Source organism: Amblyomma mixtum, chromosome 9 (assembly GCF_055824585.1).
Source record: "Amblyomma mixtum isolate Tamu chromosome 9, ASM5582458v1, whole genome shotgun sequence".
NCBI classification, from domain to species: Eukaryota; Metazoa; Arthropoda; class Arachnida; order Ixodida; family Ixodidae; genus Amblyomma; species Amblyomma mixtum.
In genome coordinates this window covers 9,636,145-9,780,323 of record NC_143020.1, presented here as the reverse complement: position 1 = coordinate 9,780,323, position 144,179 = coordinate 9,636,145, and the positions used below count along the sequence as shown (strand labels likewise).

The 144,179-nt window shown below is 48.7% G+C and overlaps 2 protein-coding genes and 1 pseudogene across 3 annotated transcripts; 2 read left to right on the top strand and 1 right to left on the bottom strand.

The window, feature by feature from the left end:
* Nucleotides 1-58,674: 58,674 nt before the first annotated feature.
* Nucleotides 58,675-73,999, bottom strand: cni (protein cornichon). Of its 2 annotated transcripts, none has more exons than XM_089560101.1 (6): nucleotides 73,841-73,999; nucleotides 73,540-73,608; nucleotides 70,872-70,984; nucleotides 65,981-66,124; nucleotides 63,822-63,981; nucleotides 58,675-58,985 (listed from the first exon to the last, which is right to left on the bottom strand). In XM_089560101.1, exons 1-5 carry the CDS (start codon nucleotides 73,919-73,921, stop codon nucleotides 63,951-63,953), a joined length of 438 nt encoding a protein of 145 aa, XP_089416227.1. In that variant the 5' UTR covers nucleotides 73,922-73,999; the 3' UTR covers nucleotides 58,675-58,985; nucleotides 63,822-63,950. The 2 variants fall into 2 exon arrangements, with proteins under 2 accessions (XP_089416227.1, XP_089416226.1); XM_089560100.1 differs by having other exon boundaries at nucleotides 58,675-58,981.
* A 926-nt stretch (nucleotides 74,000-74,925) lies between these two features.
* LOC149328270 (sphingosine-1-phosphate phosphatase 2-like) lies at nucleotides 74,926-138,642 on the top strand. Its single transcript, XM_089560099.1, has 5 exons — nucleotides 74,926-75,603; nucleotides 124,280-124,369; nucleotides 127,051-127,323; nucleotides 129,779-129,895; nucleotides 130,875-138,642. The coding sequence occupies exons 1-5, from the start codon at nucleotides 75,106-75,108 to the stop codon at nucleotides 131,061-131,063; spliced, it is 1,167 nt and encodes a 388-aa protein (XP_089416225.1). The 5' UTR covers nucleotides 74,926-75,105; the 3' UTR covers nucleotides 131,064-138,642.
* On the top strand, nucleotides 79,170-80,331 carry LOC149328271 (uncharacterized; annotated as a pseudogene).
* Nucleotides 138,643-144,179: the final 5,537 nt, after the last annotated feature.

The window sequence follows — 144,179 nt, the reverse complement described above, 5'->3', positions numbered from 1 at the left end:
CGGTGTGACCCCCTAGTGCAAGCAGTCTTGTGGTTGATGTACACACGGAGAGGCCCAGAGCTATTTTAAACAGAGTGCAGATAAAGGTATTGATGCGGCTCTCGGCGGTGTGATCAATATTGTGGTCTGAGAAACCATACTGGATTCGACTCATGGTCAGGGCCGTGACAAGGCGGGTAGTGTCGTCCTCGTACATTCCCTTGAGATTTCCAGCGATACCTCGTACCATACTGGCGATATTGAGCATGGACATGCGTAGAGTCGCAATGCTGTCGGTTGGCTTGCCGTCATGCTGGGCCCAGAGGTCAAGCACTAGGATCAGTGATATTGCTTCTATTGAATTTGGAGCATGATTGGGCGTGTCAACGATAGCGGAGACCACGAATATGGACGATTTCCGATTTTCCCGGTGCACATTCCATACCGCTGGTCCGAACAAAATGCTCGACAGCAGTGATGGCCGTTTCTAGGGCTTTCCCTTTAGCGGCGAGAGATCCTCGGGTAGACTAGGTGGTGATGTCATCCGCATAGATGGCATTACCAAGGTAGGGGACTGCGAAGAGCGTGTGGGCTAGGGGGGTCATGGATATATTGAATAGCAGTGGTGACAGAACAGCAGCTTGCAGAGTGCCCTTGTCAGGTGTTTGGAAGGGAGATGATCTTGCAGATCCGGTGCCTATCGTGGCTGTTCGGGCGGGGAGGAAGGTGGAGATATATTGGAACATACGAGACCCGCAGTGCATCTGATTCAGACGTTCTAGGATTGCAGAGTGGGAAATGTTGTCAAAGACGCCGGTAATGTGAAGTGTTAGAAAAAGGTGCTCTTCGACGAAAGGTGTCCCCGTCAGGACTTCGTGTTTGAGGAAAAGAAAGGTGTCCTGCGTGGAAAGACCTGGTGGAAAACCGATCATAAAAGGAGAAAAGACATTATGATCTTCAGTATAGTTCTGCGGGCATGTTTGGATGATTCGCTCGTATAGCTTGCCTAAGCAGAAGCTGAGTGATATTCAATTCAATTTGTTCATTTTCAACTCGAGGTGGAAGGCCCGGAGGAGAAAAATCAGATTTATGAAAGCTTGAAAAGTGCCTGGGTGCCCATAGAAGACAGCAGTGGTCACAGAATGAATTGCAGTGCAAGTTCACTTCTTCAAACGAAATTTTACAGAAGTGTACGCTGGGCAGTCACAATTAGTGTGAAATATGGTCTCATCGCGGCAACAGATGTTGCATGCAGAGTTATCAGCCATGCCGATCTCAGTAGAGTAATGGTTTGTGAATGCGACACCAAGCCACAGGCGACACAGCAAAGTTGCCTCACGTCGTGGTGGGCCGGATAGAAGTCGTGGCTTCAGGTCAGGATCCAGGGATAATAGACGCGGGTTCGAAAACTGGTCAGACTTCCACAAGGCAAGCGTGATCTCTCGCACCAGTGTTCGAAGCCTACCCTCTGCGTCGGCTCCCGAGATAGGGATCGACACAAAATCGCCCTCGTGTTTAGCAGTTCGCGCGGCCTCGTCCGCGCGGTAGTTGCCTTCGATGCCACTGTGTCCTGGCAGCCATTGGCAGACAATATCGTCCCCTTTATTGATGGCGGTGTGCTGAAGCTCTCATATTTCCGCGACCTGTTGTTCATGGGACCCATGACGAAGAGCTGATTGAAAAGGCTTGGAGGGCTGCTTTTGAATCAGTGAAGACAGACGACTGCTGGGGTGTTTCTTCACTGATGTTCTCAATGGCGACGCGAATAGCGGTAAGTTCTGCACCAGTCGATGAAGTCTGGTGTGATGTTTTCACTTTCTTAACAATGGTCCTTACGGGGATGACCACGGAGCCCGAGCAACTGGACGGAGTCACTAAGCCATCGGTGTAAAGGTGCAGTCGGTGTTCCTGCTTCTCATGCAAATATTCAAGAGTAGTGGTCTGTCTTAATGCTGCCGGCGATCAATCAGCCTTATTTTTGATGCCCGGTATAGAAAGAAGCATTCGAGGTTGATGCAGGCTCCGTAATGGAGAGGACGGTCTAGAGGCTGGTGTGAATTGAGACGGTATAAAGTCGCGATGGGCATCAATAATTATCGGAAAGGATGTACGCGGCCGGTTAGCAGGAAGAGTGGCAAGGTGGTGAGCGGGAATCCGAGAGAGGTTTCGAATATGCGCTCTCAAGGCGTCGATTGTTATTAGGTTGTCAGTGGGTTTTTCTGGGCGATGAGTACTGTTGCGGCTGTAGATGCGTATTTGGGGAGTCCTAGACACGTCCTGAGAGCTTGAGCATGAACGCTTTGTAGACACCGTATGATCTTTTTTCTCAAGTTTCCAAGTGCGAGGAGACTGTACGGAAGGATGCCCATGAATAATGCGGTGTTCACCTGGAGCATCGACTGCAGTGACGCTCTCACGACTTCACTCCAGGAAAGGAGATAACGTGAACGATCGATGTCAGTAGCCTTTTCATGTGCGAGACATGTCGGATCTAGCTGTGATAGGTTACGATCGATAATTACTCAAAGAAGCGATTGCTTGTGCCGTAGGGTATTGATGAGCCATTTTTACTTACGGGGTAATGAGACATGCTCTTGCGTGTAAAGTCAACAAGGGAACACTTTTTAGTAGAAATCTCCAGGCCTTGGAGGCAGAGGATAGCCGTAAGAATGCTTGCCACCTCTTGAAGCCTTGCTTTAACTTGTGGTCACGTAACTGCTGATGCCCAGAGAAAAATATCGCTCTCGTAGACAGAGTTTCGCCGACTGTGGTAGTACGTCGCTAAGGCCGACAAGAGCAACATTGAAAAGCGTTGAGCTAAGTCCTCCACCTTGTGGGACCCCACGGGAAGTGAAACACGAAGTCGTTGGTCCATCCTCAATTTGCATAAAGAGTTATCTGTTGCATAAATAAATGCGTATCCAGCACAACATGCTACCACCAAGCTCGGCAGATTCCAGAGCGTCCAAAATAGCTTGAATGAGAGGCGTTGTCGTATGCCCCTTTAATATCCAGAAACAACGGCGCTGTCAAGCGCTTGAGACGCTTCTTATGTTGAACTGATGACACCAGGACAATCACGCTCTCAATAGACGAACGACCACGTCGAAACCCGGACATCACATCTGCGCACAGAACCGAGCGGCGAAGCAAGCGGCATGCGCTTCACGGGGCATATCGGGAATATCGGCATATGCCCATAACATGAGCATAGGATGATTCAGAACGTAAATAGTACAGCGAGGGCCCATCGATTACTGTTTCTCTGTCCGCTTTCCCAACAATCACTAAGCTCCCTTATTATGCTGAAGGCTTCCGAAAAAAAAAAAAACTCAGAAAATGAATTTCTTTCGCTAAAGTACAAAAAATTGATAAACAAACGCAAAAATTGATGATATTCTCGAGACATTGTGGCGGGAGAGGAGGCGCTGGCTAAAAGGATCGGAAAATTTAGGGCAGGAGAGGTAGCCAGCGTGTGCACGCAGCGAGTGGCAGGTCGGGGGCGGCGGTCGCCTCGGTAGTCGACGGCCGAGGTGCACTAATCGCTGCCGCCTCCATTAAGAGTAGAAACGCAGATACGCCTGACGAGATTGCATTAGCGCTCGCTTGTGCCGGAACCAAGGCTAGTTTGATTCTTAGCGACAGCAAAGCTGCGTTGTGGAACATCGGAAAGGGCACGGTCTCATCTGAAACGACTAGCAACCTGTCCGAAGCCAAAATCGATCCCTTGGTCCCCTTAATTTGGGTCCTAGCACACACATCCGTCTTCGGTAGAGAGGGGGCCAAGGTGTTAGCCCGAGTTCTCTACTTGGGGGTAGCCGTAGAGCAGCCCGACTGCCTGCCAGGGGATGGACGAACGTGTGCAAACACACGCGGATATCGTCGAGAACTATAGGTTAGGAAGACGTCTGATGCCAACACCGGATCCAAGCATAAACAATAAAGAGGCCGTCGCCTGGCGACGATGATAGACACAAAATTTTGCACACCCCGCCTGGTTGTTTCGCACCGAGGTAGACTCTAGGAAAGACGATAAATGTAAGACCTGCAGAGGAAGGGAAACCCTCGATCATATAATTTGGGAATGCCCCGGATCGCCGAACGCTGGGGCAATATTGAGAGTAGAGAATCCTGGGAGGCCCTGCTGCGGAGCCAGGTCCCCGCTCACCAGCAACAAGCTGTTCGCTTGGCAGCTGAAGCCGCGAAGAACCAGTGTATCTTCGCTAGTCTTTACTCCCAGTGGTCGCGGCCCCCGTCCCCTATGCCTGCGCACCAGAGGCGGGGAGTAGGGGGTCCACCTGCACCAGTGGAAATAAAGTTTTAATCATCATCATCACCATCACCTGATATCACCCCACCTACATGCCCCACCACAACTACCACGCTATCGAAGGGTCTCGAGCGTGAGAAAGAGTATTTAAGGACTTTTTTGCGCTGAATTAAAATATAATTTTAGCAATGGTCGCATGCGATACTTGGCCGTCGTGACCTTACATACGGAGGAGGCCTCTAAAAAGCCCGAAAATTTGGAACCTCAACCATTAAGGAGAACTAATTGTCTCCGAAGTTCTTCCTAGCTGTGTTCCTTGTGTCGCAACTTTCATTCTTGCATTGAGGTCAAAAGGCCCTTTATTCAACATCCCATCTCCGAATTCAAGGTCTGCCCGAGATTTGACCACTCATAGCCAGGAGAAGAAGCAAGAAGAAAAGGACGTCGCTGGCCAAAGCCACGTGCAGCCCGCTGCATTCCGAACGTGGCGCGCGGCGCAGCAGCAGCAGCAGCGGAGCTATTATCGAGGACGGACAGACCGAGCTAAAGCGGGAGTGCAGCTGAGATTTCCGAGGAACTTCTTCCTGCCTTTCACTGAGGTGCGCACAGAGGACGCAGGGACGCCATACTGAGGCCCACAGGAGACACGGTCCAGTCTGGAGACGTCGCCATGGTTGAGGATGACATGGCGAGCACATCGTACAGCAGCAGCAGCAGCAGCACAGCGAGCTCCTCCCCGGACTCTGCGCCACAGGGGCCACAGGGGCGCCTTGGCCTGCAGCGGCTGACTCTGCGCGAGACGGCGCAACTCGGCGAGATGCTTCAGAACGCGGCTCAACAAGATCCCCAAGCTTCTGCGGGTGCTTCATCCCGGGGCCAGGACTGGCCGCAGACGCCTCTAGCCGCAGATGTACGGATCACTTCACAGGTATGGCCGATGCACTCCTGTCCTGTGAAACACGCGAGTTCGATCCCGGCCGCGGCGGTGGAATTTCGATGGAGGCGAAATGCTTAGAGGCCCATGTACTGTGCGGTGTCAGTGCACGTTAAAGAACCCCAGGTGGTCGAAATTTCCGGAGCCCTTCACTACGGCGTCCCTCATAACCTGAGTTGCTTTGGGACGTTAGATACCCAGGTAGCACCGAACATTAGAATAGTGTTATAAAAATGTTATGTAAGTTGGAGTAATGTTACATGTTGCATAGTAACTTTACGTTAAAAATTAACATATAACGTTATAAGTTACATAGGAAACGTTACCTTCACATTCTAAACAAACGTTGTTTTAATACAATCTTCTAAATTTTATTATAATGTTAGAGTCGCAACTATAAAACAACAATGCAAATATACTTCGAGCACGGATTTCCAGACATTTTCTCACTGTTCTTAGAGTAAAGATGCTGTTCAACTACAGTACTTGTAACCACATCTCTTAGATAGTACTCGCCATAGATTACATGAAGAGCCCCATTATTTTGTCACAAAACTTTAGTTATTACCCACTCCCCACTGTCACTCATGGGACATCCCATAGTAGTGAGTATATAAGCTCGGCGGCATGATATCCGTTTGGAGGTGAGTGAACGAGTTGCTGTGCTGTAGTGTAGTGGAGAAGGTGTCGCTCTTGTTGTTGGTTCTTGCAAAGTGTTGTAAGTTGTGTGCCGTCACCACTGGCAGGCCTGCATGCTTGTGCGGGGCTGCTTCACCATTTTCGAGAATGTTGCATTTATGTTGTTTACATGTTTCATGAATGTTCGGGGAAGGTTATTCGAACATTTATATGTAACATTACAAAAAAATTAGAAAAAAAGGACCTTAAGGACATTGAAATAACATTTGAGCGTAACAAAAATGTAACATTATCGCAATGTTTCGGTGCTACCTGGGTACCGTAAACCAAACCAAACTCCTGTCTTGTATGGTCTGCCTGAGTTGCCCACCTTATCCGTGCCCTCACGGAGGAAGGACTTCTACTGAGGCATTAGGAATACGCTGGACATTCGCGTCCTTATATGTATATGACCGTGAGCTAGAAGAAGTGCTCGTGATGTATGGCCCCTAATTTGTTCTCGCGACATGCAGCATGGTTTTTGCGTAATTAACACAAACTACATCTCTGATGTACACAGTGCGGCGGGTTGCCGCCTATTTCTGCATCGGTTTCGCATCTTCGTACGTGACGAACCAGCGTATCGCATCTCGCAACCTTGCTTTGTAACGTTTCATCTCCAAATTAATCTCACGCCTGTCACTGGCAGCGCTTCGCTGCGAAGTCACAGCTGAAAGCCAGGAAAGAATATTTTTTACTGTATTTCAAAGATGGGGCTGACCAATGACAGGGCTTAACCAGTGATAGAGGCAACACTACAAAACGGCAAAAATATTACTACAAATTTCCGTCCCATAACTGCGCACTGTTATAGTTGCTCAGCTATTCGAAAGTTATATTTGCAAGAGAACCTTCGTCTGTGGCTATCACAGAACATCAAATGATGCGTGACATACATTTATCCCAAAGTGGTATTCCATTGAGACTGCTAAAATATTTAAAACTGAATTGCTTCTCTGGTGATCTTTCAATTTCATGAACTGAACGACGGCTGTGACATGTAAGGAGCATGTAGGTCAGATGACAAAAGAAAAACTTAATTCAATACACACCCTTATGAGAGATGCTATCTCAAGTGTTATAATATATTAAAACTACTTACTGCAGGTAATATTGCAGATTATTTTTCCTTCACGTGACCTGAGCACTCCATACACGTCGCAACTTTCGTTCGGTTGTTGAATCGTAAAGAACGTCGAAGAAATTTAGTTATAAATTATTTAGCCATTGTTCTCAAATAACAAGTCCAGACTCCTGTATTCTAACGGCTTAAACATTATTACATAGAAGAAAACATGTAGCTAAATTGAGATGTATTTAAGAGGGAGCCAAGAAAATTTTTCAAGAAATGCGCAGTAAGCATTCGATGCTGATGGCGGCATTATCGTGAATATCTCCCCGCAAAAGTCTTTCGAATGAATTTCGTAGAAATAGTTATCGGTAATCGAAATTTCCTCTAACGCCTGCCCTACTCTCGCAACACAGAGGTGGCCAAGTGTTTTTAGCGTCCCCCTTGCATGCGGGAGGTGAGGGAACGATCCCCAGTGCCGCTGGGCACCTACCAGTGATAGAATGGGTACGAACTTTCCCCTTGCTCGGCTCCTCTAAGATGAAATGCTTCTAAAGTCGGTTTTTGATCCTTCCTTGGGTAAAAGAAAAATAATCTGCCATGCGTTCTTTGGCCGAAGCTGCCCTTGCATCTTAGTAATTCGACATCTCTAAGACCATCTTTCGCGATTCCTATAGGAAGCTATGAGTTGAGGGCTTCTCCACTGCGCGGCCCTGTGAAACTATAATCGGTGTTGTAATCCTGCTGCTCTTTGTTTTTCAACTTTTTTTTATTTATCCGCTCTCATCCATGTGATGGCGCAGGTGTCTTACCGGGATTGTGGCACTGCACGGCAAGCTTCACCTCGACTTTATTTTATAAACTGTTCTTCTGCAGTTACTCCTCTGCCTTCAAGTGTCATCAGAAGGTGTCTGACGAATATCCGCTTCGAGGGATACACACGTAGACGTGTTATAGGACAACTGTGGGAATTTTATAAGCCTGATCGGGCGTTCTGTGAATTGTCCTAGGGTCTGATTTTACAGCTGTATCTAACGATGACATGTGAGTGAGGTTGCCAGCCACCCATGCCGCTCAACGGAAAAATAGATAGCGGTGTTATCGCCTCTTATTGGTTCATAAGAAGTTGGCGCTGCAGCCCCACTGATGTGACATCGGTTTCAGGAAAATGTGAAAATCAAACCCTGTGGCAGAACTTCTGCGCGTGGGCTCGATTCTTAGCAAAGCCGGCCACGTTTTGAAGCATGAATATAATACTACCGCACATCATGCCCGTTTATAGTGAAATGTTCATGCACGTAAAAACTCACTTGTTCGAAACAATATGCGCCTTATGCATGAGTGCAAACTTCACTGAAAAGCGGAAGTCGACACCGAAAAATTTTTTGTTTTTTGAATGTGCAGGATGGCCTTTGCGAGGTGAACTGCCTGCTGGCTCCATGGATCACCACTGTTGATGTCTTGCCGGACATCCTGTGTGTCTCGGTGGTCTGCTTAAGCTTAATGCTCTGGATTCGTGTGCGGCGCCGGGACTTAGTCTTCCTCCAACTGCCCCGCGTGGACCACGTGAGCCTGCCATTTTTCTCCGGCTGTGACAAAGGGACGTGCCACAAATTCACGGCAACCAGTGAGTCCTCCATCAACAGCTCTCGAGTCTCGTGCACCAATTCCTACCGATTTGCGCGCGTTGGCTGGAAGCAACACCACCGCCTACTTCCTGTCGTCAGCATTGTCGAAGTCGCGATGTACGACCGTGCTTTGAGTGCCATCGAGTCGGAGACCACGAACCTCACTGACGACGACCTCGCAGCGGCATCTGCATTGAGCATACATGAACGAGTGGCCCCCTCGGTTATGTCGTGCATAAAACCAGAAGGCGATCTTGGCAGCCCTAAGGGGTCTATGGCACGACACTACTTTCCATGCCCTGAGACTTCCTGCAAGGGCCCACCGCACATTTTGCTTGGCCTTTTCGGAAACTACAACGACCACCTGTGGTTCCAGATAAGCTTAGACATGTCGTGTCATCGCAGCAAGGCGGAGGAGCCTCATCTGAAGATCGGACCCAGCCCCAGTTTCGTAGTCCGTACTGCCCTGATGCGCACCTTTGGCAGCCGACCAAGGGGAACGACATCGTCGCTCCAGAGAGAAGTACGTCCCACATATGCTGTGGCGTTTTGGTGTTCCTGAATGGCGATCAGAGGAGCTACTGGATACGATTGAGGCAATGAACCGGCTGATTCTGGCTGTGCTTGGCCCAGCAGTGGAGAAACCAGGACAAAGGATTCTGCGGATGTCAATCCGAAACTTCACCGACACTGCGACTCGCGGCATCTCTGCCTGCCGCTGGTTACTACTACTCAACCAGTACCTCACCTGGGGAGGCAGATTATGCTCCACGACCATGGTACAAGTCGAGAACCCCGACCTGTTCCGGACTTTCGTCTACCTCTTGGGACTGAACACGGAGCTGCGGGAGGCTATTGACGCTTAACCTGGGGCCTCGCTTCGTAACACCGCTAGGATGGATGGCTGACCAAGAAATCGCCAATGGCACACTTGAGCTAATGGGGCTCCCTTCGTCAGCGCGCTCAGACCTCTGCCTAGTGCGATGGGAGAGCAGAGTAGGCTTTGCTTGTGTCAGCCTATTTTCTGGAAATCGTAGAGCCGAAGCCCTGGTTAAAGATGTGCGAGACGCCCTCACTGATGTCTCGATGCGCCACACCAGGACCTCATTCGATCTGAGGGCGAGGGACAACGCTGCCCAGCTGGACAAAAAAAAGCTTATTTGCCATCGCACTCCTTCAGGAAACCTTCGCGACCAGCTTCTTCTGCATCTGGAATTTGACGAAGTCGCGCAGGCAGCTGCAGCCGTGCAGCTTGACCAACGTCCTGGAGCCGGGATCTGCCATCAGCCAGCCATGGAGCCTTCACAGCGCACTCACGGCATCAGACGAACACTTCCTGTTCCCAGTGTTTCACTCCGGCTTGTCGCTTGCGGCCAGCTACTGTGAGACCGCAAGGCGTCACCTTCCAGTGTGACGCCCAAAACGAAACCAACTAGTTTGAGCAGGGGGTTCTGTTTTTGTTTTTCTTTTTTTTTTGAAGTGATAGCTTCACTCTGCTAGGTAAAGCCGGGTATCGCCGTGTGTGCAACATGACTCTGGCAGGTGGTGTCCAAAGAGCAACCTATAGCAGGCAGGCGGGCCACCTAGGTCACGTGACCTCGCGGCGTCATCAGAGCCTGCCCACCGAATAGTGAGCAAACTGCCCACCGTGGCAGGTGACAGCGAAATTAATGATTGCTCGCTCGGTATGATCAACCTGCGCCGCACAAGGCCCACCGCTGGGAGCAGCTTCCATAGCAGGCCAGTGGTGCGTCGCTTAAACGCTGCACCAGTGAGCCAGCAGTTGTTTGAGGACTCTGAGGGATCTGGGAATGTAAAATATGGAATGACATTCTGCATATATGGTAATTAACCCACTACGCTATCGCGCCATAGTCTTAAGGCGGAGCTTAAGAGTCTCCTGCAATTTTTGAGTCACGAACTTCATCTCATTGTTGTTACGCATTGGGCGTACACGTGTCAGATAATAACCCTGTGCTTTCCGATGCGTGTACTGTGTGTGTGTGGTTTTGTGTGGTGCGTCAGTTGCGATGTGTACGGTTTTTGTGTTGTGTACCAAGTGTCTCTCCTTTTTTGGGTAACCTTTTATTGCGTGACTATTTATATATTCCGAATTTGTACATAACCAACCAAGGCTCCCTGTGCACATATCGAGGACATCTCTCGAGCATCTTTGGATTACCTTTTTTCACCTATGGGGCACAATCGTTGAGGCTAACGAAGAGAGTTCAGCTTAAGTTAAGGACTTTGCAGCGAGCTCTGGAAAGAAAAATATGTGTTGACATTGAGACCGGAAGCGGGCATTGTGGATGAGAGAACGTGGTTTAATGCCATCCTTGTTGAAATCAAGAAGAAATGGGCTTGGGCAGGGCATGCAATGCGAAGGTAAGATAACTTGTTGTCCTCAAGAGAAACGGATTCCAAGAGAAGGCAAGCGTAGCAGGAGAAGGCAGAAAGTTAGTTGGGCGGATGAGATTAAGAAGTTTGTGGGGATACGGTGGCCGTAGTTTGTATAAGGCAGGGTTATATTGAGAGACATGGGAGAGGCCTTTGCCCTTCAGTGGGCGTAGTCAGGCTGAGGATGATGTTGACCGACATAGGTGCGACGTTGTGTCACGTAAGCATAAAATTACGCCTGCTGGAGATTTGCACTGTCCTTGCGGACACTTTCCATTTGGGATTTTTGGATGGTGTATCGATAAACGCGCCTTCGTGGTTTGTTCGGCACCGGATGTGGAGCAAACTAAATGCAAATATTCCGACGATAATTAGCTACTTCTTTACTAGTGCGTCGCTCAGAAGAACCTTAACTCATTGGTGTCCGGCTCTTGACCCTCCACGTTATTTTAATTAATGGGAATGATAATTCTATCTTTTGCTGTCTTGTTTTTAATGGCCTCCCATTTACATGGACTGGAAGAGAGGCTTTGCGAAGATTCCGTAAATAGGCTGTTGGCTCAACACAAATAGCGTGATGACCGTAGCGTCCGATATCCCGACCAGGCTCGGCAAACCATGGCGAAATTCCCTTCGAGCACAGGAGGCTGAATTTCTCTGCCGTGTATTCCAGGTTCATGACAAAAATACGGAGGCCGCCACCGGGACCGCCGGGCACAGCAGGGTGTTTGTAAAGAGCCTGAGGAGAATTCGTTCGCCAGCTTTGCCCAGTCCTTTCATAGGAACTGGGTATCGCCGGTGTTCGGCACGATAGTGCTCAGTAATATCTTTAAAAGAAAGGTGAGGGCTGTTCTCAAGCACTTTAATCCTCCTTCTGACGGCCGCTGCTCATTCTGTGGGGAGGTGGCCGACACCTTCCACATGGTTTGGGCATGCAGAAAAAATCCTTCTCTCCCCCCAATCACCCCTTCCCCTACCCGAGAGGACTGGGAGGCGGCCCTGCTCAGCTGCCAGGAACTATCGGCCCAACAGGCCCTGGTTCGGCGGACTTGTGTAGCGGTCTCGACCAACGGGGTCCCGGAATGATGGACTCCTCCTAATATTGTAAGGGGTGAGACCCACTAGGGGCCTCTCCCCGAGCACCTCTGTAAAATACTAAATAAATGCTTTTCACCACCACCACCGTGAAAATGATGTCAGTAGCCACGTTTCATTCAACGCACGCCATAAACATTCAGAGCGAAAGAGAGAAAGAGAATAAACATTTATTTGTAGAAAGGAAACCGGAGCGGATTGTGTGTGGGATCCGCAGTCCAAAACTCAAGTGGCTTCCGCCGACGCTTTGGCGATGGCGACTAGCGCTCCCTGGCCGCCGTCACCTCCCACTGAGCCAGGGCCGCGTTGTGCGGCTTTAAGTGGTTCGGTTTAGCTGTGCATGTCCATGTAATGTGCGTGAACGTGGGAATACCGCCACACCAAGGACATGTATCTGCATATAATGCTGGGTGAATTCGGTATAGGTGGTAGAGATTGGGAAAATAGAGTGTTTGGTTGCGTCTTGGGTGGTAGGAGTCCGCCGGGTAAAGTTTATGTGGCGGGGGGTAGACACGCCTGTTTAGTTGGAGGGTCTCTAGGCGGGTTGAAAAATTCGATGAGAGTGGGCAGAGAGTGGAGTCAGTGTGCCCGCTCGGTTGGTATAATCTCGAGCTAAGGCATCTGCCCGGATATTGACATCAAGACCTGCATGTCCTGGGACCGTGGTGATGACGTGATTACATTCGAGGTAGCCGCCCAAAACGCAGAGCCGTGCGCGGAACACGTCCACTCGTAGGGGCTCTGCAGGCGGCTTCGGAATCTGTAAAAATCTTGGCGCCGTGGTGCTGGGTGTCGCTCATCTTGATGCTGATGGCTATTGTAATGGCTTCTGCGGCCGCCAGGTCTGGTGCCGTGAAGGACGCTCCAAGATGATGGGTGTTGGCGTGATTGACAGCAGCGCAGGCATATCTGCGGGGCTGTGCATAGGAAGCCACATCCACATACATAGCCCAGGTGTCCTGGCCGTATTGCCTACGGAGGCTGTGAAGTTGGGCCTGACGGCGGCGGGCCTGTGACTCGCGGTTCATGTGGCGAGGTATAGCGCCCATGTAAAGGCGGGAGCGGATAGCGTTGGGAAGAATGTCGGTCACGGCTATAGCCCGGGTAGGTGGCGGGTCGCCTATTCTTGAAAGGATAGCCCTTCCCGCCGAGGTGGTGAGGAGACGAGTCTTTTGGGAGTTCAGAACAGCCTCCAGGATTTCCGCAAACGTGCTGTGGCCCCCTAGTGCAAGCAGTCCTGTGGTACTGTACACACAGAGAGGCCCAGAGCTATTTTAAACAGGGTGCTGATAAAGGTATTGATGCGGATCTATTTTAATCAGGGTGCGTGTACGGATATCGATCCTACTCTCGGCGGTGCGATCAGTATTGTAATATGGGAGGCCATACCGGGGACGTGACAAGGCGGGTAGTGTCGTCGTCGCGCATGCCTTTGCGATGTCCGCGATATGTCGTGACATACTGGCGATATTGAGCACGGACGTACGTAGAGTGGCAATGGTGTGGGTGGGCTAGGCCCAGAGGCCAAGCACTCGGATGAGTGATTTTGCTTCTATTGGGTGTTTGTGAATTTCGAACGTGGTTGGGCCTAGGGAACGATAGCGCAGAATTGCATACCGCTCGTGTGAACAAAATGCTTGACCGTAGCGATGGATGTTTGTAGGGCTTGCTTTTCAGCGGCGAGGGATCCTCGGGTGGACCAAATGATGACGTCATCCGCATAGATGGTATATCCAATGTCGAGGACTGTGAAGAGCGTGTGGGCTAGGGGGGCCATGGCTATACTGAATAGCAGTGGTGACAGAACAGCAGCTTGCAGAGTGCCCTTGTCAGGTATTTGGAAGGAAGATGATCTAGTAGATCCGGTGCCTATCGTGGCTGTTCGGGCGGGCAGGAAGGTGGAGATATATTGGAACATATGCGAGACGCGCATTGTATCTGATTGAGACGTTCTAGGATTGCAGAGTGGGAAATGCTGTCAAAGACGCCCGTAATGTGAAGTGTTAGAAGAAGGTGCTCTTCGACGAAAGGTGTCCCCGTGAGGACTTCGTGTATGAGGAAAAGAAAGGTGTTCTGCGCGGAAAGACCTGGTCGAAAACAGATCATAAAAGGAAGAAAGAGATTATGATCTTTAGTATAGTTTTGCAGGCATGTTTGGATGATTCGCTCGTATAGCTTGCCTAAGCAGAAGCTGAGCGATATTCAATTCAATTTGTTCATTTTCAACTCGAGGTGGAAGGCCCGGAGGAGAAAAATCAGATTTATGAAAGCTTGAAAAGTGCCTGGGTGCCCATATAAGACAGCAGTGGTCACAGAATAAATTACAGTGCAAGTTCACTTCAAACGAAATTTTACAGAAGTGTACGCTGGACAGTCGCAAAAAGTATGAAATGTCGTCTCATTGCGGCACCAGGTGTTGCATGCAGGGTTAGCAGCCAAGCCGACCCCAATCGAGTAATGGTTTGTGAATGCGACACCAAGCCACAGGCGACACAGCAAAGTTGCCTCATGTCGTGGTGGGCCGGATAGAAGCCCTGGCTTCAGGTTAGGATCCAGCGATAATAGACGCGGGTTTGAAAACTGGCCAGAATTCTACAAGGCAAGCGTGATCTCTAGCGGCAGTGTTCGAAGCCTACCTGCTGCATCGGCTCTCGAGATGGGGCTCGACACATAGCCCTCGTGTTGAGCAGTTCGCGCGGCCTCGTCCGCGCGGTGGTTGCCTGCGATGCCGCTGTGTCTTGGCAGCCATTGGTAAATAATATCTTGTACTTTATTGATGGCGGTGTGGTGTAGCTCTCGGATTTACGCGGCCAGTTCTTCATGGGACCACTTACGAAGGGCAGATTGCAAGGCTTGGAGTGCTGCTTTTGAATCAATGAAGACAGACCACTGCTGGGGTGTTTCTTCACTGATGTGCTCAGCTGCGACGTGAATAGCGGTAAGTTCTGCACCAGTTGATGAAGTCTAGTGTGATGTTTTCACTTTCTGAAGTATGGTCCTTACGGGGATGTCCACGGATCCCGACGAACTGAACGGGGTCACCGAGCCATCGGTGTATAGGTGCAGTCGGTGTCCGTGCTTCTCATGCAAATATTCAAGAGTGGTCTCTCTTAATGCTGTCGGCGATCAAGCAGCCTTCTTTTTGATGTCCGGTATAGAACGAAGCACTCGAGGTTGATGCGGGATCCATAATGGAGAGGACGGTCTAGAGGCTGGTGTAAATTGAGATGGTAGAACGTCGCGATGGGCATCAATAAATATCGGGAAGGATGTACGTGGCCGGTTAGCAGGAAGACTGCAAGATTATGAGCGGGAACCCGAGATAGGTGCCGAATATGCGCTCTCAAGGGTCGATTGTTATATAGGTAGTCAGTGGATTTTTCGGGGCGATGAGTGCTGTTGCGGCTGTAGATCCGTATTTGGGCAGTCGTAGGCACGACCAAAGAGCTTGAGCTTGAACGCTTTGTAGACTCCGTAAGTTCGTTTTCCTCATGTTTCCAAGTGCAAGGAGACTGTACGGAAGGAATCCCATGAATAATGCGGTGTAGACCTGGAGCATCCACTCCACTGATGCACCCCACGACTTCCCTCCAGGAAAGGACAGAACGTGAACGATTGATCTCAGTCGCCTTGTACGAGGCATGTGGGCTCCATGATAGATTACGGTCGATGATTACTGCAAGGAAGTGGTGGCTTATTTCGCAGGGTATTGTTGAGCCATTTGTACATACGGGATAATGAGACATGCTCATGCATGCAAAGGCAACAATAGAACGTTTTTCAGTAGAAATCTTCAGGTCTTGCAGGCAGAGGAAGGCAGTAAGATTGATTGCTACCTCTTGAAGCCTTGCATTAACTTGTGGTCGTGTAACTGCTGATGCCCAGAGACAAATATCGCTCGCATAGACTGAGAGTTTCGCCGATTGTGGTAGTACGTCGATGAGGCCGACAAGGGGAACATTGAAAAGCGTTGACCTAAATACTCCACCTTGTGGGACCCCACGGGAAGTGAAACACGAAGACGTTGGTCCATCCCCAGTTTGCATAAAGAGTTATCTGTTGGATAAATAAATGCGTATCAAACAGAACATGCTACCACCAAGCTCAGCAGATTCCAGAGCGTTCAAAATAGCATGAATGAGAGGCGTTCTCCTATGTCCCTTTAATATCCAGAAACAACGCCGCGGTCAAGCGCTTGAGACGCTTCTGATGTTGAACTGATGACACCAGAAGAATCACGCTTTCAATAGACGAACGTCCACGTCGAGACCTGGACATCCCATCTGCGCACAGAATCGAGAGGCGAAGCAAGCGGTATGACCTTCACGGCGCATATCGGCCAAGGCATGCTCTGCACCAGCCACTTTTCGCATTCGGGAGTACTTGGATACTAAAGAGGAACCACACCCATAACATGCGCACATTATGTTTCAGAGCGTAAATAGTACAGCGAGGGCCCATAAAGTACTGTTTCTCGGTCCGCTTTCCCAACAATCACTAAGCTCACTTATTATGCTCAATGCTTCCGAAAAAACACAGAAAATGAATTTATTTTGCTAAAGCTAAGGGAGACGACGGTGGCCGGGCTCACTTGTACAGCTTGGTGGTTCGAAGGCATCGCGGTAGGAGGTAGCGTTCGGCTGCGGAGTAACAGGGCGAGAGGATATTCCCCAGCACCTGCACCAAATGTAAGGAGGTATTTGTGCGGTGAAGCTTCTCAACGGGAGCCGGGCTAACAGCAGTCCGAGGTCAGGCAGTGAAGCCAGGAGCGCGCACCAGGCGATGGCCATGCGGCTCGCGCGTATGCCCGTCTGTCACAAAATTGGGCGCATTTTTGAAACAAACAAAGAAAAAAGCACCGCGCGCACGGCGTCTCGCCGGCGCGAGCCGAACGGGGGAGAAGGAAAACCCCTGATGAGCGCTGGCTCTCTCTCCCCTCCACCACCGCTCACCGACACGGCGTGCGCCGAGGGAATGTGTCATCCATGCCGAAGATTTCTCTCGAACCTCCGAGTTGCTTCTACTGATGACCGGGGGAAAAGGGCGTAGCCTAGTGTGCACTGAGACACGTCCCCCTCGCCCGTCGGCGACGGCGCCACGCCAAAACACGCTCGAAAGTTCGAGATGCGACCCCCGTACTCTGACCAATGGGGACGTGCGGCCGGTGAGAACAGGGAAGGGAGACAGCACTGCCGATGCTGAGTGTATGTTCGCGCCTACTCTGGCGCGTAGAACAAACAGACGTGGAAGCGAGCCTATAAAAGAAGGCATTGACCGCTATCAATTAGTCAGTCAGGACCGCCGTTTAAGCTTCATCGAAGTGCGCCCGTTCGACTCCCGGGAAAACACCACTCGGCCAGCATCGGACCAACGAGGCAACGGTCGCCAGTCTGCGGGACGGCATCGTCGGGGAACTCTGGTCGTCGGACTGCCGCAGTGCCCGGTGAACAAATTGTGTTTTGTTTGTTTACCTCTCTCTCTTATGTTAGAGCACTTTAGGTGCAATATTGCCTCTGTATTGTAGTCTCTCTCCCGGGTTTAACTTTGCACGAATTGAATTGTTTGTTAATCACTTGGTATGTGTTTGTACTAGTGATTGTGTAATCCTCTGTATCGTCTCTTTGCTGTATAAACTTTGTTTTCTTTTGTGAACCTTTGGCTCCGACCCATTCTCTGGCTTGCGACCAGCGAAAGCTGGGCACCGAACGCCCAAAAACCTCTTGTCACTTGGTAGCTGGTCTCTGCTGAGTTTTCCACGCTGAGTTGAGGGCATCTCCCTGAGTCCGAGACCGCTGCCCCCACATGCTCTAAGGGAGTCTGGGAGCTTCACGCTTAAAAGTGCGTCGAAGTGTGGGTGACAATGGATTCTGGCGTCCGCGACAGGACGTTTGGTGTTTGCAAGCACAGAGAACAGAGAAAGAGTGGGAAGGAGTTCACGAAGAGGTCGTAAACGAGTGGTAGCAGCAGAGCGATATTGTGAGGTGCCGCGCCGAAGCGGCTAGTGAGGTTCACCGTGGAGAGGTATTCGTTGCCTTGAGTACAGAGTTCGGTCTTCAAATATGAATTTAAAGGAGCTTGTAGAGGCCGGCACCCTGATGGGGTTGTCCGGAGCCGGACTGCGTAAATGGGTGGACCAGGAAAGAGGAAGGGCCGAGAAAGACAGAGAGAGGGCTCGGGAAGAAGCCGAAAAAGAGAGAGAATTGGAAAAGAAAAGGAGAAGGCTCGAGAAGAAGCCGAAAACGAGAGAGAGAGAATTGAAAAAGAAAGGCAGAAGGCTCGAGAAGAAGCCGAGAAAGAAAAATAGAGAGAATTTGAACGCGAAATGAAGGTGCTTGCCGCGAAGCTGGAACTGCAACGTGGTGCTAATCAGACAGCTGTAGTTCACAGCACTACAGAGGAAGGTAGCAGCCTGCGTATAGATGCCAGCAGGTTGCTTCCAAGATTTGATGAAAAAAAGATGATCTGGACGCATTCCTTAAGCGATTCGAAGGGATCGCGGTGAGCCAGAATTGGCCAGACAGTGAACGCGCTACCGTTCTTAGCACGTGTTTGAGCGGCGAAGCACTAGGCGTATTCGGGCGACGGTCTTCTGAAGATGCAGCCAGTTATAGCAAGGTAAAGGCCGCTCTGTTGAAACGATTCCGACTAACCACCGAGGGATTTCGGGAAAAAATTTCGGACAGGAAAGCCCATAGACGGCGAAACGGCAACACAATATGTGGCGCGATTAGGCCACTATTTCGATCGGTGGACAGAGCTGTCGGAAATCGACCAGGAGTACAGTGCACTCCGCGAGCTGCTTATCAAAGAACAATTCCTGAGCAGCTGTCACCCTAACTTGTCGCTGTACCTAAAGGAGAGAAGGGCCAAGACCCTCTCCGAAATGCTAGAACTTGCCGACCAATTTCTTGAAGCCCAAGAAGGAACCAATCTGACTACAGCCAAGAATGCAAATTCGGAAAGCGCAGAGAAATCCGAAAGCAGCGATACTCGATCCAGCCCAAAGCCTCCACCGAAGTGCTACCTGTGTAATAAGACAGGCCACTACGCATCTAACTGGCGCAACAACGCTACGAACAGTTGCTCGCCAGCTTGTTTCAAATGCGGCCAGAAGGGGCACAAAGCCGCGGCATGTTCCAACCCTGGCAAGTCCGTTCCGCACGTATCGTGCGTGCGGGCCTCCTCAGGTGATCACCTGGAGGAAGAAGACGAAAACGGCTTTGTCGAGCTGAAGAACGGCAAGAAGGTTCCCGTTCTGAACGCCGTAGTGAACGCGCGGCCCGAAGCCGGAATGCACAGGATGCCTGTTTCGGAAGGGAAAGTAGGGCAGCAAAAAATTTCAGTGCTGCGACACATAGGAAGTAGCGCTGTCATCATAAAGCGAGGCTTGGTGCGAGATAAGGATCTCACTGGAACGAAGAGCCTGGTGCGGCTAGTAGACGGCTCCTTTAAGCGCTTACCGGAAGCCAGAGTGCAGGTGCAGACTCCGTACTACAGCGGAAAACTGACTGGATTCTGCATGGAACGCCCCATATACGACCTGATATTCGGTAACGGGGGGCAAAATTTCCTAAGGACCCAGACGGTCGCCGCGAGGGCGAAAAATTCGAATCCTGCACGTCAGAGCGTCGCACTGATCGGCAGGAAAAAAAGTGGCGAAGGAAGCGCGAGCGAGCTAGCGCAAGAAAGGAGGAAATAAAAGAATCACCCAAGAAGGAAGAACGCAAAAATGTAGCGCAGGAACGTTCCGCGCAAGAGAAACCCTCTCCGCAAGAAACAGACGGGAAAGAAGTAAGCAGCTGTGAGAAGCTGGAGGATAAGCCAGTAAATGGCTGCAACGGAGCACGAATGCCGAAGAAAGGAAGGAAAAGCGAAAGAAGGACACGCGGAAACAACGTGTCTAGAATTTCTGATAAGTTCAGCGCAAGACACACTCTGGAAATGATTCTCGTGCTGATCGGCACATTGGTTCACCTGTTTTCCTGCCGCACTGTCGAATTCGGGACGGTGACCAAGAGTGTGTTCACACCGGTTATTATCGTGGGCCTCTGCGTTGTGATGCAGGTGCCTTGGAACCTGTCGATTGTCTTGTTCGCAGGTGCATGCCGCCCCGAAACCTTTTTCTATGCGTGTGGTATGAAGGAATTTCTCAGGACGGAAAGGGCAGAGGCAAGCATTAACAGAGCGAAGGAGTCGCGTAAGGAAGAGAACCACGAGTGCGGCCGAAAGCTTGAGCGAAACAGTTCTCTTCCGAGCCCACTGTGTAGGCCGAACGTGGAAGTATAAGCGAAAGTATGCCTCATACTTGTGTGCCTCCTGTATGCAATGTTGTGTTAATGTACTGCCCGAATGCAGCGTGTTTTTATGTGGATTGTGAAGATTGCATTGAGGTATGTATGTGAAAGCATCAAGGTATTGATGTGTGTAGTTTGGCATTCGCCATTGACTTTGTGAGCGCATGCATGTGCGCGCGAATTTTTTTATTTGTGAATATTGTTGCACAATATTCTTAAAGGAAGGGGCAGTGTCACAAAAATGGGCGCATTTTTGAAACAAACAAAGAAAAAAGCACCGCGCGCATGGCGTCTCGCCGGCGCGAGACGAACGGGAGAGAAGGAAAACCCCCGATGAGCGCTTGCTCTCTTTCCCCTCCACCACCGCTCACCGACACGGCGTGCGCCGAGGGAATGAGTCATCCATGCCGAAGATTTCTATCGAACCTCCGAGTTGCTTCTACTGATGACCAGGGGAAAAGGGCGCAGCCTAGCGTGCACTAAGACACGTCCCCCTCGCCCGTCGGCGACGGCGCCACGCCAGAACACGCTCAAAACTTCGAGATGCGACCCCCGTACTCTGACCAATGGGGACGCGCGGCCGGTGAGAAGAGGGAAGGGAGACAGCACTGCCGATGCTGAGTGTATGTGCGCGCCTACTCTGGCGCGTAGAACAAACAGACGTGGAAGCGAGCCTATAAAAGAAGGCATTGACCGCTATAAATTAGTCAGTCTGGACCGCCGTTTAAGCTTCATCGAAGCGCGCCCGTTCGACTCCCGGGAAAACACCACTCGGCCAGCATCGGACCAACGAGGCAACGGTCGCCAGTCTGCGGTACGGCATCGCCGTGGAACTCTGGTCGTCGGACTGCCGCAGTGCCCGGTGAACAAATTGTGTTTTGTTCGTTTACCTCTCTCTCTTGTGTTAGAGCACTTTAGGTGCAATATTGCCTCTGTATTGTAGTCTCTCTCCCGGGTTTAACTTTGCACGAATTGCATTGTTTGTTAATCACTTGGTATGTGTTTGTACTAGTGATTGTGTAATCCTCTGTATCGTCTCTTTGCTGTATAAACTTTGTTTTCTTTTGTGAACCTTTGGCTCCGACCCATTCTCTGGCTTGCGACCAGCGAAAGCTGGGCACCGAACGCCCAAAAACCTCTTGTCACTTGGTAGCTGGTCTCCGCTGAGTTTTCCACGCTGAGTCGAGGGCATCTCCCTGAGTCCGAGACCGCTGCCCCCACACGCTCTAAGGGTGTCTGGGAGCTTCACGCTTAAGAGTGCGTCGAAGTGTGGGTGACACCGTCGTCTACCTTACAATGGAAGACGACCGGGGCCATTTTGTCCGGGGGCCATTGTAAGGAAGACGAAGGGCATACGCGCGAGGCGCATGGCCATCGCCTGGTGCACGCTCCTGGCTCCACTGCCTGACCTCGGACTGCTGTTAGCCCGGCTCCCGTTGAGAAGCTTCACCGCACAAATCCCACCATACACTAAACTACAAAAAAAAAACTTTTTAGAGCGAGTGCCGTCTACAGCGTGCGTAAGAACACTTCTATGCAACGAACAGCACGCAGCAGTCCACGCGGGGCGGCTATGCCCTTGCGACGTCAGAATAAAAGGTTGCCAAACCAACAAGCTGTTCGCAAAAGACACGAAAAAAATTCATTTGAAAAATGTCTCACTGTAAAGCGCCGGAAAAACTCAAACTTAGGGGAATTTTGATTCGAAGTGTTAAGAACTGATTGCAATACGCAGTGTATGTACAGAAATTGACTGTCATGGCCGGCCCCGTTATGAAAGCGATGTCCTGGCGATGGCACGGGGTGCCATCAGGAGGGGGGGGGGGGTACCGTGTGATCCAGAGTGCTCGAGGGCAACTTCTCGCGACCAATCATTAATTTAACTGCATCCTGCCACGGTGGTAAAAGTCTCCTCACCAATCGGTGGGTAGGTTGTGGTGACGCCGCAAGGTCACGTCACCTGGGCTGCCTTTCTGGGGATTTTTCGCTAACAACTCCGACACAGACCACACCGGTTTTTTTCACGCGACGGAACTTTTAACGCTATCGCATTATAAATGTGAGGATTCGGACTTCAACCACTGTCCTTTGGGTCGGAGGAACTGAGGAACGTTTGTTGGCCTTGGTGGCCTTGCACGGGTACCTCACACTGCGCAGTATGCGATTAGCATTACAGGAACACTCAGTTATTTAGGGTCTCTAATTAGCGTCCCCGAATGATATGAATGATGACGTCCAGGGTCTAGATGATAGGGGTCTATGAGGGGTCTAGATGATATTCTTGCGAAATTGTGGCGGGAGAAGAGGCGCTGGCTAAAAGGATCGGGAAATTCAGGGCAGCAGAGGTAGCCTGCATGGACGCAGCTAGTGGCAGGTCTGGGGCGGCGGTCGCCTCGGTAGTCGACGCCCGAGGTGCACTAATCGCTGCCACCTCCATTAGGAGTAGAAACGTAGATACGGCTGAGGAGGCCGCAATAGCGCTCGTTTTCGCCGGAACCAGGTCTAGTTTGATCCTTAGCGACAGCAAAACTGCCATATGGAGCATCGGAAAGGGCAGGGTCTCGCCAGAAACGGCTCGCATCCTGTCCGCAGCCGCAATGAAACGCAGTATCAACTTCATTTAGGTCCCAGCGCAAACAGCCGTGCCCGGTAACAAGGCGGCCCTCGTGTTAGGCCGGGACTTCTACTTCCGGATAATCGTATAGCCGCCCGACTTCCAGGGGACGGACAAACGTTTGCAAACACACGCGCATATCGTCGAGAACTATAGGTTAAGAAGACATCTGTCTCCACCACCGGATCCAAGCTCAAACGATAAAGAGGCCGTCGCCTGGCGACGATTACACGCCTGGCGACGATTACACGCCGAAAACTTTGCACACCTCGTCTGGCTGTATCGCACGACGACAGGAAACACGAGAAATGTAAGACCTGAGGAGCCAGGCGGACCCACGATCATATGATTTGGGAATGCCCCGGATCACCGGGCGTTGAGGACAATTATTGAAAGTAGAGAATCCTGGCAGGCCGTGCTGCAAAGCGAGGTCCCCGCTGACCAGCAACAAGCTGTCCGCTTTGCGGCTGAAGGCGCGAAGAACAAATGTATTTTCGCCAGTATTTAGTCGCGAAGGTATTGGCCCCCGTACCCTAGGCCTGCGTGCTAGAGGCGAGGAATAGGGGGCCTTCTACATCGGTGGAAATAAAGTTCCAATGATCATCATCATCTGATATCAACCCACCTCAGCTACCACGCTAGCGATGGGTCTCGATCGAGAGAAAGAGCATTTAAGGACTCTTTGGAGATGAATTAAAATATATATTAAACAGCGGTCACATCCAATACTTGCCCGTACTGACCTTACATACAGAGAAAGCCTATAAAAAGCTTCAAAATTTCGCGCCCCAACCCCTTCTTAAGGTGAGCTAATTATCTCCAAAGTTCTTCCTGTGCTCCTTGTGTCGAACCTTTCATTCTTGCAGTGAGGTTGAAAGGTTCTTTATTCAAGATCCCACCTCCGAGTTCAAGGTCTGCCCGAAATTTCGCGACTAACAGCGGGGAAGGAAAAAGAAAACTTTATTTACACTAATGGTTTTTCCTGCGGTTTGGGGGCATCTTCAGAGACGTCTTGGTTCTACACCCAGGAGCCTTCTCTGTCGAAGTCGTCCGCCTCTAATCACTGGTCGGTTGCCCTCAGTCCAGGGCTCCGCTGGCCACTGCCGCCAGTTGAGCTCGCTGTACCAGACCTTGTTGGTCTTCACAGCGGTCGCTGGAGAGCAGAGTCTCCCACTGCTCCGCACTCGGGTTTTGTATTTTGGGGACCACGTCTATGTTTTGGCGGGCCCATGTGATGTGGCATAGAGTAGGTTTTTCATCGCACAAGGGACATTTGTCCGTGTATATCGTAGGGTGCATTTTGTTTAGTATATGTAGGTTTGGGAAAGAGCCTTTTTGTAATTGTCTCCAAGTGACAGCTTCCTCTCTGCTGAGAGATTTGTGCGGTGGGGGATATCGCATTCTTCTGCCTCTATAGTTTTGTAATATGGCCGAGTATTCCCTGGGTGCTGGCGCGAGTTCCGCGGTCTCGTCGGATGCTCGGAAAGTAATGTATCCTCGAGCTATCCTGTCGGCCTCTTGGTTCCCTGCCACCCCCGTGTACCCCGGTACCCACACAATATTGTGTGAGATCTTGCCGCTTAGTTCTTCCTTGTTTTTAATTCTGTCGCTCGCTGCGAGGAGCATACGGAGCGCGTGACGACCTGTCCTGCCATTCATGTAATTTCGGCAGACTGTTTGAGAGTCCGTGAGTATTGTTAGTGACCGCCCGGTTCTATAGCCCTCCTTCACCGCTAGAGCAACGGCTACTTCCTCGGACTCTGCAGCTGTGCAGCGGGGAAAAGAAACAAGAAGAAAAGGACCTCGCCGGCCAAAGCCACGTGCACCACGCTGCATTCCGAACATGGCGCGCGGTGCATCAGCAGCGGAGCTGTTATCGAAAGTGGACAGACTGACGGAAAGCAGGATTACAGCTGAGATTTCCGAGGAACTTCTTCCTGGCTGGCACTCAGGTGCGCACAGAGTACGCACGGACGCCATCCTGAGGCGCACAGGCGACGCGGTCCAGTTGGGAGACGTCGCCATGGCTGAGGACGGGCCGAGCTCATCGCACAGCAGCAGCAGCACAGCCAGCTCCTCCTCCCCGGACTCTGATCCAAGGGGACCACAGCGCCTGACTCTGCGCGAGAGGGTGCAACTCGGCGAGTCGCGTCAGGACTCGGCTCATCACGGAGACGCCCAAGCTTCTGCGGGTGCTTCATCCCGGGGCCAGGACTGGCCGCATACGCCTCTAGCCATCCATTTACGGATCTCTTCACAGGTATGGCCGATTCACTCCTGCCTTTTATGGGCTGCTTGAGTTGCTAACCTTATCCGTGCACTCATGGATGAAGGACAGCTGCTGAGGCGTCAGGAATGCTCTGGACATTCAAGTCTTTACATATAATCGTCAGCTGGAAGAAGCGCTCGTGATGTATTGCCCGTAATTTGTTCTCGCGATGCGCAGCATGGTTTTTGCGTAATTACCACAAACTACTACTTCGACCTACGCTGTGAGGCAGGTAGCCGCTTAATTCTACATCGTTTTCCCATCTTCATACGTGGCGGACCAGCGTCTCGCTTCTCGCACCCTTGCTTTGCAATGTTTAATTTTCAAGTTAATCTCACCCCCGTCATTGGCAGCGGCTGGCTGTGACGTCACAGCTAAAAGCCAGGAAAGAATATCGTTCACTATATCTCAAACATGGGCTCACCAATGACAGCGACAGAGGCAACAATACTAAACGGCAAAAGATTACTACAAATTTCCGTTTCATAACTGTGCATTGCATGTTTCTCTGCAATTCTAACGCTATAGTTGCAAGAAAGCCTTCGCCTGTGATTACCACAGGGCATTTGGTACAGAAAAGCTGAATGCTGGCTTTTTTGTCATCTGGCCGTCGCATTTCGCCAAAGTTTGTTTACTAGTGCTTTCGAATCCGCCATCGAGACGGCCGAGTACCGTTCGCGCCTAAAAAAGTAAAAACATAAAATTATGCCTTTCTTCTTTTCTTTCGAATGATGCGTGAGACATCACCATACATTGATCACAAAGTGGTATTCCACTGTGACTGCTAAGATATTTAAAACTCAATTGCTTCTCTGGTACTCCTTCGATTTCATGAACCTAGCGATGGCTGTGCTTAAGCGTCATAATATAATAAGACTCTTTATTGGAGGTCATATTGCAGATTACTTTAGAGCGCACCTCTTTGGCGCTCGTTTCTGCGTTTCGCGGCGTCGCCGTCGCCGTTGTCCTTTGTAACAAGCACTGGACACCTTAGTCCTTAGTCGCGCTTTAAGCTGCGAAACCAAGGGATCGGGAGCTTGGCAAGCAGAGGGTAAAATGGGTAAATTGATTTTTGAGGAAAGGAAATGCAGTATCTATCTCACACAACTCGGTGGACACCTGAACCAGAAGGAAGACGCATAAATGCCCTCTTGGAACAGTGAACACCTCAATAACGCTTTAAGCTACGTGACGATAGTGACTGATGTGCGCTGCATGCGTTGGCATTGACAATGTTGTGCCAGAAACGCGGTGCTGCGGCCATAGGCCGTCGCCGTTCATTGTGTTCATTGGCGATGGCGCTGGAAACGTCTTAAACTCCGATTTTAAGGAAAGGAAGTGCGCCTAACTGGCTCCCTGCGTCAGAGGACGCCCGAATCGCGCTTATAGGCACGTGGGTGATGAGAAAGAGATGTGGGCTGCATGCGTTAGCGCTGAGAGCGATGAGCGAACTCTAGCGATCAACCATTAACTGCTACCTGTCAGGGTGGCAAGGTGGATGTGACTTTAATGTCGATATAAAGACAAACAAGAATTTCTTACCACTTATGCGGGAGAACATCCCGTTCCTCTCGCCCGTAACGCCTCCCACGGCTGTGACAACCTGGCGAAACACTTGCACAGACCTCGTCTTTGAGGACGAGGCATTGGTGCAGCAAGTCGAGCATACGAGGGGGGACCCAAAAGAAACCGGATTTTTCGTATAAAAACTTTATTTATTAACTCTTGCACAAAATTCCTTCAGTCATCTTCAAAGTACTCTCCATGAAATGCGATGCACTTGTCAAGTCTTTTTTCCCACTGTTTGAAGCATCTCTGGAACTCTCCAACTTTGATATCGTCCGGTGCCCTCTGCGAAGCGGTTTGTACGGCCTCCACATCACCAAACCGCTTACCTTTTAGACTTTTCTTCATTCTCGGAAAGAGAAAAAGTCGCACGGGGCTAGGTCTGGTGAATATGGAGGGTGGGGAACGACAGTCCATCCCCGATAGGCCAAATAGTGGGTCACTCGTAAGGCCGTGTGTGCGGGGGCGTTGTCCTGATGAAGGAACCAGTCACCTGATCGCCAACGTTCCTTGCGTTTCCTTCGCGCATCCTCTCGCGGACGTCTTAAAACTTCCAAATAAAAGTGCTTGTTAACAGTCTGGCTAGGGGGAACAATTTCTGGGTGCAAAATTCTACGAACGTCACAAAAGACAATAATCATTGTCTTCCCATTCGACTTTAACTGCCGTGCTTTTTTTTGGTCTCAGAGAGTTGGGAGACTTCCACTGGCTTAACGCTTGCTTAGTTTCTGGGTCATACTCCTAACATCAACTCTCATCACCTGTAATGACATTGGTCAAGAAGTTTGGATCACGTTCAATCTCTTTTTTTAAATCCCTACTCAAATTTAATCCAATGTTCTTTTGATCCTGTGTGTGAATGCGAGGAAGAAATTTAGCGGGAACACGTGTCATTTGCAAGTGCTCCGTCAAAATTCGCTGACAGGAGCTCCAGCTCATCCCTGTCTCTTCCGAAATTTGGTCGATCGTGAAACGACCATCTTCATTCATTTTTTGACGGATTTTTTCAACGTTTTCATCGTTTCGAGACGTTGAAGAATGCCCAGAACGAGCATGGTCTTCGACACTAATCTCACAACGTTTGAAGCGCCCAAACCACTCGGAAACATATGTGCGGCTCATAGCATCCTCTTTAAAAGCCTGTTGCAACATTTGGTAAGCTTCCGTTGCCGATTTTTAAACCAGGAAAGAACACTTAAAAGACACTCTCTGTTCTTTTAAATTTGCCATAAAGATTTCGCAGGCGGGACAAAATAACTGCAAGCGAAACACAACACTACGCTCAAATGCTTGTCTACAAAGTTATGTCGTCTGCACAGCTGTTTTGTGAAGGTCTCTACTAACCCCATATAGCGGTAGAACTCTCTACTACGTCTATGAATGGTAGCGCGCTCTCAGTTCGGTTTCTTTTGGGTCCCCCCTCGTATACCCATTTCTCCTACCACAAAGTTTCCTTCATGACAATCAAGAACTTTTAGTGGAGTGTTTCTTGAAGAAGGATTGTGTGAAAAATAACAAGTTGTCTGTAATTGTACATACATGACTTGCTCGAATTATTTACCTCAGTCTATCGAAAAGCTGAAACAGCTTATGAGCTGCGCACAAATTTCGCGTTAGTAAGTAAGGTAATCGTCGGCAATTTTTTTCTTCACGTGACCTAAGGACTCTATACACGTCGTAACTTTCGTTCTGTTGTTGAATACAGAAAATCACCGAAGAAATGTAATTTAAATTATGTAGCGGTCGTCCTCAAATAACACGTCGTGATTCCTGTATTGTAATGCCTTAAAGATCATTACATAGAACTAAACAACATGTAGCTAAATTGAGATGTATTTAAGGGGGAGCCAAGAAAATTTTTCTTTTCAAGAAATCTGTGGTAAGCTTTTGATGTTGATGGCGACACCTTTGTGAATACCCCCTCGCAAAAGTCCTTCAAATAAATTTTGTAGCAGTGGAGTTATCAGTAATCAAAATTTACTCTTCACGCCTGTCCTACTCTTGCAACACAGCGGTGGCCAAGTGTTTTTAGTATCCCCCTTGCATGTGGGAGAGGTGGGGTTCGATCCCCAGTGGCGACACAAAAACGACGGAATTTACCATTCGCCAGCTTCATCGGCCCAGATTTCACCACCCACTGATCTGTGAAGGTGAGCGCCGCACGCTATCAGTTTCTGGCCCGACTACGCCATTTTTCGGGCACCCACGGCCCCCCTTCTTCCCTCTGTGACCGCTTCGCCTGAGCTAGGCGTCGCTCCGCTGGGAGTTAGGCCTACTCCGACGGACGCTTCCGCCACCAACGCCAGCATGGAGGTGCAGGTGCAGGGAGAAGTTCTCAACCCCCGAGATTATGACCTAAGGGAATGGAATCACATCCTTGTCGTGGCTGCCCGCGCCAAGGAAGTTCGTTCAGCAACCCAAAGCCAGGAGGCCGCAACCTCTGCTACCAGTACCCCCAAGCCTGCATGCCCAGACAAGTCGGCGCACATGAAAGCAACGCGCTCAGCTGCGCAGCGTTCGCGGCAGCAGCCCCCGCTTCCTGCTGCGGACTACAAGGTCGTTTTTAGATCAAGAGGCGGGCTGCAGCTGACCTGTTTCCACCCAGACTACTACGGGAAGCCATCCTCCAAGCGGCGTCCCAGCTTCACGAACCAGCGCGTACCCAAATCAGGGTACACCCGGTCAACAATACCTGCACCGTAAGCACGCCCCTAAAAGATGACGCGCTCGCTCTGGTTCGAGTAACCACCATCACAATCCAGGGCAAGGTATTCGCCATCGCACATTACATAGCACCGCCGGACGGAGCAATACGCGGAGTCATCTCATTTAATGCGTACTGGAATGAGACCCCGACAGAGATCCTACAAGACCTGATCACCGGCAACGCAGACGCCCTCATCGTGGACGCCCGCCGAATGGGCTCCACGCGTTCCATCCTAATAACTTTCCGGGCTGGACCTGTCCCACGCGCCGTTCTGTATGGAGGAGCCCTCCACAGATGTACACCGTACCGAGGGCATATAGACGCCTGCACCAACTGCCGCGTCCCAGGCCACCGGGCGGATGTGTGTGTCCAGCCAAGATCAAATAAGTGCCCCCGCTGCGGTCAGTCCCATCCAAAAGAAGTGCCTTCATGCACCCCCAGCTGCATTCTCTGCGGAGGCCCTCATATGACCGGCACCGGGAACTGCAAGGCACGGGGCCGCAAACCAGCGTCCACGAGGAATGCTCTCCCTCCTCCGGATACATCGCGGCTTTCCCGCTGCGATCAACCAAGAACAGCCAGCGGACGCAGCTCGACGGCTTCCCGGTCGCCTTCCCAGTCGCCTTCCACAACCCGGCAGCATAGCAGCAAGAACGCCTCGCGTCTCACCTGGGAAGACCGCGTTTCCGGCAAAACCACCCGTCAACCCCCACCACCCCAGTCCTCCCAGGCAGATCCGAGAGACCAGGAACTCAAGGCCTTGCGTGACGAGGTAAGCCGCCTTTCTTCCCTTCTAATCACCCCCTCCCCCTCCATGCCCCCTCAACCTGCACCCCCTGTCATTAACCCGACTTCATCATCCATAGACACTTCCAGCACCCCTCCCGCAAAGAAGCAGCGCACCTCAGACGCCACACCCCCTCCCGTACCCTCATAAATAGACGCTAAATTAGTAGCCCTAGAAGCCAAATTTGACAACAAACTCAAAGAGCTAGACGCCCACCTCGAGGCCAAATTCAATCACCTTGCCGCCACCCTCACCGAAAAACTTGAGCAGCGCATGGACGCTATGCTTACCAAGATGATGGAACTCTTGGAAAATAATCTTACCCATCGCTTCACCCAGCTTCAAATACCCTCCACTACCCCCATCCTACCTCCGCAAGCACAAGCCACCTTTCCTGAACAACACATACCAATTGACACACGTCTTACTACCATCCTCAATCCCCCTAACATCCAATATGGCGGGGGGGAACACTAATTATCTCCCCATTTTAACCTGGAACTGCCGCGGCTTCCGGGCAAAGCGCGCGCCTCTGCAGCTTCTTCTTCCCACCATCACACCCATGCCCCACATACTACTTCTACAGGAGACTGCACACCGGGCAACCCTCCCCAGCTACACATCTACACATTCAGATACCACTAACACACCCAGGGCGTCCATACTCGTCCACCGCAGCCTCACCTACAAAACTCATCACATCACGTCTGAGACGCCCTGCGTGATCACTGAACTTATACATCACACACATTCACTTCCTTCTATATTTATAGCAAACATATACCCCCCCCCCCCTCCCAGCCGATGGCCTCGCTAGAATCACTTCTGCGAGACCTACATCATCTAGCAGGGAAACATCCCCTGCTCATCGGCGGGGACTTCAACAGTCAGCATACTGACTGGGGATACACAACCACGACACATCGAGGTCGCAGGCTGTGGCTGCTCCTGCAGAACCTCCAACTCACTGTGCACAACACGTTTCAGACGCCTACGCGGATCGGCAACAGTGTCAGCATGGACACCAGTCCGGACCTGACGCTGAGCCGCTGCATCCACAGCGTTACCTGGAACAGAACACAACATACACTGGGCAGTGATCATTACATTATACAAATCACTGTCCCATACAAACCACCCCGTCACGCAAATACAACACAAACTCATTAACTGGGATGCCTTTCGCGCTGTACGCACCGCCCTCCCAGACACTCCCATCGCGGACATCGACGCATGGGTGCAATCACTCACGCATGACGTTCACCACAACACGCGACACATTGAAACTACAACCGAAACCCCTAAACTCGACACACGCCTAGCCCACCTCTGGGAGGCTTATCACAGCCTCCTGGAACGCTGGAAAGGCAACAAACTTAACAGGGCACTTAAAAAGCGGCTGGCCGCGCTGCAGACACAAATTCAACAACACTCTAAAGAGCTCTGCTGGTCCAACTGGGGACAGATATGTGACGGAATCGCAGGAAACCTGTCCGGCAAACGCGCATGGCAACTCCTCCGATACCTCATTGACCCCACACACACCAAATCAGCGACAAAACACCACGTGACACGCCTCACACACGAACACATTGACGATCCCGACACCCTTCTAGACACACTTCAAACCATGTACACCTCTCCAGGCGCCCCCACACCTTTACCCCTCTACACAGGACAAGCAAATCCCACACTCGACACCGACATCACGGAGACGGAAGTCAGAGCGGCCCTCCTGATTCTCCGCGCCAACTCCGCACCTGGTGCAGACCAAATCACAAACTCCATGCTCCGTAATCTGGACGACTGATCAATCACCCAGATTACGCAATACTTCAACCAGTGCTGGAGGGAGGGTAGCCTCCCGCAGTCGTGGCGCCACGCGAAGGTAATATTCATACCCAAACACAACAAACCACTTACCATCCAAAACCTTCGCCCTATTTCGCTAACCTCATGCCTCGGGAAGCTCCTCGAGCATTTTGTGTTAGCGAGACTCACAAGTCACATGGCGGACAACAATCTTTACCCGCATAGCATGGTGGGATTCCGCCCCCATCTATCCGCACAGGACGCAATGCTGCAACTCACACACGACCTATTTGACCCGCTTCTTCCAGGTCACACCAAGGCAGTCTTAGCTTTGGATCTTTCCAAAGCTTTTGATCGCATTGAACATCAGGCGATCATGACTGCCCTATCCCCATTGAATGTGGGTGTGCGCACGTATGCCTACATTCAAGCATTCCTCACTGACCGCACAGCTGAGATACACTTCGGCCCTTTGTCTTCCCCCTCCTACACGCTTCAGAGTATCGGCACCCCTCAAGGGTCCGTCCTTTCCCCCTTTCTCTTTAACATTACCCTAATCCCCCTCGCCCGAAAATTGGCAACTATTCCCCACCTGAAGCACACTCTTTATGCCGACGATATCACCCTGTGGACAACCCACGGCAGTGACGGCGGCATAGAGAACACCTTACAGGAAGCAGCCACACTCACCCAAAATTATGCACGGACCATCGGACTGTCCTGCTCCCCAGAGAAGTCCGAACTGCTCGTCATCCGTCCTAAGAACTACCGCTGTCCCCGCTCCCCCATTGTCATTGAACTGAATGGTGACCCGGTACCTGAGGTTGGCACCCTCCGCGTATTGGGCCTGCACATCCAGAACGATGGCAAAAACACCACCACCCTCAAGAAACTCAAGCAGGTTGTAGGCGCGATATCGCACCTCATCCGAAGGGTTTCGAGACATCACAGAGGCATGAAGAAGCGCGACCTATGTCGCCTCATTCATGCCTTCGTCCTTAGCCGTGTGCTGTACACTACCCCATACTTACAACTATCCAAACATAACATAAATGCTTTGGATGCTTTGATTCGCAAGGCATTCAAGGTAGCACTTCATCTTCCCCTCAACACACCCACAGACAGATTACTAGGCCTGGGCCTCCACAACACGATCGGGGAACTGGTGGAGGCCCACCGACAGGCCCAATACATCAGGCTCACACAAACCTCCACAGGTCGGTATATCCTGGACTCCCTCGGAATCAGAATACCGGCCAACGACCCAACCCTCCTCGCCATCCCACGACCCCTTCACCAGGAGCTCCTCATCAGGCCGCTCCCGAGGAATATGCACCCGTCCCGCCATGAGCAGCGCCGCAGAGCCCGTGCGAAGGCACTCCATCGAGCGTACGGCCCCGAGCCGGACGCCGTATGGGTGGACGTATGGGTGGAGCCAGCCATTGCACTTGCTATCACTCGCACGGAAGCCCGGTATATATTAAGTGACTCCAAAACTGCGATTTTAAATTTTGCTCGAGGCCGAGTTCATGTCCCTGCTTTTGACATACTGGACTCGCCCCATGCACCCCCGCCCCGCCAAGTGGAGCTGATATGTGTGCCCGTGCACTCCGGGAATCCCGGAAACGAGGCCGCCAACCTTTTAGCCCGAGGTTCTTTAAACCGGGCTCAGGTGCCCTCGGATCGGGGATTCACGAAGGAGCGCATGCACTCATTCAGCGAGCTGACGGAGGCCTACAGAGCCTCACGCCAGCTCTACCCCCCGCCCCACCCCTCCCTAGATAACAAACACGCAACGCTCTGGCACAGACCACAGACGCACTCTCTTCCCTCGCCCCTTACCCTAGCCCACTATCATCCCTCCTTCCCCACTCCAGCATGCGCCCTATGCCCAGAACCCTTCGCCTCTTCCCTCCACATCCTTTCCCTCTGCCCGGCGGACCCTCCCCCGCGGGACCTACAGAACCTCAAGACCTGGGAGGACTGGGAGACCCTGCTGCGCTCGGAGGATCCGGCCGTGCAGACCATCGCAACCGGCCGGGCTGCCAGTGTTATGGACCTTAGGAACATAAACACTTGAGTGCAGTGGGGTCGTGCGGAAACCCTGGGGCGTGCCCCGAATTCCTTGTACAATAAAGTTTTTTTCTCTCTCTTTCTCTCTCCCCAGTGGCGCTGGTGACACACCGGTGATACAACTGGTACGATCTTTCCACTTGCTCGGCTCCTTTATGATAAAATGTTTCTAAGGTCTGTCTTTGAACCCTCCTTGTGTAAAATTACCGAATACACTTTCGAAATTCTAAAGTGTGCTTGGCGAAGCCTTGTGGTCACCCACTGCCGCTTCCCCGAACCGCTTGGCGCGGAATCACTGGGCCGCTTCGGAGCCATGCGTCTCACTCACTCGACTGCAACGAGACGTCTGGCGAAGGAGCGGCGGTGTAGCTGCCACTGCCGACGCGCGTGCGCTCGTTCTAGGGATATTCTATTCAGTTAGGGATATTCTGCCGCGCGAGAAGTTGCGTATGGCAGTCTTGGAATCACTGAGAATGATGTCAGCGTCAGTATTTGCTATGGCCAAGGCTATCGCCGCTTCTTCTGCTTGATCCGCGTACTTGACCGTGACCGAAGCCGCATAGATGCACTCGCTTCTTCTTGCTATGAATTTGGATGCGCATATAGCGAAGGCCCCTTGGCTGAAATTATAATCGGCTGCATCGGTGTATACTGCTCCAGGATGATTGAGGTATGTACTTTCTATGCAGAGCCCGCGCTCTGGCTCGTCGTCTGCCATCGTGGAAGCCCGGTAGCATATTTTTGGGGAGCGGTTTGATGACTAGTTTCTCACGCACTCCTCGTAGTAGAGGGCCCGGTCGGTTAGACATGGGTTCAGCGTTTATGCCTATACGATCGAGAATCTCCCTTCCAGCTGTAGTGTTGGCCAGTCTTTGGATGTGCATCGCCTTGTGTGCAGTGATGAGTTCTTCTACAGGTTGTGTATACCCGAGGATAAAAATCTGTCCGTGGGTGTGTTTTTAGGAAGCCCTAGACCAGCTTTATATGCCTGTCTGAGTAACCTGTTTAATCTGTCGATGTCCACCTTAAATAGTTTGAGGTATGGTAGAGAGTAGGTGAATCTGCTAATGACGAATGCATGTATGAGGCGACATATGTCGGCCTCCTTCATACTTCTCTTTTTAGCAGTAATTCTTCGAATGAGCCTGACTATCTGGCTGACCATTGTTTACAGACGGGTGATTGTAATGTTGCTCGTACGATTATTTTGAGTGACCAGACCTAGTACTCGAATGGTTTCGATCTCCTTTATCGGGAGACCTTGAAGGTTCACCTGTATGGTGCTTTCTGTCTGTTTCTTATGTCTGATTAGAAGGAGTTCAGACTTGGGTTGAGAACATTTGAGTCCTATGCTACTCGCATGCTCCTGGACTACTTGTACTGCTTTCTGAAGAGTTTCTTCTATGTGAGCATCGGAGCCATTCGCCACCCATAGGGTAACGTCGTCCGCACAGAGTGTATGACGTAAGTCCTCTATGACGTTTAGCTTGCTAGGCAGCGATATGAGTGATAGGATGAAGAGAAAGGGTGACAGGACGGAGCCTTGCGGCGTGCCTTTATCTCCCAGTTCTATCCTATCCGACCTGGTTCTCCCGATTAAGAGTTCTGCCGTTCTTCCCGATAGGACAGAACTGACATACTTGTAGGTTCTGGCACCTCCATTTATGCTCGAGAGGCCTCTTAGAATTGCTCCATGCGACACGTAGTCGAAGGCCTTTTCAAAGTCAAGTCCAAGAACGGCTTTGGTGCCGGTTTTATCCGGGGGATCTATGATGTCGTTATACAATTGGAGCATGGCGTCTTGGGTCGATAGGTGGCTCCTGAAACCTACCACGGTACAGGGCAAAAAGTCATTATCCTCAGCATAGCCTTGCAATCGGCTCAAGATCACATGCTCCATGAGTTTGGCTAAGCACGGGGTAAGGGATATGGATCTGAGGTTGTCAATGCTGAGCTTCTTGTTGGGTTTAGCAATAAACGTTACTATCGCGTGTTTCCACGACTGAGGAAGTTCTCCTTTGCGCCAATATCCATTCATTAAATCGATAACTGCCGAGAGAGATTTACGATCTAGATTGCGCAGCATCTTATTCGTGACTCCGTCCGGTCCCGCGGCTGATGTTGTGCGAAGGTGACCGATTGCAGTCCATGTCTCCGCGTCCGTTATGTCTCTGTCCAGATCCTCGTTGGGAGCACCCGTGTAGCGGTTAAGGGCGTCGCTTTTAGACGTGTTCAGGTATCTCTTTCGAATTCGTCCAGGAGCTCCGCATTTGTTCCAGGGAATCCGTGTATGATTTCGCTCATGTGAGATCTAGTAGTAGATTTTGTTTGAGTAGGATCTAAGAGGTGCCTTAAGAGGAGCCAGGCCCTTTTGTTGCCTAACTGACCATTTAGGCTGTCGCATACCTGGCCCCATTGTTGCCCAGATAAGTCGGATGTATGGGCTTCGATCTGCCTCTGTAGTTTGGTTGCCTTTAGATTAAGTGCCCTGTTGTGTTTTTGCTTTTGCCATCTATTGAGGATGCTTTTGTGCGCTTCCCAGAGATGTAGAAGCTTGGAGTCAGCCGTCGGCTGATCTTCCATAGTAATTCGACATCACTATGACCTCCGTTCGCGATTCTTAGGGATCTACAAGTTGTGGGCTTCTCCACTGGCCCCGCCCACTGAAACATGATCGTTGATGTAATCCTGCTCATTCATGTCTTGGCGCAGGTGACTTACCGGAATTTTGACGTTGCGCGGCACGCTTCAACTCGACTTTATTTTAGAAACCGTTTTGCTGCCGTTACTGATTGGCCTTCAAGTGACATCACAAGGTGTCTGACCAATAGCCGCTTCGAGGCATACACACGTTCATGCGTTACAGGAAAAATGTGTGAGTTTATAAGCCTGATTGCGCATTCTCTGCTTCGTCTGAAAGCCTGATTTTGCAGCTGTATCTAACGATGACATGTGAGTGCGCTTGCCAGCCACCTATGCCGCACAACAGACAAATACATAGCGGTGTTCTCGCCTCTGATTGGTCCATAAGAGGTTGGCGCTACAGCCCCAAATAATGTGGCATCGATTTCGCGGCAATGTACATATATATGAATCCCTCCGGCAGATTGTGGTTTTGGGGTTTTTTGAGGAAAGAAAATGGCGTAGCAATCATCTCACTTATCTCGGTGGACACCGAACCGCGCCGTAAGGGAAGAGAGGAAGGTGAGAGCGAAAGAGAGAAAGAGGTCGTCGGCAGAACTCCAGTGCGTGGTTTCGATTCTTAGCAAAGGCGGCCGCGTTTTGAAGCATGAATAATACTACCGCTCATCATGACCGTTTACAGTGAAATATTCATGCGCACTAAAAATCTCACACAGTCGAAACTGACCCTCGAGCCTTAGACAATATGCGCTTTGTAGCATATGCGTGTAGTCTTTACTGAAAAGTGGAATTCGACACCGAAATATTTCTTTTTTCTTTTTGAATGTGCAGGATGGCCTTCGCGAGGCGAATTGCCTACTGGATCCATCGATCACGACTGTTGATGTCTTGCCGGACGTCCTGTGTGCCTCGGTGGCCTGCTTAAGCTTAATGCACTGGATTCGTGGGCGGCGCCGGGACTTAGTCTTCCTCAAACTGCCCTGCGTGGATCACGTGAGCCCGCCATTTTCATCTGGCTGCGACAAAGAGATGGCACAGACAAACACGACAACCAGTGAGTCTTCCATCAACAGATCCCGAGACCAATGCACCAATTTCTACCGATTTGCGTGCGTTGGCTGGAAGCAATACCACCGCCTACTTCCTGTCGTCAGCGTTGTCGAAGTCGCTATGTACGACCGTGCTTTAAGTGCCATCGAGTCGCAGACCACGAACCTCACTGACCATAACCTCGTAGCGTCATCAGCATCGAGCCTACAGGAAAGAGTGGCCCCCTCGGTTATATCGCGCACAAAACCAGAAGGCGATCGTGGCAGTTTTAAGTGGTCTATGGCACAACACTACTTTCCATGCCCTGAGACTTCCCGCAACGACATGCCGGAAATTTTGCTTGGCCTCTTCGGAAACTACAACGACCACCTGTGGTTCCAGATAAGCTTAGACCTGCCGCGTTATCGCAGCAAAGCGGTGGAGCCCCATCTGAAGATCGTACCCAGCCAAAGTTTCCGAGTCGGTACTGCCTTAATGCGCACCTTTGGCAGCCAATCCAGGGGAATAACACCGTCACTCCAGTACGAGAAGTACGTCCGAAATATTCTGTCGGTTCTTGATGCTCCTGAATCGCGATCCGAGGAGCTATTAGCTACGATTGAGGCAATGAATAGGCTGACTCTGGCACTGCTTGCTCCCGAAGTGGTGAATCCAGGACAAAGGATTTTGCGGATGTCAGTCCGAAACTTCACAGAGACTGCGACTCTCGGCATCTCCGCCGGCTGCTGGTTAGTACTACTCAACCAGTACTTCACCTGGTGAGGCAGATTATGCTCCGAGACCATGGTACAAGTCGAGAATCCCGACCTGTTCCGGACTTTCGTCTACCTCCTGGGACTGAACACAGAGCTGCGGGAGGCTATGACGCTTAACCTGGGGCCTCGCTTGGTAACAGAGCCGGGGTGCATGGCTGACCGAGAAATCGCCAATGGCACACTTGAGCTAATGGGGCTCCCTTCGTCAGCGGACATTGACGGCTGCCAAGTTGAAGTGGAAAGCAGCATAGGCGTTGCTTGGCTCAGCCTATTTTCGGGAAATGGTAGAGCCGAATCCTTCAATGAAGATGTGTGAGACGCCCTCTCCGATGTCGCGACGCGCCACACCAGGAACTCACTCGACCTGAGGGCGAAGGACAACGCTGCCCAGCTGGACGAGAAAAGCTTATTTGCCATCGCACTCCCTGAGGAAACCTTCAGGAACAGCTTCTTCTGCAACTCGATGAAATTGACGAATTCGCGCAGGCAGCTGCAGCCGTCCAGCTTGACCAACGTTCAAGAGCTAGGGTCTGCCATCAGCCAGCCGTGGAGCCTTCACGGCGCACTCATGGCATCAGACGAACACTACCTGTTCCCAGTCTTTCACTCCGTCTAGTCGCTTGCGGCCAGCTACTGTGGCACCGCAAGGCGTCACCTTCGAGTGTGACGCCCAAAACGAAATCAACTGGTTTCATCAGGGGGTACTGTTTTCTGTTTTTCTTTTTTTTTTGAAGCGATAGCTTCACTCTGCTAGGTAAAGCCGGGTATCGCCGTGTGTGCTACATGACTCTGGCAGCTGGTCCCCAGAGAGCAACCTAGGAGGCAGGCGGGCCACCTAGGGCACGTGACCTTGCAGTGTCATCACAACCTGCCCACCGGATAGTGAGCAAACTGCGCACTGTGGCAGGTGGCACTGAAATTAATCATTGGTCGCTAGGGACGATCAACTTGCGCCGCACAAGGCCCACCCTCTGGGAGCACATTTCATCGCAGGGCAGTGACGCGTCGCTTAACCGCTGTGCCAGCAGTGGTATGAGGGCTTCGAGGGGTCTGTGACTGTAAAGTATAGAATGACATTCTGCATATATGAGAATTAACCCACTACGCTATCGCGTCATAGTCTTAAGGCGGAGCTTAAGAGGCTTCTCCAGTTTTTGAGTTACGCGTCGGACGTACACGCCTCAGAAAATAACCCCGTGCTTTCCGATGCGTGTATTGTGTGTGTGTAGTTTTCTGTTGTGCGTCAGTTGTGATGTGTACGGTTTTTGTGTTGCGAATAAAGTCATTCTACTTTTTTTAGGTAACCTTTTACTCCGTGTTTATAAATATATTTCAATTTCGTACGTAACCACCCAATGCTTTCTGTGCACATATGCAGGATATCTTTCGAGCATCTTTGGATTACCTTTTATCAGCTATGGGGCGCAAACGTTGAGGCTAACGAAGAGGGTCAGCTAAGTTGAGGACAACGCAGCGAGCTCTGGGAAGAAAAATGTGCAACGTTGAGACCGAAAGCGGGCAGAGTGGGTGAGGGAACAAACGTGGTTTAATGACATCCTCGTCGAAATCAAGAGGAAGAAATGGGCTTGGGCAGGGCATGCAATGGGAAGGCAAGATACCTTGTCCTTAAGGGTAAGGGAGTGGATTCCAAGAGAAGGCAAGTGTAGCAGGGGGCGGCAGAAAGTTAGATGGGCGGATGAGATCAAGAAATTTGCGGGAATACGGTGGCCGCAACTGGCGAAGGACAGGGTTAATTGGAGAGACATGGGAGAGGCCTTTGTCCTGCAGTGGGCGTAGTCAGGGTGATGATGATGCTGACCGACATAGGTCTGACGTTGTGTGACGCAAGCGTAAAATTACATACGCTGAAGATTTTCACTCTCCTTGTGGACGCTTTCCATTTGGAATATGGCGTATCGATAAACGCGCCTTCGTAGTTTGTTCGGCACCGGATGTGGAGCAAACTATCCAAATGGCAATATTCCGACCATAATTAGCTATTTCCCTACTAGTGCATCGCTCAGAACAACCGTAACTCGTTGGTGTCTGGCTCTTGACCCTCCACATAATTTTAACTAACAGGAATGACAATTCTCTGTTTTTCTTTCTTGTTTTTAATGGCCTCCCGTTTACATGGACTGGAAGAGAGGCTTTGTGAAGATTCTGTAAATAGGCCGTTGGTTCAACACAAGTAGGGCGATGTCGGCAGCGCCCAATATACCAACCAGAGTCAGAAAACCATGGTGAAATTCTCTTCGAACAAACGAAGGTCTGAGCCGTGCCTTCCAGGTACATGGCACAAAAATCAGTAGCCTCGTTTCATTCAGCGCGCGCCATAGATATTCAGAGCGAGAGAGAGAGAATAAGCATCTATTTGTAAAAAGTGAGACCGGAGCGGATTTTGTGTGCGGGTGGGGGGGGGGTCGCAGTATAAGACTCCAGTGGCTTCCGCCGACGCTTTGGCAGTGGCGACTACCGCTTCCTGGTCTTCCAAGGTGACAGCCACCGTCACCTTCCACTGCTCCAGCGCCGCTCTCTGCGGCTTTCAGCGGTTCGGTTTAGCTGTGCATGCCCATGTAATTTGTGTGAAAGTAGGAATACAACGACACCAGGGACATGTATCTGCGTATACTGTTGGGTGAAGGTGGTGTAGGTGGCGGAGGTTGGGGAAATACAGTGTTTCTTATGTGACGGAGGTTAGAGACGCCTGTTTAGGTGGAGGGTCTCTAGGCGGGTTGGAAAACTGGTTGGGAGTGGGTAGAGAGTAGAGTCAGTGTGCCCCGCTCGGTTGGTATAATCTCGAGGTAGGCATCTGCCCTGACATTGCCATCGAGACCTGCATGTCCTAGGACCCATGTGATGACATGCTCATATTGCAGATAGCCGCCCAAAATGCAGAGAGCAATGCGCGGGACAGTATCACTCGTATAGGCTCCGCAGGCGGCTTCGGAATCTGTAAAAATCTTGGCGCCGTGGTGCTGGGTGTCGCTCATCTTGATGGCGATGGCTATTGCAATGGCTTGTGTGGCCGCCGGATCCGGCACCGTGAAGGACACTCAAGATAAGGGGTGTTGGCGTGATTAACAGCAGCGCAGGCATATCAGTAAGGTGTAAATATCTGTAAATAGCCCAGGTGTCCTGGCCGTTATTGCCTACGGAGGCTGCGAAGACGGGCCTGACGGTAGGGGGTACATGTGGCGAGGGATAGGGTTCATGTAAAGGTGGGGACGGATAGCGTTGGGGAAAAATCCGGTCAGAACCATAGTCTAGGTGGCTCGCGGGTCGCCTGTTCTTGAAAGGATGGCCCTTCCCGCCGAGGTGGTGAGGCGACGAGTGTGTTGGGAGTTCAGAACAGCCTCCTGGATTTCCGCAAACGTGGTGTGAACCCCTAGCGCGTATAGTAGTGGATGTACACATGGGGAGGCCCAGAGCTGTTTTAAACAGGGTACGGATAAGGATATCAACCCTACTCTCGTCGGTGCGATCAATATTGTGGTATGGGAGACCATAGTGGATTCGACTCATTGCCATGGCCTTGACAGGCGGATAGTGTCGTCCTCGCGCATGCCCTTGCGATGTTCAGCGATACGTCGTACCATACGGGCGATATTGAGCAGGGACGTGCGTAGAGTAGCAGTGGTGTGGATGGGCTGGGCCCAGAGGCCAAGCACTCGGATGAGTGATTTGGCTTCTATTGGGTGTTTGTGAATTTCAAGCGTGATTGGGATTTGGGAACGATAGCGGATACCACAAATATGGACGATTTCCGATTTTCCCGGTGCACATTGCATACCGCAGGTCCGAACAAAATGCTCGACAGCAGTGATGGCCGTTTCTAGGGCTTTCCCTTTAGCGGCGAGGGATCCTCGTGTAGACCAGATGGTGATGTCATCCGCATAGATGGCATAACTAATGTCCGGGAATGTGAAGAGAGTGTGGGCTAGGGGGCCCATGGCTATATTGAATAGCATTGGTGACAGAACAGCAGCTTGAAGAGTGCCCTTGTCAGGTGTTTGGAAGGGAGACGATCTAGTAGATCCGATGCCTATCGTGGCTTTGCGGGTGAGTGGGAAGGTGGAGATATATTGGAACATGAGAGGACCGCTGTGTATCTGATTCAGACGTTCCAGGATTGCAGAGTGGAAAATATTGTCAAAGGCGTCATAATGTCAAGTATTAGAAGAAGGTGCTCGTCGCCGAGAAGTATCTCCGTGAGGATTTTGTGTTTGAGAAAAAGAAAGGTGTCCTGCGTGGAAAGACCTGGTCGAAAACCGATCGTAAAAGGAGGAAAGAGATTATGACCTACAGTATAGTTTTGCAGGCATGTTTGGATGATTCACTCGTATAGCTTGCCTAAGCAGAAGCTGAGTGATATTCAATTCAATTCGTTTAGTTTCAACTCGACGTGGAAGGCCGCCAGGAGAAAAAGCAATTTTATGAAAGCTTGAAATGTGCCTGAGGGCCGATACAAGGTAGCAGTGGTCACAGAAATAATTACAGTGTAAGTTTACTTCAAAAAAAATATTGAAGAAGTGTACGCTGGGCAGTCACAATTAGTGTGAAATATGGTCTCATCGCGGCAACAGATGTTGCATGCAGAGTTATCAGCCATGCCGATCTCAGTAAAGTAATGGTTTGTGAATGCGACACCAAGCGACATGCGGCACAGCAAAGTTGCCTCACGTCGTGGTGGGCCGGATAGAAGTCGTGGCTTCAGGTCAGGATCCAGTGATAATAGACGCGGGTTCGAGAACTGGCCAGAATTCCACAAGGCAAGCGTGATCATTCGCACCAGTGTTCGAAGCCTACCCGTTGCGTCGGCTCTCGAGACGGGGATCGACACATAGTCCTCGTGGTGAGCAGTTCGCGAGGCCTCGTCCGCGCGGTGGTTGCCTGCGATGCCACTGTGTCTTGGCAGCCATTTGTAGATAATATCTTGTCCTTTATTGATGGCGGTGTGGTGTAGCTCTCGGATTTGCGCGGCCAGTTCTTCATGGGACTCATTACGAAGGGCAGATTGCAAGGCTTGGAGGGCTGCTTTTGAATCAGTGAAGACAGACCATTGCCGGGGTGTTTCTTCACTGATGTGCTCAGCTGCGACGTGAATAGCGGTAAGTTCTGCACCAGTTGATGAAGTCTGGTGTGATGTTTTCACTTTCCGAAGTATGGTCCTTACGGGGATGTCCACGGATCCCGACGAACTGAACGGGGTCACCGAGCCATCGGTGTATAGGTGCAGTCGGTGTCCGTGCTTCTCATGCAAATATTCAAGACTGGTCTCTCTTAATGCTGTCGGCGATCAAGCAGCCTTCTTTTTGATGCCCGGTATAGAAAGAAGCACTCGAGGTTGATGCGGGATCCACAATGGAGAGGACGGTCTAGAGGCTGGTGTAAATTGAGCAGATTCACAACAGCGCTACGAAACAAGGACAGAAGGAACACGAAAAACACAGGACGGGCGCTGACTACCAACTCTTTATTGCGTGAAAAACCAGCACAGAGTTATACTATTTCCTGGACCACGTGATGCACTGTCAGCCACGGGACACAGCGAAGGAACGCTTCACACGTTTGGGGAGTCATCACACAGCTCGACAGAACTCATAAAACGTGCATGCACTATCAAAAAATATAGCATTACCAAGCTAATGATAAAGGGACTAACAGATACAAAGATGTGCATGGACCAGCTACAGCCAATGACAACTGCAGCTCAGATAGGCAAGAAAATGAGTACTTCAAAGCAAAGCGGAATCTTTGGGCTACGTAAAAAACATTCAAGAGAGCGAGAAGGCGTAAAAGCATGAGAAAAGCATGAGCAAAATGGCGATGAAAAAAGTAAAAGTTGCTAGGCAATAGGCACAGTCAGCAGGCTAAAAGCGAAAACAAGAAACCGACACCAACAAATAACACGGTAAAAGTAACAATCGTTAAAAAGGGAAACTAAAAGAAAGAACAAAAACATGAACCACCACCGGCCAAGCAATGAAGACGGTAAAACAACTAAAAGTCTTTAAAAGACAGAGGACCAAAGTTCCGCATAAGGTCAACAAACAAAACAACGCAAAATAAAACACTATAAGGTGAGATGCAGGAAAAACCGTTTGTCAGGATGTCTAGCAGTTAAAACGCAAGAATCGCGTCCGTTCAAGAAAGGACCTTTCTTTCTCCTGTAAACAGACAGATGAGCTGCTGATGCACTCGTCCCCAGCCTTTTCAATCAAAAAACCTTCAATAATCTCCCTTTCTATTCTACTCCTTGCGGTCGCCAGAAACTTGGTGTCTGAAAACATAGGTCGACAATCGTGACGGGGTTGGTTACAATGTAGTGCCATGTGGCTCCCAGACTTGTTTTTTACGTTCAGGAAGTGTTCGCTTGCTCTGTCATTGAAGCAGCGTCCGGTCTGGCCGATGTATACTTTTCCACAAGTGAGGGGAATCTGGTAGACAACTGCGGATCGACATTCGGTGTACTGACGGGAATGTTTTACTGAGCAGGTCGCCCGCTTCTTCCGGTTTACCATCGGACACACTCTTGCCAACTTACATGGGGCAGAAAACACAACGTTCACATCGTACCTGGCTGCAATAAAGAGTTGGTAGTCAGCGCCCGTCCTGTGTTTTTCGTGTTCCTTCTGTCCTTGTTTCGTAGCGCTGTTGTGAATCTGTTTATTAAGCATGAACCAACTAGCCCACACCAGAATCCTCTTGTAAATTGAGATGGTTGAAAGTCGCGATGGGCATCAATAAATATCGGGAAGGATGTACAGACTTTGTCAAAAGTTTAGAGCCCAGGGGGTCTGCTTCTGAACACTATTGTGGCGCTCCTGTAGGACTCATGGAAGTCCTGCGCATCGGAAGGAGCAGGACCAGAAATCTTCTTACCTTCAGGATATTTGGGACGCTGAGGACGCATCAGGAGCAAAGCAGTGTGGCCCAGAAGCAAACCCCCTGGGCTCTAAACTTTTGACAAAGGCTGTACGTGGCCGGTTAGCAGGAAGACTGCAAGATTATGAGCGGGAACCCGAGATAGGTGCCGAATATGCGCTCTCAAGGGTCGATTGTTATATAGGTAGTCAGTGGATTTTTCGGGGCGATGAGTGCTGTTGCGGCTGTAGATCCGTATTTGGGCAGTCGTAGGCACGACCAAAGAGCTTGAGCTTGAACGCTTTGTAGACTCCGTATGTTCGTTTTCCTCAAGTTTCCAAGTGCAAGGAGACTGTGCGGAAGGAATCCCATGAATAATACGGTGTAAGCTGGAGCATCCACTCCACTGATGCACCCCACGACTTCCCTCCATTAAAGGACAGAACGTGAACGATCGATGTCAGTCGCCTTTACATGTACGAGGCATGTGGGCTCCATCATAGATTACGATCGATGATTACTCCAAGGAAGTGGTGGCTTATTTCGCAGGGTATTGTTGAGCCATTTATACATACGGGGTCATGAGACATGCTCATGCATGCAAAGGCAACACTAGAACATTTTTAAGTAGAAATCTCCAGGTCTTGCAGGCAGAGGAAGGCCGTAAGAATGCTTGCCACCTCTTGAAGCCATGCTTTAACTTGTGGTCGCGTAACTGCTGACGCCCAGAAAAAAATATCGCTCGCGTAGACTGCGAGTTTCGCCGACTGTGGTAGTACGTCGGTAAGGCCGACAAGAGCAACATTGAAAAGCGTTGAGCTAAGTCCTCCACCTTGTGGGACCCCACGGGAAGTGAAACACGAAGACGTTGGTCCATCCTCAATTTGCATAAAGAGTTATCTGTTGGATAAATAAATGCGTACCCAGCACAACATGCGACCACCAAGCTCGGCAGATTCCAGAGCGTCCAAAATAGCTTGAATGAGAGACGTTGTCGTATGCCCCTTTAATATCCAGAAACAACGGCGCGGTCAAGCGCTTGAGACGCTTCTGATGTTGAACTGATGACACCAGGACAATCACGCTCTCAATAGACGAACGTCCACGTCGAAACCCGGACATCACATCTGCGCACAGAACCGAGCGGCGAAGCAAGCGGCATGCGCTTCACGGGGCATATCGGGCATATCGGCATATGGCCATAACATGAGCATAGGATGATTCAGAACGTAAATAGTACAGCGAGGGCCCATCGATTACTGTTTCTCTGTCCGCTTTCCCAACAATCACTAAGCTCCCTTATTATGCTGAAGGCTTCCGAAAAAAAAAAAAACTCAGAAAATGAATTTCTTTCGCTAAAGTACAAAAAATTGATAAACAAACGCAAAAATTGATGATATTCTCGAGACATTGTGGCGGGAGAGGAGGCGCTGGCTAAAAGGATCGGAAAATTTAGGGCAGGAGAGGTAGCCAGCGTGTGCACGCAGCGAGTGGCAGGTCGGGGGCGGCGGTCGCCTCGGTAGTCGACGGCCGAGGTGCACTAATCGCTGCCGCCTCCATTAAGAGTAGAAACGCAGATACGCCTGACGAGATCGCATTAGCGCTCGCTTGTGCCGGAACCAAGGCTAGTTTGATTCTTAGCGACATCAAAGCTGCGTTGTGGAACATCGGAAAGGGCACGGTCTCATCTGAAACGACTAGCAACCTGTCCGAAGCCAAAATCGATCCCTTGGTCCCCTTAATTTGGGTCCTAGCACACACATCCGTCTTCGGTAGAGAGGCGGCCAAGGTGTTAGCCCGAGTTCTCTACCTGGAGGTAGCCGTAGAGCAGTCCGACTGCCAGGGGATGGACGAAGGTTTGCAAACACACGCGGATATCGTCGAGAACTATAGGTTAGGAAGACGTCTGATGCCAACACAGGATCCAAGCATAAACAATAAAGAGGCCGTCGCCAGGCGACGATTATAGACACAAAATTTTGCACACCCCGCCGGGTTGTTTCGCACCGGGGTAGACTCTAGGAAAGACGATAAATGTAAGACCTGCAGAGGAAGGGAAACCCTCGATCATATAATTTCGTAATGCCCCGGATCGCCGAACGCTGGGGCAATATTGAGAGTAGAGAATCCTGGGAGGCCCTGCTGCGGAGCGCGGTCCCCGCTCACCAGCAACAAGCTGTCCGCTTGGTGGATGAAGCCGCGAAGAACCAGTGTATCTTCGCTAGTCTTTACTCCCGGTGGTCGCGGCCCCCGTCCCCTATGCCTGCGCACCAGAGGCGGGGAGTAGGGGGTCCCCCTGCACCAGTGGAAATAAAGTTTTAATCATATCATCATCATCATCACCTGATATCACCCCACCTCCATGCCCCACCACAACTACCACGCTATCGAAGGGTTTCGAGCGTGAGAAAGAGTATTTAAGGACTTTTTTGAGCTGAATTGAAATATAATTTTAGCAATGGTCGCATGCGATACTTAGCCGTCGTGACCTTACATACGGAGGAGGCCTCTAAAAAGCCAGAAAATTTGGAACCTCAACCATTAAGGAGAACTAATTGTCTCCAAAGTTCTTCCTTTGCTCCTTGTGTCGCAACTTTCATTCTTGCATTGAGGTCAAAAGGCCCTTTATTCAACATCCCATCTCCGAATTCAAGGTCTGCCCGAGATTTCACCACTCATAGTAAGGAGAAGAAACAAGAAGAAACGGACGTCGCTGGCCAAAGCCACGTGCAGCGCGCTGCATTCCGAACGTGGCGCGCGGTGCAGCAGCAGCAGCAGCGGAGCTATTATCGAAAGCGGACAGACCGAGCTAAAGCGGGAGTGCAGCTGAGATTTCCGAGGAACTTATTCTTCCTGGCTGTCACCCAATTGCGCACAGAGGACGCAGGGACGCCATACTGAGGCCCACAGGAGACACGGTCCAGTCTAGAGACGTCGCCATGGTTGAGGATGACGTGGCGAGCACATCGTACAGCAGCAGCAGCAGCAGCACAGCGAGCTCCTCCCCGGACTCTGCGCCACGGGGGCCACAGGGGCGCCTTGGCCTGCAGCGGCTGACTCTGCGCGAGACGCTGCAACTCTGCGCGATGCGTCAGGACACGGCTCACCGAGGAGACGCCCAAGCTTCTGCGGGTGCTTCATCCAGGGGCCAGTACTGGCCGCAGACGCCTCTAGCCGCAGATGTACGGATCACTTCACAGGTATGGCCGATGCACTCCTGTCCTGTGAAACACGCGGGTTCGATCCCGGCCGCGGCGGTGGAATTTCGATGGAGGCGAAATGCTTAGAGGCCCATGTACTGTGCGGTGTCAGTGCACGATAAAGAACCCCAGGTGGTCGAAATTTCCGCAGCCCTCCACTGCGGAGTCCTTCATAGCCTGAGTCGCTTTGGGACGTTAGATACCGTGAACCAAACCAAACTCCTGTCTTGTATGGTCTGCCTGAGTTGCCCACCTTATCCGTGCCCTCACGAGGAAGGACTTCTACTGAGGCATTAGGAATACGCTGGACATTCGCGTCCTTATATGTTTATAACCGTGAGCTAGAACAAGCGCTCGTGATGTATGGCCCCTAATTGGTTCTCGCAATGTGCAGCATATGGTTTTTGCGTAATTAACACAAACTACATCTCTGATTTACACAGTGCGGCGGGTTGCCGCCTATTTCTGCATCGGTTTCGCATCTTCGTACGTGACGGACCAGCGTATCGCATCTCGCAACCTTGCTTTGTAACGTTTCATCTCCAAATTAATCTCACGCCCGTCACTGGCAGCGCTTCGTTGCGAAGTCACAGCTCAAAGCCAGGAAAGAATATTGTTTCCTGTATTTCAAAGATGGGGCTTACCAATGACAGGGCTTAACCAGTGATAGAGGCAACACTACAAAACGGCAAAAATATTACTACAAATTTCCGTCCCATAACTGCGCACTGTAAGTTGCTCAGCTATTCGAAAGTTATAGTTGCAAGAGAACCTTCGTCTGTGACTATCACAGAACATCAAATGATGCGTGACATACATTTATCCCAAAGTGGTATTCCAATGGGACTGCTAAAATATTTAAAACTGAATTGCTTCTCTGGTGATCTTTCAATTTCATGAACCGAACGACGGCGGTGACATGTAAGGAGCATGTAGGTGAGATGACAAAAGAAAAACTTAATTCAATACACACCCTTTTGAGAGATGCTATCTCAAGTGTTATAATATATTAAAACTACTTACTGCAGGTAATATTGCAGATTATTTTTTCCTTCCCGTGACCTGAGCACTCCATACACGTCGCAACTTTCGTTCGGTTGTTGAGTCGTAAAGAACATCGAAGAAATTTAATTATAAATTATTTAGCCATTGTTCTCAAATAACAAGTCCTGACTCTTGTATTCTAACGTCTTAAACATTATTACATAGATGAAAACATGTAGCTAAATTGAGATGTATTTAAGAGGGAGCCAAGAAAATTTTTCAAGAAATGCGCAGTAAGCATTCGATGCTGATGGCGGCATCTCCCCGCAAAAGTCTTTCGAATGAATTTCGTAGAAATAGTTATCGGTAATCGAAATTTCCTCTAACGCCTGCCCTACTCTCGCAACACAGAGGTGGCCAAGTGTTTTTAGCGTCCCCCTTGCATGCGGGAGGTGGGGGGTTCGATCCCCAGTGGCGCTGGGCACCTACCAGTGATAGAATGGGTACGAACTTTCCCCTTGCTCGGCTCCTCTAAGATGAAATGCTTCTAAAGTCGGTTTTTGATCCTTCCTTGGGTAAAAGAAAAATAATCTGCCATGCGTTCTTTGGCCGAAGCTGCCCTTGCATCTTAGTAATTCGACATCTCTAAGACCATCTTTCGCGATTCCTATAGGAAGCTATGAGTTGAGGGCTTCTCCACTGCGCGGCCCTCTGAAACTATAATCGGTGTTGTAATCCTGCTGCTCTTCGTTTTTCAACTTTTTTTATTTATCCGCTCTCATCTATGTCATGGCGCAGGTGTCTACCGGGATTGTGACACTGCACGGCACGCTTCACCTCGACTTTATTTTATAAACTGTTCTTCTGCAGTTACTCCTCTGCCTTCAAGTGTCATCAGAAGGTGTCTGACGAATATCCGCTTCGAGGGATACACACGTAGACGTGTTATAGGAAAACTGTGGGAATTTTATAAGCCTGATTGGGCGTTCTGTGAATTGTCCTAGGGTCTGATTTTACAGCTGTATCTAACGATGACATGTGAGTGAGGTTGCCAGCCACCCATGCCGCACAACGGAAAAATAGATAGCGGTGTTATCGCCTCTTATTGGTTCATAAGAAGTTGGCGCTAGCCCCACTGATGTGAAATCGGTTTCAGGAAAATGTGAAAATGAAACCCTGTGGCAGAACTCCTGCGCGTGGGCTCGATTCTTAGCAAAGCCGGCCACGTTTTGAAGCATGAATATAATACTGCCGCTCATCATGCCCGTTTATAGTGAAATGTTCATGCACGTAAAAACTCACTTGGTCGAAACAATATGCGCCTTATGCATGAGTGCAAACTTCACTGAAAAGCGGAAGTCGACACCGAAATTTTTTTTTTTTCTTTTTGAATGTGCAGGATGGCCTTTGCGAGGTGAACTGCCTGCTGGCTCCATGGATCACCACTGTTGATGTCTTGCCGGACATCCTGTGTCTCTCGGTGGTCTGCTTAAGCTTAATGCTCTGGATTCGTGTGCAGCGCCGGGACTTAGTCTTCCTCCAACTGCCCCGTGTGGACCACGTGAGCCTGCCATTTTCCTCCGGCTGTGACAAAGGGACGTGCCACAAATACACGGCAACCAGTGAGTCCTCCATCAACAGATCTCGAGTCTCGTGCACCAATTCCTACCGATTTGCGTGCGTTGGCTGGAAGCAATACCACCGCCTACTTCCTGTCGTCAGCGTTGTCGAAGTCGCGATGTACGACCGTGCTTTGAGTGCCATCGAGTCGGAGACCACGAACCTCACTGACGATCTCGCAGCGGCATCAGCATCGATCTTAAAGGAAAGAGTGGCCCCCTCGGTTACGTCGTGCATAAAACCAGAAGGCGATCTTGGCAGCCCTAAGGGGTCTATGGCACGACACTACTTTCCATGCCCTGAGACTTCCTGCAAGGGCCCACCGCACATTTTGCTTCGCCTTTTCGGAAACTACAACGACCACCTGTGGTTCCAGATAAGCTTAGACATGTCGTGTCATCGCAGCAAGGCGGAGGAGCCTCATCTGAAGATCGGACCCAGCCCCAGTTTCGTAGCCTGGATTGCCTTAATGCGGACCTTTGGCAGCCAACCGAGGGGAATGACATCGTCGCTCCAGAGTCAGAAGTACGTCCCACATATGCTGTGGCGTTTTGGTGTTCCTGAATGGCGATCAGAGGAGCTACTGGATACGATTGAGGTAATGAACCGGCTGATTCTGGCTGTGCTTGGCCCAGCAGTGGAGAAACCAGGACAAAGGATTCTGCGGATAGCAATCCGAAACTTCACCGACACTGCGACTCGCGGCATCTCCGCCGGCTGTTGGTTACTACTACTCAACCAGTACTTCACCTGGGGAGGCAGATTATGCTCCGAGACCATGGTACAAGTCGAGAATCCCGCCCTGTTCCGGACTTTCGTCTACCTCTTGGGACTGAACACGGAGCTGCAGGAGGCTCTGACGCTTAACCTGGGGCCTGGCTTGGTAACAGCGCTAGGATGGATGGCTGACCGAGAAATCGCCAATGGCACACTTGAGCTAACGGTGCTCCCTTCGTCAGCGCGCTCAGACCTCTGCGCCTTGTGCGACTGGAGAGCAGGGTAGGCTTTGCTTGGCTCAGCCTGTTTTCTGGAAATCGTAGAGCCGAAGCCCTCGTTAAAGATGTGCGAGATGCCCTCTCTGATGTCGCGATGCGCCACACCAGGACCTCACTCGGCCTGAGGGCGAGGGACAACGCTACCCAGCTGGACAAGAGAAGCACATTTGCCATTGCACTCCCTGAGGAAACCTTCGGGAACAGCTTCTTCTGCAGCTGGACGCCTTTGACGAACTCGCGCAGGCAGCTGCAGCCGTCGAGCTTGAGCAACGTTCAACAGCTAGGATCTGCCATCACCCAGCCATGGAGCCTTCACGGTGCACTCACGGCATCTGACGAGTACTTCCTGTTGTCAGTGTTTCACTCCGTCTAGTCGCTTGCGGCCAGCTACTATGACACCGCAAGGCGTCACCTTCGAGTGTGACGCCAAAAACGAAATCAACTGGTTTCAGCAGGGGGTTCTGTTTTTGTTTTTCTTTTTTTTTCTGAAGCGATAGCTTCACTCTGCTAGGTAAAGCCGGGCATCGCCCTGTGTGCAACATGACTCTGGCAGGTTGTGTCCAAAGAGCAACCTAGCAGGCAGCGGGCCACCTATAAGTCACGTGACCTTGCGGCGTCGTCACAAACTGCCCACCGGGTAGTGAGTAAACTGCACACCGTGGCAGGTGGCAGTGAAATTAATGATTCGTCGCTCGGGATGATCAACTTGCGCCGCACAAGGCCCATTGCTGGGAGCACCTTCCATGGCAGGGCTGTGACGCATCGCTTAACAGCTACACCACAGTGCCAGGTATGAGGACTCCGAGAGATTCTTGAATGTATAGTATAGAATGACATTCTGCATATCTGGGAATTAACCCACTACGCTACCGCGTCATAGTCTTAAGGCGGAGCTTAAGAGTCCCCTCCAATTTTCGAGTCGCGAACTTCATCTCATGGTTGTTATGCGTCGGATGTACACGCGTCAGACAGCTGTGTTTTCCGATGTGTGTACTGTGTGCGTGTTCTTTTTGTGCGGTGCGTCAGTTGCAATGTGTGCAGTTTTTGTATTGTGTATAAAGTCTGCTCTTCAATGTAACCTTGTATTGGGTGAATATATCTCATTTGTGCGTGCGTGCGTACCGATTTTGTACATAACCATTCAAGGCTTCTTGTGCACATATCGAGGACATCTCTCGAGTATCTTTGGATTACCTTTTTTCACCTATAGGGCAGAAACTTGAAGGCTAACGAAGAAAGTTGAGCTTAAGGACAACGCAGCGAGCTATGGAATGAAAAATGATAGGTTGAACGGTTGAGACAGAAAGTGGGCAGAGTGGGTGAGGGAAGAAACGCGGTTTAGTGACATCCTAGTCGAAATCAAGAGGAAGAAATGGACTTGGGCAGGGCATGTAATGCGAAGGCAAGATAACCCCTTCCTTGTTTGCTTAATTGCTTAGCGAGGGCCTCGATTCTGGCAGCCTTGATGCCATAGGAAGCATAAGAGGGTTCTCACACAGCTTCCACCCTCTCCGTTCGATGACGTTCTACGTCACACCTGCGGTAACTCAGGACGTTCTACGTCCGCCGCTTATGAACGTGGGTAGCGCTGATGAACACTGTTACGTCTCGCCTTCGTCCTGGGGAATACAACGACATGGCAGCAGCGAAACGCCGACAAACCCCGAGACGCGGGTTGGGTGAGCGCCTGGATTGCCATGGAAGCCGCGTCCGTCTGCCCGGTTGAGCGAGCATTTCCCCTACACCGAGTGTGAACGCGCGTTCGTAATGCGCGGGAACGCCGCTCATGGACATTCCGGCGTCTACGCTACGGTGATGGCATCGCCACCCCCCCCCCCCCCTCCCAGCGCGTGACGGCGGTGTGATCTCTCGGGAGTGAGTGAGTGCGTGTATGTCTGTGATTGGTGCCAGTGAGAACTTCCTTCCCCTGCAGGCCCAGCCCCCATCTAGGGACCCTAGGGAAGGGAACTCTTTAAAACCCCGGCAGCAGCACGGCCGAGGAGCTTTTTGTCATCGAACGATCTCCTGATGAGCTGTCGTGATGCAGCGTTCCTGCAGCTCACTTGTAAATATGTAAATTCCTGTATAAAGTCCTCTCTCATTGTCTTTTTTCAGCAGCCTCGTCTCAGACGTCCCTCAATTCTCTCTCCCGCACACGACCATGCTACCTCGTCTGTAACAAACTGGTGGCAGCGGTGGGATGCTGCTACCTCGTCCTTAACAACACTCTCAAGGTTAGGTTACTTGTAAACATAAATACCCCCGAAAGCAGAAGGTTTGACAGCCGTCGCCGTAGCTCAGAGGTAGAGCACCGGACGCGTAATTCTGAGGTCGTGGGTTCGGATCCCACCGGCGGCATGTGATTGTTTTTTCTTCTGCTTTTCTAATCAATTAGCTTTAAGCGATGACATATTCTAAATTGATCAACACCACAAAATAAATTAATTTAAAAAAAAATCCCCTGTGCCCCTTGGTTTCTGTGGCTGTTGCCTTCTGTCATATTACAACGAGCACCTCATTCCCCTTCCTTGTTTGCTTAATTGCTTAGCGAGGGCCTCGATTCTGGCAGCCTTGATGCCATAGGAAGCATAAGAGGGTTCTCACACAGCTTCCACCCTCTCCGTTCGATGCCGTTCTACGTCACACCTACGGTAACTCAGGACGTTCTACGTCCGCCGCTTATGAACGTGGGTGGCGCTGATGAGCACTCTCATGGTTAGGTTACTTGTAAACATAAATACCCCCGAAAGCAGAAGGTTTGACAGCCGTCGCTGTAGCTCAGAGGTAGAGCACCGGACGCGTAATTCTGAGGTCGTGGGTTCGGATCCCACCGGCGGCATGTGGTTGTTTCTTCTTCTGCTTTTCTAATCAATTATCTTTAAGCGATGACATATTCTAAATTGAGCAACACCACAAAATAAATAAATTAATTAAAAAAAAATCCCCTGTGCCCCTTGGTTTCTGTGGCTGTTGGCTTCTGTCATATTTACAACGAGCCCCTCATTCCCCTTCCTTGTTTGCTCGATGGTACTTAAGCGTAACGAAGTGGATTTCAAGGGAAGGCAAACGTAGCAGGGGGCGGCAGAGAGTTAGGTGGCCGGATAATGAGTTTGCGGGGATACGGTGGTCATAGTTAGCAAAGGGCAGGTTAAATTTAGAGACATGGGAGAGGCCTTTCCCTGCAGTGAGCATAGTCAAGCTTGTGATGATGATGATGCTGACCGACATAGGTGTGACGTGTCACGGAAGTGTAAAATTATGCCCGGTATAAAGATTTTCACTCTTCTTGTGGGCACTTTCCATTTAATATGGCCTTCTGATAAACGCGCTTTCTTTGTTATTCAGGACCGTATGTAGAGCCAACCATCCAAATGACATTACTACCATAATTAGCAATTTTTTTAATTACGCCCCGTCCAGAAGAACCTTAAAGGGTCAGTCTACTCACCGAGATGAGTGTATAAATAATGGCATATTCTGGTAGTTGGCACCCTATAACATCAATAACGAGGGAACTGCTCCCGGTTTAGGCAGGAATTTATATTTTATTTCGGCGTTAAAAGTCGCGTAAAAATGCATGGTAGCGACCCCAAACGTTCATTTTGTTCAAGAAGGTGGTAGTCTTTTTTTGTAGAAGCATAAGTGAATATACTACGTACCATTTGTATGCCCCAATGTCAGAGAAACGCACGTTTTGTTCTAGTAAACTGTAGAAGGCGTACCGCTCGCTTTTTCTGTAAATCACATGAATATTTATAGTTACACGTACGCAAAACACAGGCACATTCCCACTTTTAGTTCAGCGTATGCTAGCAGAGACGCAAAAATAAACTCAGCCTATAGTGGCGCCATCTGGTTGTCAGGACGGGAACCATTGCTGTAAACAAACCGACTCTCCACTTAAGCCTAGGAGCGGCAGAATCGTAACTCTAATTATTAAAATGAAGCGAATTTATCTCTTATATGTTTTCTTATAGGCGAGATGACACGAAGCGAAGGACCGGCGCCCCATTTATGTTCAGTGAACGCACTGCAAAAGGCAGCAACGAGAATTCAGTCCGAAGCGAGAGGTCCGGCTTCGAAGGGCGCCGCCATGTTTGTCGCCGCACAGCGGAAATCCAGATGGTTGCCAGATGAGACTACCATCTCATACAGATGTGGTCCCACATCAATAAATTCTATTTTAAAATGTTCTACCGCACTTCTTGGCACCACAGCTGGCTAAACGGTAATTTGAGTAAAGAGCTATCGATTGCCGCAAAGAAAATATGGTCGATAAAATTCAGTAGACTGACCCTTTAACTCGTTGATGTCCGGCTCTCGACCTTTCGCATAATTATAATCTAATGGGAATGATAATTGCCTCTTATGCTTTGTAGCTTTAATGGGCATTTACATGGACTGGAAGAGAGGCTTTGTGAATATTACGCAAATAGGCCGTTGGTTCAACACAAATAGGGTGATGACAGTAGTGTCCGATATCCCTACCAGAATCGGAAAACCATGGCGAAATTCTCTTCGAGCACACGAAAGCTAAATGCCTGAGCCGTGTCTTGCATGTATATGGCACAAAAATGTTGTGGCCGCCACAATGACAACGCCGTCAGAAGCCCCGTTTCATTCAGTGCACGCCATAAACATTCATTGTGCGTTAACAAAGAAAGGGCATGCGGTGGTCCTGATTGTGCCAGTACCCGCCTAGGAGCAATTGACAAGACAAGAGCTTTAGGGGAGACCTGTCACTCTCGCGATGGGTCCCCAAAACTGCTTTAGCTGGAGTTTTGTAGATGAATAATCAGCCAGCTTTTCACTTTATGTGCCTCATCAGATGGATTCTAGCTTATACACAGCCTATTTATATTAGTAATTTTGAGTTCATACTATTTTCCGGCTCTTGCCGTAAATTTCTATCTTTTTGCCGCGGACAATGAATTGAAGTAGGCACAGTGAAAACACCTCAACTTATATAAATTTTCATTTTGCAGGTAAATTTCTGTACCCAATGACAGTGGAAAGTAAACAGCACAACAAGGTTGATCAAAGCCCATCTATGTTTAGAATGTTTTAGTCCTGAACCCGTTTGAACCTGTTCAAACCGGAATAGAATGTCACTCCTGAATAAATTGGTAAATTGGTTCTTGAGGAAAGGAAATGGCGCAGTATCTGTCTCACACATCAGCGGACACCTGAACCGCGCCCGCCGTAAGGGAAGGGAGGAAGGTATGAGTGAAAGAAGAAAGAGATGCCGTAGTGGAGGTCTCCGGTATAATTTCGACCACCTGGAGATCTTTAACGTGCACTGACATCGCACAGCACACGGGCGCCTTTTGCGTTTCGCCGCCATCGAAACATGGCCGCCGCAGTCGGGTTGAACCAAACCCGAAGCTGAACCAGAAAAAGGCATGAGCTTGAACTTAACCCGAGAAAAGTCCAGTACGGCACCCAGCTCGCTCATCATTCAAAAGTAAAAATACACCAAGAAAAGTGTTGTGCCACCCCTCCACAAGCGAGTGCTGAATGATTTGATTTGGACTTGTCAGGATTAGTTCAGCTAAGTAGACAACGTGGCTCCTGTAGAGCCATTATGAGTGAGGTGCAAGATCAGGAAGCTACAATAGCAGAGTTGTGTCTGTTACTTTGGCGCACACGTGTTGTTTTAACAACTAAAGTTCTCAAATAAAACAAGAGTTCTCCAAAGCGACTGTGTGCCTCAAACAGTGCAGAAAAGCGGTCTGCTATATCTAAGCTGTCAGATGAAGTCAATATTTTCAACGTCATATACCCACCTCACATTAACATCCTCTGCTACGCTTGCCTTCCATTGGAATCCATTCCAATACCCTATGGGAGTATTGGTCATCTAATCTTCAAGTTACTTACCCTGCTTGAACACTGCCTTTAATAAGGCGGAAGCCTTTAATGCCTCATACTGTCATGACCAAGGAATGTTAGCAAATGTGTCCGCGTTTCGGTGTCACTACTTAAAGAAGAAAGTGTGTCGAGGCTGGAAATCGAACCACGACCTTCGGCATTTGAAGTGGAGACGCTACCACTCCGCCACAAAGGCTCGTGGTTTGGGCATGAATAAAGGCGCATCTAGTGAATGCATGATTTTCATAAATGAAAAAAAAAAGAAAAAACAAAGAAACAAAACAAACATAAATACAAATAAAATAAAAAATAAAATATGAAAAATAAAAAATAAAAATAAAACAAACAGTGTGCCAGGAAACGCTTTCGCCTTGCAGCACTTTAAGAGAGCCAAAACCCCCTCAGTTTTTTCTAAGCCACCTTGTACACCGGCAGGAACTCTTGCAGTGACGTGCAAACTGCACTGACCGATCCCAGCAGTATTTTTCCAGAAAACAAAAGAAAGGATACAACACAGTGGCAGTTGAACTAGAAGCTTTTATTTAATACTAAGCAAAAGGAAGTCCTAGTGAGGTCCAGGAAGGGACCTCGTGTGACATTACTCTCCTGGACACACACACACACATGCACAACAGCACACACATCTGTACATCGGCACATGACACTTGGCGGACAGCTGCTCGAAACCGGCATGCTCTCCAGAGACCAGTAGAGAAGAGGGGAAGGAAGCAGCAAGACTTGGGGGTGGGAGGGAGACACGACCTCCGGTCTGTTGGAACAGTTCCGGCACAGTTCAGGGGCACAGCACTCATCACTTGCTGAGCCTGGCTTGGTCCAGCGAAGACGGTCATCCATGCAAAGCAAGACAAGGCAGCATTATAAAGTGGCACTTGTGACAGCTACTTTGGACATTCGTAGTGACACCTTTCACCAGAAGCAGCAAGTGCCGCTTCCTCTCAGCTGCATGAAAGAAACATACCCAAATGCGACTGCATGGAACAAGATGGGATAATGTGTCCTGTCCCCTTCTGCCCTCAGTCCTTGCCACAACAGTCGCGCCTTCCTTGCCCAAAATTTTAAACATAGCACATTTTGGTCAAATGTTTAGGGGAATCCCCTAAGGTGGAGTAGATTTGTAATTCATCCCGGATAGCTCAATTAATAGAGCGACTGCTCCGGTGAAGTGGTGGTCCCGGGTTCAAACCCCGGACCAGGACGAATTTTTCTTTAACTACGAAGTTTCTGAGAAAGCTGTATAGCTTTCCTTTGTAGCCGGATGGCTGCGCTCGGGTGGATGCCAATGAGTAATTACTCCCTTATAATACATTTTCTTCCCCACAACTTTACATTCTGTCTTTCAAGCCAGTCTTTTCAAGAAGTCAGTGGGCCACAGCTTAAGGAGTTTTAATTGCACTGTCAGCCGAGACGTCAGACAACTCATTCGTACGCCAACTAGCCAGGAGACCGGTTGGAAAACAAGAAAAAACCCTCTATACAAATCATGACTCTAACCAACTGCAGCTATCTTCCTGTAAGTCACATGGCTCGAGAGGTTGCACTGCAGGACATACCATGGTAGCATTCCACCTGCTATATTTTCCACAACTATCAGTTACCAATGAAACTGAAGTTGTATTTCAACACCAGAGATGATGAGGGCTGTGGACAAAAATCCTCTAAATGGACTTGGCCAGTCAGTCTCTTCTATGACTTGTTTATTTGTGGCTCTCAACTTGAGTGTTTTTACATGTGCCATTCCTGCTCTATACTATATACCACTCATTGTGCAATGAAAGCCCCGTTAGGCCAGTGTTCTTGTGATTATGCCTTTCATTCTAAGCATCACATTATCACACTGTTTCAAAATAAAAGAAGTGTTGAAGGAGTGCAACTATCTGTCTTAGACCTCTGTTTCATGTTCAGCAGAAAAAAAATGTTCTCGTACACTGGCACAAATATATTCACTTCTCACCGCGGGAGTTCTCGGCAATTTTGCTTTCCAGGAACACCGATTGAAAAATGTGTGCTTTGATTGATTGATTGAATGATTGATTGATTGAAATTGTTCATTAGCTGCTACAGAGAATGTCCACTGAAGCGCTTTCCAAATTGCCACTTCCACAAACTGGTCTCTCTGATGCTATGTGGCTTTGCTTCTAAGGGCTCCTTCAGATTGTCCTGAATTTTTTAGAGTTCAAATACACCAAATTTTGAAAATCAAGTAAATTCACTTATTGCAAGGACCTGTGCAAGCCCTGTCAACACTTTCAGATTCTATTTTCTTGTTGTTTTCATAAAAAAAACTTTTTTCCGCCATAACAGTCTATTCAGACCTCAACAATAGGAATTTGTTAGCTTTCCAGTGCAAAAGACCAGCAGGTAAGTCTTTATAAATATGTCCAAATTCGGCGCAAAGTGTCACAACATAGAGATGCCCGGAACTGTCAAGTAAGCACTGGGGGGGGGGATATCATAGAATCACTCTGTATATTGAAAATGCACATAACGCTGAAAACTGAGCAAAAACATCGATGTTATCACTACTCGAAAAATCTGTCTCTAAAAATGCCGGATGAATCACTGCTCAGCTCATTGCATTGTGAAATGCCATTTAGTGCACTCTCTATATAGCACAAAAAAATTGAACTCATTTGAGACAAGAAGGATGCTAAATTTGACAGAAACAATAAAACCACTGCTTGGTGAAGCACACTCTCATAAATCGCTACAAGTCTACTGTGTACAGTACATTGAGGACATTAATGTTTGTTCAGCTGCAAAAGACATTTCTTGCTGAGAAAGTCATATTTAGAAATTGAACAATATTTTTATCCAATCACTCTACTCAAACTTGCAATGTCAAGGCAACAAGAAACTTCTAGACCCAAAAGGACTCTGTGGTCACCGTTTGCAATTGAATAGCAGGGTAGACTGGTGTCAGAGATCCACGTTAACAGTCTCGAAGAATTTAGTCTTTTCACCGGTTCTAACTTATAAAGGCTCCGTTGTCAGAAAAGGTTGCCTTGTAGCCACTAGACAGCAACAATTTATCAACACAGGCCAACTTCAATTTGTTCTAGGTGTACCGCTAAGGTTCAGCAACCAGGACAACCTTTATGGATGTAAAAAAACGGGCAGGACATGACTCGCAGACATTATTTCATGATCCCTAGTTTCATGTTGCCCTGACCACGCAGATGACAGCTGAACTTGCCATCCCAGCCCTTGAAAGTTGGCTAACCTGAAAGTTGAGCCTCCAAATGAGCTACTTCCTATGATGGGACATTCTGCTGTCAATCAGGCACTGACTTAACAACCACCAGGAGTTGCCAGTCAACCAGCAACACAACTTAGGCCAAGCTCCCTTCGAATTCCCAGCGATAATACACTTCTAGGATGACACTAATCATCCAGTTCACACTCTGATCGCCTCCAGTGCCGGGGTACAGTAACCCTCCATTAACTGAAAGTCAGGCAGACACTAAAATTTTGTTCAAGATCAAAGCCTTTAACCCTTTCGCTGTCGGGTGTTTCTGCCCGTGACGCACCCCCAGACGCTTCCGGGATGATGGTCCCGCTGTTTTAACGTCAGAATCTGACGATGCGGAACTCGCCTCTTCCTCGGATGAGACGCTGTCCGAGTCCGAATCCGAGCTCGGCTCGTATTCAGAATCGGAAGAGCCACCGCTCCAATGTGCAGAGGAAGATCCCGCGCGGTCAGCCATATCCGAAAGTAACTGCGCACAGCAGGGGTGTGCTTTCAGTGGCCCGCAAAACGGAGAGAAATGGGACGCTGTGTAATAAAGATGAGAGAGGGAGATGAAAAAAGGCTAAAACAAAGTTAGAGGAGCTTTACGTTTGCTGCTGCCAGCCGCAAGCGAGGGTGCGACGAGAGAGCGAAAGCAGCGATCGAGTCATGTGTCGGTTTCTTTGACTCTCGGAGTGGCAACGGCGCGCGCCCTTGAACTTGAAGCCCCGTAGCTCACACGCCGACAGAAGAAAAATAAAAACCTGCAAAACAGCGGCAGATGGCAGAAATGGGCAGAACAACCCTCGGACCCATAACCACACGCGCGCGCGTCATGATCCAGCGAACGCGGAGTGACCGCGCCACCCAGCAAAGATAGAGGGGTGGGATGGCAGTCGCTCCGTACTCTTCAATACACGTACCAAAGCAGTAAGGGGCGAAAATACGAACTTGTAGAAAGATTCAACAGATGGCGCGGCTAGTCCAAGAGTGTCAGCTTTGCGCTCAAGTGCGAAATTTTGAACGCACGATAGAGAACATACCGGTACGTCAGTGACACTGTGGGGGGGAAGTGCGAAAACGTACCGGTACGTCTGTGACAGCGAAAGGGTTAAGGTATGCAAATAATAGAGATTCACTTTTTACTGGTTATGCACTACAAAAATTGAAGCATTTAGTAAAGTGCAAACATAACTTAAGTTAGTACTTCAATAATGTGTTTCAATTTTTGTGGTGCATGGCCAGTAAGAAGTGGTAAGTTAACTCAAGTTAGCGCTTGTCCTGTCGCCTGTCTGGTCCTTGTCTTTTGCGATCCTGCGCTGTGTTCTGTGTGTATCGGGCCCTCTGTATGGGGAGCACAGGAGCTGCTGTGGCTTGAACACTTCTGCATCTAGGCATGGTCCCATCCTATGCATTAGCTGGCAATGTGCCCATGGCAGTGCAGCCATTGAGTGCCGAGCTCAAGTAACGGGTCGCACTGTTATCTGTGTGCACAATGTGCACCAAGATTTAGAATAGTTTGGTTCAGTTTATGGGGTTTAACATGCCAGAGCGACACAGGCTATGAAGCACACCATAGTGAAGGGCTCTGAGTACACCTTTTCCCTAGGGCTGCCAGAGCCCCATAGCCCCACTGAACTTGCGGCCCATGGAAACTCCCACACAACCAGAGAGAGAACAGAGCATTGGCACAGCACAGGCACAGCGACCAGCATTTGCTGTACAAAGGTGCAGAGGTGACGGGACGTCCCTGTCACGTCATAGATTACTGGGACGTCCCTGAGATATGACACGGACATCCCTGACGGGACGTCCCAGTCATCTCTCTTTCAGTGAGCCATCCTTCAACCATGCTAATCGTGCAAAAAATAGAAAGCAATCCATGTAAATGGCTTTTTGTCTATACTTGCAGATGTGTATGAGTTCTGCACTTTTTTGCAGACAAGACACTTTTTTCTTCAACACATTTATGAAAGCAAGGTCAAAAGGCCAGCCACCAGAGATGCACAAGGCTTGCTGGGAGACACTAACTCACTGTGAAAGCTAACCCAAAGGGCACAAAAAGCCTAGAACTGGCATAGTCATACTGCTGCATTGGCAGGTGGCGGAAGAGTTTTCGGTTCATTTTCTGCAGCTGAGTGAGTATGTGCATGTAAATTTAGTGCTCCTAAACCCAAGGAAATGACAGTAATTAGCTAATTTTATTACCGCATTATCATATACCCTGCAGACATGCTATTTTTCTACACTTCTGCAATGTAGAGGCACCTAATCACAAAATGTACCATACACTCTTCGGTTTTACCGGATGTCTATGTAGCGCAGGCAATACAGGGCGAATGCAATGCATCAACTTGCCCCAGAATGCGTTTCACCAATGTGCCACCTCTCTGAGTAGGTGGGAAAACGTGTGGCACCTGTGTGCGCGCAAGCGGCGACAGCGGACCAGGTGCACGGTGACAAAATGGCGGCGGCTCTACTCGTTTTCCTTTGAGGCCGATGCTGCTGCTGCTGCCCTCCTCCCTGTGTGCACACACGTCCTGGACTCACTCCACCGATATCAGGGAGTAGATCATGCTGCAGGGAAGGGAGAGGAGGAGAGAGAGGCCAGGGGTCACAGGGCTGCCACAGCCAGCCAAAAACATCCGCACTCACTACTGAAGCACACCAAATACTACCCTGTCATACACCACAGGGAAGTTCCTCATCTAAGACTTCTTTCTTTTACAGGGTTTAAAGGTGCACTGAAGAGGAATCTGAACTTGTCTTTTTGCCACGGGAACTCGATCCACACTGTGTTCCCAGCATTCTTAGAAACTGCGACTTACTGCCCTGTGTGGCCGATTTCCCCAATTAAATCGAATTAACGTCCGGCTCCCGCCTTTTTTTTTTTAATTCTGCCTCGTACGGTGGGCGGAGTCAACCGACGCGTGGAGTGCCTTTCACCCAGTCCCGTGGCGGCTTGCTGCTCTGCCATCGGCGGAGTAATAGTACTACTCCGTAGCAGCAAATAGTCCGCGCGTATTTTTATTTCTTCGGGCTTATTTTGCGGCTATATTATCTGCGAATGAAACTATTTATTCATGGAAACCTAAAAAACAAAATAAAGCGAAAGCAAAGCCTCCACGGGACTGGGTGAAAGGCGCTCCACGCGTTGGTCGACTCCGCCCACCGTACGGGGGAGAATTAAAAAAAAAGGCGGGAGCCGGACGTTAATTCGATTTAATTGGGGAAATCAGCCCCACAGTGTAATAAGTCACTGTTTCCAAGAATGCTCAGAACGTGTGGATCGAGTTCCCGCGGCAAAAAGACAAGTTCAGAATCCTCTTCAGTGCACCTTTAACACCCCTAAGCGACTCAGGCCGTGAGGAGGAAAAAAAACATTGCGACAAAAACCACAGCGTAAAGGCGGCTACCTCAATCATTTCTCCTTGAAATATCCTCTGTAGAATTCTGAATGCAAAGCGCATACAGGAAAAAAAATTTCGCTCAATGAGACCGAGTTCTCTGAGAGAAACTGCACATTTTAGTTCCTAGGGGTCAAGACTTAATTAAGCCCATAGCGAACTTGAACAAGCCAGGCTTGTCAGTGCACGTTAAAGATTCCCAGGTGAAAGGCAAGTAGAGGTTGTCCAAAGCATTTTTTTTGTTTGGCAACAGATCGCAGCACAAATATTAAATGACCACTTTGGTACCATTTCCAAGAAAAAAAAAAAAAAGAAGTACCCATTACGGGGTAAAAACTGGAAAACATAAGTCTCCTGCGCTGCTGTGGTCACGAAGTGCTCATGTAGGACCAAAGATACAAGTGAACTGCCACGCTACTGCAACTTTCACAGCAGCCAGGCATCATTGCTGCCACACACACATCGCTGCTCCAAAACAGTGCCAACTTTGTTCACACTCGGCCTATACACGGCGCTATTCTGAAATACACGACCAGACGAAGTGCCTGCTCTACAAAAGGAACTTGTGCCCTCCGACCTGATACGTACATACACAGATTATACTGGGACTAAAACAAAAGAAATAAAAATGTGTCCCAGTCTGCACCACTATACTCCGTTCCATACACCAGGTTTGAAAGGAGTACGTACTTACACAAAATGCGGGACAAAAATGAGGAAACACAAACGACTTGTTTTCATCCCGTCTTGTGTGCAAATACGTACTCCTTTCAAGCTATGAACCAACTCGCCCAGATTAGAGTTTTAATCATACATCAGGTGCAATGCTGTCAAAGCTAGTGCTCTTTTTTTGCCTTGCCTACATCCGCAATCCAAAAGTAGCGCGTTCCTCGTGGTAAGGGAAACAGAGTAAGTGCTTTATCTGCAGGCTTATTACACGATACACTTCTCATGATCTCGATTAAATCCGCTCTTATTACTGTCACTTTCCCGTGCCTTCAGACCGCTCGGCCACACAGCAAGTGCGGAGTAACACGGTTCCCTTTATTTCTTCGTGCGGACTACTTCCGTACCTTTCACCACGTTGCACCTGATGTATGAAACGAAGTACGTACAGCATGCACAGGGGGCATCAGCATCGCGCAGGGGGGAAGCCATGCCACACTCACCCGTAGAGGTAGTAGAAGAAGGAGAGCAGGTAGAAGGCCAGCTTGACCCAACCCTCCCGCATGGCCCGGCTCAGCTGGTCCGCGTTCATTATGCTCGTGGGGTCGTACAGGCCCGGCACACTCATCACGGGACGCTGACGGTACCTGCATCATGGCGACAACACCACCTTAACCAAGGAGGCAACGCAAAGAAGCCTGACATCTGAAAATGCTAGCTATACACACAATGTGCTGGAATTTCCCCACAACCCCTCCCACCTGCCCTTCTTATAGTCAGATACAAGTCAAGTCTGCAGTGAAGCTCCGCCCACATTCAGCCTCCGCGCACAGAATTCCTCCACGAAGGAAAAGCAGTCCGTTGTTGAAACTTTTCTTGTTACGTAAACAAGAAGCTCAGCACAACACAAAAAATATAAGCTCTAGAGTTTTGATATGTCACTTGTTTAATACAGTCAAACATTAAAAAGCTGGTTTCATTTACTGTTACGGTTACCCAGCGGAGTAATACAGGATGCCGCAGACTGCGGCTCAGTGTTAGGAACTGCTCTTTTTTTTAAGTTTTATCCTACTACAGTGAAACCACATGAAGAAGCACCCAAATGTTGTATTCAGTCACACGTGAGCTTGTTCACTCATGCATTAATTTTTCAGTACCTTTGGAGATGAACTGAGATAAGCCTGTAGTTTGGCATTTTCATCGTCATGAAAAAAAAAAAAAACTGGAATGTCCAGACATGGAGGAAATGTGCCTTGCGAAAAGATCCTTTTAATGACATGTTCAAAAACAAGAGTTTACGGCCACTGGTTTTGAGAGGCAAAAATTCTGACGCAGAATGCAGTTTCCCCAATGCACTGCAACAAAGTAATCGTTCATGCCAGACCTTTACCTGCAGGCATTACATCACTTACTGGCATGAGATAACTCAAATGCCTAAACATAGGTGGGTATGAATTGCAGTTGGGGTGACAGTAGAGTACAGGACACTAAAGCACAAAAGCACACAAAGGCACCCTCTCTGCAATATGTAGGAGACTAAATTCACCTGAAATGAAGAAATATGTGCCAGGTAGGGCACACCCCGAGAAAAAGCTGTAAGTTCCCAAATGTAAGGGAACAAAAGTTTGAGCATTCAGTTAATGACTGTTCTATAATTATGCATGACAAGCAGACCTTTCCCACTAGTTTTCCTCTTGGTGTATAATATCAAGATGTAATTTTGAACTTTACATAGTAGAGAAGTAACAAAAAATTTGTCTTTTTGTGTAAGTCCATTCCTTTTGTTTCAGAGGTACTTGTACACAAATACATACAAAGCTTCTTGAAGTGTTAGGGAAGCACTGACTATTTTAAATTTCTCTGTAAATATGCTACAGCATGGTCGCAGGACCTGTCAGCATCCCTGCCGGAATAAAAGAAAAAAGAACGGTGGACAAAATGCCAAAAAGATGCAACTATGGAACTCATATTCCTTTGCCGAAATGTACCTGTAACTGGCTGCCTTGCATCTGTCAGGACAGTTCCAATTTCATTATTTGCCATGTCACTTGCACTGATTTATCCCTTTGAAGGTTTTTGCCGTATATGTACGGCGGCGGTTTTCTATCCCGCAAGGTCTTTGCCGTACGGGTACGGTTTTGATCTTCCGTTTGAAATTTTCCGCCAAAAGAGCAATGCGTGCTTACTGGGGGGTGCTGCCACCTCTTAGGACTTACAAGAAGTGTTTGAATTTTGTGCTGCCTTCTTACGGAGATAAGCAGAACTTATGTCTAGCTTTAGCGCGGCGGCACAGACTGCGGCAACACCCCTTTTGTAGTTTTGGTTTCGCCGCGTGATCGCAACGGAGTCGCGCGAAATTTGAGTTTTCTTTTTGTTAGCACTATCTTGCAGGGGCTGCCGAAGTTGATTTCTATCTTTATTGGCGCTGCTCTTAGCTTGCTTATCACCGTTGCTCGCGAGGTATTCTCGCCCTCTGTGGCAACGCGCCTACGCGGTTTCGATTCCGCCGCGGGATCGCAACGGAGTCGCGCGAAACGTGTTTTCTCTTTGTGGGCACTGTTTTGCAGAGGCGGCGAAAGTTGATTTCTATCTTTATTGGTGCTGCTCTTAGCTTGCTTATCACCGTTGCTATTCTATTCTATTGAACATTTTCCAGTTGTGAGTGATGCTGTCACCAAAGTACTGTTCCTAATTTTTTTTTACTCTTTATTCTCGATTATATACATTTTGTAGATTCAAGATCCGCAATAAAGTAATTTGACCACCTGGGAAAGTTTTCTTCAAAATAATTCGACCCTCAAAGGGTTAAGCAGACAGGTATGCTTTCAGCGTTCATCAATGATGATAGCTTCTCAAATATTGGGAAACTGTCGTCCCTATGGTGGGCTGAAGGATATTTCTACAAGGAATGTCATCTCAATAAAGCAAGAAACACCCCATCTATGACCTCCTTTCGCATAGTATTAGTCTTGTAACAATGATCAATATGACCAATAAATTTTTGATTCTGACACATGCCACAGAAAAAGACTGACAAGCCATTATGCGGTATTTAGGATGCTCTAGGGTGACAGCTGTTCGAACTCACAGAGAGACATGCTTCTCGCGCAGTGTAAATCACATATTCTTGGACTGATCACAGGTGCAGGTCACAGGAAGAGGTAACTCTGCTACATTAGAACCCCGCTATACTAAACTCGGTTACAGTAATAACTCGTATATAGTGAAGTTAAGTGGCGGTTCCAATCTGCCTTCCATAGACGATGTACTTTTTTTAGTTATAGTAAAGCTTTTAGTATAGTAGTTATAGTAAAGTAAAGAGCCCCAGGTGGTTGAAATTTCCGGAGCCCTCCACTACGGCGTCCCTCATAGCCTGATTGTCTTCGGAACGTTAAACCCTGATAAACCAATAAAGGTTTTTTTTTTTTAGAAAAAAACTGCTATAGTAAACAATGTCTGGCCGTGGCGCTGTACCTCCCACAGAATGATGGCATCGCAGCCCGCGCTAAGTCTATGATCGCGAGGCAAATAGATACTGAACACTATAAAACGGCGCTCTTTGAGGTGGCTTCACCACCTCGCTAGGGAACAGCGAGGAGAAGCTAACTTTTTGAAGACCTCGAGGCTGTGAGGCAAAGCGCGTCGCAGGCACGGAAAAAGTAAAGCTGCCTATGAATGTATAAAGAAGGCGGCTCGGGTCGCTGAGAAAGGAGAGCCAATAAAAGTGCAGTGAGGTGTAGAACAGGGAAGAAAAAAAGGGGAAGGGAAAAGGAAAAGGGAAGAGCGCAAGTTTGTAGGACAGCAGTGCGAGGCATGGGGAAGTAGCGGCAGGAAGTGGAGGGATGGCGGCACTGCATAGGTGATTTTTCCGCACTTGACAGTGTCGTGTGCAGTTTTAATTTTCGCATGGAATCAAACTTGCTTTATTTTTGTAGCCACGTTGTATCCGTGTAAATGCGGTACTTCTACAAGACATAAAAGAAGTCGAGAGCGTGGTAGCATGTGATTAATTACTGAAAATAACTAATTATCACATAAAGGGATGATAAGAGCAGGATGTAAGGTACTTCTGAGTGTTTCTTTTATGAAACAACACTTCATGCTTAGTAAGAAGCCAGAGAGAATAGTCATAGCCATGCCATCCTCAATAAATGATAGAGTAAAGACCCTGATATAGTAAAGATCTTTGCTGGCCCGAGCAACTTTACTCTAGAGGGGTTCTACTGGTTTTAGGTTTTAGTTTTATGGGGTTTAACGTCCCAAAGCGACTAAGGCTATGAGAGACGCCGTAGTGGAGGGCTCCGGAAATTTCGACCACCTGGGGTTCTTTAACGTGCACTGACATCGCACAGTACACGGGCCTCTAGAATTTCTCCTCCAAAGAAATTCTAGCCGCCGCGGCCGGGATCGAACCCGCGTCTTTTCGGTCAGCAGCCGAGCACCATAACCACTGAGCCACCGCGGCGGCGTAGAGGGGTTCTACTGTATTAATGAACATTTATAGGAGTGTATTTGGACGAAGGAGTGTATTTGGTCAGGACCTGTGAGGTAGGTAACATGGATCAGTTAAACATTGACTATAAGCTGATAGGGAGTTTCAGATGTCTCGCTCATACGGTTGCTTCCAACCGTGGCACGTGCCATGCATGCATTTATGCATGACATGCATAAACTGCATCAAATGCCAAGCACAACACTGCTTCTGCAATTCAAAATTGGAGAGGACACTTGAGCTTTGCCTTAACGGCATGACGCGATAGTGTTAATGAGTTAATACCCACATATATCAGGAATTGGGCATTCTCGGCTCTACAATCGTAGATCCCCGGGAGTCCTCATAACACTCCTGGGCGCAGTGGTGCAACGCTATCGTGTTAAAACAATAACTCAGCCACTGGCAGCAGTAGAAGCAGCCCCAGAGTCAGTTATTCTCCTTTCCCAGCAGGTGGCGACAGCAGCAAACCAAGTAAGCTGGGACAGGCCTATAGCGAGCACTCAACCACTTTTGGAAGACTGAGCAGCCGAGTACTGAGGTCACCACAGGTACAGAGATTCCTTCCCGTCTAACCTGCTCCAAATTTATCACCCACCATTGTAAATGGGAGACAAATCCTACTTGCGCTCAATCCACGGTTACCTTGATCCACTGACAAGGGAGAAGGAAGGAGACATTAATGAATACAGGAGAGGTCTGCCTGGTTGCTAGCGTACAAGCGACAAAAGATGAAAAGATGGTTTGGTTTATTGGGGTTTAACGTCCCAAAGCGACTAAGGCTATGAGAGACGCCGCAGTGGAGGGCTCCGGGATTTCGACCACCTGGGGTTCTTTAACGTGCACTGACATCGCACAGCACACGGGTCACAGTGAAAGAGTGAGTGAGGCCAGTAGAGTACCTGTTGATGTGGTAGATGAGGAGCGGCAGGTTCAGCACCAGGGTGAACAGCTCACCCGACAGCAGGAACAGCACGTTGAAGAAGATGTGCACCAGGTACTCGGGCAGCACCAGCTGAAAAGAACGCTCACACACATGGCCAGGCGTACGCACTGAGACAAGCGACGCAAGGGGCAAAGCACTGAAGAAAGCACTTACGACGGACAGGCTTAGAGGGAAACTGGCGAGATTTCGAAGTTGGCCTGTATCAACTAACTAGTGCATTGTAATGTCAAGGATGCTTTAATGAAGATGAAGGTTTTATAGGCTAGAAATGGTGAAAAAAAGAAAAAGAAAGATACAAGTTCTACCCTACCGGCCCTTCCCACAAGAAAACTGCGGTGTCACCCAAACTAATTTTGGCTCACAGATTTCCAAGTCTAGGCTATTTTTCCATTCACATCCAATAGACACACTGTGTCCACACTGTGTGTGGACACTGTGTGGACACTGGAATTCACATTACGCACTTTTATGTCTTCACATCACAAGTTTGTGAAAAAAAAAATGTCAGTTGTGGGGTTTAAAATCCCACAGTGACACATTCGCTATTGTGAGCGACACCAAGGGGGAGGACTCCGAATTAATTTGGACCCCCTCGGACTCTCTAGCGCACACTGACATTGCACAGCACATGGGCACACCTTTTACACTTTTCGCCTCCACTGAGACATAGCTGCCGCTGATCATGAGTTTGAGTTGAGCAGCAGCGAAATCAACATCTTGCATTTTGAGATCAGATTTTATCGTCGCCACTAAATGCATCTTCTGCTGCAATGACACAGCCAGAAAGAGTTACACAATCAATATTTACTGCAAACAATATTTTTAAGCAGTACCCGGTATCCACTCAAGAGTTCCTTTCCATGTTCGGTTCCCTACAATGCCCTTCTGCATGTTCCTTATCAACATCCTAACCTAAACCCTGACAAATGCCCATCGGCCTGCAAGTAACATGTGCAGCTGAGCAGCTGATGCGCAGTTAACTTGCATGGCACAGAACAAAACACGCAAACACAAAAAAGATAAAGAAGATAACCATTCCAACCCCACCCAACCGCCGACACCTGCTACATCCGGCTCTCGTCATATGTCAATAAACAAAGAAAAAATAAGGGTGCTGACAATCCTTTCGTTTTTCTCATTGTGTTCCCCAGCTGCTATTTGAAGTTTGCATTGCTTTTCAAAGGCATCGCTGTCACCGTGCCTTGTCTTTATTCACACTATTTTACCCTCCAAAAGCCCCATCTTGAAAAGCCACTGCTAGAAAAGCACAGATTCACAATATGAATTTCAGGCACAATTTAATGGGAAGGCACTGTGTGCATTGGTGCGTATTGTCAGAGATCATAATAGAGGTTTGTTGTTTTGAAACGTACTTGCGGTAGAGAGCAATTAAAGGGCGTACTTGAAATTACCAGTCTATCATTCGAGCATTAAAGGAAGAAAAGAGGATACTTGCAGAAGCGCGTTTTAACGTTAAATAAAAAAATCGCAATGCACAGGTATGCATTAAAACACAGCCTAAAACAGATGCACTTTTAGCCTGCTGTTTTTCACTGTGTTACGGATCTCTGCAAGGAAATTTTTTGCAGTCCACCAGGCCAGTTTAGCATCAGACTTCACAGAGCCAGTCCAACTCCCATTCATTCAAGGTGAAGAAAATACACAGCGGTGTGCTTCACCGAAATACACCAAAGGTTCTGGTGAAAGATGAGAGCGTGATGCAAGATGAGGACGTAATAAAGATGAACAGGATACAGTACTGTCCTGTTCATCTTTATTTTTGTTTGTTTAAGCCATCAGCTTGCATCATTTTAACGAACAGTAACAGACAAATTAGCCCAACTGTACACTCTACTGGTTTACTAGTTTCGCCCACCACACCACGAAACTAAATTTGCACCAATGCCTCCACATCTTGGGCAGAGAACGGGCGTCTAGCGACAGCACAAGGATCGCAAGTGAGTAGCACATCACGTTTTGAGTGGAATCTACGTACATGGTGGCACTTAAAAAATGTTCCATGAAACCCTTTCATAATAAGATACCAATGTCACGAAGGGGTGTTTTCCGAGGACCGTGAGGCGTATCCCTGTTTCCTCTAGCGGCGTTTGGATCTCAAAAATAACACCACGATAAAAGCGAGGCCGCGATCACCCATTACGGTTCGCAAATGCTTCTAAAAATGAGTTGAACAAAACGGCACGTGCATGAAGTTAAGAATAGCGTCGGACGTGCAATCAACAACACACATGCAAATAAAGGCTGGAGGAAAGCAGCAACCGAGATTGTTCAACTTTTCTTCTTTTTTTTTTTTTACGACGACCGATTAGTCCAACTACCCGCATACAAGCACAGCGTACAACCCGACTCTGTTTGGCACGCTTTTTTCGTTTAGAATAATCACCTGCACGCTGATTACACACACAGATTCGAACCCGATCCCAGCAAGCACACTTGTAAGCCCACCCTCCTTTTTTAGTGAGATCCCAATGCCCTCACATTGGATTTTTTTTTTTTTTTGTCTACGTACGGGTACAAGCAGCACACTACAGACCACATCACCGCTGAGATTGCCCACAAACAGCTGCGGCGGCAAACTTGACACAAAAAAGTTGCTCACTCACCGGGTTCAAGCTGTCGCACTGTTCGATCGGATTTTTGTAGTTGTTCTTCAGTTCGTCGAAGGCAATCACCTAGAAGAGAGGCCAGAACAACATGGAACACAACCAGGCAAACCAACGACAGCGACGCACAGGCTCAGCCGAGCTTATTTTCAGCGTGCGACAAAGCCAATGCGGTATCTTGCTCGAGAGCACAGGTGTGCTCGGGTTGGACCGAGCGCGCCCGTACATACATCCCAGCGAGGCGGAACGACTGAGATGACGGGCTGCGGCGGATTTGAATAGTACAGCTTGCGATACGTACGTGGAAGACTGCCATAAATATGAGGAACGCCGTGAGAATTAGCGCTACAATGTAGCAGAACGCGACGAAGCTGAACGCCATCTTCGTAGTGGGCGAGCGTTGGTGATACGAGCGCCGCCTCTTGGTTGTCTTCGTTGCGCAATGCGATCACAAGGCGCGCACGAATTTGAAAACTTGGAGGCGCAGGAGCTCGGAAAACAATAAGAGGAAAATGAGAGGAAAGCAGGGTCTTTAAGCGCTTATAAAAATTCTGGGCACGTTGAGCGCAATTACTGCGACATGTTTAAGCCGACCTTGACGGTTATCGGGGCTGCCAAAGCATTGTCAGCAAGCTTATCTAGCTCGCCAGGCAGTATATCGGTCAATTCATGTCGGTAACATTCCCGATAGCTTTGAGCGAAGGTACAGTCTTTGTCAAACGTAACCAGGCTGCATGGTTTGCTCGTACAGTGGAGCCTTTACAGCTTGCCTGAAGCTGAAATGGTCGGTAAAGGTAAGGACTGGGGGTCTTCTTGCCTTCCAACAACTTTTGATCTCTACGAAAGTCATAAGGGCTCCACTATACAAGCTAGAAGCAAACCATGCAGCCTGGTTACTTTTGACAAAAAAGGTTCCTCAGAAAAAATGTTGTGAGGTAGTGCAAGAAGACATTAGTGAAGGCTAAATAAGAGCTTATGAGGACCAGATTGTATGTTGCAAATGTACAGAAAGGATTCATATGCGCGGCCAAAGAAAAGGAACAAAAACGAAATGCATCTGCGTCACTTCAAAGAAAGGTTGTGACTCATCCAAGCCGAGATTTTAGGCATTCGAGAAGAGTGTTCAGTACGAGCTGGTTAGTTCTTATGCGTTTTGCTTCTGTTTAGGAGGTGAAAAGTTTAAAGCGACAGCCTTGCTCTTTACAGCACGTCCATACTTTCCTACACAACCCGAATGTCTCAGAACACCGGCTTGGTCGGTTTCGGTTTCGGAACGCTTAAATATTTTTCAGCCATTATGGTCGGAAACGAGCCATAGCCAACCGTAGCCAGAGTCAACTTGAGTCGGGTGTTATCCGCACTATAGTGCCTAGAATATACTGGCACTATATCCGCACGTACTCGTACTCTATCCGTACGCGCTCGCCGTCGACGGCCGCGACGACTCGCAGTGCTGCAGCTGGCGCAGCCGCCGTCGCGACAACCACCTGCCCGTATCGTGGCCGACCGACGCCGCCGCTGGAGCACGTCGCGGGTGGGTGCGATCGGCCGGCGGCACGCCTCGTCATGTGGGAGCTGCTGCATCAGGGCCGCGCACTGGCCGAGGCCCTCAACAGCCCGTTCCTGGTGGAGCGGGTGCAGAACTACTTCGGTCTCCACCGAGTGACCAAGAACGGGCACCCGCCCAACGGCGCGCTACGCAACGGCTACACCGCGCGGAAGGTCGACGCGTCGGTGGCCTGTCGCGTCGACCGGCGCCGCTGGTACTACCTGTTCCGCTTCGGATCGCTGCTGGGCTACGAGGCGTTCTACGCGACCTTCTTCCCCTTCATCGTGTGGAACTGGGACCCCGTGGTGAGCCGACGCGTGCTGCTCGTGTGGGCGGTGGTCATGTACTGCGGCGGGCTTGCCAAGGACGTGCTACGCTGGCCGCGGCCAGCCTCGCCGCCCGTGGTGCAGCTCGACCGGGCGTACGCGGCCGAGTTCGGCATGCCTTCGACACACGCCATGACCGGAGCGTCCGTGCCCTTCGGACTGCTCTTCTTCACGCAGGGGCGATACGAGGCGAGTCAGTTCTGCTTGTTTCCCGCGCGAAACACGGCAACTCCGCGAACGTCTCTGCCGAAATCGCGAGCGGCGGAGACCGGTTGGCCGTGTGGTAGTCAGCCGGCGCACTACCGTTGTCGTTCCATGTCCGAAAGCCGGCGTGATCGCTTCGTCATTCGCTAATGAAGGGGCTGACGATGAGCGTAGACTGTCTGTCAGGTGCAGGATTTCGACAATCCGCGACACCTGACCTCGAGCACGTTGTTTTTAGACCACATGGTGCGGCTGTGACGTGCTGCTACCTGTCGCACCTCGTAGTGACACTTGTTGAGGTGCACGTTCATGACAGTCTCAAACTATTGCGTTTTGCTGTTCATTCACTGCGACGATGCATTAAATTAGTGAGGGAGCGGACGAAAAATATTTAAACAAAAAAGCCACCTCTCTGTTATTTGTTTAGCTTAGTAGGAGTATGGTGTGCGTGTATGAGCTGCCTCCGAAATCCGTTCTTGGTATCCCATCAAGCTCGATTGCATTGCTAATTAATGACCTGTACCTTGTCCTGTACTGTAATTAATGCAGGTGTACACTGTCAATCTCCGCGTTCGCGATATTGTTTGAACCTGTGAAATTGGGAGGTTGGGAGTTCGAACTTGGCCACTGTGTTTCACTGCGCGCGTTATTAAAAATCTCCCGAGCAGCCAGATTTTGCGTGGTAAAAATACCGCACGAGGTATACAAAATAATCTGCAGTCCTTGACTGCGATCCTCCTCGTGACGTGTCCTTCAGATATTGCGCGTAGCTCATTCGTCGCTTATCTCTGTTATGCTTTTTCCTCAAACTGGAGGTCTCGGTAGATGTTACTACCGCAGATGCAACGTGCGGTCACTTATCTGCCTACTGGGCGAAAGAGAGATAACGAGTGGCTTTTCAGAAATTAATGTGATGGGTTCCGTTTAAACGGTGGTCTCTCGAGGAAAGGAAAACGTGTCCGTGTTGTTTCTTTTATTTGCAGTTATTTTTTATTCATTTGCAATCAAGCAAGGAGGTAGGAGGAAGCTTATTTGCGGAATGTTTATCTTGGACCTGCTTCAGCGATGAGGGGCTAGTGGGTATTACATGATTACAAAACACAAAACTGAGCAGGGGACAAGACACAGAAGAGGGGCAAAAAAAAAAACGAAAAAAAAAACGAGCTCGTCCTGTTTGCATCTGTCCTTTGTCTTGTCCCATGCTGAGTTTGTTTTGTTTTCCTGGAAATCCTTGGGGGCTTTTTTTCGTGGTTTTCGCAGAGAAAGTTTCTCACTAACAGTTTTGAGCGAGATTTTCCAGCGTGTCCGAATCGCTTCTCTCGTGATTCAAAATTGTTGGGAGTGCGTGACTCACTACTGATCGGCGATAACGAGAAGCGATTTCCCTTACCCGCCTGGAGCCACCGGCCTGTTATCCTCCCGCATAAGTGAAAACTTACCAGCCGGCTATCGCGCTGCGCGCGTATCATATCCCCAGCCTAATCTCCTCTGTGCCGGCGGCAGTGTCAGTCTGGCGCGTGGTCTGGCGTGACACGCTGACAGCGAGGCGCGACGCACTGCGACCGTCTCGTTTTCGAAGTAGACGAGAGAAATGCGAAACCTCTTGGGTACACAAGTTCGCTATGCGGCCGTGGTGTCGCACTAAATCGAGCCGTTTTGTTGTTTCCGACGTGCGGGTTTCGGATGGAGGAGCAACGACAATAATAAAGAAAATTCGCCAGACAGCCGGCTTGACGCGCTGTCATTTCAAAGGGGCCGACGGTGCGGCGAGCGCGAACTTTAAAGTGCGCCCATGGCAGGCATTGCGATTACTGCGTGGTATTCTGTGCAGTCTTTGCCCGTGTACTGTGTGATGTCAGTGTACGTTAAAGAACCCCAGGTGGTCGAAATTTTCGGAGCCCTCCACCACGGCGTCTCTCATAGCCTGAATCGCTTTGGGACGTTAAACCCCATAAACCAAACCGAATTCTTGTGATGTGAACGCGGTCATTTCGAAGAGCCGGCGGTCGAGTCAGGGTCAGCAGATTTTTAATCAATTAGAGGCGACGGGACGCTTTATGTAACTTCTGTAGCCATGCATTGCCCTGTTCATTGTAAACTTTCGTACCTCTTTATTGTAAATTTCTGTACATGTGCATTGTACAGTGAACTCGTGGTTCGAGTCGTTGAATTTCGTTTCGTCAGACTGCTTCGTCACAGCCTCCTCCTGATTGCTGGTAACGTGTGTGAGAAATACAGTCGACTGAATTTTCAAACACTTCTGAAATGATTCGAAATAACTGCGGTGTCAGCTTATCATTCGGCAAAAGGAAAAAAAGAAACGAAAAGAAATGTATTGCAAATCAGCACACTGTTTCTGTTTGCGAATAAGAGCGGAAAGTGTGGTGATAATTACTCCCGGTCGGTGGGTTCTCTTTACGAGCTGAATATGCCGTCTTGTGCGGACGTATTCTTCCTAACCCTCCCCTCGACTTTCCGTCCGTTAATTTCCTGCTTCTTCGCTTTCCATTAATGTCGCATTCCTCTTCTCTTCGGGAAAACTCCTCATAAGCCGGCGAAGCTTTTGATGGTTTTTGCGAGTTATATTCTCGGGGGTATAAAGTTCACTGCGTTCATGATGTGAGTGCGCGAAGAACAGGCGTGTTTTACTCCATCTCACAAGTCGTTTGCAGCGCTGTGGAGCGGCGATCCGAGCCAATGAGAACGGCGTGCGCTGCAAAACGTGTTCCTCCGAACCCCTCACACCCCGCGACTGGTGGCGCCATCACCGGGAAGTAAAGAGCACCAGTGTTCATGTGCTGCGCGCAGGAGACTCGGCGGTCGCCCTTTTTTACAATGCGCGGCGCACCATGCACTTCGCAGCAGGTGTACGCAGTTCGGTGTTCGTGCGGTTAATCTCCGCTAATTTAACTGGTCAATGAAACGCTCGCTGTACTTTCAAAACAACGTCGTGAACTGCCTTTTAAATTCATAACACTGCCCAAATATTTGAGAGACTATTGGCTGTCTTCCTTGGCCCTGATTGGACGAGAGCCCTACCTTTCACAATTCGGCAGGCGTTCTCCAATAATGTCCTCTTCAAGGAGCGATGCCATCGTCATCATCATCATCGTCGCCAGCAAGGACACAAGGAAGACCACTACGGGCAGCTTTTCTCGATATAGAGAAGGCGTACGATGGAGTGGACCATGCCAGGCTTTGGCAGATTCTCGTCGAGAGAGGCCTGCCCACGGAGGTAGTCGATAGGGTCAGAGGGTTATACACGGCGGCATCGGTGGTGGTGGAGTGGCAGGGCCTTAAATCAGAACCGATTGTCATAGAACGTGGTTTGAAGCAGGGATGCCCTCTGTCCCCGCTTCTATTCATGCTAATGCTGAGTGACCTGGACGTGCTGAGCAGGTTTCGACCTGTCATACATGGCTGAAGGCGTGGTCCAGTCTCAAAAGCTCCCTGCCCTGCTTTACGCCGACGATATAGTGCTGGTGGCGGACTCGGGAGAGGAGCTCCAAAGGCTCCTAGACGTGTGCAGCTTGCGAGCCAGACAGCTGGGACTCCGTTTCAGCGCGCGCAAGAGCGCAGTAATGACCTGGGGGGCTCCCGAGATGGGGGACGTTGGGCAAGTGCTTACACTGCAGGACAGGGTGACCCCATCGGTGTCGTCGTACCGCTACCTTGGCGTGCAGCTCACCACTGGCGGAGATTACCTCGTCGCCCATGAAAAACGGGTACATGAGAAGGCCCTGAGAGGCCAGTGTGTACTCAAGGCACGTGCGTTGTGGGCTTTCAGCCGCATGGAGGTGGTTAGGGACGGTAACGGTACCTGGACTCACTTTTGGCAATGCGGTGCGGTGTCTGTCGTCTGCTACCCGAGAGTTTTTAGAGCTACGGCAACGAGAAGTGGGCAGACAAGCACTGGGCGCCCACCGGTCGACGCCCAACGAAGCGGTACAGGGTGACGTTGGGTGGTCCGCGTTCGAGGCACGAGAGGCAGTGGCGAAGCTGGGCTTTGAAATCCGGTCGTGGGCCCTGGGGCATGAGCGCTGGGTGAATCGGGTCCGACGCTACCTCCTATACTCGAGCCTGTCCACAAGGTGGGTGAAAAGAGTCCGGGGATTAGCGACCAAGTTTGAGGTCCCCCTCCCAGCTCTGTGTGACCTGAAGGGAACAAGCCTGAGCAGAGGTCAGCTGAGAACGAGAGTGTCAGCAACGGAGGACGATCGCGGAGAATAAGTCAGCCCTCAGTACGTATTGCGCTCGGAAGACGGAGATCAAGCATGAGAGATTCTACGACAACTCCGTAGGAAGTTCACTGCTTTTCGAGGCGCGCGCTGGAGTGCTACGGACACGGCTTTGGTGGGCCAAATGCAGGAGACAAGACGCAACCGAAGCGGAGGTGACATGTGTGGTGTGCCAACAAGGGGAAGAGACGGCCGAACACGTAGTTCTGACATGTCCGGTGCTTCAGCCACAACATCCGGTGGGAACCCTGTTTGCGCAGGCCCTTGGTTTCCCGCCGCTCCGGCCACTGGATGGCAATGCGGCTGCCATTGCAACAGCAGATATCGAAGGGACAGATGCCGTGGCAGATGCGGTGGAAACAACCAAACGTCGTTTGACATTGTGGAGAGAAATCTCCATGAAGACGAGGAAGACTCCAAAATAGGCTAGGACACTTTCGGAGGTTTTTCTCCGTAAGTACCGCCCGATACAAAGGGAAAGCCACATATCCGAATCCGACTACACCCGCTGCAGGTCTAAGGCCTCTCAAATATCTCTCCACATAATCCTCTCCTATGCTAGCTGCGGCCACCCTATCCCCACACCCCTGTTGCGGTTGCCTTCTCTTGAAATCCGTCAGCGAGTCCCTTTCTTCTTTTTTATCCACTGCTCACAGACGTCGAGGATGAGGGGAAAACTAAACGGCTATAGCTTGCCACGTCTGCTTCGCGAAATTGAAGCGAGCAATCGTTTTATCTGTTAACTTTTTAAGCAAATAACTGTTTCCAAGAACCTCTTTGTGAATTATTCTTTCTTCTTATTATTGTGTACGTACTGGTCGGCAGTGAAGTGCAAATTAGTGGAATTCTCGGAAGCTCCAAGTAGATTGATTATTCTAGTAGCCATTATCTTCAAAGCAATGTGGTGCAGTCTTGGAGCACCTACTCGTCCATGAGACGCATGATGGCGTCCCATGGCGGGAGGGCGTATCTTCTGCTACGATTTTGCACATCCCATGAACCGCTATGTAGTATACATCGATACTCCGCCGGCTCTTAACGCAGCACGATGGGCGGAGAGCTTTTTCTTCAGATTCATTCATGCAATACGACTAATGGTAATGAGCGTCCACCGGCCAGCTTGGCAGCTCCCGGCCGACGCGGTGGCTCAGTGGTTACGGCGCTCGGCTGCTGACCCAAAAGAGGCGGGTTCGATCCCGGCCGCGGCGGCTAGAATTTCTTTGGAGGAGAAATTCTAGAGGCCCGTGTACTGTGCGATGTCAGTGCACGTTAAAGAACCCCAGGTGGTCGAAATTTCCGGAGCCCTCCACTACGGCGTCTCTCATAGCCTGCGAGTATGTTTTTGCAGGCTAGTTGGTGCCTAAGCATTGTGGGTTTTTTGCGCAAAAGACACGACACAAAGAAACGAGGTAGACAGGACAAGCGCTTACTAACAACTCAGGTGTTTATTGACATAACATTTGCTTAAATACAGCAGCTGCTCTTATCAAACACGAAAAGGGAAAGAAGAGACTTAGCATACATATATCAGATCAGCACAGATCCCACCATCGCACGAGTGAATGCATGTTTCGAGCTCTAATTCTGCGCAAGATAACTGATTTCTTGTTAACCTGAGTTGTTAGTAAGCGCTTGTCCTGTCTACCTCGTTCTTTGTGTCGTGTCTTTTGCGCAAAAAACCCACAATGCTCATAGCCTGAGTCGCTTTGGGACGTTAAACCCCATAAACCGAAAGCATAAACCACGCACACAAAAAAATAGGCCATCAATGAGACATCTGCGCACTCGCACTGTCTTTCGCTTCTTTCCTGCGCTCAAAGTAGACGAAACGGAATATCCTGCTGGGACATTAAAGGTTTTTGACCATCGCAGTCCATATAAACGGGACAGAAAATGCACGAGGCGAAGAGCCACGCTTATATAAATACGACAGAAGTGGATTTGAGTCCACTTTTCGAAGGAAATGGCAAAAACATTGAGGAAGGGACTAGAGAACGAGTCGCGTCTTGCCTTCTCAAAACCGCCTTTTTTCCCTCGAAAAATCGACTCAAGCCGCATTCTGTCGTATTCATGTAAACGCGGCTAATCTGACTCTGCATTTTCATCCTGTCCATTCTCCGGACACAGATTTTCCATGTTAGCGAGGCTTAAATGCGTAGAAAAAGAGTGATCCCCAGGAAAACTGTCCGTAATTCGAACCGTGCATATTAACGGCGGTTGTGTGCGCACGACTGTACGGTGTAACGACGACTGTACAGTATATATAACAGGCGCGCTTACACAGATGAGGAGTACGTTGTCAGCTCGGCCGGGGTCGGGTTGTGCGCGCGGAACAGCGTCGGGGCCGACGAACTCGCTCGTGTCGCCCGCACGTGACGCGCGCCGGTGTGAGCAGCTGGCCACGGGCATCGCCGGAAGCCTGGGCCCAGAAAGTCAATACAGGCGCATCCAGTGTGGAACGAAGGGACCCGATTTTTCGGTCGAAAGGCGTTATAGGCTCATGACTCGCCGGCGTGTGCGTCCGCAGAAGTTGTCCCACCCTAGCTGTTAACTGATGACGTCATCAGTCTGACGTAGTACGTCGTAACACGAAATTGTCACACCTTAGCTGTCATTTGATTAAAAACTGCTGGCGTCATTAACAGGGCGTTGTATGCCAGAACATGAAATTAAATAATTTAAAGGAATTAATTAAAATAATCAAAACAATTTACAAAAATGAATTAATAAAAACTGACGACGTCACCGACATTACAGCAAATACTGGCACTGTTCGCCGCACAGCGTGCGTGAAGGTCACGAGGCCCCGTCAGGCGCCATGTGGACGCCTTTTGCCTCGCGAACCTCAGCAGATATAAAAACAAAAAAAAATTCCCAAGTATATGTACCCCGATTCTGCTGAAATAAATTTGATTTCATCTCACGTAGTAGGTCGTAACATGAAATTGATTAATTAAAATGAATTTAGTATCTTGAAAATTAATAATAACAATGCCTCGCAGCGGTGGGCCAGTGGTTACGGCGCTCGGCTGCTGGCCCGAAAGACGCGGGTTCGATCCCGGCCGCGGCGGCTGAATTTCTTTGGAGGCGAAATTCCAGAGGCGCGTGTACTGTGCGATGTCAGTGCACTTAAAGAACCCCAGGCGGTCGAAATTTCCGGAGCCCTCCACTACGGCGTCCCTCATAGCCTGAGTCGCTTTGGGACGTTAAACCCCGATAAACCAAATAATAATAATGAACAAAAAACTGAAGGCCTCATTAAATGGCGTAGTATGACGTAACCGGAAATGCACTGCGCATGCACCTGACGTCATCTATGACGTCATCACCACAGTAACAGGGGCAGCAAGAGAGGCGGAAATGGCTTTCACCTCAGCGCACTTTAGTTAAGGCGAAGTGCCCTCTCCAGAATTTCATTAAACAGGCGTCGTCGTAATCGAAAAAAACCAGCACGGCGTGCCTTGTTCGGACTTCGTGCCAATTATTCGAAAAATGTTCGAGAACTTGACAGCATATTCGTTCGTTCCGAATAGTTTTGATCGTGCACTGTTTGATTCGTTCAGCGAATCGGAGGATGTTCGATTCACTGTTTGAAAACTTGGAATATTTGTGAGCCCCTACAGAGTGACGGTAAATATGGTCATTTGTGACGTCATCACCTCACTAACAGGGACAGCAAGAGAGGTGCAAATGGCTTCTGCCTCATCGCACTTTAGTAAAGTGCCCTCTCCTGAATTTTATTAAACAGTCGTCGTCGAAAAAGCCAGCACGGCGTGTAGTCGGCCCCAGTTTCCCTTAGCCGCCTCAGCCCTTCCTTCTGAAATGTTTGCTTCATTCAAACTCTCCGGATGGCCAGCGGCCCTTATTCAGAGGGCCTATAGAAGTCAAATAACGTTTTTCCGTCTTGTCGATAAATTCCTGGAGCGCGAGAAGAAATGATAGTTTGTGAACACCCCTCCTCAAGTTAGCTTGCGCCAAAAGTGCGTCCGCTAAGTCATCCACGTTTGGAAGCACTTCGTGGTTCCGGAGGCGCCCAGGTCGCAGCATCGAAGAGCGCCGGCCTACTCGCGGCAGCGTGGTGATGCGCTCAGCCCTCGCTGGCCCACGGGCTGGGTTTTCTTTTCTGCTAGCCAGACCGGCAAACACCCTTCCGGGCCGCTTCAGCGTCTTCATTTTTTAACCCTAAATATGTGACCGATCCGCCTAGAAAGGGCCCAGTTTGGAAAAAGACTGCCGTGAGTCGCTGTTCTTGTATGCTTGCGTAGATAAAGGTTCAGGTATACGAGTGCACATTTGTCCCGTCGCAAATATATTTTTTTTAAGTTTTACTGATATCCTTGGAGTAGAAACGTTACAGAAAGGTGGGTGTTAAATACAAATATATTGATATCCACAGCGTGGAATAAATGTATGCAAATACGATACAAATACGTTGGTATCCACAGCAGGAACTGAATTAATACTATTGCTATTAATACAAACTGTTGCTATTAATACAAATAGCAACATAAATAACTAGTGAAGTTTACTTATACAGAATAATGCCTGTCATTGTGGTATACATATATGTGTGCATAATATTTTTGCTGTACATTATTAATATAGCACAGCAGAAATGGGACAGGAGAACGACTAAGCTCTATAGTTGGATACAACTAAAGACGCCCTTAAAAGAGCTCCTCTAGCTAATGGTTCCGGCTAATTCTAAGAATGTTGTTGTGCCACACCCTGCACTGTCACACAAGCAGGCTCAGGAGAATCGGGCCGACAGCGTTCGCTGGAAGGAGGGTCCTTTTAATCTACCACACCGTGGGATTGTCGGCGCTGACGGGAGAATCTGCCGACGCCATTGACTTGGGGGCCTCCTTTCAGGGGCATTTGCCGCTTCGTTCGGCATGGAGTTGTTTCCGACTTACAGAAGAGGCAGTGTGCACTTTCCCGATCCCTCTCCCTCACATCTGTCTTGCATCTCGTAATGATCATCAGCTCGGCGTGCTCTGGCAGGCGAAGCACGCTTTTGGCACTTTATTAATACTCTGATGTAAAGTGTCGCACTACAGTACGTAGTACAGAGCCGAATGAAAAACCTTTACACAATGCGCAGTCGCTAAATGGACTTGTAACATTTGAGCGAACATGTTATGCGAGGTACAGGCTGCTTTGCAATACACGAAGGCCCCGTTTTTTTTTTTAGTGCACAGGGTTTTGTGCCATATGTAAAGTTATATGTTTATGTGAACAAATGCGTAAGCGCACCTTCTCTCACGCTGACAGATGAGGAGATAAAGCTAATGAAGAAGCGTACGGATGCGACACAGCTGCTGGTAATGAGTTTGCTTGAGTACATTGAACTGAACATGCGCATGGACTGGATTATTGTGTCCCCTTTTCTAAATACACCCAGTTGTCGTGTGGACGTTTGTCCTGCGCACCCATTTCGTATCGTCTAATTCCTAGTGTGCCGCGTTAATTCCATCAAAATTGTACAGCCAACTATATAGTATACAAGCCCAATAACGAGGAGGCTTTTCCCCGACAAAGGACCCTCCTTCCAGCGAACGCTGTCCGCCGATTCTCCTGAGCCTGCTTGTGTGACAGTGCAGGGTGTGGCAGACTATAGGGTGTAGTCCTCTCCTTCCAGGGTCGGGGATAGTCCATCCGTGCATTGTCACGCCGCTCGCTGAATTATTACGCTGGCATTATTAGCTATTGTTATTAGCTTCGTTCCTGAGTTGCATCCGACGAAAGCCCCCCAGCGCTGCCTTGCATCTGTGGCAGTGTTTGGTTCCACAAATACTTTCTTTTCTCGGCTGCTGACCCGAAAGACGCGGGTTCGATCCCGGCCGCGGCGGCTGAATTTCTTTGGAGGAGAAACTCTAGAGGCCGGTGTACTGTGCGATATCAGTGCACGTTGAAGAACCCCAGGTGGTCGAAATTTCCGGAGCCCTCCACTACGGCGTCTCTCATAGCCTCAGTCGCTTTGGGACGTTAAACCCCATAAACCAACCAACCAATACTTCCTTTTAGATGAAGAATAGATGAGCCACGTTAGAGCGTGTGATCTCAAAAAATTATTTGTTTTTATTAGCTAATAAGATAAAAATTATTCATTAGTAGCAATAGGGCTGCAAAGAAAAAATTTCAGCTTTCACGAAAACTTAGTAGTTAAAAAAATTCATCCTGGTCCAGGGTTCGAACTCGGGACCACTGCATGTCCGGGGCAATCACTCTACGAACTATAAGCCAACCGGGTCGGTTAGCAGATGGGAAGACGAGAGCGGGTCGATGAACAACTGAAAATCGGAAAGAAAAGGTGTTTGTGTAAAGTTTGGAGGAATCCGCCAAGGTGAGGTACAGTTGTAAGAAGGTAGCAGTTATTAGCATCCACCCAAGCGCAGCCGTACGGCTACGTGCACGTCCCGGGCGTCCTGCATAGCGGCTTCTTCTTTTTCGCTCGCCCTGTCGCTCCCTGCCGTTGCGCGCTACCCCCTGTGGCGAGGAAACAGCAGTAGAGAGAGGGAGATAGAGAAAACTCTTTATGCTCGATGCTGTGGTGCCGGGACAAGTTCCCTCGATAGCATAGTGAGCGGATGCGTGTGGTTGATGCGGCGTGTACGGGTGTCGCGGTCCGGAAGCGATTTGCGATGCCAGTGGCGGCGACGATCCGTGCAGACTGCGCCTTCGAAGTAAACCGTGACACATTTATCCGCTTAGAGGTGCACAGGCACGGACCGAGAGAGCTGCGAATATGTGAAAACCGTTTTTGAATTGACGCTGTATACTCGACTGGACCGCGGCGTCGCGGACCGAGTGTTCCCTTAAAAAATGTTTTTAGACAGTCTATGGACCCTCGGCGGCCGAATTTCGATGGAGGTGAAATTCTAGAGGCCCGTGTACTGTGCGACGTCAGTGCACGTTAAAGAACCCCAGGTGGTCGAAATTATTTCGGAGCCCTCCACAATGGCGTCCCTCATAGCCTGAGTCGCTTTGGGACGTTAAACCCCCATAAACCAACCAACCTGTCTATAGGCAATAGAAATGCTATAGGAAGCCTATATAGACAATGTATATATTTATCTAACCGGTCTTCACAACTGTCAATAAAGGCCGTTACAGGCCATAAACTTTTGGTACACTTTTGTCTTTAGAAAGTCTATAGACTATGAATAGACAAAAATAAATATCTATAGGAAGGCAATAGAGTCTATAAGAAGACTATAGACTGTCTATAGACCATTTTTATAAGGGTTCGCTGGTGGTGTGAGCTCAAGTTTCGTCGGTAGGTTAGGTTAGGAGGGTACGGAAGACGCAGTAACTCATACTTCTCGGTGGATGCCTCAACCGCGCGCCGTATTGGAATGTAGTAAGGAGGGAGTGAAAGAGAGAAAAAAAAAAGGCGCCCTAGTGTAGGGTTCCGGGGCAATTTCGACCACATGCGGTTCTTAAACGAGCACTGACGTCGCGCAGCACACGGGCGCCTTTTGCGTTCCGCCTGCATCGAAACGCGGCCTGGATTCGATCCCGAGTCCCCGTGATCTGCAGCCGAACGCCTGTCCTGTCGTTCTGTCTAGCGAGCTAAAAAAAAAAAAAAAAACCTTGTCGGACATGGGGATGCGAGACGCCGGAAAGCGAATGGCGCAAGGCTTTCGCAGCGCGGATTGGCTGCCAGCGAACGTAGCGAGACTAGTATGAGCTCCACGCATACACTTGAGCAGGACACGTAAATCGCTCGCATGACAAGGTAGCGCCCGTTAAACCGAAGTGACTGCGATATACCCGAAGCTGTCCCCCTGCGCATCACGCCGCCAGGTCATTCAGTTTTTTTTTTTTTTTTTTAACGTGTATCGGTTTAACCGTCTCGCACAGGTGTGTCCTCGTGTGCTGTTCGTGGCCGTGGCTTTACGCATAGTTTGTCATCTCTGCTGTCGCAGTCTCATTGCAAGCCCCTTTCCCAGATGCTCCCCTTAATAACCTCTCCCCCTTGAATGCCCTTCGTGGCGTTTGCCGTGCTTCGAGACGGCGATTTTCGTTACTTTTATATACAGGTCGACTACGCTCACCGTGGCCGCTTCGCTAATCCGCCTCACTGCTGCTTCACATTGCGTGAGAAGTGGCCAGTTGCTCTCCGGGAGTCCTTTCGTCTTCTCAAGGAAAGCGGTGCGCGCACTAACAAGACCGGAACGCACGGACGCGCTCCATTAAGCTGCGCGATGAGAACTATTCGGCGTTCGTAGCGGTCCCTCGCCTTCCGCCCTTGTCTGTACAAGCACGCCATTTGCTTTTAAGGCGAAAGCCTTTAATGCCTCATACTGTCGTGACCAAGACGTGTTAGTTAGCAAATGTGTCCGCGTTTCGGATGCATGCCTTATATGGGCATATGCCAATCAACAGCCAGTCGATACTTAATCGGGTGCAATAGAAAGACATCGGAACATGATTTAAAGGGATTTCATGATTATATTTTCATGATTGTATTTAGTATAGTAGTAGTTAGGAAGTGGCATGTGGGACTGTGCACTGCGCCTGTACCTTAACACTAATTAATCAGTGTAATAGTTAAGGTCACGTTAACTATCACTAACCATACATTAACTAGTATCACGAGATGTGCAAGTCATGCTTAACTATCATTAACCATCATTAATAGTTCGACGTATCTAGACGTTTCATAGACATTGTGTCGAACATTTTTGAGTTCCATCACTTAACAGGTGAGTGAAAGGACATGATGGATGGCATTAGAACAATCGTGAAAATCTATTAGCCCAATCAACATTTCTAATCAGACCAGATAAATAAATAAAACCGAGTACGAAATTGGTCGAGTTGGGGAATCGAACCCCGGTCTCCGGAGTGCGAGACGAGCACGCTACCACTCCGCCATGCCAGCTTTTTTTTTTCTTTATTGCCTGTCTTTGGCTCATGACATTGCACAACAAAAATACACACAACGCTATATACATACGACACTGTTGTGGTCAGCCAGCACGAGACTGGCTTCGTCAGCTTAAAATTCCCGCAACATACACAACGGCTCTAGTCTTGAGAGCCACTCGGGAGGCTCCGCAGCTGCTTTTTGGATTGCGAGAAACCAGTCCATGCTTTCCCGAAAATAAATTCGGGCCGGTCGTGCGTCTTTGTCACAATGGCAGCCTGCCATTCTGGAGCGCCATATACAGTGGAGGCCCAAGAGCATTATGAGATCAAAAGGTGCCCCATCCTCATTATCAGTGCTTAAATAGCGAATTCCGTGCGCGTCAAGTGGTAGCTCTTTCTTTATGGTCCTTTGTAACACGTCCCAAAAATAAACCCCTTCCCAGCAATGCAAAAAAACATGGTCTATTGTTTCAGGCTGTTTACAAATTAAGCAGTTCGATCCCCACGGTAAAAAGAAATCCTTTCCCTCTAGAAACTTTTTAACTGGTAACGTCCCGGTGTGTAACTTAAAAAAGAAAGTCTTTACTCCTGGTGGCACCTGCATTTTCTTCACCCTTTTTAAAACATCCCCTCCCGGGCCTCCACTGTACAAGGCCCTGTACATGGGCTCTGGGAAAACAATATCACAAAGATCATTGTACAACTTTTTCCTTTTGCTTTTCCACAAATAATCGGTGGAAAAACGTGCCAAAAGAAACCGAACGCTTGCTACAATCTCTTTGTAGTAACCAAAAGTTCCACCAGAGAGCTCTTCTGTGGATACCACAAACTCCGGCAGCAATCGCCGCAGCTTCACTTGGCACACGGTGCGCAAGAACGGGTCTGTGACGTCGCGAAAAAACAAAAAACGGTTCACCAGCTGCCTTAAAAAGAGGTGCCCTAGCCCTAGCCCTCCATCTTTTACCCTCCGGAACAGGTTCGTTCTGCTACAACGTTCCCATTCGGACGCCCATATGAAAACTGCAAAAATCCTGTGTAGCTTCTGAACGTTCACACGCGAGCAATGCAAAACCTGCATCACATACCAGAGTTTGCTAATAAAAAAAAAAGATTGCAGACTGTAGCTCTGGCGAAAATTGAAAGGTTGGTGCCTTTCCATTTCCCAGCTCGGTCACGTGCGTCTTTAGTTTGCTCTTTCCAATAGTCCTCGCTATCGCGATAAGCATCGAGCGGAACGCCCAAATACTTGCCCGGGGTCGTCGCCCACGGTACGTTGGCGAAATGGTCCGGGTGGGATGGCCACCATCCATGCCAGAGCCCAAGGCACTTGGACCAGTTAACCCCGCTACCTGTGACTTCGCTGAACGCGCGTACACACCCGACAGCTTCACTTATGCTCCCCTGATCAACCGTAAATACTGCAACGTCATCCGCCATGCCAGCTCGATGGTTTGGAATGAACAGAGGCGGTCTATCTAATACGGCGTCTTCGTTTGCTCCCATCTTCCTCTCTTCTCTTACGGCGAGGTTCAGGTGTCCACCGAGGTATGCGAGACAGATACATTTCCTTTCCTCAAAAATCAATTTAGCGTCGAGCAAGGCGTAGAGCCGAATGGGCGATGACGTTTTGTGGGCTCCCTGGCAGCGCTCCAAGGCGCTGTCGCGTTCCACTCTTAGAGGCGAAGCTTAACGTCTTAACCACACATCAGTGATACAAGCAGCAACACTGCGCTTTAAGGCTTTCGCCTCACTGCAGTTTAGGTCAACAAAGCGCCCCGCTGAATTTTTAGGGCTTTGTGTTTGCAGCGAATAAATCAGTTGCAAGTCCAGCGTCGTCCTGTGTCGCTCTCTGTGACGGCGTCCTTCTGCTGTTTTTTTTTTTTTTTGTCGTTAGAACTACGTACCAACTGGCCCAGCTCTCTACCTTACCGGGTCCACTCATGGTAGCTCCAGTATATCCACAGTGGATAACTTGAGCGATGTTCCCCCGCATACAGTCTTTTCAAAAGGCGCATCCTCTGTGCCCTCTCGTGGCCACTCTCTCAACTATACTTCCGGGAACCGCCTGTCTCCGCGGGAACGGCTGCGGTCGCGTGCAGGATGTCCGCTCGTAAGCGTCTCCATGCATGTATCCGGTGTCTCCGGGGGCTCACACGATGCGCAGACTATACGCATGCTCCTGCTTGGATGGCGCCCACAGCTGCTGAAGAACACATGTGAGCCGAGCCAGTGTGACAGCAGTTTTCTGCCATTCCCTAACGACATGTCTGCGCGCTATCTCCGCTTTCCATGTAATTGCTATAAATAGGCTTTCGCAAACGTCCTTGGGGACTATAAGCAAGCCGATCGCAGTGGAGTCCCGCTCGCGGCTTGTATCAGGCTGTCTGTTGACGAGCAGTTGGTACTCTTCACCTGGGAACGTGCTTGGTGCGATCAGCTATAGTAGGGTGCAGTTATCGTAGTTGTACCTCGTAAGAATAATAAAAGCTTATGAACAAAGGACAAGGCGCACTAACTGCCTCACGTCGACTACCCGGGGCTCTTTGATACGCTGTACCCGACGCGGTGGCTTAGTCTCTATGCCGCTCGCCTGCTTAGCCCCAGGACGCGGGTTCGAATCCAGGCCACGGCGGCCGATTTGATGGGGGCGAAATACAGGACTGTCGTGTGTATTGTGCAAACGTGGTGCAAATTAAAGAATCTCCGGGGGGTTGAACTTAATCCGGAACCCTTCGCTACAACATTTCTCATAGCCGGTATGCAGCTGTGGGTCGTTAAACTTTATATTGTTATGACCACAGCTGACGGCGCGCCGTCTGACCAGTCGAAGATCTAGAAGAACGGTGCCGCGCGCTGAGAAGCACCCTGCGGGATCTTCACACGTTTCGCTGGGCGATCATGACCTTAACGGAGTAGGGCGCCTGGGGACAGCGACGGACGGACGGACGGCAAAAAGGGTGGCCGTTCGGGGGGAACAACGGGATGGGGCATCAAACCGTTACCCGCATCCGTTAGAAGCCGACTAATATCGTTGTTACACGGGCAGCCTAACTGCAGTTAAGTTTTCCTCAGTTAATACCAACCACAGTTGCGTGCAGTTAGACGGGGACCTTAACTGCAGTTATGCCGATAACCATGGTTAATGCAAACTGAAGTTGGCCACCTCAGTCAGCCAAGCTAACTGACAAAATGGCTGCCACCATGTCAACACAGCCTGCGGCGACATCGAGCGAAGCATCCTTCCAGAAGCGTATTAACTGGTCTACTGCCACAACAGAAGCGGCACAGGCCGCACAGGCCTACACAGGCCTGCACAGGCCGGCACAGGCCTGCTGTGAGCCATCGCGGTATGCACGACTTGCCGCTGACGCACAGCACATTCAAATACACTAGATATAGTAAAAAAACACTTGACACAAGAGAAAAATGGATAAAAATAAGAGTTGGAAATACACTTAAAATACTTAAATACACTTAAGACACGAGAAAAAAGATTAACTGGAAGAGAACAACACAGCACGGAGCGACGAAGCTAACGAAGCGAAGCAGAAGGGGTGGATTGACTTTGTTTTTGCGTCGGCTGCGGAGTTGACTGCACACAATGTTGTAAGACTATTTTCATGTTCTGTTTGAATTTCAGCAACCTCCGGCAACAAATTATGTTCCACAGACGACACCAAAGTTTATTAGTAAAAGAACTTCCCAGCCTTGTGTTTCCTTACAATTTTTTTATATTGCTGTCACAAAATGAGTCTTGTAAATGTTTCTTGAGCAGCAGCCACGTGGCCAGCGCCACTGCACAAACTGAGGACAGGTTTTCCCGTGTAACACCGCCGAACTGAGGTTCGCGACAACCATGGTTAACTCCGCCTAACCATAGTTACGCGTAACAGTGGTTAAGCCGGCCGTGTAACTAGGATATAAGGAGTGGACATATCGCCGTTGGTTTGAGTAGATGCCCGCTGCGTCGCATGGCTCACATATGTTGTCAAGGGGAGAAAACCACCAGCACCACCGTCGCTATGCACTGTACAGGAGTTAGAAGCGAAATTCCTATACCTCCTAGCCAGTTCCTACGGTCTGACTGACAGGGCACTCAACCGAAAGACGCGGGTTCGATTATGGCCGTGGCAGCTGAATTTCAATGGCGGCGAAATTCTAGAGGCCCGTGTGCTGTGCGAAGTCAGTGCACGTTAAAGAACCCCTGGTGATCGAAATTTCCGGAGCCCTTCACTACGGCGTCCTTCACACCCTGAGTCGCTTTGGGTCGTTAAACCCCAATAAACCGTAAACCATAAACTGATGGGGCAGGAATTGGAAATCAGTAAAATGACACTGGAGAGTGTATCGGACGATAATTAGGCGACCGACTGAAAAGGTAACTAGTACGTCGATACAGTTTAGTTCGGATTAATTGTTTTGTCCTAAAGTAAGAGAAACGCTTTCAAAACTGCCCTGCCATTGGTCACTAAATGAAAAACATTAAACAGCTAACGTAACTGAGTCAATCAAGGTGGCGCTTGCTGCCGCCCGGCTTCAAAGGGATAGTCTCCACTCATCGATCCATCCTTGTATAGGGAGGGACCTCAGCTTCGGCAGGGCCGCACTGCGGCCGCTGGCCCCGCAACTTTCAGACGTGGCTCGCTTCAGTCGGCGTCCATCCACTGTTGGCCTATCACCGGTATCGTCGAACGAAAGCCCCGGAAGTGAGTGTTCGCGTCGTATCTGAGTGGCGACATTCCCACCACGAGTGGCTGCTTGAAGCGTTGCGGAAGCGTGTCGGTCTCTCCCCCTCGGGGGCCGCTCGATCGGGGAATCAGCGCTGCTCTGGTTTCTTTTTTTTTTTTTGTCTGCGCGGGAAGAGAATGCACTAGAGCACTGCATGGGCTCGGGCCGGGCCTGGCCGGAAAATGCATTGTTTCGCCGGGCCTGGGCCGGGCCCAGGCTTGAAGTTGCGTGTCCGAGCCGGGCCTGTACTTAGAAGGGCTGTGTATACATACGGCTTTCGATTCACTGTCGCAAGATGAAGTACACTTGGTGTGGTTTGGCAGCTACACGGATGAAACAGGGCCAAGGTGTTGGGGGAGAAAAAAAATTATTTAGTGCTTATTTACTTCTTTTTAATATCTGCTATAGTTGCGCTTTCCCCACACGAGGAAGTGTACAAACAAGGCTGTCTTTTTTTTTTTTTTAACTGGTACCGGAACGTCTCGGAAACGGAATGAATTTCGGCGCTAAAATCTTTTCAGTTGTTTAACTACTTTTTTGTTGACGCGGAATAAGAGGAAGCTTATTTGCATGCACCGAATTTGCGTCGCTCGCTGCGCTATGTCCAGAACTTCGTATGCGCACGCTTAGTCACGTTGAAGGATACAAGAGAAGTTAAAAAGAAAAACTGCAAAGTCCACCAGCTCGCCGCTCTACAGAGGCTTTTTTTAGTGGAGCGTTGTAACGCCTGACATGCGGCCCATTTGCATGAATGCGTTCGCCATACTGAAGTACAGGGGTGAGCAGCCTTGTCTAGAGCGCTCGGGCGGTGCACTTCCTTGCAAACAAATCCAGATTTTGTGGCAGCCTCTAGGGTCCAGCTGCAACGCTTGCACGGAGGTAGCGCCAGATAGCCTCGTAAACAAAGCAGACACGAAAACTTTGCCCTGTAATGAGGGGCTGCTCTCTAATTTCGGTTTTTGTTACCAAGTGCGCACTGCTCAAGCGCTCTAGACAAGGCTGCTCACCACTGTACACAGCGCCGCAGGCTTGGACGCAGTTTCAGATATATCAGCGAGCACACGACGTCAGATCTGCCAGAAGGCACTTCGCATCTGCTCGGATTCGGGCTATCGCTCACAATTGGGCATTCGAAGTCTCAGGAACCGCTGGAGAAGGACCTCGGTTCGACTGCTTTTCGGGCAGGCGCCTGTTCCAAGATGGCCTTTTATCGTCTGCCGTCGCCTCCCAAAAGCGCCTCTCTACGCTACGAGAAACGCCATTGAAGACGAGTATATTGGTTTCGGAGACACTTCGGGTCTTCAAACACATACTGTTCAATAAACAGGCGCTTTTGCTTTTCGTCTTCATATACCGGGCGTTTCACCTAAGACTTTACACACTTTTAAAAAATAGGCTTTTCGAGTTAGAAGAACGCTTTCTTCGGCATAGCAGTGTCAGCGGTGTAGTACATCAGAATAGAGCTAAGATGCGCTAACTAGCAGGCTGCTTAACTAATATTGAATAGTTAGTCGCCGTGATGGCTCAGTGGTTATGGTGCTCAACTGCTGACCCGAAAGACGCGGGTTCGGTCCCGACCGCGGTGGTCGAATTTCGACGGAGGCGAAATTCTAGACTGTGCGATGTCAGTGCACGTTAAAGAAACCCAGGTGGTCGAAATTTCCGGAGCCCTCCACTACGGCGTCTCTTATAGCCTTAGTCGCTTTGGGACGTTAAACCCCACAAACCAAACCTAATATTGAATAGTTAACCTTTTGACGTTACTGTCAGGCTCCTTAATCATTGGGAGACGTGTAACCCACCGTAAGCAATATCCTTATCAATTTTTAGAATTTCGAAAGCGCGCGGTTACCCTCGGCGCTGCGGCCCAATAAATTTTTTCATCATCGGGCCAAAATACATTCGCTTTCGAGAAGCCTGCAGGCAAAGCAACCTCTCCAGTGCGCAAACTTTTTAGAAATAGCCACAATTTGTAACACGGAACCGTTCAAAGCATATACCCGGTACCTTCAGAGAGCCCCTCGGAAAGCAGCAAATCTCCTCGACAACTGCAAGAACGAAAGTATACAGACTAGCACTTGTCGACAGCCGGGGCTGAGCGGAGCAGACATCCCTGTCCGAACGAAAGTCAGATCAATAGACGTTGTCTTTTCGCGCAAAGCTGTTGCTTGTATACCTTATTCACAGTCCAGCGTCGATACCGCGAAAACGCGAGAACACAGCCGTTGCCGAGTTGGGTGAGCGCGAGGATCTTTTGCGCCATGCTTGCCGCGATCGCTTCGGGTTGAACAGGTTTCGTGCGAAGTTAAAAAATGCTCCCTCATACCGCTCAGAGGAGAAAAAAAAAAGCTTATTTCGAAACCTAATGCAATCCTTGCGCGACATACTGGATGCGCTTGCTTGTCCGAAAGCGGCTCGGTTTGCTCAGAATGCGGCATTTAGGGCGGGCCATTGTTTACATTGAACGATCTGAACGTGCGCGGTAAGGAAAGAGTTGAACGGAATTCTCATCGTGCCTGATTCGGCGTTCTCGTCGCTCGTTTTATAGCCCAAGTGCTTGTGCAATTTTTAGAACGCATGCTGGGCAGCGATAATCGCTGACACGGGGCGAGGTCGACACGAATTGACGGCGTTTATGCGCCGTGCTTTCGCGAAGCGATTCAGCCGACGGCAGCCTCATACATGGCGGCACCGGTGACGCGTGGGACAGTAGAGAATTTAGAGAATTTTCGCATGTTCGCGGCCAGGCGGGACGCGACTGCCCGCAAGTTTTTAAGCGGCTCTTAAAGGGGCTCAGTAAAGTTTCGGTGTACCTGGGAGGCCTTTAGCGCGGTGTTGTTGCCTGTGTCACTGATGTGGGGTTAAGATGTTAAGTACACAATTGTTTGTCAATCGTAAATGCTGGGGACACCGGAGGGCGTTTGGGAGGCACCCGTCTGATTCGAAGCCTTTCTGCAAATACTCTCCAGCGTCCTATACTACATATGCATTGGCAGGAAGTAGCGTGGCCATTATTAGCACGCTCGGCTGCGGAACGGAAGGATGGTGGTTCGAATCTCATCGTGCACAATTTTTTTTTCTGGTTCGACTAGAAAAAGCGTGGCACCTCTGTCGACAACGATGAGACATTAAAGGCTTTTGCCTTAAAATTACAAGGGGTGTTACATCGGCGTGCGCGCAGATTTTACGATCTTGCTCTTTTGTTTGTGGTGTCGTGTGCGCTACGTGAGTCCCCGTCCTCCAATCTTCGTGGGCGCAGTGTCGGACGACAATGAATACTTTATTATTCCCGCTGAAACACCGCCTTTGGGAGCATTGTCCAGGAGCCCAGAAGCGTGATGAGCAGGCAGAATCGGGTGGCCGGACAGGTAGTGTTCCTGATGCAGTTTAGGGTGGGTTCGCACGACGGACCATTGGCCCGCGCACCAAGCGCCACGTGACATCCAGCTTCCTCTCCGTGATGATCGCGCCTGGCCCGCCATGTCCGCGCGCATGGCCATTCCCTTTATCGCCGCGTGCAAAGGTGAAGGTCGGAGATGGCGACGATAAGCGAGTCAGACATGCGCGCGGCATTTCTCCGTGCGCGAACCATATGCAGACAACGCGCGGAGCTGATGGTAGGACTTCACGTGGCGCCCGCGACAAATGGTCCGTGGTGTGAGTCCACCTTTGCGTGGGGCCGCCGCGGTGGCTCAGTGGCTATGGTGCTCGGCTGCTGACCCAAAAGACGCGGGTTCGATCCCGGCCGCGGCGGCTAGAATTTCTTTGGAGGAGAAATTCTAGAGGCCCGTGTACTGTGCGATGTCAGTGCACGTTAAAGAACCCCAGGTGGTCGAAATTTCCGGAGCCCTTCACTACGGCGTCTCTCATAGCCTTAGTCGCTTTGGGACGTTAAACCCCACAAAACCAAACCAAACCAAACCTTTGCGTGGGGGAAAGTTATGCGGCTGGCTTTGGAAAGAGACATCTGCCGCTAGCATGTGGAGACGTGGCCACAGTGGACCGCGTGTTATAGACATCTTAGAAAGTGTGGCAAAAAGCCCTTCGCCGTATTTTGCGACGAACGTTGCTTTCCACTCAATGCTTACCTCAGGAGAAAACGGAGCTGTTGGTTTGTGATGTGTCTTAATGTTTCTAAAGGACGGAAATGTTGATTTCTTTTAAACATACAGACTTTTTAACATAGTACTTAGCGCGTGAAGACGTATACTTCAGAAGCGCGATGTTTTCAATCTGCGTTGCTCTTATTCAACTCAGAGAAAGTATCCGTCTATATTTTAACTGCGTGGCAGATGGCCGTATTTGCTGTATAGCCTATTACGTATAGCGAGACTACGCTTCTTGTAACTATGGAGATGTAACCGCTGCGAGTCCGTTCGAAAGCATCGCGAAATCGGCGCCTGTGGAAAATGTCGAGGCTCCCGCAAATGGTTTCGGTTGCGGACGAGAAGTGATGCTGTGACGACGATAATAGTTGGCATAATCTTCAGAAAGCATGTAAGTCGTGTGTACTTTCCGCGAACCATAAACAAACAAAAAAAAAACTCGGCAGAGTCCACGAGACGCTGGTCGAGCTTTCTGCAGGATGCACTTAGATGGGGATGCTCGTTTATATGCATCGGTTCGAGCTTCTTCGTCGCAACGCCGCCGCTTTCGAGGTGCCGTGTTTATCAGCGTCGACGCTGAAAAACACCTGCTTCGCTGACGCTGTCCCGTATTCCGCAACATTGGTCGACACTCTTTCGATGCGATGTATGGCCTCTCGCGTGCTCGCGAAACATGGAGGAAAAAAATGTCGCGAAACTACGACGGTGGCGTCATCTTTCGCGCCCACGGGAATGTACTTTTCCGGCTATAAAGCTTTCGTGCTGCCCGTAGAGGACAGCGCTGACTGTCCACTGTTTTTTTTTTTATTATATGAAGGGCACCCACTATACAAGGTATTTCACCTAAGATTTTCCACAATTTTTAAAAAATAGGCTGTTTGAGTTAGCAGAGCCCTTTCTTCGACGTAGCATTGTCACCGGTGTAGTACATCAGAATGCACCGTGTACTGTGCGATGTCAGTGCACGCCACAGGCGGTCGAAATTTCCGGAGCCCTTCACTTCGGCGTCCCTCATAGCCTGAGTCGCTTTGGGACGTTAAAACCCACACGAACCAAACTAAACATCGCATCATCATCGGCCTAACTATACGCCCACTGCAGGACAGAGGCCTCTCCCTTATCTCCCCAATTGATTATCTCGTTTGCCAGCTGCGTCAACCTTATCCCCGCTGACTTCCTAATCTGCTACGTTTGCCTTCTCTTGGAGTCCCCACCGTTACCCTTAAGGACCAGCGGTTATCTTGCCTTCGCATTACATGCCCTGCCCAAGCCCACATTTTCCTCTTGATATCAACTAGGATGTCATTAACTGGCGTCTTTTCCCTCACCCACTCTGCCCGCTTACGGTCTCTTAATGTTACACCTATAATATTCATTTCCATGGCTGGCTGCGTTGTCCCGATCTTAATTTCATGCCTTTTTGTTCGCCTCCAAGTTCCTGCCCCTTAGGTGATCTGCGATTGCCCCCGCATGTCGTTGTATATGGCTCTATGAGACGTGGGCCTGTTTGGCTGACGTAGTTCTTGTCGTACGATGTACGACCTCTTCGTTGCGAAAAACAAAAACAAAACAAAAAGAATGGTCGCGGTGCTTTTTCATGCGCCCCTTAACTTTCTGTTAATGTCATTCACTCCTTTACATCAGCACCTGTACAAGACAAACTGACAAGCGAGATTAATGGGAGTAAGTATACGGTTGCCATGCTTCAGGGTAACTTTTTTCATCGAGAGAGAAAGGTGTCGAAACGCCTATCTATACTAACCGGTTCGGCTGCCGCTTCCGCCGTGTCAGCGTCAGGTGCACATAGTTAGCAGCCCAGCGAGCAATAACGCCCAGGGAGCAGTCGTTGCAAAGGCGTATAAGTGAAACTTTGTTGCATAATTAACACTTTTTATCACAGCGGGGCGCCTGTGGTCCCACTTGCTTCAAATGCGGACAGATGGCCAACGGTGCATCCATGTATACCGTGTTTTTGCGTGCTGAATACTACGAAACTATCGAAGAAACCATTCAGCGTGTTTTCATCTTTGTAGTCCTCCTGTGTTCTGTGTCTCTACAAGCGCGGGTATGCGTCCCAGTTTGTCGGGAAAAATACCTTTTCAATATCTGTGGAGCTTCATTTCCTTCGAAGAAACCATTCAGCGTGTTTTCATCTTTGTAGTTCTCCTGTGTTCTGTGTTTTTACAAGCGCGGGTATGCGTCCCAGTTTGTCGGGAAAAATACGTTTTCAATATCTGTGGAGCTTCATTTCCTTCAATCAACTGCCTAGTAATACTCACTGAAGCAATGTTCAATTCTAATTCGTGTTTTATTATGCGTAGGAAAGGCTGAGGTGGGGATTCGTACCTCAGTTGAGGTCTTTTTAAGCCGTCGCTGGTACAAATGTGTACTCTTTTTTTTTTTCTACAGCACCAGTGGTCGAAACAGATTAAAACTGATGTGATTCAATTTCCAGAGGAATTCTGCAGCACAATTTTACAATTTGCGTGCAAGTGACACACGCATACAGCTCGCGTTTGATAAAGCGTTTAAATGGAATGCCTACAGATGCCAGGTCTGCTATGGAATTTCGACGCATGGTGTGCGTGTTTTTTTTTCCTTTCGTTGACCGGCTGGCCTACCATTAGACATTACATTTGTCACTCAGCGCTGTGTTGTGTCTCCATTGCTTGGTCTACATCTGTCGCGCTGTAGTTGTGCTACTCCGAAAGCAACTCGCCCAGCAAGTTGCTTCGGGGGTGCCAATCGCATGTTCTCCGAGGCGTTGGCCTTTCACCGGTGTTTGCTCTTGTGTCGGATAAGACTGGCAAAGTACACTGGACAAGCACCTCGTGACAGTGGTATGCTCAGCTTGAGCGCTGTTCGGATGGAAGTAATGGCTGCAATTCACCGTGGTGAGCCCCGGAGGTGTGTTTCATATAACTGCAAGGGTTTACTGTTTTAGAAAGATGGGATGCGCACATGAGACAATCACAAGAAAGAAGACGGGACGGGCGCAAACTAGCAACTGAGGTTTATTCAAGGAATCGACATTTATACATAAGCATGTAAGCACTGGCAACCAAGGGCTTCAAGGCAGATAGGGCGGGATAAAAACACCATGTGTATTCAGGTCATCATGTTTTCGAGGAAACGTGTCTCTATTATAAAGTTTGATTGATGTGTCACTGATGCGATCTTTTCCTTTCTTTTTGATTAAATATGCCTCGAGAAGTTCCCGTGCTTTATAGTTGCGGCACTTGCATAGAATCTTGACTTGTGTCAGGAGCTGGAACTTCTCGAGGCATATTTCATCAAAAAGAAAGGAAAAGATTGCATCAGTGACACGTCAATCAAACTTTATAATAGAGAGACACGTTTCCTCGAAAACATGATGACCTGAATACACATGGTGTTTTTATCCGCCCTATCCGCCTTTGATGCCCTTGGTTGCGAGTGCTGACATGCTTATGTATAAATGTCGATTCCTTGAATAAACCTCAGTTGCCAGTTTGCGCCCGTCCCGTCTTCTTTCTTGTGATTGTCTCATGTGCGCATCCCATCTTTCTAAAGCAATATGAACCAACTTGCCCAACAACGCATCCTGCTGAAGGGTTTACTGTATGGTGATGAAATGCTTGTTTTATTTGCGTACACATTATCCCATGCATCTCACGGTGGCTTGAAGTGTAATGCAGATATGTTTACGCGGACTACGCATTGGTTACAATTTAAGTATACTTCAGGCGGATTAATTGCGTATTTACGAAAGTACACTTTAAATGCATTGCCAACACCAAAATGCGATTTGCCAAAACTCGATTTCGAGCATTAGGTTGTTCAACGGCTGCTTGAAGTGTGCTGCAAATATGCTAATGCGGACGGCCAATTTGCTAGAATTTAAGTATTATTTGGACGAATTAATTGCTTATTTAAGTACACTTCAAATACATTGACAACACGCAAATGCCGTTTCCCGAATCGCGATTTCCAGCCCTCGACTGCTCAACGGCAGCTAAAAGTGTGCTGCAGATACGTTTAAAAGGACTGTCCGTTTGTTATAATGGAAGTATACTTGGGATGAAATAATTTCATATTTACGAAAGTGCACTTTTAATACATTCACAAGATGTTAATACTGCATACATATTTTTTCACGTATTTGAAAAGTGCCCGAAGTACGCTTTAAGTGAGGTATTTTTGGCATATTTTAAGAATATATTTCGGTTACCAAGCATGAAATTTCAGGAACGTATTTCCTACATATTTTTAGTGCATACTTGACTACAAAATATGTTTAAAATACAATTTAAATAGCCCACCCTGTATTCCGAACGTATTAGTTTTCGCTAAGGGTATACTCAACGGGAGCGTTGTTCGGATGGAACTAAGGGTTGTAATTCACCGCGGTGAGCCCCGGAGGTGTGTTTCATATAACTGCAATGGTTTACTGTATAGTGATGAAATGCTTGTTTTACTTGCGTACAAGCTATCCCATGCATCTCATTCCCAGCGAAAAAAAAAATGAGCAACTTGAATTGTGAATGGTAATTAAGTGATATTATTTTAATGATTGTAGAGGTACTTTTTCTTTTGACCTGGAATATGTCGGGGGCTTTTTGCGCCCTAGATGGTTTCATATTCGATGAATCAGTTTTTGGCGTGATTCTCTAAGGCCGAGTGATGAGGCTTTGTCAATTAGCACTGTGTGTGAATCCGTCAGCCTTGTTTCAGACTAATCTTTTATCTTATCGCCTTTCTGTGAACCACCTCTGATTTGGTGATAAGCCATCGCTCGCGCATCGCCGCAGATTGTCAAGAGCTAGAGCGGGCGTCATCGGACCGGCGTGACACAGAAGTGCAGAGTGGCCTTCACGGGTTCTCATCCCGCAGGTCACGTGTGCACGGGGTCTCGACGTGTTTGTGAGTCTCCTGCCTTGGCTTCCAGTGACTATCAGGTTCTGTTGCGCCGACTAATGGCGTGTTGCAATCGGCAGTCTCCAAAACCCCGAACAAGCAAGGTGACCTTCGCGGTCTAATGCGAACAGGATTTGAATCCATACGGCCCATTGAAACACGCTGTTCCGTTTCGCGGAGCATGCCAGCTTGCTCCGGATCGCCAACTGGAACATGAAGAAGGGAGCAAAAAAGGCACCGTAGCGGACCGCTCCGGAATAACTTGGATAGCGTAGTTTTTTTTTTAAACCTGCACTCACATCGCCCATCATACGGTATCTTATACATCCCCCCCCCCCCCCCCCCCCACCCCCGCCCCCGCATCGAAACGTGGCCGCCGCAGTCTGTAATTGATCCAGCCAGGATCAGCAACCGAACGCACTAACCATTCACTGAACCACATGGGCGGCTTAGGGGAAAAGGGACTTTGGCGTTCCCAGGAGAGAGAGGTCAGGGGAACGGCTTCAAGGGCTTGGCTTGGCCAGCGGCTTCTGGCCCCATGACGGAGTGCTCCCTACTCAGTTCTCTTTCTTCCATGCTATTGGCGACTTTCATGACATAGGCGCCACACTGCGGCGACGCCGCCACTTGTTCCCAGGAGGATCTGCCTGAGTGTGTGTGCGACCGCAAGAGCTGTACTTTACATAGATACCTACCGGTCCTGCCGAGTCATGGACTGCTGGACGCCTGAACTTTCGCGCCTGCTGTGTGCGTGGTGCGTGCCATGGAGTTCAATGACTCCCCCCCCCCCCTCCTGCCATCCCTGGTTCTGAGCATTGATCCCCGCAGAGGGTATAGCAAAAGATAGTGTCATACCCCACATCACCACCCCAATGAACTGACCACAGTGGTTCGCCGGTACATTCAGGTGTTGTCAGAGGTTTGCCGTAAATTTATATTTTAGAAACTCAGCTTTATGGATACGTTTGCACACTAACAAGATATAAGAGCCGCTAATTGTCATTGCGCTAGCTTTCTGATGGGAGACCGCGGGAACAGGAAGCTTCCAAGTTTTAGTGGAGTGCTTAGGGCCATGGCAGCGCAGTTCTTATCAGGAGCCCGGCCTATCTGGATACACAAGGGCCTATGTAAATACGAGCCTCTGTTTGTTAAGAAACAATCTTTGGGAACCGATAATTAACGCACCGATTTCATGCGCTAAGGGTTTTGTGTGCGACTGTCTCTGTAATTACAGACACCATTACGGCACGCGTCGCGTGTATGGCTATTTGGTGCTTTGTTATCCACAGAGGGGGGGGGGGGGGCTGCCTGATGACCTAGTTTTCCATAGAATCACAGACGGGCGGTTGGCAACCATCGAATAGAATCGGGCAAAAATAATCTTATCTTAATAGCCTGACATTCTTTTGCTTACGCATGACTGAACAGAAGGTGCGATTAAATCGTCAGTGTTAACAGTGCGCATCAAAAGGTGACCCCATGTTGTTCTTGCTTTCCACATACTCACGCGAGTAGAAATTTTAATTCATATTTAAAGTACCACGTTCTTAACAAAATTTCTGGGCACGGATAAACGCAAAGTTCAAGTTCTCTCCAATGCTCGCGTCGATCGTCAGGGCTCTATTTTCACGCCGAGTGTTTTCAGACGCTAAAGAACGAATTATACCTTTTGTCTCCCTAATGCCTTTACAACCTCAACAAAATGCATGCTGTTCGGCTAACACAAGGCTGTCACTGTCGACAAATAAGCAAGAGGTGGTCGTGAAGTTTTAAAACAGGCGGGATTCTACCCGGGCTGACCGTGAATGCCGTCCTCCGTAACGCCGCCACATTGGATCAAGTGAGGCGCCTCTTTTAGGAGTGCGTTCCGATTGTCAAGACGTCTATGAAAACGTTTACTGTGGCATCTCGGAAGACGCCTAAATATCCGCACATTGGAATTTGTCCACTGTTGCCACTTCGCGGTATAAACATGTAGCAAACATTTATGAATACTTCTACAGTTTTTCCCTGTAACTCTTTAATAATGCAGGTTATAAACGTGTATTCAACGGTTCGCGCGTTCTTTTGCTGAATAATGTTGCGTATTCCGTCGTCGCATTGTTTGAACCAGACTACTGGTGGCAATGCCTATCGGTCGGTCTACTTGTAGCCAATTGTATTGCTCGCATAATGGGCCCACTTTCGGGAGACGACGCTAACTACGCTATTCATTTTTATACTAAACTTTACATTCTCCCCGAATGTGGTCCTGTTAACATAAAGAATATGGAAGACTATAAGCGTTAACAGAATATGCACGAAATATGCTACAGCGGGAGGAAAACACATCTGCGTGCCGTTACACCTGGCGGGGAACCCACGAAAAAGGAGTTTTCCGAGTCGGCATCGTCATACTCTAAACAGACATACAACGGCCACTTCTTTGGCAAAGCTCTCACCCGCACGACTCCCTCCTGTGGTATTCGCAAATATGCACTGCTCGAAATCGCACGTCCACAAACGCTGCTTAATTAGCCACTAGTTTCCTTAGGCCCGTTGCACATGCTGCGATTTTCGCCTCCCGACTCTATGAACGGCTCAGAGAAAGTTGTCCTTACGCCTTCCGATCATTCCTGTGCGTGCGTGCGTGCGTGCGCGCGCGCGCGCGTGTGTGTGAGTGTGTGTGTGTGTGTGTGTGTGTGTGTGTGTGTGTGTGTGTGTGTGTGTGCGTGTGTGTGCGTGTGTTGTGGGGACGCGCCCTACTCGTCCCCTGTGGTTGGCTTTGCCGCGATGCACACTGCCTAGCCTAGTGAACTGCGACGCGCGCTGACGTTCCGGCGGGACGTTCCGCTCTTCGCCAGCGGGGCGAAGCCTCATGGGGACGAACGTTCTTCCGCATCTCGTCCCGTCCGGCCGCGGAGTGTCCCGTGCCCTAGCGTGGGCGAACATTCGCTCATAACCTTGCTGGTGAGTCGTACGACCTCGATTCCTTAGCGTATTTTGTTGCAGCTGGCGTTACTGCAATGAATGCCTGTTTGTGTCAGTCAAAGTGTCGTTCCTTTGTTTCCCTCAGAGCAAGGCCTGCCGTGGTAGGCGTGCGCTCGGTAGCGTACGCGATCACGGGGAGGGGTCCGGGCGCTTTTGAATAGTGTCAGCCGCGGTTAAACGCGGAGAACGCATTTATTATCCCCCCTGTTACAAACGCCACAGTGTGTGTAAAAGGACAGAGGAGCACGCCCTTCGAAGCGGGGAGGCGGCGGGTGTCATCACGTTCACGGTATTTCTTTTTATATTATGTCGTACAAATTTACGTATAAATTTTTACATACAAATTCTGTTGAAGTTTACGTTTCTTCAGTTTTTAGTCCTCAACTTGTATCCTTGCCATAGCGCCCTGATTTTGACTTACCAATCTTCCGATCGTATTTTGCTAATGTCTATTTATTTATTTATGCATTTATTAAACCCTCAGGGTCAATACGGCATTACAGAGGGGAGTGGTTACAAAAAATGAAATCAATTTAACAAACAGGAGTTAATGAAACAGGCAAGGTACGAACATGACTCCTACACATACATTATTAGTTAAGGCATTTAGGAGAGAGGAAAAAAGAAAAAGAAACAATAGCACAGTATAAAATGCATCCTAGTTAAACAATGTTAGCTACAACATTATTGAATAAATGATGATCTGTGGTGTAGGCCGTCGAAGAAGGAAGGTGATTCCACTCATTCGATGTGCGTGGTGCGAATGACTGGAAAAAAGTTCAGATTCAGTCATGTGCATATTACTTTTATCATCTCTGAAACATGTATGGTCTCAGGGAGAGTGACTCTGCCTGTGGCGACATCTGGATGGATTCTGCGACATTATTGTAAAATACGTTCATAATAAGGGAGTGATTACTCACTGACATCCACCCGAGCGCAGCCATACGGCTACAATGGAAAGCTGTACAGCTTTATCAGAAACTTCGTAGTTAAAGAAACACTCGTCCTGGTCCGGGGACGAATGTACTCCACCTTGGGGATCCCCCTAAACATTTGACCAAAATACGTTCAGTTGTTGGTACGGATTTACCGCGCACTGCGCATGTGTCATCTCTTCTTGGTTAAGTTCCACGCACCGTGCGAGGCGTCCTCTGGCCGTACGCCGGTCCGCTCACTGTCTGGCACGTGTCGAGCAAATTGTTTCGCCTTCTTTGCGGCGTCCGCACGGGCTGCCAGTTTTCCCTGTTCGCAGCGTGCCTGCGCTGAGCGGTGGCTCACGAGAAATTCCTCGCATTCTCCTCTCTCCTCCCTGCGTCGCATTACAGCTCTCATTTTGACACGGAACTGTTCCGTTCCCGTCTCACGTGAAACCTCGCCGGCCTAGTTGGTGACACATTTGCACGGGTGACGAGTTAGCGCAAAGTCCCGACGAATTAGGCCTCGTCGGTCCTGGGTGGTCCAGGAGTTTATTTATTTGTTTACATGATACTGTAGACCTTTTTGGTCCAAGCAGGGAGGGCAAAAGCAAATTACAAGAAATGGTTACAGTGCATTGAACAAATAGCAGCTTACATACATACACATGTTTAAAATTCATGCATGTAGATATAAAACCACTCCGAGATACATCTTCGTCAGATCTAAAACAACTACAAATGCATGTTTTAGAAGGGCATTTTCTGTGGTTTAAAAGACATTGGTAATGGCCTCTTTGAAGTTAGCACACGTAAAAACCTCTTTATTGACGTCGTGACGGAATTGAGTTTGCTGGTGTGACGCTGCGCATAAAGGAAAAATTCGGCAGAGACGTCCAACATTATTTCGCAGAATGATCATTAGTCATGACTATGATTGCTAGGTATGACTACGCATGTCTGTACAAACTCTATACAGCTTACATTACGTTACTAAGTGGTGAGCCCCTACTTTGCAGAAGTGCCGAGTAATGCGTCATGACTACGCGTACTTTGTGCAAACTCTGTTCACCTTACGTTATTTGTAAAGTTATGATTCATGTTGCGTTGCAGAATGATTACGAGTCATGAGTCGTGGCTATGACTACGATTCATAATCGTGGTTCAACAGCGCACACACACAGACCAAGAAAGAGACAGGACACACAGAGACACGACACACACAGACACAAGGTCTGTGTGTGTTTGCGCTGTTGAACCATCATTATGAATCTACATCAACTAGCCCAAACTGCAGTTCTTCTAGTTTATAACTACGAGTCAGTATTGCACATACTTTGTACAAACTCTATACGCCTTACGGTACTTGTAAAGTGCGGAGTCGTGCTACTCTGTGGAAGTAAAAGGCTGAGTCATGATACGTTGCACAATGAGTCATTACTGTGACTACGACTGATTACTTTCATAGGCCATTGCACGTTACTTTTCATCATTCATGACTATACACGTCCGATTACATGTGTTTGTACACCGACGTTCTGACATCCTCCGAATTTTAGGCCGCAGACGGCGGACGCCGGATTTTGTGCTAATGGGAGATGTACAGATAATGCTTTTGAATTAAGAGGAAAAAAGTGCAGTGAAACCAACCTCGAAGAGCACCTGGTATGACCGATCCTGTCCGAGTGGTAGGCATGTTGACACCGTGAATGTTTTGATCTTCTGCCGCCTTTGAGTTGGACGTGCACACCTTACACACATATTTGTTGTGAAACGAGGCAAGATTTCTTTGTGAGCTGCGCCCAATGTCCGATGTCACGAAATTCGCTGATTGGTCGAGAGAGGTATGTCGTCATAGGTTCGCGTCACACCAGGTGAGGTATGTCGTCACAGGTCGCGTGGCCCCAAAATATCCAATCACAGGCCGCCACCCAGAGGAGACAAATTCAAAAATGAATTCAAGCTATAATCGATACGTCGTGTACAATGCCGATAAGTATATGGATTAAGGTTGACTAGTAGATGAATTTAAATGGATGAGTATATTGATTTAGAGGTATTAATAGTGGGAATAAGGAAATGGTGGATTAGTGGTCAGTGGTCATCGTAATCGAAGTAAAAATTCTGAGAAAAATGTGATAATGTATGAAAATGTAGGCGTCGTATACCTAGCTGCTCCAGCAGCTAGAAATACGAATATGGCGCTTGAAGGATGGACAGTTTAAAAAAAAACTGACGTGCACACGGAAGTTGCTATAAAAGCTGCGACAAATGTGACGGATCGGACAGGCGAGAGCAGCAAAATATGAGGGCACTCGACGTACATTTGTAAGATTCGGCTTAAATCGCAGTTTTCTATTTCATTCGCATCAAATCTGACAGAGGAAACTTTCAGCGCTAGCTACCCGTCCTGAAATATAATGCTAGCGCATTTCACTCTTAAAGGGACCCTGAAATGATTTCGAAGGGCATGTTCTAGTGCTACAGATCAGTAGAGGTGGCGTTTGCGGATATTCGAGTCAAATTTGAAAGCTCTGCATGGACCCTGTAAGTTATAAATAATTTTTTTTTAAGAATCGCTGCTGAGAATTTAGCGGCGATTGTGCACATATGTGCTCCACGTATGTGCCGAGGACGCAGGGGGTACAAGTTGGTGTGGTGCGCTCCGCTTGAGGGGAAGGATATACGTTGCCTAGGTTCCGGAGTACTTTCGATCACTAAATATGCGGAATGCTTACTCCTGACAACTGAGGTGTATTCCCACTCCGAGGCATGCAGTTAGCTATGCCGGGAGGCTCTTAAACGTGACACCGGAGGTTCTAAGGTTAGCAAATAGACGAGACTGAAAGCTCGGTTGAAATCTTCGCAGCTTCTAGAACGTCGCTTCTTATGAAGAGGGAGTTTGTTTCCGTTATCAACCGCAGGTACTTCGTGTTTGTAGCAATGAAAATCTGTCCCAGGACTTTGGCAGCATACGTTGCACCTTAATAAAGGGAGTGCGCGCTCATTCCCATTTTACTCCCTTCGTGTTTGTAGTGCAGCTAGTCGTTTGTAGCGCAAGAAGCACTTCATAAGTACGGTTTTCTCTCAGGCAGGAAGAGCAGTCCTTCAGAGAGAACGTGTTCGCGCAGCTGCAGCGTCTCGCCGAAAGTGTCCGCCTTGAGTTACGCCGTAGTCCCGATGGCTCCCGACAGATGGCTCTGTAACTGCGGTGTCAGTTGTCAACTGTCAACTGTCAGTTGACAGTTGACAGCCGTGCTGTGCGGACGTGCGTTTTTGGTGCTCTTCGGATCACGCGTGGAGACCGGGACCGGACAGACTGCGAGAGCGTCTGCGTAAAATAGATGAGTACTTTCCTTTAATAGTTTTAAAAGTGCGTTTAGTTTTTTAGGCTGTTAGGGGAAGTGCAGGTTAAGGAATAGAATTTAGGTCAGTGACCTAATTTCGGCCGGGACTATTTGGCCGACAGTTGTCTCAGTGTTTTTTTTTTGTGCGTTAACTTTTAGAGAGATAGCTATTTTTTTCCAAGTGATTGATCGGCATTTGCGGTAGCCAGACTTTTATTTGATTTTGCACGTGTTTTCAAGTGTTTTCGTCTTGAGCGTGTAGATATCTGGGCATTTGGTGCAAGCAATAATCGAGTGTTGCTACGATGGTTAAGTTACTGAAGGTTAGATGTATGGAGTGTGAGGAATCGGTGAATTTAAAAGAAACGCGGTTCGATTCAGTGGAGGAGGCCGAAGGCGCAGATTTTATGTGCAAATTCTGCGTATTAGGTGCACGCCTGGACAGGGCTGAACAGGCGAACAGCGAACTAGTGCTAAGGATGGATGCTCTAGAAACAGAGTTACAGATAGAGAGGGCAGAGAAGCGTAAGCTTCAAGTACAGCTATCTCAGATCGAGTCAAAAACGGCTGACACCGCCATTGGAAGCCACAATGGCGGGCATTCCAGCGCCAGCCACGTGGATGGGGCTTGCACTGGCATGGACAGCGAGGGGCCAGTAGGTCAGACATGTCCAGGCAGGAACAGCTATGCACAGGTGGCAGCTGGGAATTCGAGAGGTGGTACTGAGAAGGGGTCCGGGCTACTTCCAGGAAATGAGGGCACAGTCGCTGATAAGAGGCAGCGAGATCCGGAAGTTAGGAGGGAGTGGCAGAGTACCCTAGTGCTTATCGCTGGTGACTCAAACATGGGGCGCTGCAAAAGAGCGATTCTGGACCGGGTGAAGGGTGATAGGCGGGTAGCAGTCGGGGTGTTTCCAGGAAAGACAATGGACGATGTCCTGACAGCGACTAAAAGTGAACTTTCCGAGAAGGCTGCAAGGCGTAACTTGGTAGTGGTAGCGGCGGGGCTAAATGATGTCCTGAATGGTAACGCCGCACAAGTAGGGAAAACATTAGCTGAGGGAGTTGACGGTATAAGGGCGATAGCACAGCAAGCGCAGATCGTGGTGTGTACAGTGCCTGAGGTACAAGGAAGGAATGCAGAGGTTGCTAAAGACGTTGTGAATCTTAATCGCGAGATAAGGCAGTTAGGCCTCGAGAAAGGCTTTGAGGTGGTAGAAATAAACAAGGAAGTGCACAGGGCAGGTTCGGGCAGAGACTTTGGACGAGATGGCATCCATTTCAGTGGAAGGGTAGGAGAAGAGATAGGCAGGCGCCTGGGAGGCCGAGCGGTAGCTTTTTTAGGGGGTCCACGGTGGCTCAGGGCGTAGGTGTAGGTAGAAGCGATGTAAATGTAACAATGGCGGCTGATCCCAACAAAATGGCCACTAGGAGGCCCAGAAAGAAAACTACGAAAAAGAAATTTAACGCCAGGATCAGTTACATAAACATGCAAGGGGGTAGAAAGAGAGCGAAATGGCTAGAAATAGAACAGCAGTTAAAGGACGAAGCAGTAGGTGTGTACGCTCTATGCGAGACACATCTGAGGGATCTAGAAGATCCACCTTTCATCGATGGCTATGTCTGGGAAGGGTGCAACAGAACAACAACGGAGAAGAAGGGAGGAGGAGTAGGTATGCTGATACATCAAGGAACAAATTGGCAAAGAATAAAATCAACTTGCAAAGAACATGTCTGGGTATCAGGTACAATTGCTGGCAAAAGGACATGGCTAGGGGTAGTTTATTTAGGGACCGGGGACAAATGCAGGCAAGAAAACAAGGATCTAGTTAAGTGCCTCAATGACGATATAAAGCAGATTGGAGACGGTGTCGATATTATTTTGCTTGGAGACATGAACGGCCATATCGAGGATCTGGATGGATACACAGATTGTAACGGGAAGTTAATGCTAGACTTGTGTGAGCGGCACAACTTAGTTATTGTCAATAGAGAAACTAAATGTGAGGGACAAATCACGTGGGAATCCCGTAACAGGCAAACAACCATTGACTACTGTCTAATGTCGCAGGGCATCTATAGCAAGCTCGCAATAATGGAAATAGACGAAGAGGGGAAGGACAGCCTAGGAAGTGATCATAAACGTATTAGTCTACAGTTGGGAGCCCTAGTCAAAAGAGAAATGCAACGAAGTCCAAAAGACAACGCAAAATTAAATGATGAACAAATAGCGCTAATATCAGCCGATATAGAAGAAATAATTGAGAAACGCCACATGGAAAATTGGGATTATAATCAGTTGGAACTGCTCATCGCTACAAAAATGAAACAAGTGAAAGGAGTTAACCGCTGGAGAGGAAAGAGGAAGCCACGAAGCTGGTGGAATATGGAAATTAAGGAGGCCATCGAACAACGACGGGTGGCTTCAAGGGAACACAGAGAAGCAAAGAGGGCGCAGTTATCTGTAGAGGAAATAGAAAAAAAATGGGAATCTTATCGACAAAAGAAACAGCAAGTTCAGGTCCTAGTCCAGGCTAAAATAAAGCAGTCCTCTGATAAATGGCTGGCTGAAGTTCGCGAGGCAAATAAAGGGGGGCCAAGAAAATTCTGGAACCATATAAGCTGGTTGGGAAAAACAAATCAAAGAAAGCAGGAACAGATTATAGATGCTGAGGGAAAATGTTTGGAGGGAGACGATGCTGTGGACTACATTACGTCATTTATAGCTGCGTCTTTTAGCGACGCCAATGGGGTAATCTCCCCAAGTGAGGCGGCAACACAGGACAGCACAAAAGAGAACAGCTTAGAACTGACTAGTCTTAACTGGGAAAAGGCGGAAGCGAATATTCCTAAAACCACATCCGCAGGGATAGACGAAATTCCAATTAAGCTGATTAATGAACTTGGCCCAAGAAGCAAGGACGCGCTGATAAAAGCATTGGAGGCAGTCATAACAAATCAGCAAATTCCGCACAGCTGGAGACAGAGTAAAATGAATTTGATTTATAAAGGGAAAGGAGATAAGATGAACATAAAATCCTTCCGTCCGATTACGATAACATCTGTTATGTACAGGCTGGCAATGCAGGCGGTGAAATTAAAAATGCAGTCATGGGTAGAAGGGAATAGGATACTCGGAGAACTTCAGAATGGGTTCAGAAGGGGTAGGCGGTTAGATGATAGCCTGTTCGTGCTTACCCAATGCATAGAAATAGCTAAGGCGGAAAATAGACCTCTGTTTATAGCCTTTCTAGACATAAGCGGTGCATACGATAACGTGAACAGGGAACTCCTGTGGAGCATATTGAAAGATTTAGGTATCGGTGATGAGGTAATTGATTTTCTACAGGAAATCTACCGAGATAATGAAGTTGAAATTACATGGGAAGGGAAAAAAAGTACCACAACTGTAGGGGTGCACAAAGGATTAAGGCAAGGTTGCCCTCTATCACCGCTGCTGTTCATGCTTTACGTGATAAATATGGAAAGAAGGCTAGAAGAAAGTAATCTGGGTTATAATCTATCGTACAGATTAGGCGGAAATGTAATTGAGCAGCGACTCCCGGGTTTAATGTATGCGGACGATATTGTACTGTTAGCAGATAGCCAGGAAGATTTACAAACTTTGGTTAATTGCTGTGGAGACGAAGGAGACGCTCTAGGATTCAGTTTTAGCGCAACTAAATCAGGTGTGATGATTTTTAACGATACAACTGATCAGGTGCTTACAATACAAGGCCACGAAATACCCAAAGTGGCCGAATACAAATACCTCGGGATATGGCTAAACGAAGGGCAGATATACACGGAAAAGCATGAACAGGCTCTTAGGGCAAAAGGACGAAGAGACGCCGGGATAATGAAACATAGGGCATTATGGGGGTACAACAAATATGAAGTACTAAGAGGTATTTGGAAAGGAATAATGGTGCCGGGACTTACTTTCGGCAATGCGGTTCTGTGCTTAAGGGCAGAAGTTCAGTCGAGATTAGACGTAAATCAGAGAGCTGTTGGAAGATTAGCACTAGGTGCCCACGGCAAAACCACAAACGAGGCAGTACAAGGGGATATGGGCTGGGCATCGTTCGAGGCACGGGAAGCTAAGAGTAAAATACTATATGAAGAACGCCTGAGGAAATTGGACGATAACAGATGGGCAGCTAAGGTATTTAAATATTTATACAGAAAGAACGTTGACTCACAGTGGCGGAAAAGAACTAGAAAACTAACCAGTAAGTATGCCGGTCATGAGGACGGAGAAAGAAAGAGCATTAAACGACAGGTTAAAAACGCGGAAGTTAAAAATTGGATGAATTCAATGGAAAAGAAACATAGTGTAGAACTATATCGATTCTGGAAAAGGCAGATCAGGAAAGAATTTTTCTATGATAACTCAAGAGGCAGTGCCCTACTTTTTGAAGCTAGATCAGGGTGTCTTAGAACGCGCAGCTACAAAAAGAAATTTAACGAAGAAGATGACACATGTGCAGTGTGTGGTAGATCTGTGGAAACAATTGAACACCTCATAATCAAATGTGATGGTATCCATCCGGATGTCGATGCAGGCACAGTCACTCTTTCTGAGGCCCTAGGGTTTAAAGATAACAATGGTCATGTAAATAAATCTGCAGTGGAAGTCAGCAAAAAGCGATTGGAGGATTGGTGGCTGAAAATCAGAGATGTGGCATAAGGTTAGAATAGTAGGAAACCGTAGGCAAAGTTGATGGAGAATCTTAATGAGAATTGCCAACACAGTAAACAAAAAAAAATAAATAAAGAAAGAAAAGCTGAGCATGGTGGCAATTGCCACCACCCCGTTTCAAAGGGGGCGCTCCTATCCATCCATCCATCCATCCATCCATCCAGGAAAGCTGGGGTTGCGTAACGAACTCGCAGCTTTTTCTCGGAAAGTGCTACCGCTCTTAGTGATTTTTTTTTTGTCTCGAGCGAATTTGGCACCTAATTTTTCGCTGCTGCACTGGAGTCGGGAAGAACAAGGCTTGCGCTTCGGTCCCATCCGCCGCTGTGGCTGAGCGGTTAGGAGGCTCGGCTACCGAGCCGGAGTACTCGGGTTCGAACCCGACCGCGGTGGCAGCGTTTCGATGGAGGGGAAACGCTGAAGGCGCCCGTGTGCTGTGCGATGTCAGTGCATGTTAAAAGATCCCCGGGTGGTAGAAATTATTCCGGAGACCTCCACTACGGCTCTCTCCTTCTTCTTTCACTCCTTCCTCCCTTCACTTACGGCGCGGTCCGGGTGTCCGCCGACATACTTGAGACAGTTATTGCGCTATTTCCTTTCCTCAAAGCGGGTTGTGATTCATTTGGGAACGACTGTTTCCCGGTCGACAATGTAGCGTAGGAATATTAAGGTGCCGTGTTGCTGAAAGCCCTGGGCAGTGCAATGCCTTTAGGGATATCACAGCTGGCGTCGTCGCTTCGGCGGACGCGGTTGATGCGACGCTCGTCTGTTATCTCTCAGTTTTTCTGCTCACATCTTTCAACTCTCTTCTGCCTGCACGTGACAGCGGTTGTGAGGCCCTTGCATTTTTCCTTTCCATCCTTCTTTCAGTCGCAACAACAGGAATACCTTTCCAAGGTCACACGCTGCGTTTTCTAGCACTGAAGGGTCCGTGTCCTGATTGCTGATTTTACAGTCTGCAAGGTTCAACTACACTGCTTGGGCCTAGGAGGCGTGCTTAGAGCTTCCAAAGGCGAACACAGTGAGGGACGTTGAGAGGACCGGTTTCATCACCGAGAGAGCTTTTGTTTCTGCAAGACGGTACATGTGTCAGCGCTGCTTACAAAACGCTTGGCACCGGGAGGTACTTGGCCCACAGTTGTCCGACTATATGCTTCAGTTCATTGTTGTCATGCACGTACGCCTCCTGACGCGGTGCCTCAGCGGCGATCTTTCAGTATTGACAAGTGATGCGGGCGGTGGATGCATGGATGGAAACAACTTTATTAAACACACACACAAAAAAAAATCTTCCAGGGTGGTCCCCTACTGGTCCAGGAGTCCACGGGCTTGTGCTTCATGTGAAGCCCGATCCTCCAGCCATTTCTGGCCGGCGGGCTGAGCGGTCCGTAAAGCAGCCTCCCAGGAAGAATGAGTGGGATTGGGGATGGGGGGTACTGCCTTTGGGGAAGGACATTCCCCTAAGGTAGTGGAAAAGTGTGGATCTGGGCACGCCACAGGTGGTACATTCAGGAGGAAAGGTGGGGTGAGTGGGGGAAATAAAACAGTCTGTCTGTAATTGTCGCCATGTGGCGCTGGATGAAGGCGACAAGGTACTGTGGGGTGGTGGCAGTGCCATGCGGCTGAGTTTGTAGAATGTTGTAATTTGATGATATGTATACAGGACCGATGTAGCCTCTTGCGCAGGGTTGGGTGCCTGATCTTCTGGGGTCCGGGAGGAGAGTTCTCGGGCCAGCGCATGAACGCGCTCATTACCGGGGATCGAGGCATGCCCAGGGACCCACGACACAGTAACCGTTCGGTCGAGAGAGGTGATTGTGGCAAGAATACGATGTGTTGCCGGCGTCGCCACGCCCTTTAGGTAGTGGCGGTACGCGGCCTTGGAGTCTGTGCAAATTTCGGTTACGTTTTTGTCAATGGTAGAGTGGGCCAGACCAAGTGCGATGGCGGCTCCCTCCGCTTCTGCAGGCGAATTAGTCCGGATAGTGGCGGCGGCCCCCACTGTGCCGTCTTCATAGGCTGCGACTGCCGTGAAATATCCTGGTTTCGAATTTTCTGCCGCGTCGACATAAAGGATATCAGAGCGGTTGCTGTATGTTTTCGTGTAATAGCTCGCTCGTGCCTGCCGCCTGCCCTGATGGAGACTAGCGCTCATATTGCGCGGTAGGGGCTTCTGATATATGTGATCCTGAGTGCGCAGAGAGGTCATGTAAGGTGTAGGACTTGTTGGGGTGGGAATGTGTGGATTGAGACGTAGCTGTCGCAGTAGCCCTTGTCCTGTTTCTGTTCGACTCAGGCGGACTAATTGGTTGGTGCGTTGAGCCTCTATTAATTCGATCACTGTATTGTGGGTACCAGTGGCCAGGAGACGTTTCGTGCCAACCGTCCGTGGAAGACGTAGGGCGGAGGTGAGAGCCGTGCGTATTAGGATGTCTGCCTGTTGTGTTTGCCGCTGAGTGAGTATGTGGTATTGGAGGTGGTATGTAATGCAGCTAATGATTAGTGCGTTTGTCATATTGAGGGTTTCGCGTTCAGACAGCCCATGATTGCGTGCTGCCATCCGCCTGATAAGTGCAGCGACCTGTTTGGTGTGTCTTTGCAAGAGCTGAAGGGTGGCGGTTGCATCGAGTGTGTTGTTAATGAGAAGGCCGAGAATCTTCACCTGAGGCACAATGGGCACTGGATTCCCGTGCATGTTCAGTTCAATCTGGGGGTCACTGGGGAGGGGCTTACGCTGCAGGAGTTCCGATTTATTTGGAGAGCAACGGAGGCCTGTGTTTGCTAAAAGAGTGGTGGTGATATCTATGGCGATTGCAGGATACCCTGGGCTGTTCCAAGGGATCCTCCCGTTGTCCAGAGGGTTATATCATCTGCGTATATGGCTGTGTGACTGCCATGGCTGTGTACTGCATGAAAGGGGATCGGAACTCGACTTTCGAGTGTGCGCAGTCCTCCTAGTCTTTTTGCGTGCAGCCCATCGCTTCTTTAAGCGAACAAATGTGTTACCTGACATGGTGTGCAGCTACACCCCTGTTTCCCCTGGGGTCTTATTCGGCTGTGCGCAGCGTCACCGACGTTGTTTTGGCTTGGGCAATGGTTGGTAGATGTTCCTACAGTCGAGTACAAGTCGAGAAACCGGAGGGGAACGCTCCTCAGAGGAGGCCCCCCTGTCAATGACGTCGGCAGTTTTTCATGACGCCGTGTTCGATCCCCTAGCGTGACATCGCAGGTAGCAGGACCCTCCGTGAAATCGGATTAACCGTGACGTAATCACACTCGGTCGACTCCATTAGCTGAAGGGACTCTTTTAAAAGGCTTCTGCGATGGGTTCTTGACTTGTATCGGGCTATAACTTCGCGTGTGTTCTTTCTTCTTTGTAAAGTTTGTGCCCACAAAAAAGCCTCGTGAATAACTTAAAACTTTTAACGCAGAAGACAGGGACAAAGTACTACCATTTCAAATTGATTGCCAAGCCATGCTTTATTTTTTTATTGGAGAGGGAGTAGAGGGATGGGCGCCAGTCCTCTGTGGTCCGCTATTTCTCCATGTAAAACTTTCAAACACAACGTTCGTTCTTCACCCAGAGAGCGCATCTTACTCCTCGACTGTCCATGGTGGTGGTCCACAGAAGCGGGTGCCGTGGTCCCGGGTCTCGGTCCGCTGTGGAACGAAGCAATCTACCCAGAAGGAAGGCCTCGGCGGGATGTTGACGCATTTCGGGGCTGTGCGGCGCGTATAGCACTGACGACGCGACGCCGGCTCGACGATAAAGGCCAATTGTGGCGCGCCCGACTGAGCAAGCCGCTTGCATTTGAACGGTCCACAGCCTGCCCTTTGATAGGATGTTTGTGCCCGGGATGCGCGACATTTTGATTTATTCCCCGATGCATACTTTTCTCGCATTTCCTTGCTTTTGGCACCGGAGCAACGGGAAGCTTAGGGGCTTTACGGAAAGCTGCGTTGCAACGACATCTACAGGCTGCATCTGGGATCGAGACAGCCAATGCGTGGCTTTTACTATCAGCAGGCATGTCGCTTGGCTCGTTTCAATGTTATGTGCTTTAGCTCGCCAAAATGCCGTAGTTTTCCGTTGCTCCGGCTCCTGCCGTGTAGAGTATACCACTTTTGTCCCCGATAGTACCTAGTGCGTTACGTTATCAGGATGCATGTCGTTTTCGCGGCAGCCTATGTGTTGCTTCATCGTGGATACCGTTCTTCGGGGTATTCGGACGTGCTTTTTTGTGTCGGCAGCCGTCGTAAAACTGCGTTATTTCCTGCGGGCGTCTTTCTTGAGTCGTGAAAATTCAGCCCGTATGCGTGTGGTGGGAGACAGTGTTTGGCCTGTGGGTGCATATGGGCCGACTATTCTATGCGGCGCGGAGGTGACTGATGGGTGGGGAGGGTGAGGGCTTCACTTAACGATGATGCAAACGGGCAAAGACGGCGGCTTTTTCACATTGTGACATTTAGTCGGCTACAACTCAAGAACGCAGCGGCTTTTTCCCCTGAGAGGGGACCCCCCTTCCAGCCAGTGGCGTCGGCCGATTCTTATGAACCTGTTAGCGTGGCAATGTAGGGAATGGCAAATGAAAGGGCATAGTCCCCTCCTTGCATTGTGGCGCCGCTCCCTGCATTGTCATGCTAGAAGGGTCATGATAATCGGCCGACGCCATTGGCTCGAAGGGGGTCCCCTCTGACGGGAAAAAGCCGCTGTGTTCTTTAGTTGCATCTGACTGTAGTACTGCTTTAAAAGAAAAGAAACTCCGGGCAAGCGAGGAGCCAACTAACCTCGGATTTCGCGGTAGGGTTCCGGTCGTGTTACCTTTCGGCTACCGGTTATTTTTGTTACATTGCATATATTAAACGCGTTAAACCGGTTGCTCCTGTTTTTAAATGAGCATATGCAGCAGTTTGACCCTCGTGGCTAGCTGCGTTGTACGTTTCGAGAAGTCCAGAGAAGTCACGCCAGTATCGCTGTCGTATTATGGCTTGCACACTCGGTAAGTGTAGAAACGAAAGCCAGAAAAAAAAAATGCTGCGCACCGCATGAAATGCTCATCCAGAAAGAATTGAAGGTCTGCCCTTCCTGAACCGAAAACACTGCGCCTGCAGCTGTGGTGGTGGTGGTAGAAAACGTTTATTTGCTCTATTTTACAGTGCTTTTTGCGGCTTCAGATAGTCTTCGATCTTCTCTTCAGGGTCGGTTCCCCAGTCCAGGGCTCCGCTGAGGGTATATATGCCCTGCGTGCACGCCTTACTAGTCCTTGTTGGACTTTCAGGACGTCGCTGGATAGCATCCTCGCCCACTGTTCCGCACTCGTTTTTTCTATTATGGCTAGCTCGTCTGTTTTCTGCAAGCCGATGTGGTGTGGTATAGGGTTGGTTTTCTGTTACGTAATTAGTTGCATTAAAAAGCGCCTGCAGCTGTGGCGGTGGTGGTGGAAAACGTTTATTGCTCTATTTTACAGTTGTTTTTGCGGCTTCAGATAGAGTCTTCCATCTTCTCTTCAGGGTCGGTTCCCCAGTCCAGGGCTCCGCTGAGGGTAGCTGCCCTGCGTGCACGCCTTACTAGTCCTTGTTGGACTTTCAGGATGTCGCTGGATAGCATCCTCGCCCACTGTTCCGCACTCGGGTTTTCTATCATGGCTAGCTCGTCTGTTTTCTGCAAGCCCATGTGGTACGGTATAGGGTTGGTTTGTCTCCACACCGCGGGCACTCGCTCTTGTACTGTGTGGGGTAGATTTTGCTTAGCATGTTAGGCACGGGAATGTTCCCGTTTGTAACTGTCGCCATGCTACGGCGTCTTCTCTATTGAGTTGTTTGTGTCGGGGCGGGTATTTTCGTCTGATCCCTCTGTAGTAGTTAAGAATGTCTGTATAGCTTTGGGCTACCGGCTCGGGTTCCTCAGCGGGGTCGAGAATGTTGGATGCTCGGTTTGTTGCGCACCCTCGAGCTATCCTATCCGCCTCCTCATTTCCCGTAATGTCGGTATGTCCCGGCACCCAAACTATCGTGTGTTTGGCCAGGTTGTTTTCGGTTTTGCCACTTGAGCGGAGAATGCGGAGCGCGCTGTGGCTGATTCTGCCGTTTAGGTAGTTACGATATGAAGCTTGCGAGTCGGTGAGTTCTCTAGCAGTTCTCTACACATATCTTTCTGCAGTTCCTTACTTGTGTTTGTAGTTTATTTTTTATTTTTATTTTTGTTGTGTCCCCTTTCCTTTTGTGTGTGTGTTACCAGTGCAGTGTTCCGTCCTAACGGCCACTTGCCCCCCTTTTCGCGCGCTGTCGCCAGATGACCCCCACGGTGCGCCCCCGCACCCTCCTCCTGTTTTGGGAAGCCACTCCCTCCCGTGGACGCTTCACCGCTCCCTCCTTTCTTCGGGCGGCCAGCAGGGTTGCCGTGTGTGGCTACTTTGCGCCAAATTGGCTACTTTTGGGACCTATTGGCGGCAGAAATTTGAGCCTGGCTACATGGCTACTTTTCGGCTACATTTGAATTCGAAGTTAGGAATTAATAATGGACCCATTTTTCCGCCAATAGTCCCAGTGCATCTTTGCTTGAGTGCGTTAGAATGCCACAAGTGAATACTATTATTCTACGGTGACCGCCCTTTTGTTGAAATTTTACCTGTAATCATGCTCTAACTTAAAATATTTCTCGCTCCTGTGTTCTCCCAGGCGAGACTCCGAAACATTGACTCCACTATGCAATGCTGATATTGTCACGTTGTAGTGACGGCAGTCCAGCGGTCAGGAAGACACCAACAAGTCTTGTAAACGAAGCTCTTTATTTGGGCTGACTTGCGCCCGCAAAAGAACTGAATCACTCGGTGGCGGCGTAAGCAACAAACGTGCTCGTCGGTCGTCGAACTACGAATGCCCGCTGCTCGCGGCATCGTTCAGTTTAAAGCCGGCAAGGAAACTTCGAGATAACAGGTCGAGATCATCTAGGGTAATCTGGAAACACGTAGATGCAGCTCGGCATGGCTGTGATCAATCGAGATTAGTCTGGTCGCTTCTCGCGTCACGAACACAAATGATAACACCCCTTTCCTGCTACCTTCCGCAAACGAACGGACACTACAATGATACGTGGAAATATGTAGCTTCCTTAGAACTAGCAATAAGAAATGTTCTATCTCCATTCACTGAATACGCCTCGGGTAAAAGGGAAGTGACTTGCTACTTAGCTGATAGACCTTGTGTCCTCAGTTGACTACTGCTTCAACGCGCGTTGATCGGCCGCCATGCCCGACTGCAACTTGTGTGGTGCTGAGAATTACAGACCTGGTTGAAGTTTTTCAGGGCACATGGTTTCTTTTTAGCTGATTAGTGGGGAACGGGAAAGACCGAAGAGTTTCAAAACGTGGTGACGAAGAATATTTGTATCGTACAGCGAGATAGAGCTTCAGGGGAGACATAAATGGCTGAAACGCCAGCCAAGTGATATGAAAAACTTTGGCCAATACATATGCATTCAATACATAAGAACTGCACATGGATATCAGTCTGTTTTCGCAATAGAAAGCTAATAAAATATCACAAGAGAAAAATGAAAAAAGAAATAGGAGCATGAAATCATGTCCTTCTTTACAGAGCAGTGAAGAAATTTCATGCAAAGAACAATGCCACGCATGCCATATTTATATTGGAATTAAAATTTTTATGGCAGTGGCTTAGGAACCCAAATAATTTCTCCTCTGCTGAAAAGAAAAAAAACTCTTCTGGTTATTTTACCACACTTTCACTACCTAAAGAAATTCCTCGCGCGTTTCCGTTCGGCTGTAACATCATGTTCATACGTTTCCTTTCATTTGATTAGCGATGCTATTATAGTTAAAAGTTATTCACATCCACTGTTAACCTGCATCCTGCTGGAATGATAAATTACTTGGGACTTTTCTGCTTCTGGTGCCGCTTTTCTGCGACTTCGGCGCTTTTTTGGCTATTTTTGACACTTCGACGACATGTTGGCTACTTCTGTTATTTTTGTGGCTCTTTTTCGAGTTTATAACCTGGCAACCCTGGGTCGGCCAGTTCGGCTCCTACGTCGGTCGACGCTGGTCGCACCCTCATCAGCTGTAAATACAGTCTTAAAATACCGTGTGCGTCTTTCGCTGCATTGAACACAGCGACCGGACACGGCAGTTTTTATTTTTGTTTTCTATTTTATTTTTGTTTTTATTTTATTTCATTTTATTATGTTTTGCATTTGTTATCTATTTTTATTTCGCGCTCCGCTGCCTCCCAAGGTCGTTTTGCATACTGACATGACCTTGAAGAACTGGAGCAGAGAGCTTTTGCTCTAAAAACGTTCATAAGCGCTATTCGTAGCGGCCATCGCTGAACGAGGTTAGAATCTCGGGATCTGGAAAAAAAAAATGAGGTTGCCGGATTTTATACGCCACATATGTTTCCCCGAGGCTAAATGACTGCATACACCGGGCGATACCATGATGGCTGTCACCACTGTTAGTAACAATGTGGAAAAGGACGTGCGTGAGAGTGCGCCTCTCGCTCTGGGGAATAATTGTATGTGAATTCTGTGCATTAATAGACAGCTTCGGCATACCGTGTACCGTGTTACCATCACCGGTAGCGGAGTACCGGGAGCCCGTACACATTCGGAAATGGCCTTGACGGCGCCAGGTGGCGCCAGGTACCCGGCAGCTGCGCGCGCGCCTGCAGCATCAGGACCAGGAACGCAGGCTCAGTGGTTGTGCGCGGGCACCCGGTACTCCGGTAACGGTAACATCGTACAATAGACACCTTTAGCATACCGTGTACCGTGTTACCGTTACCGGAGTACCGGAAACCCGCCTACTGGCGGTGATTACGCACTGATTGGTTACGAAGCTGCGGGCGTGAGCACAGCTGCCGGGTATGTGGCGCCATCTAGCGCCCTCAAGGTGATCTGCGCATGCGCATTGGCTGCGCGTTGGCTCCCGGTACTCCGGTACCGGTAACGCTAACACGGTACACGGTATGCTAAAGGTGTCTACTGTATGCTAAAAGGGGGCTACTAGACACCTTTAGCATTCCGTGTACCGTGTTACCGTTACCGGCACCGGAGCACCAGGAGCCCGCCCACAGCCGCTGAGCACGCGCTGATTCGTCCCGATGCTGGCCAGATCCTACGAAGGTTCCCTCTCCGAACCGTTCTTTTACGGAGTGACGTAAAAATGACGACGAAAAACGGTTCCTTTCAGCGCCGTGGCCACGCCCCGTGACGTAGACGAAAAACGCGGAGCTGCCTCCGGAAGTTTTTCGTCACGCCGGACATGACAACGGTCGGCTAATGAGACGGGGCGAAAGGAATTGGTTCCGGAACGGAACCGCAGTAGGATCTGGCCCATGCTTGTCGTCAAGGCAATTTGCGCATGAGCATTGGCTGCGCGCAAGCTCCCGGTACTCCGGTAACGGTAACACGGTGCACGGTATGCTAAAGGGGGGCCGAAAACTGGGCGAGTTGGTGAACGTTCAACATTATGTACAGCGCGAAAAACGAAGACAGGGAAGAAACACGTAAACAAGCAAGGAGGGCCTTTACCTGAGTACCGGGAGGCCGCGTGCTGTCCGTGCACGTGCGCAGATCGCCTTGAGGTCGCCAGGTACCCGGAAGCTGCGCGTGCATCTGCTGCATCTAGACCAATCAGCACCTGCTGCATCCAGACCAATCAGCGCGTGCGCACTGGCGGTGGGCGGGCTCGCGGTACTACGGTAACGGTAACACGGTACATGGTATGCTAAAGGTGTCTAATTCGGCATCTAAGACTGCTGCTGTTTCCAAGTAGCTACACGCTGGGCGAGGCGCGTTGCTGCATGGAGAACAGGTATGTGTTGTGGATCGTAGTTTATTTTTCTTCTCTTTTTCCCTGCGCAGTACAACTTCGCGGCAGCGCTGCTGGTGTGCGTGGTGTGGTGCTCCCTGCTCTGCGTCAGCCGCCTGTACCTGGGCATGCACACCGTGCTGGTGAGTGGCACAGCCGAGCATTTTGGATCTCGAGCTATCGTGGCGTGTTTGTGTGAGGACACAGCTCGAGACTTTCATACCTACAGCAGCTGCATCTTATCTGTACTCACCTGTGGGGCGGAAGCTTGGAAGTTGAAAATGTTTTACGCGATAGCATGAGGAGCCAGTTTTTTCCTGCGTTGTGTGTCACTGCCTCACTTGGTGAGGCGGCTGTTTCTGAGGCAAAGATTGTGGGTCCCCGTATTGTTCCACTAGTGTGGGACTGATTGTGTGCAAATCTGCGGAGGCCTAGCTCAGAATTCCTTACCACAACTTGTGTCACTGTTGGTCGGGAGTCACTGTCAACCAACACTTGCAAGGGTGCCATGGGAACGGGTCACACTATGGGTGCGTATGGGGAACGGCTGTGCTTTTGCTTTGCCACATGCAATGCACGATTAAGTGTCCCTCTTTGAGGCTACTTTATTTTAAAATTAAATTGAGTACAGCGCAAAAATGATAGGTGCACAGTTAAGTCACAGGAAGAGAGCTGGGTGGGCCAAGGAACAAACGTGACTAGTTGAAATCAAGAAGTGGTCATGAGGAAGACATATAATGCAAAACAAGATAACCGATGGTCATTAAGGGTAACGGAGCTGATTCCTGGGGGGATGAGGTGAGCGAATGAGATTAAGAAATTTGCGGGGATTGGATGGTCTCATCTGTCTCATAGAGGCTATTTTCCTGCAGAGTACATAGTTAGGCTGATGACGATGCACATGGACGCTCCGCTCCTGTAAACGCCTCTCCGATTTGAGTGCCAGCGTCATTGCCCTTTTCGGAATGGGGCCCTTTTGGTCACCTCTGTTCGTTCGTTTTCTCGTCACACGCGATGTGCCGCCACCCGTGGAGAGTAGTATCTTATGTTTCTGCTCTCACTTTGTGCCTTTCTGCATTTTTCTTTTTTTTTTAAAGCTAAGGTACCAGCCCGATGTCCACCCGGTACAGAGGGTGTAGCCACCAGATCATCGACATGCATCGTCATGATTAGTTGCTTACGTGAGAACGGCTGGTGGATGCTGTCCACTTTAACTCTTCTCAAAGTACCTGTCACAAAGGAAAAAATAACAAAAATCAGAGGACCAGAGCAGCCTGGCAGATTGGCGAGAGGAAGAGAGGGTGGTAGGAAGGGCTTTGTATTCTGAAACTGCCCTATGAGGCTGACATTGGAGAACGCACTGCCCTGATCTGAGTCCGTTGTCGTAGCCAGATAGAGGGGACAGCCGTTTCATTTGGGGCGGCAACGACCTTCGTTTGGAGAGCCGTTGACCATGAAGAATGAACGGTGCGTAGAAGTTTACAAATTTCCAGCGGATACAAACCACCGTGTTGAAGGCTGAATAGTTTATTAAATGTTTAGAAGTTGGTACCTTATTTGTGGGTAATTATCCAAGGCTGAAATAGAACACTGGGCCAGGTGGTAGGACTTCATAGTTCTGGAAGCACGAATTACACGGGCACGAGAGACACACTTGTACACAGGTCAAATTGTATTTACAGCTGTTTAGATTTCTTCACGGTTTTAGTTTTCTTCTTTGCTGGTTCTTACTTTCTCTTCTGTACAAGTGTGTCTTTCATGCTGGCATATTCAGTGCTTCCTATAGTATGAAGGGAAAAATCAAGTCCGGGATTCTTGGACATCAATTTTAATTGTGATGCAGCTGTGGAAAAATTGAAAGGTACTGTTATGGAAATATTGAAGGCATAATGACCCATTCCTCTGATGCGTAGGAAAATCGTCCAGAAAAACTTTTTGAGGAACCTGGTAGTCTAAATTGATCCGGGACCTCCATTACGGCATCCCTCTCAGTGGCACTTGTCTCTTTGAGACGTTGAACCCCACAATTTAAACTTTTTTCCTCCTTAACCCTTAATCTGCCACTCCCGAGATAACTCGGGCTACCACATGTGCACACCCCCTGCCTCTCCCGAGTTAACTCGTTTTGGCTTTCTAACTCACCCCCTGCCGCTCCTGATAATACTTGTGTAAAACAAAACTATGCAAACATGTAGCGCCATCTATGGAGAGACTCCGTAAATTCATAGATCTTGTAAGATAAAAGATAAATTTTAAACAACAGATGGCGCATGTTTCCACATCCGAGTCACTTCGTTCTGGTTTGCGCACCTCAGCCATGAGGCTATGTGCCACACTCGTTCGCGCTTTGACGGACAAAGAAATTCAAAATTGCTTGTGAATTTGGAGTCCAATGATAATGAGAACGAGGAAGGAGCCCACCTAAGTGCCTTGTCGAGTGATGACAGCGATGAAGTCCCCTTGCCACCGAAAAATCCACGTAAGAAGAGGAAATCCGACAGGCCAGATTGGTGCTGGAAGATTTCATTCATTACAACTAATATCTATAAGATTATCCTGAATAAACATGTCTACATGTCCTGCAGAGCATTTTAGTGTGTTACTAGCAAAAAATTTGCAGGAAACTAAAATGCAAAAAAAAACCGGCAGGGTGTGTGCAGATGTAAGAAAAAAAACCTGGCAGCGAAAGGGTTAACAAATGATACCAAATCATCTTGAAGTGGCATCGTCAAGCGGCATTCGCATCTCATTGCTCCGCTAACTGCCTTGTTATTACAACTTCATCGCTGTTCAGTGATCCTCTGTTTTTTCCCTGGTGGTGCAGGACCTGGTGGTAGGCCTGTTGAGTGCGTGGGCGCTTCTGATTCCCTTGGCGGCCGCCTCTGGGCCCATCGAGGCATGGCTGCTGGAACGGCCCTGGGGCGCTCCGCTGGGTGCCGCGCTGCTGCTTCTCGCCTACCCCGCGCCACCCAGGTGGACGCCCGCGCGCGGGGACACCTGCCTTGTCATCACCACGGTGGCCGGCATCTGGGCAGGACAGGCGCTGCTGCCACGGCTGGGACTGCTCGAGCCGCCAGCGCCCACGCTCGGACCAGGGGTGGGTGCCTAGCTGCCTCACTCTGGCGCTTGCTGAAATGCATGTCTGGACTAATTGTTGGTAATCCCTGGTCGACGTAACAACTCAGAAGAGACATGGACAAAGTAGTACAGTATTGTGCATCTTTATCATGAAGACTTTTAAAAATTTCTTGCCTCAATTGCTGGCTCGTTTGCGGTGAAACTGTGCCCATTTTGGTAACTTTTTCTCAGCAGTTTTTACGGCATACTTACCCGGTTCAGCTGCGCATGATGCAAACCTGGAATCGCCTTCCCTGAAATCGATGAGCTGAAAGTCGCCAACGCCGAGTTTTCTCCGAAGGGCACTAAGGGCGGCGTCATCTGTTGTCTGCCGAAGACAGTGCTATGATGCGAAAGGTGCCAAGGTGAGCGTTGCAAGGTTTGCGGGTCCTTTGATGGCGCCACCGCTGCCCATCGGTAGAAAACCAACGCTGCTGGCTCTTTGTTCGATTTCGAGTTCGCATCATGCACAGCTGAACCAAGTAAGTACTGTTGTCAGACTTGCTACAAGACAAAAGTTGCCACAATATGCAAGCTCAGTGCGCAGTTTTACTGCCAATGAGCCAGCAGTTGAGGAAAATTATTTAAAAGTCTTCACAATAAAGATGCACGATACTTTAGTATGGGACAATGCAAATGTCTGCACAGTTTTGTTGACCATTTACTCTGACGTGCCGCAGTGTTGCGTGCAGTCGCTTGTAGAGCTATCCGGTGGTGCAAGATCACTGCAACCTTAATCTGTGATGGCGTGGTGAGGGCTTAAGGCTCGAGCTCAGCCCTTACTACCACCAGTCCTCCTGGGAGTTTCTGATTAACAGCAACCCCCCCCTCCCCTCCTTTTCGGAGTACAAAAACATTAGAGATCACTGTGGCACTCGCATTGGAGAAATGCGTAAGCATGACGTCTCACTATGACGTCACACCAAGCTCACCAAAATGTCGACGTAACACTTCTATACTTTTCACGCCAACTGAGGAAGTCTAGACCCTCAAACCGGAAGTCGATCACTTATCGATCAGTTATCGATCACTTATCGATCAGTTATTGATCACTTATCGATACCTTATTGATACCACAATTAATTGTCTTAATCAAGTTCCATCAGTTGCGCATCTCAGTCTTCAAACTTCGCGCCACGCTTCGTTTTCAAATGTGGCGCCACTTCTGCTCCAGCCCCACCCACTTTTTGGACATTTTTGGCTCTAGTTAATGAACTAATAAACCCACCTTAACCATTTTGCCGCTTGCAAGTCCTCTTTCAATGCTCTATCCGGCAATACCATTCTTTTTCCGATGTACCAGCTAGTTCCTCCGTTATAGGACTGAGATTATCTAGTCCATGCCGAAACTGCCTACATAGCCATACAATGCTTACGCATTAATAAGTTCCCTTGGACCCCTCCCAAAAAAATTTCTGGCTACGTGCCTGCTCCATATAACCATTTGAATGGAATGGCTGTGTGGCTTAGCCTGAGGGAAACTGTGTTGATGTCGACACCTATGTTTCAGTTTTTGGCATAATCATGTTTATAAAAGGTCTGGCTTCAGTGAAAGTGGCCCCTTTGTCTGTAGAGGGCGATAATCTAATAGCACAGGCTAACTTCAGTACAACAATACAGGCCAATAGTGCCAACTTCACCTTATCCTCCATGTCTTTTAAAGCACTGCATCTACTCTGTGCTCCACTTGGCTACAGCAAATCTTGTTTCCATTACTGAGAGGCCCATTCTTCATGTTTTCAGTTTGTAATAATGGAGTAATTACTCATTAGCATCTATTCTTGCTCAGCCATACGGCCGCAAAGGTAAGCTGTACAGCTTGTATGGAATTTCGTTAAAATGGAGAGTTGAGCTAGTTGGTACATACTGCTGGGAAAACACAGCGCTGAGACGACGGACAAAGAAAGAAGAAGACAACAGGACCGGCGCTGACTATCAACGAAAAGTTTATTAGAAACAACACGCCATATATACTCCATCGACAACCAAGAGCTCATGGCAACACCAAAAGAGGTGATTGATGTATCACTATGGATTTGGTGTTGCCATGCGCTCTTGGTTGTCGATGGAGTATATACTGCGTCTTGTTTCTAATAAACTTTCAGATGATAGTCAGCGCCGGTCCTGTTCTCTTCTTCTTTCTTTGTCCCTCGTCTCAGCGCTGTTTTTTCCCAGCACGTTGAAGAAAAATTCTGCATCGAACCCTAGACCATTTCTTTAGCGTGTCAGTCGTTCTCTCAACGGAGCTACCCAAAACGGTTAGAATATGGTAGGGTGAGACCGATTTGGTCAACAAGTTAAAGTGGAAACCATGTTAGACCTAGGGGAATCCCCCAGGGTGAAGTAGGTTTGTAATGTGGGAGTAATTACTTATTAGCATGTTGCAGCTCTGTGTGGCACCTTAGTTTTACGGTTCACCATGTACTTACTTCCAGGCTGCTGCTCTTTACCCAGTCCAGTTTCCTTCTCTCGTTGGGCTTGTGTTCATCGTAGCACGGACAGTTGTGGGTCTCACAGCGAGCATTGTTGTACGGACCCTCGTCAAGGCTGTGGTGAGTCAAACTTGAGCACTCCAGTAAGCATGTGACTGCATGGCCCCATTCTGTATGTTTTGTTTTCAACACATTACCTATTGCATCAGGATGAAATCAAAGACAGGGCAGCCCACATTCTGACCTTTTGCCTGTTTGATATGTGAAGCATGTATGGTAGAATCTCGATGACACGATCACAGCTGATACGAATTTCGGTACGTTAACGAATTTTGTAAAATTCCCTGGCCATAGTGCATTGTGTACATTGGGCAGAATTTCAGATGTTCTGAATGCTTTGTCGCCCCATTACGTATGATAGTGAACGCAGAATCCACAAAAGCACTCATGAGCACTAGGCGCTGCCCTCGCATTGCTGAAGTCGCGCTGATGTAAATAACAAAAAAGATCTGCCTGATTGGATTTGCCCTGCTCCAGCATGTGGATTTTGTGGATTTTTTTGCGACCCCATGAAATTCATATCATCAAGATTCTACATAACTGACAAAACTCCTTCCTGTTGCCGCTTGATTTCCAAGACCTGACCTTTTCTTGCAAGCAATTTTTGGGCCCCCCCCTCCCCTTTTTTTGTTGCATAGCCGCCGCGGTGGCTCAGTGGTTACGGTGCTCGGCTGCTGACCCGAAAGACGTGGGTTTGATCCCGGCCGCGGCGGCTGAATTTCTTTGGAGGAGAAATTCTAGAGACCCGTGTACTGTGCGATGTCAGTGCACGTAAAAGAACCCCAGGTGGTCGAAATTTACGGAGCCCTCCACTACGGCGTCTCTCATAGCCTGAGTCGCTTTGGGACGTTAAACCCCATAAACCAAACCAACCAACCCAAACCCATTTTTTGCACATTCGTGCCCGTGTGCTGCGTGATGTCAGTGCACATTAGATTTTGCTTCGGGCTGTTCATCCTTATAATTTACGATCTGATCTCAGGGAGGAGGAAAGGTAAGGGTGCAGAAATGAGAGCATGGCTGTGTGCGCACATTTCAGACATACCCCCTGCTGTGTGTGCTGCACGGCTGTGACCCCCGACAAGAGTCGAGCCGGCAGAAGGCCACCATTGAGCTTCCCTACAAGTACATCACGTACCTCTCCATGGGGCTCACCATGTCCCTGGGCTCTCCGTGGCTCTTCCAGCTGTTTGGCATCCAAAGGGAAGAGGTGCCCTTGCACATCTAGAGGAAAGAAGTGCCAGAGGTGTACGCGGCGGACACGATTATGTGCACATGCCCCTCGCCTTTGTGTGGGAGCCGTCGTTCGCTCACCGCTCGCCATTGTGGCACGTCCTGGGTGTCACGTGATGTGGTGTTGCGCTGTGCAGCGCGTTATTGCGATGCGTATTTGATGAATTGCGTCAAGTGACAAGGACCTCTCCAGAACAAGCCTAGTAGTGGCAGGGAGCAAAGCTGCTTGCCACACTTTGTAGCCAAGGCTTGCGCTTGCTGTCAGCACTTATTCGTCCGCCGGTTTTCTGTACCACAGCTGTTCATCGAATGGCGCACTGCCACATACATATCGTAAATGGTGGCAATGTTGACTGTGCCCTGTGGCGCACATACAGGGTAGGTCAAAAGTTCCTAGGCCACAGGTTCTGCTTTTGAGCCGTGTAGTCAGTGACAGCACTGAGGGGAGGCGAGGGTCGTGGTCATTTGCCGGGCCACAGAAAAATCTGCTGAGCACTTCGTTCGGACCCTGAAGACGAGGACATTTCATGATGGTGTAGTGCATATTGGGCCCCTTCGCCGTGGATGCACTGCATTTTATTTATTTTATTTTTATGAAAAGCAACCTGCCCATTTCACCCCTCCTACTTACGACTTCTTCACGCCACCCCACCACAAATGTCCTAGCGCTGCCCCCACGTGTAGCGGAGTATTTAAGGCAGCTCTACTGCTCGAAATCTCTTATCTTTCAACTCTCATCTATCTGCACGTGGCAGCGGTGGTGGCTCGGCGGAGCCAGTTGGCAGGCCCGTGCACTTTCCTTTTCATCCTTCTCTCAGTCGCAACCAACCAACCAAATCTCTGGAGGCTGAGAAGTCTCATTCCCTCCCCTTTGTATCTCGGCACCGTCGTAGGTGCCTTAAAGGGACCATGCAATAAATTAACTGAGGTTACATGAAGCAGGCGAGAAATAGGCATTCCATCACTCGTCACCCACGCACAAGAATTTTTGAGCTAACGTCAGTAACAACGAAGTTATGGATGATTAAAAATTACGTTCCTCCTCTCCCCCTTCAGCTTGTACGTGCGGGGCACCAGAAAAAAATAGAGAAAAAAGCTCAGGGACTGGGCCCCGCCCATGGTTACGTCATTCACTGACGTTCGGTTTGCGACTTCCGGTTGTCGCACCCAGCACCCCAGCAGCAGTGTCGGCAGCACCTCTCTGGTCTCTCTTCGGCGTGCATCTGATTCCTTTGCTTGTCACTGCGGCAAAGGCAGTGCGAGTGGCTCCCGAACTCCCGCATGAAAGAGGTGGCAGAGGTAAACTGAAACCCTGGCTCGCGCTTGCCCAGATGATTTTCACGGCTACCGGAAGTGTGCCCGTGACGTCGTGGCTGCTGTGGCCCCAGTGAATGACAGCATGTGGTGACCTGCCGACATCAAGAGACTAGTGACGTCTATTTTCCCAATTTTAGTTTCAAAATCGGTCACTACGAAAACACCAATCGGCTCGCGAATTTTAGAAAACTGTTTTTAAAAATTCATAATAAATTGCCGGCCCAGCTCTGAAGACTCGTAGTTGGTGTCAATGCTTCTTAGCGTCATTTCTAAGCACTGAAAACATTTACAAGCAACTTTTAATTCATTCCATAGTCCCTTTAAATGCCCGAATATACTGCTCAATAGCAGATCCGTTGGCCTGGCAACCTTTTACCAATCCTGTACATACTTTGTGTTGGTTCATAGGACCACAGATTGAAGGTGCAAAAGGTTGTTTGCCTTGCATGCTGGGAAAGCATCTTTTTTCCTTTCTGCCATCACTGAAGTGCATTTCAATGTTGAAAATTCTGACTGCCGTTATGACTGGCTTCACTTAAAGCCGCTACAGCAGCATGGCTCCCAAGAGTCATTTCTCGTTCACTGTTGGACCATCTTGACACTGCCTTCAGCTGGGTTCGCGATGTGTCCACATCTCGCAGCCTGCGCTTCCCAGATTCTGTCACAGCCGATTTCCTGCCGTATACAGGCTGCATGCGAAACCTGCCTTATTTAAATGCTGGGTCAGCAATGCCGTCCCTCTTCGTTGTATGACTATGCGGTGTCTGTTGTTCAAACCCGCTCTACGTATTGGGGCTGGGGGCGTAGGGGTAGCGACATCATTGTAGCACCATTTTAAATGAAGCTGCCATCAGTCGTTGCATTTAACAGAAATATGGAACAGCTTCTGAGCTTCTGGTATGTATGTTTCTTTCTTTTTTGGCAGACAAAATCATCTCCTTATCTGTAAAGATCTTCAAGAAAAAGCAGCTGCAGATAGTGCTTTGCTGTACAAAGCTATTTTTCGCCGTGTAAAAATCTAATATGAAAATTCATTACTATTTCTCTTGAAAGATAAATTTTCTGTGATCTAACTGAGGTGTTTATAGTTGGATACAGCTTAAGTCTGCAGTGAAGCTCCGCCCACATTCAGCCTCTGCGCACAGATTTCCTTCACGACATAAAAGTAGTCCGCTGCTTAAATGTTTCTTGTTACTTAAACGAGAAGCTCATCACAAGAAAAAAATTATGAGCTCTAGAATTCTGATGTGCGGATTGTTTGAAACACTCGAACATTAAAAAACTGAAAGCATAAAAAGCTGCGATTGGGCAGCGGATTAATACAAGACGCCACGGCCCAGTGTTGGCAACTGCCGTTTTTTTAAGTTGTATCCTACTATAGTGCAATAGTATTAGCTGCCACAGTGCTTAGGGGGCCAGTAATGAAATTTCCGCAGTGGCCCATGACAGACCAGGACTGTATAAGTCATTATGCCTGTCTCACCTATGGTCAGTATAGTGGCCCTTGTTATGGCTAGTTCCTATTGCAGTGCGCCATCCAGGAAGACATGCCCATCGCGAAGTGTTTAGGCAAGTGAGGTGAGTGAACACACATGTCTGGCTGTGCATTTTCCAGTGAAGCATGCATCAAAGTTCGTCTTTACATGTTGCAAAAGTGCAGTTTTTAACACAGGTGTCATTCACTAGCAGGAATGAAGCAGCGTTCATGGTTAAAAAGCTGCCATGTAATAGTTACATCTGCAGTTGAAGGCTCGCATAACTGAAAGGACATGATTGTGGTGAGCATGAGTTCCACGCTGTCATTTGTGCCAAAGTGAATGAAACTTTTAATGACGATAAATAAATATGGCACAAAGCTGCTTATGTATATAAAAAGTTATATTTTAGATTTTGCACTCGTGTTTGCCGTGTGGCCATTTTGTGGATGTCTGCACTTTTTAAGCTGGTTTTGAGTCCAGGGCACCGTCAGACGTGCACAGTTTCTTGCTGTGCTTTTTGCGGCATTTGTGTGTTGCGCGCGTTGTTGTAGACCAACCTTGCACGTGCTGTAGGACAGGACTTCCGGACTTCAGGACTTAGGGAAGCTGGTCCACTGCCTGTAATGTCCACTAGCATGCTAGGACTGAAACTAAAGACGCTATACTTAGTTTGATGACCTGAATGGTTGATCATCTTGTTGTTTGCAGTGTTCATTGAGTAAGATGTGTTGATGTTGCACAGTGCTATTGCACAGTGATGTTGCATAGTGATGTTGCACAGGCTTCTTGCATGTCATTGAGTAAGATGTGTTGATGTTGCACAATGCTGTGGCTTCTGGCATGTCATTGAATAAGATGTGTTGATGTTGCACAATGCTGTGGCTTCTTGCATATCTAATAGCCTCTCTGTTTAGCTCACTGCTAGCGCTGACTCTGTTTTGTGCCTGACATGCCTGGTGTGTCATGTGGTGGTTATACTGCGTGTTGTTGGCAGTGCTGTTTTTAATGGTTATAGCACTAATATAATGCAAACTGACTTGCATGCTTAAAGAATCTTCTAATACTGCTCCGAATATTTGCGTGCGGAAAATGAGAGTTGTACACGGGCATAGTATACTGACGTTTTGGTTCAACGAAGAAGCTTTCTTGTGTGGATTGGTGCATTCTCTAGGGTCAGAGGAACAAAACAGTGCAAACAGTACGACAGTAGAAGACAAATTTCTATATTCTGAGAATTAGCAGAGGCACCTTTGTACAAGTGTGCAAGAAGTGCAAATATACATGAAAAGGTCCCCATGGTCAATGCTGTGGTTTTATTTGAATACCCGATGCTGTACAGAACATATCAAGCCCTTTGCTGTGTCTGAAATCATCTGAGAGCTCCAAGGAATAATGCTTTTGTTTTTTGGAGCAGGTGCGAGATTTGTTCAAAACCTTGCATATCAAAGTAAAGTATGTAAGTGTTAAAATGTAGATATATCTTTGCAGTTTTTTTTTACAAGACAAAGTTACAGCAAGCAAAGTATCTGGCACATGTGACTGCTTTGTCTACTTAGCTGTGTTTTGTCAAGTGTAAATCCAGCACGTTTGAAGACTGAATGTGAAAGTGTTGCAGTCTCATATCTGCTTGCACGTGATTGAAAGCGAGTATGATTTCTCGAGTCAGATGTTTGTATTTACTAGCTCTAGTTAAGCAAATGTCGATTGTTGGAAACATTTACTGTCATAGAAACTGTTCGCATGAGACGTTGTTGCCAGAATCGAAAGCTGGTCTAGTTGCTCTCCTCGGGAACAGCATTCTGTGGCTATGGAGTGCAGTCTACGAGCCCGAGACGCTGACTTTCACTAATGTTGCGTTCGCACACGTTCCCGAGCCAAAGGCACAGGCCTGTGAACTGTAGTGCATATTTGTAGCTTCCACTGCGTAGCCACAGAAAGCTGTTCTCAAGTATAGTGCTTAAAGGTGCACTGAAGAGGAATCTGAACTCGTATTTTTACTGCAGGAACTCGATCTACATGTTCCGAGCGTTCTTGGAAACTATGAATTTATTGCCCTGTGTGGCCGATTTCTCTAATTAAATCGGATTAACATCGAGCTCCCGCCTTTTTCCTTTAAATTTCCCGCAAACAGTGGGAGGAGTCAACCAACCTTTCACCCAGTCCTGTGGCGGCTTGCCGCTCTGCCATTGGCGGAGTGACAGGTACTGGTCATCAAAAGCAAAGAGTCCACGCGTATTTTTATTGCGAAAGCAATACTAGTTGCACTTTCAGCCCGTCGCATAGCGAGGCCGGTAGCTATCATATTAGCATATTGCATTGGATTGGATTGGATTGTATAACCGATGCATCACCACAAGTCTAACCACAAGCACCACCACCAGCTACACTACCAGTTGAACCATGGCGTAGCTACGGATATTGCTTTTGCAATTACCGGGCTTAACCAAGCTAAGCCACAGCCATTTTTTATTTCCGTGAACCTAATTTGCAGCTACGCAGGCTCTGACTAGACCTATTCATTCATGGAAACCTAAAAGAAACAAAATAAAAGTGAAAGCAAAGCCGCCACGCGACTGCCTGAAAGGCACTCCATGCGTCGGTCGACTCCTCCCACCGTATGCAGGGAATTAAAAAAAAAAAGGTGGGAGCCGGACGTTAATCCGATTTAATTAGGGAAATTGGCTGCATAGGAAAATAAATCAGAGTTGCTAAGAATGCTGGGAACGTGCAGATCGGGTTCCCACGGCAAAAAGACGAGTTCAGGTTCCTCTTCAGTGCACCTTTCATTTCCAGATACAACACCACAAAAGCAGAAAGCAAAAAAAAAAATTCACAAAGAGGGGATACAGACAGAATGAGTGCTGTCTCGCATGGAGAACAAGCTGGTGCGATTATCCCTGCACAGGGTTCAGTGTATTTATTCCTTCTGATCACGTTTTCTACACTGCTGTGTATAGTTGTGCTATGACCTAGTATTGGTGCTAATGCCAAAATACAGGTGTGCACTGTGCCAGGGGGGGGGGGGGGGGTCACACACATCATTCTTTTTTTGTCTGGCTTTACTTTTCAATCTATTTAAGACTACATGATTATCATGAGAGTTCTGACAGTGTGTAAAAAAAAATGGAAGGCATAATAGAGGATATTCAAAATTCCACAAGTGCGCTTTCCCGCATAACAATGTTGCCCAAACAAGATGGCTGACCATGCGTTTCCAGCTGAAACAAAGCAAGAAAGACTGTTTTTTTGTTTGATTCTTCCAAAATATGTTTCTTACATTCTATCCCCACCTTTAGTGCCTGTCCTGTAGGCCACGTAGTTCCTTTATAGCGAAGTCGGCCATCTTGTTTGGGGCAAAATTGTTATGCGGGAAAGTGCACTTGCGGAATTTTGAATATCCCCTATTGAAGTGCAAAATGAGTTTTCTGCTTAGTATGACTGAACGTTTCTATTTCCTTTGGAAAAATTGAGTGACAGGTTCCGTGCTTTAGCAGTGCTTGCATGCAGAGATATTGCATGTAAAGGGAGATTTGTATTTATAATTTGCCGTCTATTGATATAATGCGGAGCTATAAGTGAGGTCTGCGTATTGTTAAAAAATAAATGCCCTTAAACCGATTCGTTTTGTTAACCTCTTGATATTTAAGCGAGCTTGGCACCAAAAGGTGTGGGCTGAAAATGTTCATCCAGTTCGCTGTTCCTCCATTTTTTTTATGTGCACCTGAAAAGTTTGCACTGTTATGTTTAGACAGAATCCTTGTAGGCACAGGTAAATATTTACCTGGGTTACACTTCGAAAGTCATGTCTTAAAAAACTCTCTACAAGTATTTTAAGCTCGGACAAAGTATTTTAAGCTCGGACAGAAGTTTCTTAGATCGAATCCAAGCCATGGTGGCTGCATTTCGATTGAGGCAAAATCGAAAAATGCCCAAGTGTTGTGCGATGTCGGTGCACGCTAATGGGCCCCATGTGATTGAAATTAATCCACTGCTGCACCTCTCATATCTGGTGCTTTAAACCCTATTAACTGATCCGCAACTGATTCAAGCTCAGATTTGGCCAGATTTTTGCCCTCTGAATCATGAATACTGAGCTTATCCACCCTTACCTAGTGAGAGCTCGATTGGTTACATATGTTTGTACAGCGTGATTGAGCCAACTGTGGCTGTATTGAAGTCGCACCAAGAAGTCATTATTGACTTGTTCTGTAGTCTTACTGCGAGACGCCTAGTCATGGAGGCATTATCCATGTTTTTAGCATGGAAAATGCCGCTTCAGCAATGTCTATGTTACCTAACCTTGATGAACTTATGAAGCAACCTACTTTCATGGTGGACGTTTATTTTTAGTAAATGAAATTGCATGTGGCAGGTATGTAATTACTACTTGGGAACTGTATTGCCCGTGTTAGTTTGAAGCAGAACAAATCATGTTGCAGCCCGGTCTAAAAAATTTTTCTGAAAATTAAGCTCAAATCTTGCGTTAATGAAGCAGCACCTGATGCAGAAATGTATTGTCTGATATCTGTTAGCAGAGTGGAGATTGCACAAATGAGTCTGTACAAAATTCGAGAATGTGACCAATGCCATGTCCTTTGAGTGCACTAACGCAAAACTTGTGCTGTAATTTAATTATGTGGCCTTTACCTTCATTGTTGCCAAGATATTAGGAGTGTGTTTATGCTTTGCACAGGGATGCTGGAGGTGTGCTCTTGGCTGTCACCTAATTTGGATGGTCAAGAGATCTCGTTTTGAAATAAAAAGGGTTGTGTGCAGGCATGGCCAAAATTTTATTCACTTTGTAGCCTTACAGACAGCAGTGTGCACTATGCGCAGCAGAGGGCGCCACTGGTACAGTTGCAATCTTGCGCATTCTGAATCACCATTGCCAGCACATAAAATGCAGTGCAAACCGTTTCTCCTCAGCTTACGTGCACTTGTGCAGTGTGTCTTCAACCTGTTTGGGTATTTATGCATAGATTCCGGGTGTATATTTAAAGCAAATGCATAGTTAAGTGGACGCAGATGCTCTTTTGTTTGGTTTGCAGCTTCTGAGGCCACACTAAATTTCTCATGCTTGTTCAAACTTAGCCGTTCTTGAAATTCATATCTTGACAGATCTTTTTTTTTTTGTGAGAACGGAGTCTGCATTTAATCAGAACACACAGCTGCAGCAAGTGTCATTGTGCAGTTGCAAGTAGTGAATGTACTACAACTTCGTCACTCAAGAATTGTGAAAATTTCTAACGAAATATTCTCTATCACACAGTGAAAGGCAGCTCACAGTCAACGACACCAACTATTTAACAGTAGCAGGGGCTGCCAAGCTGTTGGCTGTGAGGTCACCTCGCAGGGAAAGCGACTGTACCATTTCTCAAACTGCAGGCCACACAACGCTGTTGTCAAAAGATGCCGGAACTTTGCGACTAATTGTGTTGCACTTCTGACACGCCCCTCGTAGGCTTTGTCTGCGTAACCCTCCCTGCGTGCATGCTAAGCTTAACCACAGCCAGACTGCTTAGTTTGTCATGCAGTCGAGTTTGTTATTTGCAGCGCTCTTCAGTATCTTAACAACTAGCTGATACTTACGTGTTGTTTAACTTTATTTTGCATGCATGCAGTGCATGCATTGGTCCGCTGTTGAACAAGTTAACTTCTCAGGGATTCATGGAAGACCATCCAGCCAGTCCAGTAGAGTGAAATGCTATTTGAACAAACTTAACAGCACCATAAGGGAATGTTCACTGGAATAAAAAATTGCTTTCTTGAAAATCGAAATGAGCACATAACTTATTTTTATGAACAAAAGTAAATTTTAAGCATTCAGAGAATTCATAATGGTATTTGTTCCACGGTACTGAAATTTCCACGCTTGTCTTATGTACAGTCTATGTCAAAGGTAACCACGCTGCGTGGTTTGCTTCTAGCTCATACAGTGGAGCCCTTACAGCTTCCCTGAAGCTGAAATGCCCCGCCACGGTGTCTCAGTCGTTACGGCGCTCGGCTGCTGGCCCGAAAGACGCGGGTTCGATCTCGGCCACGGCGGCCAAATTTCGATGGAGGCGAAATTCTAGAGGCCCGTGTACTGTGCGGTGTCAGTGCATGTTAAAAGAACCCCAGGTGGTCGAAATTTCCGGAGCCCTTCACTACAGCGTCCCTCATAGCCTGAGTCGCATTGGGACGTTAAACCCCAATAAATTAAATGAAATGAAGCTGAAATGGTTATTAAAGGTAAATACTAGGGGTCTTCTTACCTTCTAACACCTTTTGATATTTAGGAAAGCCACAAGGGCTCCACTGTACAAGCTAGAAGCAAATCATGCAGCCTGGTTACTTTTGACAAAGACTGTACATGGAATTTTTTGATGGAATGCATTAATTTGGTGCTAAATTTTTTGTTCACCATTACCAGCTTTGTAATTGGGCATTTCCCATATACCTTTATGCGCCTTTCTTCAATTCATGCTGGGTATCAAAGCTTCCAGCTTTTATAAACTTTAGTGCCTGTTTTACTGAAATTCTTGTTGCATTTCCTTCAGAAACAGGTCTTTCCTTGGCTTCTTCCCAATACAAAGACAGGCATGGGTCAATATGCTAAGCTACGGCTCAAGCTAAAAGCCAGCCACATAGGCATACGTGAAGAAAGTAGATGTCAAATCTCAAGATCTTTGCATGTTCATGTATTGTTGAATCAGGTTTTTGGTCTGTGCTAGTTGGTTCATTACTATCAACTGACTAATTCTGCGTGAAAGAATGAGGACACGAAAAAACGCACAACTGTGAAAGCTTTCCTGTCAACAGATTAATCCAGCAACCATCCTGTGTTGCGTGTTTTTTTGTGTCCTCGTTCCTTCGTGCTAGATAATCTATTCGCATATTCTGGTGTGAAGTTTTGCAAACTGGGCAGCTTCAGGATCGCAAAGTGAGATTTAATTCTCAAAACTTCCTGCATGTCCGTCAAAATGATGTATTCTGTTTCAAAAACAGCACATCAGTGTTTCCCAAACGTTTGCTAAGCAAGTAGCAGCGTGCTGAAACTTAATCAGATGAAACATATTTGGACTGCTTAAATAAAGTTCAGACACAAATTTTAATGAGCTCATTTGACTGTAAAGTTTGAGCAACATCTGTTCAAGTGGTATTTCACTGTATCAAACTGTAGATTTAAGTTCTGTTCTGTTGCAAGAATGCGAAGCATTTCACTGAAGCCTCGAGCATGTTTTTTTCAAGCGAAGCTTTGAATGTCCTATTAGGCAGAATAACACGTAGGTTCTCACGCGTAATCCTTAGCTTTAGTGCCTTTGGAAGAAACCTGCCAAGTCTGTTGGAAAATGAAGTGCTGCCGTGACGTCTGAAAACTGTGGCAACCCTTGAATATTGATGGCCCCACATTTTGGCACGAAAGCTTTTGACAACGCATTTGCGCCATTGCATTTTTTCCAATGTGCCACACCTAAGCAAAGTGAGTTTGACGTGATGTCAGTGCTGCGTTGCATGTGAGCCCTGCAAACTGCCAAGTGTATTTACCCAAAGGATTTACTTGAAACGCCTGTAGTGCCTGTGTTGCATTATTGGCACTCTACTGTACCCTCAGGGGCGGCTTGATTAGCATTCTTCTGGGGTCGGCGTTTTTGCACTAAGCGTGTTTGGAACAACTTATGTAAATATAAGCATGAACATTTCACAAGACATACATCTGGGAACACTGCGTCATGTTCTGTCATATTTCTGCATGTCTCTCAAAAAATGCGCATCCTTTTCGAACCATGATCGGGTGAGGTCATAACCCCATTTTGCCCGAACACTGCATTCAGGTGTCTTGAAGCTGAGTAGACTCTGCACCTAATTCACACAGTATGCTTAACCCTTTCAGGCGCTTTGTACACAATTGCGCAAGTGGCAAACTTACAGCTTTTTCTGAGAAATGGGAGCACTTAACAGTTATTTTATTATTTCAGTCAAACTGAGCACCCTTGTTGCAAATAAGATGCTTTTTGTACCTGTAGCAAATGCGGCAAATAATATTTCGCATGAGAGTGAGCTAGCTGGTAGCACTTTCTCCGCCGTTTTTGTGCAGACAGATTTTGCTGCGTGTGAAAACATCAATTGTTTTTGCTCAGTTTCGAGCGTAATGTGAATCTTTGAAACACAAAGTGATTCCATGATCCCTTGGGTGTTTACCTGACACACGAGAACATTTCGATGTTGACTATTTCTAACAAATCTGACACTTCGTACGGAATTCTCCACATCGTTGTAAAAACTCACCTGCGGGTCTTTCATGTTCGAAAACTAACAAATTCCCTTTCTTAAGGCCAAAATAAACTACTTAGGTGAAAAAACAATTCATTTCAGTCGAAACCAAAAATGGTGCCTGAAAGGGTTAAAATGCTGTTAGCTGGCAGCAGAAATATTTTAAATTCGCACAACTTGTTTGCTGTGATCTGTACATGTCTATTGGCACACTGCCCATGTGAAAGTATTTTTTCCTTGTTGAAAACAAACTGCTGCACCATGAAGGTGGAGCAGTTGTGGTAAATGTGTCGAATTGTATTTTAAGTTTGGTTGCACTGCTGTGAAATAAAGCTGCATTCCTTCATTTGTCTCTGTGCAAAATACACAATATATTCGCCAACATCAGTTTGGAGGCCTCGGATCCATACTACCTAAGTGGTGTATATGCAGGTGTTATCACATTTGCTTGGTAGAGACGACATAGTTCTAAAGCTAAACCACATAGACGAAGAGAGAGGCAACAAATGTCCAGATTATTTAACGAGGTCTACACACAACTGACGGCAGATGCACAGGAAAAAAAAAAGCTGTGTTACAAAGAAAACTTGCAATTCTAAATTACACGCTCGTATGCCTGTTCATCACTCTTACATACCAAGACATATACGTATCAGGCTTGTTCTTCAAGAATCCTCGGCGGGCCAGGGTTCACTTTTGTGGTCCCGCTAGCATTGGACACCCAGCTTTGGGGCAGAATGCACACTCTGCCGACTCTTCAGGGTTCAGTTTTGTAGTCCCGTTGGCAATGGACACCTGGCTTTGGGGCAGAACGCTACTCTACTCTCTCTACTCTCTCTCCTACTCTACTCCCTCTCCAGACTTCCGAACATAATGGCACCTCCCACCCTTGGCCACTAAAACAGAGAAAGACTCCTCATGCAGACAGACAAAAAAAAATTCGCTGTGGCTTAGCTTTGTTAAGCCTGGTAATTGCAAAAGCAATATCCGTACCTACGCCATGGTACAGCTGGTAGTGTAGCTGGTGGTGGTGCTTGTGGTTAGACTTGTGGTGATGCATTGGTTATACAATCCAAGCCAATCCATTCCAATGTAATCTACTCTAATCTAATGTAATCTAATCCAATCCAATGCAATCAAGGTCAAATGAAGGTCAATGGTGGTCACCGCCGCGGCACGGCAAAGGCGTGAAAGTGCAAGTAGTATTGCTTTCGAAATAAAAGAAAGCTCACTTACATAAGGGTGTTCTAGCTTTTCATACCAAGTCACCGGGAATTCGTAACACGGTGCGAGAATGAGGCATCTGCTATTACACAAGAAGGAACGTTAATCAGATTTGGTAGAATGAAAATGTCCATGCCACGATGAATACGTGATGTGTAAGGAAAAGTTCATACCAAACACAACATAGTCTGCTTGCTGCGAAAAATGTGTACAAAGGAGCAGATGCCTTTCAAAAGGGGCCTTCCAACGAGTTGCATCGACCTACTGGCGATTTTCATAACCTACAGAGTTTTGATCGCCGATTAAAATCGTGACGGCACTCAAGCTTCCCCGCAGCGCACAACGCCAAGTGCGGGGCGCTTGATGACGTCATCGAAGATATGGCACACTTCAAAGGCATAAATTCTGCTTTGAAGGGAAAGAACAAACACCACAAAAGGCAAAGCCCGCCGACCATTGTTTGGCAGCATCCAATGAGGCACTGCATGTGGCATGACGGCAGCGGCACACCTTCCCTGACGTCACAATGAACTTCCCCGCACTCTTCCAGTGCTTTGGGGAGAAAACCAAAATTCAGTCGTCGATTACGTCACTATTTTAAATGCTAGTGCAAAACACTTGGCATGCTTCACCTGCAGTCTATATAGATTTGCATCCTTGAATATCGCGAAATTCTCAAAAAATGATGCCGTTGCCCTTCCGGAGGATTGGAGGAACTACCCCAAAACTTGAGATTAGCCAGGAAGAATACGCCGAGCTGGCCAAAAATCTCAGCTGGAGCAATGGGTTATACTAAGGAAATTGCAATCAAATACTTGTATAAGCCCATGATCCGCATT

Coding starts and splice junctions, on each gene's coding strand:
- cni (XM_089560101.1), bottom strand. CDS start 73,921: ATGGCGTTCAGCTTCGTCGCGTTCTGCTACATTGTAGCGCTAATTCTC. Junction 73,609..73,840: donor TATTTATGGCAGTCTTCCAC/GTACGTATCGCA, acceptor CCTCTCTTCTAG/GTGATTGCCTTCGACGAACT. Junction 66,125..70,871: donor CTCATCTACCACATCAACAG/GTACTCTACTGG, acceptor GCCATGATGCAG/GTACCGTCAGCGTCCCGTGA.
- LOC149328270 (XM_089560099.1), top strand. CDS start 75,106: ATGTGGGAGCTGCTGCATCAGGGCCGCGCACTGGCCGAGGCCCTCAAC. Junction 75,604..124,279: donor TCACGCAGGGGCGATACGAG/GCGAGTCAGTTC, acceptor TTCCCTGCGCAG/TACAACTTCGCGGCAGCGCT. Junction 129,896..130,874: donor GGACCCTCGTCAAGGCTGTG/GTGAGTCAAACT, acceptor CGCACATTTCAG/ACATACCCCCTGCTGTGTGT.